The sequence below is a fragment of the Rhinopithecus bieti genome, unplaced genomic scaffold (genome assembly GCF_001698545.2).
Source record: "Rhinopithecus bieti isolate Rb0 unplaced genomic scaffold, ASM169854v2 scaffold_40803, whole genome shotgun sequence".
NCBI lineage: Eukaryota > Metazoa > Chordata > Mammalia > Primates > Cercopithecidae > Rhinopithecus > Rhinopithecus bieti.
The window spans coordinates 495409-639219 of record NW_016816762.1 but is presented as its reverse complement, the minus strand read 5'-3'; the positions used below and the strand labels follow the sequence as shown (position 1 = coordinate 639219).

The window sequence follows — 143811 nt, the reverse complement described above, 5'->3', positions numbered from 1 at the left end:
AAGGGGGAGGGTGCTTATCCGGTTGTGTGTGCTAGAGCCTGCCCCAACCTGCGTGTGGTATGTGTGTTTCCGTAGGCTTATCATTCCTTCATTCATTCAGTCAGTCACTTGGACAGTCAGAAAATCAGTGATGGTACAACATTTGTTGACCTCCTGCTGAGCGCCAAGCATTGTGCTAAGGTTACGAGATGAATAGATATTGTTTCTACTCTCAAGGGCCTTATTGTCTAATGCAAGAGAAAGACAAATAAATAATAACAGCATAAAAATGCTGCAACTGAAGTACAAACCATACATTCTAGAAGCAAGAGGAAGAAGCCATGTAGTTGCTGTGTCATTTTGATGTCTTATGTTAATATTTGTATTTAAAAATTATTTTTCCATTAAGTTGTGATTGTAAAAGAAGTGCTAAAAAATGATGTGGAATGTATTGTAGGATTCATGTGTATCCCACATGTGTAAAAGTAAAATGTATGAAAACAATAATACAAAGGGAGGGTGGGGAAATGGAAGAACACAGTTATAGTTGTAAGGTTCTCATACTACATGCGGAAGAGGTGTCCTGTGATTTGGAGGTGGCCTGTGACAAAACTGAAGATGGCCTAGAGCCTGATACTAAAAAGCAACAGAGCAACCACTAAATAACAAAAAAAGTACAACCAACAAGCCCGTTGTGGAGATAAAATGAAATGCTAAAAACCACTCAATTTACATTTTAGGTTATGAATATTTTACCATGATTAAAAAAGATACTGAATATTCAATTGATCAAAATAGGAGAAGAAAAAAGGAAAAAGAAACAGGTAAATTATGGGACAAATGAAGCAAATTACAAGATAGTAGACTTAACCACATCCAAATTATCTCACATATAAACGGGCTAAGCACTGCAATTAAAAGACAAAGATTGTCAAACTGTACAAGAAAGCAGGGCCCAAATTTATGCTGTCTACAAGAAACTGGCTTTAAATCCACATAATGACACAGATAGATTAAAGGTTAAAAAAAATGGGAAAAAATATACCATGCATATACTAGGCATGATATTAGCTGGCGTAGCTATGTTAACATCAGGCAAAGTAGACTTTAGAACAAGGAATATTGCCAGAGATAGAGAGGGACATTTCAGAACGATAAAGGAAGAAATGTATTACGAGGATATAACAATTCTAAATGTGAATGTACCTAATTACAGTAACTTCAAAAACACATAAAGGAAAAGCTGACAAATCTCAAAGAAGAAACAGACAAATCAACAATGAGAGTTAGCAATTCTCAGTAACCGATAGAACAAGTACACAGGAAGTTAGCAAGAATATGTTTCTTACTCAGGAACAAAGTATTAGCCACTACCAACCTGCTTGCCCAATTCACAATTACTGACACTCCACCCAACTACTGACAAATAAATACACAATCTTTCCAAGTACATGTAGCATGCTTACCAAGATAGACCATATCCCAGGCCACTAAACAAATCATAATAAAGGTAAAGTGGTTCAAACTATGTAATATTTGTTTTTTAACCATAAGATAATTAAACTAGGAATCAATAAGAGAAAAATATGTGGAAAATCTTTCAAGCATTTGGAAATTATAACACAAATTTAAATAGCCCATAGGCTAAAGAAGAAATTACAAAGGAAATTAGAAAATATTTTGAATTGAATGAAAATAAAATCACACCATATCAAAATTTGTGAAATGCAGCTAAAGTAGCACTTAAAGGGAAATTGATAGCATTAAGTGTTTATGTAAAAAAAAAAAAAAAAAAAAAGAACAAAGGACTCAAATCAATTATCCACAAGAAGGAAGAGACAAGCAAATTAAACTCAAATTAAGGAAGACAGAAAATGGTAAACCTAAGAGTGGAAACCTAAGAGTGGAAATCAATGAAACAGGAGACAAAAAAGGAATAGAAAAATCAATGAAAATAAAACCAAGTTCTTTGACAAGATCAACACAATTAATACATCTCTAGACAGGAAAACAAAAAAATTTTAAAAAAGAAGAAAAACAGAAGTCACCAATACCAGGAATTATAAAGAGGACATTACTATAAATACTATAAATTTTAAAGAGTGATTAATAAAGGAATATTACGAATAACTTTATGTCAATAAATTTGACAAGTTACTTGAAAACATTTCTTGAAAAACACAAACTACTACAGCTCACTCAAGAAAAAAAATCAATAACCTGAATGTTCCTCTATCTATTAAAGAAATTGAATTTGCAGTTAAAAGCTTTCCTCAAAGAAAACTCTAGCCCCAGATGGCTTCATTGGTGAATTCTACTAAACACTTTAGGAAGAAGTAACATGAATTCTGTAAAACTCTTTAAAAAGCTTAGCATTCTTTTTTTGTAGAAGTTGATAAGCTGATTCAAAAATTTAATATGGAAATGCAGAGGACCTAGAACAGCCAAAAGTTTTTTTGAAAATGAATAAAGTTAGAAGACTTCCACTATATACTTTTAAGGCTTATAAAGCCACAGTGATCAGGACATTGTAGTATGGGTATAAACATAGACATAAAGATTCATGGGACAGGACAGAGAGTGCAGAAGTATACCCTCAATTAATTGTTGACAAAATGCTAAGGTAATCAAATGGGGAAGCGATAGTCTTTCCAACAAATGGTACTGGAACAATAGGGGGTCCATATGAGAACAAGAAAAAGGAACCTCAAACCTTCCCTCAGGACATAGGCATTGAACTGTATACTTACAATGGATGCATTGTTGAATGTGCAAATTACATCTCGATAAAGTTAATTTTTCAAAAAGGGCTGTTTATTTTTAACCAATTCGCTGATTATTCCAGTGTTGTTTGTGAATTTCCTCACAGATGAATGTTTCAAGACTATTATTCTTAGTCTTACTCATCTGTAAGCACATACACAAATGTTCACAGTGGGCAAGTACAGAAATATTGATACACAAGTGTTCACAAGAGCATTTAGATGACAAGAATCGATCTTTTTTTTTTTTTTGAGACGGAGTCTTGCTCTGTCGCTCAGGCAGTAGTGCGATCTCAGCTTACTGCAACCTCTACCTCCCAGGTTCAAGAGATTCTCCTGCCTCAGCCTCCTGAGTAGCTGGGATCAGAGGTGTGTGCCATCATGGCTGGCTAATTTTTGTATTTTTAGTAGAGATGGGGTTTCACCATGTTGTCCAGGCTGGTCTCGAACTCCTGACCTCAGGTGATCCACCTGCCTCAGCCTCCCAAAGTGCTGGGATTACAGGCGTGAGCCCATCTAACTTTTTACTTTACGAAAGAAGATACATGATGTCCAAAAGCGCATGCAAAAATCATCAGCATCAGGAAAATACCCATAAGCCACAAAAAGATCACAACAAAATGGCTAAAATGAGAAAGAAAGGCAACACCAATTGTTGGTAAAGATGTGGTACGACGAGAACTCTCACACGTTGGGAGGCAAAATGGCACAGCCACTTTGGAAAAATGTTGAGCAGGATCTTACAAAACTAAACATGTACCAGCCCCATGAGTTAACCTCCCACTCTTAGATATTTACCCAAGACAAGTCAAAGCAAATCCTGGACTCAACTTGTGTGTCCGTCACCAGGAGAGCGACAATTGACAAGCCACGGTGCATTCATGCCGTGGAGCAATACTCATGCATTGAAGGCTTGGCCTACCATTGCGTGCAACAGTGTGATTCTCAGAACACCATGCCCTGTGAGAGAAATCTTACACAAAAGAGTACAGACTGTGCAACTCCATTTATATGAAGGTCTAGAGCCAGCGAAACTCATCCCCAGGGAAGAAGATTCAGCACTGTGGTTGCCTCAGTGGTTCCATAGTGCCTGGGAAAGGTCAGTATTGTGAGAGAGGTTTGGATGAGACTTAAAAGTTATGCACATTGCTGTTTGTAAATTTTATTTAAAAAAAGAACTATAAACTCATAATGAACTCTAATGAATGATGTGAATGCTGAAGCGTTTGCAAAGTGAAGCGTATTGGCGTCTACAACTTACTTTAAAATGCATCCGAAAAACCAGTGGATTTGTCAACAGGTAGAGGAATTGACAAATCTGTGATAAAGCAATAATAGAAAAATGTTCACTTTAGAATCTAGGAAGAGTTTGGTACACTTTTCTATAAAGGGCCAAATGCATATTGCAGATTTTATGGACCAGACAATCTCAGTCACGATGGCTTGACTCTTCTTCTGTTGTTGCAACAAACCAGCCATAGGCCGGGCGCGGTGGCTCAAGCCTGTAATCCCAGCACTTTGGGAGGCCGAGACGGGTGGATCACGAGGTCAGGAGATCGAGACCATCCTGGCTAACACGGTGAAACCCCGTCTCTACTAAAAAATACAAAAAACTAGCCGGGCGAGGTGGCGGGCGCCTGTAGTCCCAGCTACTCGGGAGGCTGAGGCAGGAGAATGGCGTGAACCCGGGAGGCGGAGCTTGCAGTGAGCTGAGATCTGGCCACTGCACTCCAGCCTGGGCGACAGAGCAAGACTCCGTCTCAACAACAACAACAAAAAATTATACAAGCAACACATCTGTTGCGGATACGGTAGAAAATTGAGATGAAAGGAAAAATTGTANTCTCAAAAAAAAAAAAAAAAAAAAAAAGAAAAAGAAACCAGCCATAGTCACTATGCATATGATGAGTGCGCCTGGGTTCTGTTGTAAAATAAATGCAACTTCATTTATAGATGTTGAAAGTTGAATTTCATGTAATTTCTATGTGTCCCAATATATTTTTTCTTTTGACTTTTTAACCATTTAAGAACAGAATAACCATTGTTATCTTGCAGCCCATACAATAACAGGTAGTGGGTGAACTTTAGACCATGGGCTATAACTTGCTGACCCATGACATAGGAGGAGGGCATGTCGGTGTTTCTTGTACAATTCTTTCAACTTTTCTGTGTATTTAAAACATTTTCATAGTAAAATATTGGGGAAAATACAAAAAGTAATTAAATACATTACAACCATTATTTTCTGTAAAGTGTTCTATTAGCATTGTGGCCCTACATGTATCTCACTGTATCCCCCACGATTTTCACCCTATGCATGTTGAAACACCTTTTTGGTACATAAATATTTGTAGTTGGGACATATCTGTTGTCAACTGCATTCTTTATTATTCTAAAGAGCCCATTCTGGTCTTCCTTGGTACGTTTCTCCCTGAACTCAGCCTTACCTGACTTTAAGGATACAAATCCAGCTTCATTTCTGTTTGGGGCTGTCCATTCCTTCTTCACCCATCCTTTCATTTTACCAGCTTTCTCGGTCACAGAGCTTTAGAACTGTCTCCTGGACCGGCACGGGATTGAGTTTTTGATTCTTCTGTTTATCTCATTTATATTAAATGACATGTTTGATCTTGATTCTCTTATACTTGTACATGGGATGCTTTCTCTTTTTATAATAAAAAGGTACAACATCAACACACAGCTTCCTCTTTGTATGGTTTGCTGGGTAATTCTTCATTCAGCCCCACATCTTCCACTTCTCAGAACCAACACAGGTGCAGGTGCCCCTCTGCCTGCACACGGACCTCATCTCCCTGCTACATACCGGCTTTCGCCTTCGTGATGTGATCCTTCACGGCCTTTTCTGAAATGTGCGGCTGCAAGTTTCTGTCTCCATTTCTTCCTGCACCCTTGCTCTGCCCAGGCTGGAGTGCGGTGGCGTGATCTCAGCTCACTGCAACCTCTGACTCCCGGGTTCAAGAGATTCTCATGCCTCAGTCTCCCAAGTAGCTGGGATTACAGGGGCCTGTCACCACGCCCAGCTAATTTTTGTATATTTAGTAGAGACGGGGTTTTACCATGTTGTGCAGGCTGGTCTTGAACTCCTGACCTCAGGTGATCCACCCACCTCGGTCTCCCAAAGTGCTGGGATTACAGGCGTAAGCCACCGGGCCTGGCCAGCTACTGCTTCTGATATCTCTTCCACCTCTGTGGCTTGAGGTCTCACGTACACCCTGATTTTATTGCAGATAGAGTTCATGTTTCTTACTCCTCTTGTTGTGTGCGGGTCTTCCTAGATGTTAAGGGGGAAATTACGCCTTTAGACGACTGTTTTTGTTTGTTTGTTTTGAGGTGATATCTTGCTCTGTCTCCCAGGCTGGAGCGCAGTGGGCGGGATCTAGTCTCACTGCAACCTCCACCTCCCAGGTTCAAGCGATTCTCCTACCTCAGCCTCCCGAGTAGGTAGGATTACAGGCATGTGCCACCATACCCAGCTAATTTTCGCCATATTGGCCAGGCTGGTCTCGAACTCCTGACCTTAGGGATCTGCCCCTGTCGGCCCCTGTCAGCCTCCCACAGTGCTGGGATTACAGGTGTGAGCTACCACACCTGACCTAGAACACTGTTTTTAAACTGAAAGTCTTGCAGTGTATTTTAAATCAGCTTTAATCATCGTTAATAGTCTTACTGGGTTTTTTTCTATTTAAGAAGAAAAACAGATGTTTTCTGTATTCAAAGAGAATCTAAAGCCATTCTTTTATGTTGCTGCCTGTGTTATTAAAACGAATTAGTCCATAGGTTAATGTAATATGGTTGGTAGGTAAGCCCAATTTCCTATAAAGGCACAAAGCATGAGTAAATATAAGTAAATATAATTTCTCCACACAAGTAAGTAAAACAAACATCATAGTCTCCAGGTTAAAGTTATATAAAATAAACCATCTGAGTTTGAGTAGACTCTCATAGGGAAGTTACTTACAATAAGTGACTCTGTTTCATGATGGCAAGATGCATAACTAGTTTTAAGTACAATTTCCCAGATAACTAAAGGTCTTTTTGTTCTCTGCAACTGATCTGCACGCATTTCAGCACAGTCTGCCTATCTACACGATGTCAGACACGTCCACACTGGGACTCGAACTCTCAGATGCACTCGTCTTGCACCTCCGCACCCAAATGTTCTCACTTGAGTGTCCTTGCAACTTCTGGGCTCTGGTGCCAGCCATAATTTTACCCAACATCGAACCAAGATCTGGGGGTCAGATTAGTCTGTTTCTTTCTCCTTCCTCTAGCCACAGTTGCCTGACTTTGGACAGCTGCCTTTGATGCTATGTGCAGGCTTAGAGGTTGTCAATCAAGCAGCTCCACCTCCTGGCCAAGTGTGGGGTTGGGACACAAACCAGGCCAAGGAGACTCTAGTTTGGAACGCTGATCAGGGTGATGGAGGGATGGGGGTGAAACTGTCAAAAGCAGTTCCTCCCAGGGCAGTGACCTGCAGACTCAACTACCTGGATCCCCAGAGCTGCCTGGAAACTGCTCTTTCTTGGTTGGTTCTTTAGCTGTTCCCCCAGTTCTGAGTTCCCACATACCCTGGCCTCTTGGATTCTCAGCCCGATCCATATTCTGTGGCTTGCAACCAAAGACCTTGAGTAACTCCTCTGATCACTAGCCCCATTCTAAAACCCAGAGGCCCACGCCAGACGCTGGGTCAGGGCTAAGGGTTCTCCCAGGTGGTCTGCAGGTTGGTAGACCAGGCTTTCTAATTAGGTCAAAGATGGCTTGGAAATCCAGGACAGGAAAGTCAGGGGCATGGCCACCATGAGGAGAGCCTGGGGACCAGAGCACAGGGCAGAGAGTCCTGTCAGGCAGGATGCTATCACAGGCAATGGGAGGCGGGCACATGAGATCTCTGTATTATTTTTGATAACTACTATCTTATCTACTCTTTTTTTGTTTGTTTGCTTTTTTGTTTTTTGAGACAGAGTCTCGCTCTGTCACCCAGGCGGCAGTGCAGTGTAGCTTATTTACTCTTCTTACAATTGTCTCAAAATAAAAATATTTTAATGGCAGAAGTCAACAGGCTGGTACCCATTAACTACTCACCACACTCCCCAGGCCATGCACTCTGACCTGGGGCTCAGCTCTGGCTGCACTGAGGACTGGGCACCTGGCACATCCCCCATAACCAACTTCCACTCCACCAGCGGGCCGGACCCTGGACCCCGCACCCCGCACCCCACACTGAGCCTTAACATCTCCATGTCCACTCACGTTCCCTCCTTCACCACTGCCTCTCCATCCGAAGCTGGCAGAGCCCTCTGCTCACAGCGACCCATTCCCCATGTCTCCAGCAGCTGCTCCCCAAGCCCCTCCTCCTCCCCCTCATCCAGGCTGTGTCTTCACCTCCTGCCCTCCAGCCCACAAACCTGCCCATCTTGCACAAGGCGAAAACAAACCCTTCCCTGCAACCAGGCGCCTCCTCAGCAGCTGGCTGCCTCTTACCATTAGCGGCCCAGGTCCCTAAGGAGCAATCTGCTCTTTGCCTCCATTCCTCATGCCTCATCCACCCCTGCGCAGTCATGCAGTCTCACCCTCACTAGCTCCTGCCAAGCCATGTGAGTCTCCCTCTCTCACACACCCCTGCACAGCCCTCTGAGTCTCCTCTCACTCACCCCTGCCCAGCCATAGGAGTCTCCCCCTACTTACCCCTACCCAGCCATGTGAGTCTCCCCCAACTCACCCCTGCACAGCCATGTGAGTCTCCCCTCACTCATCCCTGCCCAGCCATGGGAGTCTCTCTCCACTCACCTCTGCCCAGTCATAGGAGTCACCCCCCACTAACCCCTGCACAGACATGTGAGTCTCCTCCTCACTCACCCCTGCCCAGCCACGTGAGTCTCGCTCTCTCACACATCCCTGCCCAGCCATGTGAGTCACCCCTCACTCACTCCTGCCCAGACATGTGAGTCTCCTCCTCACTTATCCCCGCACAGCCATGCGAGTCTCCCCCCACTCACCCCTGCACAGCCATGCGAGTCTCCCCCACTCACCCCTGCACAGCCACATGAGTCTCTCCCATTCACCCCTGCACAGCCACGTGAGTCTCCCCCAACTCACCCCTGCACAGCCATGGGAGTCTTCCCTAACTCACCCCTGCACAGCCATGCAAGTCTCCCCCCACTCACTGCTGCCCAGCCATGCCAGTCTCCCCCCATTCACCCCTGCACAGTCACAGGAGTCTCCCCCTACTTGCCCCTGAACAGCCATCTGAATCTGCCCCTCACTCACCCTCACTCCACTCTGTCCTGACAAGTCCGCCTGCAGAATCCGTGGCTGTGCTGGTCCTCCACCTCATGGGTGACTCTGTGCCTTCCACCGGGTCCCCCCTCCCCTGCTCCCCTTCTCTGGGCTTCTGGATGCTCCGCTCCCTGCCCCCACTCTGCCACTTCCTCCATCTTCTCCCAGGCGTCTCCTGGACTCCTTGTTTCTTTGTCTAAAAAATAAATTGGGGAAAGGCAGCCTTCCTCCAGACATTGTTGGAGTGAGGATATCGTAACTATTTTGAAAACTCAAACGGGCTGATGAAGGGGATGTGTTTGGCGGTGTTTGTACAAACAGAGAGGCCGGTGGAAGGTGGGTGCTGCGTACGAAGTGTGGCCTGTGTGGCCTCAGGGTGGCATGTGTGCCTGTGTGTGAGGCTTTGTGTGTCTGTATGTGTCTGTGTCTCTGTGTGTGTATATCTTCTGTGTGTGTGATTCTCTGTGCATATGTCTGTATGTGTCTGTGTGTGTATATCTTCTGTGTGTGTGATTCTCTGTGCATATGTCTGTATGTGTCTGTGTGTGCGTCTGTATGTGTTTCTCTGTGTCTGTGTGTCTGTGTGTGTATATCTTCTGTGTGTGTGATTCTCTGTGCATATGTCTGTATGTGTGTGTTTGTGTGCGTCTGTATGTGTTTCTCTGTGTCTGTGTGTCTGTGTGTGTATATCTTCTGTGTGTGTGATTCTCTGTGCATATGTCTGTATGTGTGTGTTTGTGTGCGTCTGTATGTGTTTCTCTGTGTCTGTGTGTCTGTGTGTGTATATCTTCTGTGTGTGTGATTCTCTGTGCATATGTCTGTATGTGTGTGTTTGTGTGCGTCTGTATGTGTTTCTCTGTGTCTGTGTGTCTGTGTGTGTATATCTTCTGTGTGTGTGATTCTCTGTGCATATGTCTGTATGTGTGTGTTTGTGCGTCTGTATGTGTTGCTCTGTGTCTGTGTGTCTGTGTGTGTATATCTTCTGTGTGTGTGATTCTCTGTGCATATGTCTGTATGTGTGTGTTTGTGCGTCTGTATGTGTTGCTCTGTGTCTGTATCTATGTGCATCTCTGTATGTGTCTGTGTGTCAGTGTGTATATGTGTTTGCGTGTATCTCTCTGTGTGTGTCTGTGTGTATTTGTGTGTGTGTGTCTGTGTATATGTTTGGGTTTGTCTCTCTCTGTGTTCCTTTTTTTTTTTTTTTATTTTGTGACGGAGTCTCGCTCTGTTGCTGGGGCTGGAGTGCAGTGGTGTGATCTTGGCTCACTGCAACGTCTCCCTCCCAGGTTCAAGCAATTCTCCTGCCTCAGCGTCCCGAGTAGCTGGGAATACAGGCATGCGCCACCACACTCAGCTAATTTTGTATTTTTAGTAGAGATGGGGTTTCACTATGCTGGGCAGTCTGGTCTCGAACTCCTGACCTCAAGTGATCTGCCCGCCTCGGCCTCCCAAAGTGCTGAGATTACAGGCCTGAGCCACCGTGCCCGGCCTGTGTGTATTTCTCTGTGTGTGTGTGTCTGTGTGTCTGTGTGTTGTGCATGTGTAACACGCTGAGGTCAAATACACACACTTGGTAGCCCTTGCCAGTGGGTCATTGTCACCTGAAGCCCAGGACTGCTGAGCGGAGGTGTCTCAATCATGTTTGCAAACTCATTGACAAATCTGTGATGTTTCCAACTGGGGCTGCCCGAGAACAGTTCTTGCCCCAGCTTACCGTCCACCACCCTAAATTTCTCTGGACTATAAGGAACTGTGGGTCCTCATGCCACAGTGACCTTGTTGTCTCCAAAAAGAGAGCTGAAAAGGGGGTTGGCAGGGGGCAGATGCTGGGCCCAGCTGCTGGAGGCCGAGTAGGAAGGGCCCATCTCTCCTCCCGAGCGACCCGCAGGCCAGTAAAGCTTCCTGGAGAACATCTGGGGGCTAGAGCCACTCAGGCTCCAGGACTCAGAGAGGCGTCCACCATGTCCCCAACACGGGCTGCCCCCGTGGCCTGGCACCAGACATGCACTCAACACCTGTGCTGCCTCAGTACTGCCCCACGGCTCCAGGGAGGGCATTTCCTTCCGAGGTGAAGATGTGGGGAGGGACCTCACGCTGGCTCAGCAGTCCCCCACCCAGCCCCTGCCTGCGGCACCTGCAGAGTGAGCAAGCACGGGGGTTAGCGCCACACTCTGTCCCAGCACATGTCCACTGATTTCACACTCCGGGTAGAAGAAGAGGCAGAGGAGGCGAGGGCCTCCCAGGATGAGGTGCACCACCTGGTGGGAGTGGCAAGGACAAGAGAGGAGCCCCCGCCTCACAGCCACCAGGGCTCCGGATGGAGAGGGAGGGCAGAAGGTGCCACAGGCGCCTGGGCTCTGTGGGAACCACAGCCTCCGTCAGAGGAGCTTGCAGGTGGCACTGAGTGTTTTACGATCATGATATGGAGTATTCTGTGGTGGTTTCAGGTCCTCGATGGAATGGCTGTCCTGGTGCCGACATTCACCAGGCGTGCAGACTTCAGTCTCCCTGCTCGTGTGTCAAATGGGCATAGCCCTGAGAGTGTCCATGTGGACTTGGACACAGGGAAAGGGGCTGCCCCTGCCTGGCTTTGGAGGCCACCAGCCAGCACTGCCATCATCCCAATGACTTCACTTGGCATCTCTGGGACCCTTCAGGTCTCCCCTCCAACCTCCCACCGTCATCCCATGATGAGCTGCACCCACAACGTGAAGCGGAGGAACCCCATGTGGCCCCCAGTGCCCCACCATGACGGAAGCCCACACAGACGGCCTCCATGTCTGGCCAACTGCGCTGGGGCTCCCAGAGGACTGCCTCCCAATTAACTGCCTCACCTGTTTATCCTCTGAGCACCCCTGGCTGCAGGATCGTGGCTCCCAGGGTCCCTGGGGGGAACTCTACTCTGCCTGCTCTGAGTCCTGGGTTCCACACCCCTCGTGCATCTGCAGAAAGAAATGCCTCTGTCAAGAAACTCATCATGGAATTGAAGGACATGATGTCAAGTGAAATAAGCCAGGAGCAGAAAGAAACACTGCATGAACTTTGTCAAGGATGTCAGGTGCCTGCTCTGTTGAAGCCAAAAGGGTCCAAAGGGCCCTCCAGACATAGAAGCTGAGACGTGGCATTCCCCAGTGTTCCCCACCCTTGTGCCCAAGAGTCTTCATGTGCCAGGACCCAGGGCCCCTTCAGAACCATGTATCCATCAGCGCTTTACCTTCCCTTGTCTGTTTCCTTCTGTGTCCGGGAGGAGACCTAACTCTGCATTCAGTCAAGAACAATCCCAGCTCCTTAAGTGAATATTCTGTTTGTTCTATCGAGTGAGTGTTTATTGAGCATCTACTATGTAGGAAATGTGCTAGATTCTGGGGCACAAAAGGAGAGTTGTACGGCCCCACCAAGGAGGCAGCCAGGGGCCAGTCCTAAAGACAGAGAAGCAAGCACAATTCCCGCAGGGTGCAGTGGGGGAAAGCCTGGGACCCCCAGAACACAGAAGGGCACTGACCCAACCCCGGAGCCAGGACAGCCTCCTGAAGAGAACAGCTGAGGAGACCAGTAGGATGGGCCAGGCAAGGGGACAGGGTGGTTGGGGTGGGTCATCCCATGCTGGGCAGAGGGCATCGGTACAGCAGGAGGGCTCTGGAAAGTGTTCGTGGCTCAGAGGACGTGAGCACAGAGTGTGGGGCTGGGAAGGTGAGGCTGGCAGGGTGGGAGTTGGGAGGGAGGTGGTGGTGTGCTGGTAAATGTTTAACAACCAGCTCTCTGCAAAAAAGATATGTGTGTAAACATCTGTACATCCGTCCATTCTAAATTTTATTGATAAAAAGGAAGCACGCAATTTGCAAATAATAAATATACAGGACTTTTTACAATAAATTCCATAGAGCCAATTGGTCCACATGGATGCTTTTGTTGATTTTGGCCAAACTCTCATATTTGTAGCCAACCTATAGCTGCAATTCAACTACGATTTGACAACTTTTTGTAATATTTACAATGTAACAGTTACAAGCATAGCACACTTGTAAATTAATCTGCATTAATTGAATATTTTTATTCTCATTTTCTTAAGTCTAGATAATCAATAAGACAATAAAATCAAGCCCTGATTTGTAGCACATGCTGATTTTTGCAACGTAAATGCTCTTGCGATGGTACGTTCCAAGCAGTGGACACGACGAAGCTCAATGCAGAGACCAGTGTGCCCTAGCAAACCTCCTGTTACCAGGATTTCTGCCATACAGATGCAAGAGAGGTAATGACTGCCACAGCATGATTATCATACAATTACATCGTAATAATACCATAACATGTACAATTAATAAATTGTATTAAAACAAAGGTAACAGATGATCAAAACTCATGTTACTTTTGTTTTAATACAATTTATTAATTGTGCATTTCAGCTATTCCCCACTGGGCTCTCACAAGCTGGTGTGAGCTGACTCCAGCACCTGTCCCTGCCAGCAGGGACAAGACCCCAGCAGGACTGCCAGGCCAAGGCACAGAAAGGCCATAGAGAGCACAGATCTGAATGCATTAACCCGACTGAAGCCCTTTCCGCCTCCTAATCCTGGAACCTGTGACTCGGTTGCCTTACCTGGCAAAGTGAGTTAAGGCATCGGGGGAATGAAAATTGCTAATCTACTGACAGAATAAATCAGGAGTTTATTTTGGATTATCCTGTTGGGCCCAAAGTGATCACCAAGATCCTTAAATGTGAAAGAACAGGTGGAAGAGGAGCTCAGGGGGATGAGATATGAGAAGGCCTCCACGCCAGCGCTGCCTTTGAAGAGGGAGGAGGGGCCGAGGGCCAAGGCCTGAGGGCAGCTCTAGAAGCCGGGAAAGGCAGGAAGTGGATTTTCCCTAAACCGAGCCTCTGGGAGGAACCAGCTCTGCATACCTTGATTTTAGCTCAGGGAGACCTGTGTTGGACTTCAATCTCTAGACCTTTAAGAGAATAAATGTGCATTGTTTTAAATTACCAGTTACGTGGTCCTCTGTGACAGCACACAGAAGCCCCTAGCACAGGAGCCCTCTGCATTTGTATGTCCCCTTCTTTCACCGCTGTGACCCCAGGCTCTGGGAGCTAACAGCTGGGGGGCTCGGGCTGACCGATCCTGGGGCCCTAGGCAGTTCCTCAGCTTCCTGAAGGGGAGCAGTGACAGTGGTATTGACCTTGCCCGATTGCTGTGAGGATTAAATGAGATTATAAATGTGCAGGGCTCAGTACAGGACGGGGCGCTATGAAGCTCTCCGCGGCTGTGAGCTGTGATTATCGTGAGTACAGAAGGGTTGTGTCCTTATTAAACCCGCTTCTCTGGCAAGACTGGGCCCTCTTTTTCCAGAAACAGCAGTGATTGAAAGGCAGCCTGCGTCCTCGGGACAAGGGCCACTGTGCATTGTTTCCCAACAGATGCAGCAGAAGTCCGCTCAGCCCCGCAGGCGTCATGGCCCGGGGCCAGCCAGGCTGATGGTGTTTTCGTGTTTGCCTTTGTCTGTCCATGACTTAGGAGAAAGGCATCTTTGGGTGTTATTCCCTTCAAACAGATCAGCAAAGTGGAAAATGCCCCTTTTCTCGGCCACGGCTGGACTGTGGGGGACTCCCACATCTGGAGTCCCCAGCAGCCTGCATTCTAGGAGGATCTGCAGGTGTCTGCTCCAGCCTGACCTGCATTCTCACCTGGGAGAAGGTTGGGGAGGCAGGGCCGGTGCCCTCAGGACCCAGGGGCAGAGGCGAGCACCTGGAGAGCAGACCTCATCTTCACAAAAGCATCTGCAGAGACAATGAGGGGTAAAGACCCAAAATCCAGTCTTCTGTGTCCAGGGCACCCCACACCCCGCCACGACAGACTCTACCCTTTACCTTCTAGTCTCTGCCAATTTGGCAATCCCAGATCCTTCCAGATCAAAGGTTTGGGCCTCAAAGTCCGAAAAAACCATGGATTGGACTTGCTGCCAGCAGGGTAGACTGAGGGCAGCAGGAGCTGGGGGTCTCAGGTTCCCCTTTTGTTTGTTTGTGTTTTGAGACGGAGTCTTGTTCTGTCCCCTGGCCTGGAGTACAATGGTGAGATCTTGACTCACTGCAACCTCCACCTCCCGGGTTCAAGTGATTCTCCTGCCTCAGCCTCCCAAGTAGCTGGGATTACAGGAGACTGCCACCACACACAGTTAATTTTTGTATTTTTAGTAGAGACGAGTTTTGCCATGCTGGCCTGGCTGGTCTCGAATTCCTGATCTCAAGTGATCCGCCCACCTCGGCGTCCCAAAGTGCTGGGATTACAGGCATGAACCACCGCACCTGGCAGGCTCCCCTTTTAGCCTCTGCCTCCTGGTCCCTCCTTTGCCCACCCTGGTCTTATGTCTCTGATCTGTTCCTCTCTCCAGTCTAATCAGTGTCCAGGCAGATGGGATTTGGGAGGGAGGACAAGCTCCATGACCCTGAGTGTGAGAATCGGGGCCACCTCTCCCTCGCCAGCAGGTCGGGGAATGACCTTTTCCCCAGGAGGAGGCTGGGCCTTAGGAAGAAGGTGAAAGCTTTGCCTGGGGAGGTCATGTAGACGGTTCCTACCTGAAATCAGTCCTGGAGAGCTGCGGCCTGGGTAGTGAGTGCCTGTGTTGCTGGCTTGTCTGAAGTTTTGGGACGAGGTTTGAGTGTGTTCACAGATTCCCACGCACATTGTCCACGACCCAGAATTGCAGGGAGACCCACAGCCTCTCATTTCTGCGGTATTGCAGGGAGTACAGACGTTCACTGCGGACAAGGGAGAAATGCCTCCTTGCTCTGCTGCCCACAAAGAAGGCAGCCACAGTGCACTGCGGGATTCCAGTGACCAGGCAGCCAGGAGAGGAACCCTCCAATTGCCATTTCTCAAAATGCCCCGAGTGCATGCGGGATGTCTCTAGGCGCAAGCAGAGGGACCATTTGCAGGGCTGGGCCAGGCCCCCAGAACAGGCCCCCAGGACAGGCCCAGTCCCTGCTTTTGGGATCAAGTGTGTGATGTGACCCCTGTGGTATCACACATTTTAATTATTCTGACCCCACAGATGGGCAAGCCTGGGCCGGCCACCTGCCCCTGGAGAAAGGGCCGAGTCCAGCACGGCCTGCATGTCCCCACTACAGAACCGGGAAGGGCTTCCTCCAGCCACTGCCTCCAGTCAAGCTGAGCTTCTCGAGGTTAAATTTACGGCCTCATTCTCCGTGATGATGTAAGCATGTCACGTGGACAGTGAAAGGGACACTGGCTCCCTTGGACTGTCACCAGGTTGTCTCCTCTGGGCCTTCCCCAGGCCCAGCCTCTTTCTCAGCCCCCAGCAACCCCCAGGGGTCTATGAAGGTGGTGCCTGAGCTGTGCACCCCTGGGAGCTCCAGCAGGCTGACCCCTCTCAGCTCAGCCCCATGGGCGCAGGCCTCCCAACACCCAGCCTCGTGCCTCTTCCTTCATCCATTCACTGGGACCAGAGAACTTTCTGGACTCCATTTAATGGGAACTGCAAACCCGCAGGAAGGGAACCTCAAGTGCTTGCGGCTTGGCTTGTCTAAGAATTCTAAAATAGCTTCCACAAAACATTTATTCTCTTACTACCAGTCACAACCCCAGCTAAGACCCCGGAGACTATGTGAACATGCACAGACCCCAGCTCACGCATTCCCGCCAGCAGCAGGCCATGCCTGGGGGCCCCTCTGCTGGAAGACTCAGGGTCTCTGGCCACCCACCTGGCAGGAAGTCCCCTTCCCTGTCATCTCTGTGGAAGGCCCTGTCCTGTGGCTTATCTACCCCACTGCTGCTTAACACACCACCCCAGTCATCTGTTACAGGGTAGGGAAGGTTCAAGCCTCAACATCTTTGTCCTAACAGAGGGGGGACTCCCATGCCCTCACACCCCGCTCTTAACTGACACTCTCAAGGCTCTAACCTGGTGGCATCGATCAATTTTCCATAGAAGATTCTGCATGTTAATTTGTTTTCTCACACTGTTAGTTCCTCAGAGTTTTGTTGCTGTTGTTTCTCTCGCTCTTGCTCTCCCAAAATCCACAGAGAGAAGGCTGGCGTGCACCGGTGAACTTTGGAATATGTGAGCTTCTCGGCATCATTGCTCTGCAACGAAAGCCCAGGCAGACCGTGGGTCCAGGCCCGAGGAAGGAAGCCTGGCTGAGCAGTGCCCAGGTCTCCGGCCCTGGGTCCTAGTTGGGTAAAGCCCTTCCCCAGGAATCTAGTCGTGGCCTCAGGAGACCAGCCCGGGCACCAGCAGCTACAGCCCCTGTCACTGTTGAGGCCTCCCAGGTCACAAAACAAGGGCAGACACCTGCAGGGAGCCTGGAATTCCAACCACCAGGGGCTGTGAAGGGTTTCAATCAGGTCTAGTCCACCTTCAATTGAATCCAGCCTTTAGATCCATGCCTGTGCCCCTCTGTGTCTGCCTGAGGTCATTTCTACCCAGTGCTGGAAGGCTGAAGTCACCATGGTTACCGATATGTTTATTTTTGCTGGCTTGATGGCGATTTCTGCTACTCGAAAAAAGAAAAAAATTATAAACACCCTCAGGGATGTGTAAAATACGATGCAGCCAAAAACGAGAGGCGTCTCCTCTCAGCTGTGCACCATCAGCTGCACACACCAGTTGTCCCTCCAGCAGGTGCTCATCGTTTCTGCACAGCTGAAGTCAAGGAGCTCTGAGCTTCAGCTAATGCCCCTCCTTGACCTTTACTCCAGCTGCGCCTGGGTGCCTGGGGTGGGGCAATTTCCCCACCCTGCAAGGAAATCAGAGCCAGACACAGGAGGGGCTGACCCCCAACAGCTGGGACACGCTTTTATGAGATGTCAGTGCTCAGAGGGCGGCTCCATGGACACAGGCATCCTCAGACACTAGTGCCCCTCCCTTCCAGACCACCTGTCCTCTGTGCTGGGAGGGGCTCACTCAGTGGGGCTGGGCATCCAGACCCTGCACATTCCACAGGCCTGGCTCCTGCTGGGCCTGGGGAAGACCTCTAAGTCCTTGGAATATCCTGCCCAACAAGCGTGTCTTTATAGACCTAGGACCTGGGGCCCTGCTGGATGGTTTACCCTAACCAGGGGATTTAGGGTAAAGGTTTGGCTTGGTCTTCCGGGGCCCTGGGCCACACTGTATCAGTTTTGACCTCTTGGGGGCTGGGGGCTGAGAAGCCATGGGCAGTCATGTGGGTGCTCCATGCTTTCATGGCTGACCCCCAATAAAAATGTGGACACCAAGGCTCAGGGCTCCTAGGGTGGTGGCAAGGAACTGTGAGTGTTGTCACACATGGACGCTGAGGGAACGGGTGCTGACTGGTGACCCCACTGGGGGAGGAGCTGAAAGCTTGTGCCCGGTCCCTCCTGGGCCCCACTCTGTGCCTTTCTCATTTGCTGATTTTAATCTGCCTCCTTTTGCTAGAAGTTACTGTGACTTCTGTGGTGAGTCTTCCCATAGAAGCACCAAGCCTAAGCATGGTCCTGGGGGGCCCCAGCACATCCTTCTTCCCCCATAAACTGCCCTTGACTAGAGCCTCTGTTGGAACAGGATGGAGATGATCCTGCCCCCTTATGAGAAGGATTTGCTGAGATTTGACACATTGTATCACAACAAGCGTTGGGAGGAGGTAGCTATGGGGTGATGAGTAAAAGGGCACACTGGTCCCCAGTCCCCATGACCTCCTTCCCCTGCCACTGAGACCTGAGAGAGGGCCATGCACACTCGGCCCAGCTCGGGTCCCAGGGCTCAGGCTATAGAGAATCAGGGTGTTAGCTCTCCTGTCCCGTATTCCAGGGCTCAGTCTCACACAGCCTGGTGCTGCTCCTGCCAGTGGGCCGGGGCTCCCCAGCCCGGCTTCTGAAGCACAGAACCTTGGTGACCTGCCCAGGTGTGTTGTGCTAGATCAGGCCTGACACTGCTCACGGACGACCTTGGTCAAGCTCCCTTCTCTCTGCATTCAGTTTCTCTGTCTGAAGAATAAGGAAAACACTTCCTGCTGCCAAGAGCACACTCAAGGGCATCATCTCTGTGAAGTGCATCACCGCCCAGCACATAATAAATGTTCAACAAACATTGGCATTGGAAACCTTGCCTCTGCCCAAGCCAGGGAATAGAGTCTCACCCCTGCGTCCCAATCAGCCAGCCTGGCAGTGGACAGCACTGCCCCTGGACAGGTGTCCCCAGCTGCCTGCCTGCCCGGAAAGCTGTGCTGCTGCCCCGATCCAGATGCAGCCTGGGTGCTGAGTGTTGGACACGTTCCTTCCTTGCAGTGCCACCCTACGCCCTCTGACTTGGTGTGGCTTTCTGTACAGTGGCCACTCTGCTAAGGACCGAGTCCTGCCTGCAGCTGGGGCCACCCCCAGGATTTGTCCTGATATAGCTCACCCACCCTGCCTCCTCCAGATGCAGTTAAGCAGGGCACCTATAACTGTGTCCAAAGCCACTGCAGCCGGCGATGCCTGGGCTGACGTCAGGGGAAAGGCAGCGCTGCAGACGCTAAGCTCAAGCTCTGGGGTCAGGGTGCCTGGGCTGGAATCTCAGCCTCACCGAGTTGCTCATCCTCTGTGAGCTCCTGAGTGCCCACCTGTGAGACGGGGGTGGTAGCAGTTCCCAACCCGTGGTATTCTTGGGAGGTGTCATTAGATCATGTGTGTAAACTTCTTAGCACAGCATCTAGCCCTAAGAACGTAACCAATCAGTATCTGCTCTTGCTATTGAGGTTCTAAGGGCACTGGTTATGCAGCTTCATGAGGCCCCTTAACATGCCTTGGCATCAATTCCTCACCTATGAACCTGGGAGGATATCCCCCAACTGCACAGCCTTTGTGAGGATCGATGATCAAACGTGCATGAAGGTCTCTAAAGCCCACAGTCCTATACAGTCAACCAATTGTACTACACTCTCTAAGCGCATGTGGACAGACTGGGTGGTAGGGTTTAGTTCTGAATAGGCCAAACGCTCCTTCCAGGAGCACAGGTAGGGCCAGGGCCACAGTGGAGGAGCTGGAGCCAGATGCTAAATCAGAAGCAGATCAAGGGGCAGCCCAGAGCACCAGGCAGCTTCACAGCACAGGAACCACCTAGCTGGGCAGAGCACAAAAGACATGGAGACTCGGCCTGTGAGAGTCGTACCCCTGCAGTTCAGAAGAGCTTGAAAATAACTTGAAGGAGAAGTAGAGAAGTTGAATCTAATCAGTTGTACTCCTCCAGTTCAGAAGAGCTTGAAAATAACTTGAGAATAAGCAGAAATGTTGAATCTAGTCAGTGGTGAAGTCACCAGGTGATGGGCACAGACTAATCTGATGGAAGGATCAGGGAATGATTTATCTGAACCAGGGCACACCTGGGAGACTGGCCCTTCAGGAGGATGTGGAGGTCTGTGTCAGGGCAGCTTCCAAAGTTCTCATCAGTGGCATCACAGAATTATCTGGAAGGCCTGTGATCCCAGGTCTCAAGTCCAGACTGAAATCACGCACACTTTGAGAAAGTAATCCCATTCTTGCTACAGGAAATTGCTTCCATAGTGAAGAAAGCTCTTCAACCCCAGAAAGGTTTACCATCGTTTGCAGATGATGAAGCAAATCAAGCCTATCATATTAATACTTTCCTGCTGTGTTCTAAAACAGTCCATGTATGTGTTTGAAAGTGTTTACAGTGTGTAAGAGAATGAGGCATACTAGAGGCTCCCACAGCACACACTTTCCAGTTTATTCCCCAGAATAGCTGATTCTAGTTTAAAATGTGCGATTCTCTACAGACTAGTGATTCTAAGTTGAAAGGTGTGAGCAAAACAAACTAGATATATCAGTAGAATTGGAATGTTTCCTGGAGTCTAGGAGCCGCCTGTTTACAAAGGTGTCAGTGGTTTTCTCAGAGTCCTCTGAAGTACTTGGGTCAGGCAGCTGAAGTGTCTTAAAAAGAAAATCAAACAAATGTATAAGTTCTGTGTAAATGTCTGAGGGAATTTAATTAACGGAATTGACTGTTTATGAGGTTTTTTCAACTGAGTTGGTCAAACATTAATCAAAAGTCCCTCTGAAAGAGATTGCCAAAAGCTCCCAGATGAATATAAAACAAATAAGATTCATGAATTGAGTTTACTTAAGGAAAACTAATTGTTTTTTTAAAAATTAACCTCAATAAATTATATATTAAATGTTCAAACAGCCATGAAGATGTTTTCTGTGTACAACAGCCTCCTGGAACAACCAAGCCCTTGGCGGCCCTGGGCTGCCCCAGGCAGGAGACCGGAGCCCTGAAGACACAGAACTGAGGGCCGAGGAGAAGCCCAGGAGCCAGTGCAGGGCAGCGGGGAGGCTGGGATGGCGACGGGGATCCCGGTGCCACCTCCTCCCCTAGCAGATCTCTCCTGCCCGACTGCAGAGGGGCAGGTACGGGAGGCGCCCGGCAGAGGGACCCAGCGAGCTTGGAGGGTGTAGCTGTCACTTTCATGCCCCATGGACAGCCCAGCGCCTGCCTCTCCCCAGCAAGGAGGGGAGGACAATGAGGGACCTGTGGCTGGGAAGCCGAGGCATCTGGGTCGTGGGGCTGCCCAGAGGGGGAACCAGAGGAATCCCTGCAGATGAACAGGCTGCTGAGGAGGGCTCGCCTGGGTATGTGGGGTCCTGTCTGCCTGCATGGGGATGCAGCCAGCCCTTGTGAAACCTCAGAGTTTAATGTACCTTCCAGGAAGGAAGAGGATTGCCCAGGAGGGGCTTGACGGGTCACATAGACTCAGTCCTAGGAAATGCTGTGCGTGGTCAATAGGAGGAAGTCAGATCATTGTGACTCCGATAAAGTAGGGCTGCCACTGGGGAAGAGCGGACCTGCTCCGAATGAGACCAGTGCCTGCGTGGGCGTGGGGGAGCTGCAGGAGCCACAACCTTCCCAAGGCAGCTCCATGGGACAGTGGAGGCCAGAAGCCACCCCAGCCACCTGGTGATGCTGGCTTCCTGGAGGGTTGAACAGAGAGCGCCTGCTCCATCCTCAGCCAGAGCTCCAGCGCTGGCTTCCCCCTAGGTCGCCAGCCTCCCTGAGCAGGGCTCCCGCTGTGGCCGGGAACTGGTGGTCCTGGGAAGGGAAAGTCCCACCAAGGACAGCCCCTGGAACTGTTGCCAGGCTCTGTCCCTCTGCCCATCCCCTGGCTGATCATGGCTGTTGCCAGGAAGGCTCCATTCCTCTGCCCCAGCCCCTGGCAGATCATGCCAGGTAGTGATCCCCTCCCCACCTGTCCTGGCTCTACCCTGGGGAGGAGGGTCCTGGAGCCAGGGCAGGCATGGAGCCAACCTGTACCAAGCCCACTGGGGCCCCACATCGTGCACGCCTGTGTTACATCTTTAATATTCTCAGTCACTGCCCCAAGCACTCAAAACATCTCTTTACAGAAACTAAGAGTGAAGGTGGAGGTGCAGCATAGCCAGGTGGGAGGGAGGCCCTGGCCTACCATGTGGTACAGGGGCAGAAAATCCGTCATCAAAACCAGTGTGGTCTTGTTTAGCCCAGACTCCCACTCAATGATGCCCATGGGAAATGGTGCCTAGGACATGACCATGGGCAGCCTGGGCTCTGGTCTGGCCTCAGCTGTGTGATCTGAGGCAGGTTGCTAATGTCTCAGGGCCTCTTTGTCCTACCATGTGGGGGTGCCAGCACTTGTCCCCCAAGATGGCCTCATGGAGAAACGCACATGTGTGCGGCTCAGCAGCTCCGGGCCCTGGGGAGTGTGGCGTAAGCATCACTGACCGCTTTGAGGATGAGCAAGGGTGCTTGACGCCGAGGGGAAGGGACTTCCTTGGCATCGCTCTGCTGCCAAACGCAGGGTTCAAAGGGGACTCAAGTAGATGATCCCAGGTGCCCCCAGACCCTGGACATACCCCCCTCTGCCACCATCAGGGGCTCTCACCTTCAGGGCTTCTGAGTCGAAATCAGAACGCTTCTCACAGGAACAACCCAGTAAGAAGGCACTGCTTGCCCCCCGAGAGCATTATCAAAGAACTACGTGACCAGGCTCTGCTATCCTGTCTTCCCTAGCTCCCAGAAAATGTCCTGGGAGATGAAGCCTTAGGAACCTGGAGCTGAGCCAGAGCTGGAGCAAGGTCAGAGAAGCAAATATCAATGCTGACACGTTCAAAAGACACTCAAGTCCCCTTCTCCATGTTTGGGTGCAGGCTTGGGTGCTGTGAACCCAAAACACAGAAGCTGGTCTCTTTCCCTGGCGTGTCACCTTCCTGTGGCTTCTCACTAATGAACCAACAGCATGAGGCCTTTTGCCTTGATATTGCAAACGGCCCAGGCCTCAGCCCATCAGCAGCACCCAACATCCTCCTGGCCAGAGCGATAGGCCTGGAGTTGGGGACATCACATAGGACATTTCAATCAAGACATAACCCCAGCATTTTTTTTTTTTTTTTGAGACTGAGTCTCATCTCACTCTGTTGCCCAGGCTGGAGTGCAATGGCACGATCTCAGCTCACTGCAATTGCCGCCTCCCGGGTTCAGGTGATTCTCCTGCATCAGCCTCCAGAGTAGCTGCGATTATAGGTGCGTGCCACCACACCCAGCTAATTTTTGTATTATTAGTAGAGACGGGGTTTCACCAATTGGCCAGGCTGGTCTGGAACTCCTGACCTCGTGATCTGACCGCCTCAGCCTCCCAAAGTGCTGGGATTACAGGAATGAGCCACCGCACCTGGCCTAACCCAGCCTTTTAATCAGCAATTGGGGGAAGACCTGTTTTGTCTTCAGCTGGACACATACAAATGAGCAATTGGTCCTGATTACTGCTTGAAGCTATTTGGGAGCTAAGAGGGAGCTTTGGGTTAAACTAACACCATGGAACATAGAGCAAAAGGCAGACAAAATCTGAGCCATAGAGAGCTGCAGGAGCAAGCCACACCTGAGGTCCACCCTGGCCTGGACTTCTCACTTGCAAGGGGTCATAAATTGGCTTTATCCTTAGAGCCTGTTGGAGTTGACATTTCCATTACTTCTTGCCCAAAGTTCCCTAACCAATGCTAGCAACACCTTCACTTCACAGGTGGGGTAAATGTGAGGAAACAGGGACTCAGAGAGATTGGGTAACATGCCCCACATAGAAGGGCTGAGATTCAACCTCCAAACTCTCACAACCGTAAAGCCCATGCCCTTAGCCTCCTACAATCTCACACTAGCTTGTGGGATGCAAACTCTAGCTATTCCCTGGGTTAGGAACCTCCAGGTCATCTGTCACTTTCTTTCCATCAGAACTGAGGCAGGAGAATAGGGATTAGGGTGACCAAGGGTTAAGGCAGAAGCAAAAGAACAGCAGGTGCAGCCAGTTCCAGGCAAGATTAGGCAGCACACAGGCCACATCCTCACTCCTGTGATAACAAGACAGAAGTTTCCACTTCAGCTTCTGATTGGTCACAGGCCAATCCTTCATAGGGTCTGACTAATTGGAGGCTTCCAAAGGGCACCTAGGGGTGTTACCAGAGTCTTTGAGCTTTATAAAAACCTTAAAGAACATTGTAATGGGGGCTCCTGAGCCACCTGCTCCAGCCTGCTCCCACTCTGTGGAGCGTACTTTAGCTTCAATGTACCTGCACTTTCGTTACTGTTCTTTTGTTGCTTTGTCTTTCATTGCTTCCTTCTTTTTTGCTTTGTGTGTTTTGTTCAATTTTTTGTTCAGCACAAAGAGCCTGGATGACACACAGTCAAGACCTTTTGTCCGGTAACAGAACCACTTTGGTGTTCTGGGTGTCGCAAGTGAGGATCTACAGTCCTCCTTCCCAGGAGTGACAGAGACGGGGCATGGGGGGTGAACAGCAGATATTTAACACTCCCTCTCCGGGACAAAGCAGGTGCTCAAACTAAAGAGGGTTGCTAACCACCCCGTCACAGCTGAGGACAGGCTTGGGGAGCCCCTGTCCAGCCCCTCTTATCTGATGGCTTATGGCATGCATGGCTGTTCTGGATACTCACTTCTGGTTTAGGTGCACATGTGGCTAACTTAGTGGATTCTGTCACCCTCCACAATAGACAGAGGTGTCACTGGGCATTGCAGGCATCCCTTCCACATGCACAGGTCCTCTCCCGAGCCATAGGTATCTCACCTGGGCCTCCCCAGCACCAGCTCCTGCGGCTGCTGGCTCTCTGCCACCAGTCTTAGTCACCTATCTGTCTGCCCCTTTCCTCCCAGAAACGGAAAGGGAGGGAAAAGACGTCTCCCATTCTTGGGAAATCCAGATGCGAGACTCGACATCCGTGCTGTGGCCCCCACATAGCCTCATTTGTCCTGCACTTGGCCATCACTCAGTGCTCTGAAGAAGACTAGCCTCACTTTCTGAGCTATTTACAGAGCCTCCAGGGCACCACCTTTGCACACATGTGTCGGGCCCGGACCCTGCAGGTCTGCAGAACAATTTCAGACACGCAAGAGGCTCAAATCCAGTGAAAGAGAACAAACAAGAGAACCCAGGACTGTGGTTGCAGCGGAAACCAGGGACCCTCGGTTTCCAGTGTGGACTATGGCTAATGTCGCCATCTAGTGGCCAGCATGGAGAGACGCAACCTGGGCCAGAGGGCCCATGGAAAGCCCTAGTCATTCTCTACCTCCATCAGACCCTCCTCCGACATCAGACCCTCCTCCATCAGAGCCTTCACCTCCATCAGCCTCTCCTCCATCAGATTCTCTCCCATCAGACCCTGCACTTCCATCATATCTTCCACTTTCCAGTGATTCACAGCTTGGGATCCTGGGCCAGGAAGATTGAGGTCCCAATAGTGTCTGAACATGAGAACCTCCAGGGACCCAAACCCCAGGAACCAAAAGCCCACTGGCCTTGGGGAACCCCTAAGCCCTCTTTCCACAACTCAGAGGTACTCTGAGTTCTAAAATCTGCAAAGGCCCTCCTTCCCATCCCCCACAGAAAGCAGAGGGTGGCATGGTTTAAATTGCACCCAATGGGCTTGGTTTACATTGCAGCTCCTTCACTGGCCAGCTGTTTGGCTTCAGAAAAGTTGCAAACTGTCTTCATTTCCTCAACTGTGAAGTGAGAACAATCATTTGTGGAGGGCTTATAATGAAGCTTGTATAGAATATGTCTATGTCAGTCTCCCCACTTCCACAGACAGGAGGACTTGAGTTGCCCACTCAGTCTGTTAGGAGATCTTCTGGGGAGTCTCCAAAGCCCTGAAGTCTGGCCTCACAGGTTGTGCACTGCACAACCCTGGGGTGACATCTGCCCTGGAGAGCAGTGAACAACTTCTACAGACATCTAAGGGCCACCCTGGGGCTCTCCCTTCCTCCTTCTGTTTCCATACACTTTAGATTTAATCCCTTAAGCCATGCCAGTGGGAACAGCCTGGGATTGGAGGGTTTAAACTACAAGCAATATGCATGCTGAGAATATTCTCAAATAGCAGTCCTGACATGGCAGCACCCCAGAGCCCTTCCAATGAAGTAATGGGAACAGGTGCACAAGTCCATATGCATTGACTTGCATTTTTCCGTTTCTCTCTCTTCCTTCCTCCAGAGGCCTCCCTGGATTTACTGCATGTATTATAGTATCCACAGGGGTTTTTCCTCATATGGATTGTGAATACTTGAGGGCAAAAACTCTTGCCTCATTCTTCTTGTCTTCCTCTTGTCAGTATATAAACTGGGACTCAATACACATTCCTTGTTTGGATGGATGGATGGATGGATGGATGGATGGATGGATGGATGGTTGAGTGGATGGTCGGTCAGATGGTTGGGTGGATGGATGAGTGGGTGGGTGGATGGAGGTGGATGGATGGAGAGGTGAATGAGTGGGTGGATGCATGGGTGAGTGGTTGGATGAATGGATCAATGAATGGTTGAATGGATGGATGGTTGAATAGATGAATGGATGGTTGAATAGATGAATGGATGGTTGGATGGATGAACAGTTGGATGGATGGGTGAATGGGTGGATGGATGGGTGGATGGATGGATGGATGGACAGACGAGCAGATGTGTGGAGAGGTGGACAGATGGGTAGATGGGTGGGTGAATGGATGGGCAGATGGTCAGATGGCTAGCTGGGTGGATGAAGGGACCAGGTGAGAGGCTTCTCACAGCACACATGCAGTCATCACTTTCAGTACTTACCATGTCTCTCATCATCTGATTTCAGCGTCTCCCTCCCCAACAAGGCGTTGTGCTCTGTGAGGGCAGGGCTTGGTCTGCCTCTCTCACCACTTTGCCCAGAGCACTAAGCTCAGGGCCTGGAGCACTGTGAGTGCTCAGAAAGTGTTTGTCAAAGAATAGACTTGGATGGGGGAAGGAGGATGAGAGTAAACCAAGTTTTCATTATTTCAGAAAACACAAATGAACAGACATGGCCTATGTATTAAGATTACATGAGGCCAGGCACAGCGGCTCATGGCTGTAACCCCAGCACTTTGGGAGGCTGAGGCGGGAGAATCACCTGAGGTCAGGAGTTCGAGACCAGCTTGACCAACATGGTGAAACCCAGTCTCTACTAAAAATACAAAAATTAGCCGGGCGTGGTGGCAGAAGCCTGTAATCCCAACTACTCGGGAGGCTGAGGCAGGAGAAGCGCTTGAACCTGGCAGGCAGAGGTTGTAGTGAGCCAAGATCATGCCATTGCACTCCAGCCTTGGCAACAAGAGCAAGACTTTGTCTCAAAAAAAAAAAAAAAAAAAAAAAATTACATGAAAACTGTAGATGAAGTTTGAAAGACAGGGTTTTTAAATATATGTCAACGACTTTATCTGAAATCCAAAGAGCCACACAGTCATGGGGCTCAGCAGCTGGTTTTACTGAGTATGTCATGCTCTTCCAAGAAAGGCAAGTGAAAGCTCCTCAGCTGACTTCAGAATAGCTTATAACAGGTTATATGAAAAACCCAGGAGGATGGGTAGTGGAGGAACCACCAACCCGAGGACGTGGTGTCTATGTTTACTGGAGAGGGACAGATCAAGCCCCACAAGAAAAGGCAGCCACTCCCAGAGTGCCCAGTGGAACGGTGGCCGTGGGGCTGTGCCTACTCTCGGGCAAGCGACACTCCCACCACGCCGACTGGTGGATATGACTTGGGAAGAACCAGAGATGCGTTCCTGGCCTCCCCAGAGTGCCCAGCATAGCACTGGTCCTCGGTGGATGCTCAGTGAGCCTGTGATGGACCATCCCAAATGGAGCATCCAGCACAAGCAGCCACATTTCAGTGTCTTGTGTGATTGATTCTACTTGATCGGAATCTGTGATCCACACGTATTACCCACTGTCATTCGTTACTGACTCTGAGAATATCCAGTAAATCAAAATACTCCTTTCCCCAAATGTTCTGTATGAATGACAATTATATTCAACAAAATTAGTCTTGTCGATTGGAAGCTAAGGCCATGTTATAATTCTAAGTTCATGGAGGAAAAACACTCTACTTTCAGGCGTGAGCTATCTAATACAACTCCAATTTATTTCAAATATAGTACAGAGCATTATCTCTTAGGATGATATAATGGAGAAAAGCCTAGACTAAAATACTGAGATTTTTAGAACCATTTTCTTGCTAATTCATTCTGTGACCTCAATTAAGTAACTCATCAGCTCCTCTGGTTTCTCATTGTGTAACGGGTAAATCACACCTCCCACTGGGGTTGGATTATATGAAAAAACGGCTGTGAAAATGCTTAGAAAAATGTGAAGAGTGATGTGTGCATATGTTATTTCTACTTATTAAAAAGGTTGTCACATTAATAGAGTGCCTTTTGAGCCACTGTTGTGTAAATAAAAGCAATACCTTGGTACACAGGAGAAAAGTCAAAGAGCCTAAACATCCACTAAAAATAACATTGGCAGTATATTTCTAAGACTGACCTATTTTTAAAGGAGCGTCAGGAGCACTGTCGGGTCTCTCTGAGAATGTGAAATATTCTATATTTGCCAAAGGGGTGATGGACGCCAAGCAAGAGCAAGCCTGGGAGGGTTCGGTGGACTGGTGTGGAGGGTCGCAGGTCTGGGGGTCCGGGCTATGGGGGTTGCATGGGTGGTGGTGGAGCCAGAGCACCCCCAGCACTGCCCCCGTCTCCCATAGCCCCTTCATCTGCCTGTGGGCTGTGGCTCCTCTAGGACCTACAGGATGGCCTGCCTCTTGTGGGCAGGTGGTGGCTGCTATCATCCCCTCTGGGTTCACCCAGGCGCTGGCAGAGCACATCCATCAGAGCAGACCCCTGTTAAGGCTTGAAGAGTTAAGAACCGAGGGATGGGTGGAGGTGCAGAGAGACACTGGGGATCCCAGGGGAGCCCGCCAGGGAAGCTCCGAGGTTCTGGAGGCAGGTTGACTCACCGCAACCTGTGTGGAGAAAGAGGTCCCCTGGGTCAGCTTGCATGCAGGAAAGGTAAAGTTAATACAGAAAACCCCAGGAGGATGGGTAGTGGAGGAACCACCAACCCGAGGACATGGCATCTATGTTTACTGGAGAGGGACAGATCAAGCCCCACATGAAAAGGCAGCCACTCCCAGAGTGCCCAGTGGAACGGTGGCCGTGGGGCTGTGCCTGCTCTCGGGTGAGTGATGTTCCCACCACGCGGACTGGTGGGGGTGGCTGGTGCAGATACCTGAACCAGACGAGCACACCTGGGGCCCCTGCACCTTTGCACCATCCATGGAGAACCCACTAGGACACTGGGAACATCTCTGAGTGGGGCTGCCTAAGGGTCAACCTGGTGGGGGTGGGCAGGTTGGCTGATGGTTTTCAAAGAGCAGATGTCTGCAGGAACTTTAGAACTAGTGAGACAGTTCTCACTTCAAGAGACAGGAGCTCCAGGAAAACAAAGGAAGACGAGAGGCCAATTTTCCCTTGGATATTTTAATTTCGAGGAGGGGAACATTCAGCATGACCTTGGCACCAACCCACCAGATTTCCTTAGAAAGCTAGCAGGACAAGTGTTGGCCTCGTCGTCGGGATTCACATCTTAAATATTAAGTAAAAGGCACTGACATTTCCTCGTAACTCTATCTAGGGAGGTGACTAGCCTCTAGCACTGGCCTCATCTATGCTGTAAGGGTTCTGAGACTCCAGAATAATGCGCACGTTAGTTACCGGGAGTCCTGGCAGGAGAGAGGAGTAAGATAAAGCTAACACAAGCATCCCCCTTGCATGGGCAGAATCACATCCACAAGCGGGTGGTGTTTTCTCTGAGGAAGTTGCCCAGCAAACGCAGCATGGAGGTTGCCTTTTGGAAATGTGTGCTGTAGTCTGGGCTTTGCTGTGTGATCTGGGAGGATTTGCTTGAGTTCTCTGGGCCCTATTTCCTCATTTTAAGATTGGAGCCAGTGTCTACTACACTTTGCTGAGTTGTTTCAAAAATCTGTTATCTCAAGAAAATAAGGACCTGAGCACAGGGAAGATGGGCTTGCCTGGGGAAACTGTCAGCCTGACAAAAAGGGAGCAGGCTGGTACTGACAGTGTCCCCTGCCCAGGATGGGAGGCAATGGGCTTGGTGAGGAGGGGGTCTTCATGGCCCAAATCCCATGGACCCCAAACCAAAGGCCAAAAGCTACCATGCTGAGGAAGCTTTACTGATTTTTCACTATTAGAGTGTAAAGTTTAAATGAAACTTCACTGCTGTTCCCTGCCCCTCTGGGATCCTCAGAGGTGGCTGACGACCCAGACCACAGCTGAGCAGCAGCGCCTGGCTCCCTGGAAGTTTCCTTCCCTGTAACCACAACAGTTTCTGCCTCTAACTGGGACACCTGGTGCCTCTACTGCAAGAATTAAGAATTATGGATTCCCTTGCACAGCTGCTAAAATACAAATTCTCCAGGTCACTGATAAAGCGGAAAGGCAAGGGGCATTGTTCTAAGGGTCCATCAGTCATATGAACACTAGCCTAAGAGAGGCTCTAAGCTTGGCAGCTAAGAGAGCTGACCCTGGTGCCAAACGGAAATCCCATGCAGCCCAGCTCCACCACCTCCCAGCCACACGACCTGGGACATCTATCCCTTCCTGCCCTGGATTTCTAACTATAACACAGGATGCTAATAACAGCACAACCTCACAGGGATGTTGGGAGACAACAGACATTGTCAGTACCACACTGCACCTTCTTCGTTGGGCAGGCAGCTTCTCCAGCCAAGCCCGTCTTCCTGTGCTCAGGCCCTTATTTTCTTTCTTTTTTTTTTCTTGAGACAGAGTCTCGCTGTGTCACCCAGGCTGAAGTGCAGTGGCACAATCTCGGCTCACTGCAAGCTCCACCTCCTGGGTTCACGTCATTCTCCTGCCTCAGCCTTCCGAGTGGCTGGGACTACAGGCACCTGCCACCATGCCTGGCTAATTTTTTGTATTTTTAGTAGAGAACGGGGTTTCACCGTGTTAGCCAGGATGGTCTTAATCTCCTGACCTCGTGATCCACCCGCCTCAGCCTCCCAAAGTGCTGGGATTACAGGCGTGAGCCACCGTACCCAGCCCCTTAAACAGATTTTGGAAACAACACAGCAAAGTGTAGTAGACACTGGCTCCAATCTTAAAATGAGGAAATGGGGCCCAGAGAACTCAAGCAAATCCTCCCAGGTCACACAGCAAAGCCCAGACTACAGCACACATTTCCAAAAGGCAACCTCCATGCTGCATTTGCTGGGCAACTTCCTCAGAGAAAACACCACCCGCTTGTGGATGTGATTCTGCCCATGCGAGGGGGATGCTTGTGTTAGCTTTATCTTACTCCTCTCTCCTGCCAGGACTCCCGGTAACTAACGTGCGCATTATTCTGGAGTCTCAGAACCCTTACAGCATAGATGAGGCCAGTGCTAGAGGCTAGTCACCTCCCTAGATAGAGTTACGAGGAAATGTCAGTGCCTTTTACTTAATATTTAAGATGTGAATCCCGGCGACGAGGCCAACACTTGTCCTGCTAGCTTTCTAAGGAAATCTGGTGGGTTGGTGCCAAGGACATGCTGAATGTCCCCCTCCTGGAAATTAAAACATTCAAGGGAAAATTGACCTCTCGTCTTTCCTTGTTCTCCTGTTGGCTTAGATGGCAGGCAGTTGATATGGTGTGGATCTGTGTCCCCACCCAAATTTCATGTTGAATGTGATCCCCCTGTTGAAGGTGGGGCCTGATAGGAGGTGGTTGGATCATGGGATGGATCCTTCAAAAATGGTTTAGCACCATCCCCTTGGTGCTGTCTCATGATAGAGTTCGCATAAGATCTGGTTGATTAAACATCTGTAGCACCTGCCCTGACCCCTTCCTCCTGCTCCAGCCATGGGAGAGGTGCCTGCTTCCCCCTGGCCTTCCGCCATGATTGTAAGTTTCCTGAGGCCTCCCAGGAAGCCGATGCCGCCATGCTTGCTGTACAGCATTTGTAGTCAGCAGTCTCACACGCTGCCAGATAAGCCTCGTGAGTGCTTCTCTTCTTCTTTTATTATTATTTATTTATTTTTGAGGCAGGGTCTCCCTCTGGAGTGCAGTGGGGCAGTCTCAGCTCACTGTAACCTCCACCTCTTGAGCTCTAGCGATCCTCCTAGCTCAGCCTCTGAGCAGCTGGGACCTCAGGCATGTGCCACCACACCCAGCTTATTTCTGCATTTTTTTTGTAGAGGTGGAGTCTTTCTGTCTTACCAAGGCTGGTCTCAAACTCCTAGGCTTAAGCGATCCTCCTGCCTTGGCCTCCCAAAGTGCTAGGATTACAGCCATGTTCTTTTTTTAGAAAAATCTCAAAATTTGGCCTGGTACGGTGGCTCATGCCTGTAATCCCAGCACTTTGGGAGGCCGAGGCAGGTGGATAGCCTGAGGTCAGGAGTTCAAGACCAGCCTGACCAACATGGAGAAACCTTGTCTCTACTAAAAATACACAATTAGCTGGGCGTGGTGGCGCATGCCTATAATTCCAGCTACTCGGGAGGCTGAGGCAGCAGAATCGCTTTAACCCGGGAGGCGGAGGTTGCGGTGAGCTGAGATCACACCACTGCACTCCAGCCTGGGCAACAAGAGCAAAACTCCATCTCAAAAAATAAAAAAATCTGAAAATCTTTACAGAAGTCATAGTCTTGGCATTTCCCACTGAAGGTTTATACCAATGATACTGCCCTCCATAAGGCTTGTCATTCATTTGTGGTGAACTATGTGCAAGCCCAGGAGAAACAAAAGTCCACAGGAGCAGATCAGAGAAGCATCTTTAGCCTCCAAAGGACATATACAAGTTGGGGCTGTGGGCCTGAGTAGCAAGGTGTGGGGGATCCACTGCGGCATCCACACCACACGTGACAATCCCTGCGAGTGCCAGGTTTCAGGGACACTCGGCTGAGGACGATCATTAGGATCCATCAGTGATCGAGGGCGTCGGACCCCATAGCGGGGTCTCTTGGGCATCTTCCCATTTGAATGTCACACCCTCTACACGGCCAGGACTGTTACCATGATTTCTTTTACAAATGATGAAACCGAGGCACCGAGAGGCTCAGGACCTTGCTTAGGCGGCCCAGAGAGTGGGTGGCAGAGACGGGATTTGTGGTAGGCCCCCGGGTCCTGCAGTCACCCACATAGCACTGCCACTGGTATCACGGAGCCAGTCCAGTGGGTGTGTGAAGTGACTGAACCTTCTCCAGTCTGCCTGTAGTTTCCCCTGTGTGCCTGCTTGTGGTTGCTTTCTCAGAAGGGAGGCTGGCTCCAGTCTGCCTGTAGTTTCCCCTCTGTGCCTGCTTGTGGCTGCTTTCTCAGAAGGGAGGCTGCACGCCCCGTAAAGGGCCACAAAACACAGACACATACACAAATTTACCCTTGGCCGAATCCTGCTCTGCCGTCCCCATCACCGTGGGTGGCCGAGGCAGGACACGCATATCAGACGCCCCCACTCTGCACCCACCTTCCTGTCAGCCTGCGCCTCCTATTCGTAGAACCCCTGGTAGCTGAAGTTGTTGGACTGGATTTTAAAGTTGTATCTCCCATTCATTCTCCGGTAGTGCACGATCAGAAGGGTGGCTGCCCCCGCTACCAGCGCAAAGATGGCCACCACAGCGAGGACCACATAACCCGCGTCCAGGCCTGCTTCTGCACGTGGAGGCTCACCTGGGGGAGGAGGCAGGCACAGGTGAGAGATCTGCCCAAACAGGAGGAAGGCGATGGAGCAAGCCCCCTACCCGGATCTGGGGCTGATGGATCTGAAGCACGGGGAGTGCAAGGCCCATGTGTGCACCCGTGTGCCTGTGGGTTACCAAAGGCGAGGCAGGTGTCCAAGCCCAGGACAGCATTGCAGTAAGGACAGTGCAGCCTGGTGAGGCCTGGGCCACAAGGGTGGGACTGCGCAGGACCAGCAGGTCCTCCTGGTGGGAAGGGGCGAGCCCAGTCAGATTCCCTGCATGGAGACATAGGCTGGGCCTACACAGGCTCCACAGCACAGAGGAGTGAGCCGTCCCCAGACCCAGGGGAACAATTAAAAGATAGAGAGTGTTTTCTGGGCGTGGTGGCTGACGCCTGTAATCTCAGCACTTTGAGAGGCCCAGGTGAGCAGATCACAAAGTCAAGAGATTGAGACCATCCTGGCCAACATGGTGAAACCCGTCTCTACTAAAAATACAAAAATTAGCTGGGCGTGGTGGCGCAAGCCTGTAATCCCAGCTACTTGGGAGGCTGAGGCTGAAGAATAGCTTGAACCCGGGAGGCGGAGGTTATAGTGAGCTGAGATCATGCCACTTCAGTCCAGCCTGGCAACAGAGTGAAACTCCGTCTAAAACAAAAAGAAAGAAAAGAAGAAAGAAAAGAAAAGAAAAGAAAAGAAAGAGAGAGAGAGAGAGAGAAAGAAAGAAAGAAAGAAAGAAAGAAAGAAAGAAAGAAAGAAAGAAAGAAAGAAAAGAAAAGAAAAGAAAGAAAGAAAGAAAGAGAGAGAGAATGTGGACCCTAAAAGACATGAAAACAGGGATTCAAACAGCTACTTGCACACCCATGTTCACAGTACCAGCCCAAGGGTGGCAACAACCCAAGTGTCCGCCAGCTGGTGAATGAATCAACACACTGTGGCCCCACCGTGCAATGGAACGTGACCCAGCCGTGAAAGGAATAAAGCGCTGACCCGCGGCAACATAAATGAACCTTGAAGACGTCACGCTGAGTGAAAGAAGTCAGGCCCCAGAGGTACCTATAACATGACCCTGTTCATAGGAACTACCCAGAACCAGAGAGAAAGCAAATGAGTGACTTTCGGGGACGGGCAGAAGGCGGATGGGGAGGGACTCGTGAGTATGAAGTTGTGTTTAGGGTGAGGAAAATGTTTAGAAACAACAGGGAGTTGATGGCTATACAACCCTGTCAATGCACTAAACATCACTGAGTGGTTTACTTTAACACAGTTAGCTTGAGGTTATGTGAATGTCATCTCAGTTTAATTTTTTAAAAACTGTGCTGCCTGAGAACGATGCCAGCTGCCTGCTGGCTCTCTGGCCGGCCCCCATCAGCCCAGGGGCAGACGTGACCCTCCGCCCACCGTGTGTGGGTGTAACTTGTTGTCAAGGGCATCTATAGCCAGGTCACAGCTACATCCTGCACCACGCAGTCCCCTCCGTCTCGGGGTGTTCATCCCCACGTATCAGGAAGGTCTGCTTTGGAAAGAGCCTTTCAATGCAATCAGGAGCATTTGAGATCCCGTTTTCATTCCCTGTACTGATTTCCGGAGAGTCTGCCCAGAGTGGACGCTGCTGTGGGTCCCCCAGGGAACTGCATGGGGGTGTCACCATCAGCAAAGCTGTCCAACAATGGCACTGGGGGATCCCTGGGGTGCTGAACATAAGCCAGCTAGAACCACACCCCTCCTCTTCCAGAGAGAGGGACAGGGAACACCTCCCCCGCTCCAGCTGAAGTGACTCCAACCTCCCCAAGCAACTGAGGCCCCCAGATCCTGGCCCGCCACTTCTCCAGACAACTCCTAAATCACAATGGCCACTAAATCCAGCCCCCAGGGGCTCTATAGTGGACCTTCCTCCTGTGCCTCCAGAGACGGGCCACCTTGCCAGTACAAGGAGTGGGGGTGCCGCCCTGAGGATGCTGTAGAGAAAGACCAAGGAGACCCGCTTCTCCTGGCCACTTGCAGCCTGGAATGGCCCCAGACTCTCAGCCCCAGGAAAGACCCATCCCTGTTCATTCTCCGCCTCTCCAGCTAGGTTTCTGTGACCTGCAGCTGCATGCTTCGAACTGAACCACTAGCTAAGGGCTGGCCACAGGAGGTCCGCAGGCCAGTGCTGCCCACTGACTGACACCAAAGTCCAGGAATGGTTACTCCCCATGGCCAGATTAGCTAGAAGTGGAAAGCAAGCCCTGGGAACTGTGGATGGTAATTTCCCACAGTCACTGGCAAGGCATCTGGCCAAACAGGGCATCTCGCTGTTCAGGGAGGCTCTAGGCATGTGGCGTGAGTTGCATATGTGTCATAACCGCTGGACCACACGCCAGTCTATGATGCAGGGAGATGTGAATGATGGCGGAGACTCAGCAATGGCTGCTTTTGTAAAGGGGGATATAGCCCAGTGAGGGAAAGGGAAGATGGCATGTGGGGCTTAAAACCTAGATGATGGTTTGATGGGTGCAGCAAACCACCGTGGCACATGTATACCTATGTAACAACCTGCACGTTCTGCACATGTACCCCAGAACTTAAAAAATAAAAAATTGCCGGGCACGGTGGCTCATGCCTATAATCCCAGAACTTTGGGAGGCCGAGGCGGGCAGATCACAAAGTCAGGAGATTGAGACTATCCTGGCCAACATGGTAAAACCCCCATCTCTACTAAAAAAATACAAACAAACAAAAAAATCAGTCAGATGTGGTGGCGCATGCCTGTAGTCCCAGCTACTCAGGAGGCTGAGGCAGGAGAATTGCTTGAACCCGGGAGGCAGAGGCTGCAGTGAGCCGAGATCGCGCCATTGCACTCCAGCCTGGGCAACAGAGCAAGACTCTGTCTCAAAAATAAATAATTAATTTTAAAAATTAAAAAAGAACCTGGGTGCAGAGGAAACAGGGTCCTTCCAGGGGTTTGAGTCCCAGCTCAGCCACCGCCTGGGGTCCTCAATCTCCTCACTACTGAGTGGCCTCAGTAATTGCCCCAGGCCCTTCCTGCTGGGACACTGAGTACTCCCTGGACACTATCCTCGAGCTTTCTTGGCCTTTTAGCACAGGGACACGCTCATGAATATGAAATAACTAGGCCAGCTAGGAAAGGCCATGGAAGGTTTCCAAACACTGAATATGCAAAAATTATGATGCTGATATACTATTTGTTGGTAGTAAACATTCAGGGAAGATGCCCAAAGGGATTCTTTCTTAAATTGTCAATACACAGGGTTGTCTGTGTGTTGAATTGTGAACCCCTCACCCCCTGCAAAAACAGATATGTTGACATTTTGGGAGGCCGAGGCAGGTGGATCATGAGGTCAAGAGATTGAGACCATCCTGGCCAACATGGTGAAACCCCATCTCTACTGAAAATACAAAAATTAGCTTGGCGTGGTGGCCCACACCTGTAGCCCCAGCTAGTCTGGAGGCTGAGGCAGGAGAATCGCTTAAACCCGGGAGGCAGAGGTTGCAGTGAGCCAAGATCACGCCACTGCACTCCAGCCTGATGACAGAGCGAGACTCTGTCTCAAAGAAAAAAAAAAGACAAAACAAAAAACATATATGTTGAAATCCTAACCCCAGTACTGTGGGCCATGGCCTTATTTGGAAATGGAATTGTTGCAGATTCAAGTAGTTAAGATAAAGCCACACTGAGGTAGAAAGGCCCCTAATCCAACATGACTGGCGTCTTTACAAAAAGAAGGCCATGTGCAGACGGAGGCAGAGACTGGAGGGAGGCAGCTGCAAGCCAAGGTCCACCAAAGATTGGGCACATCCAGCAGAAATGAGGTAGGGGCAAGGGAGGACTCGGCCTTACAATGTTCTGAGGGACTGGGGCTTTGCCAGCACCTTGATTTTGGACGTCTGGCCTCCAGAACTAGGAGAGAACAGATTTCTGTTGTTTAAGCCACCCAGGTTGCGGGACTTTGTTACGGTGGTGCCAGGACATTGTGAGAGTGATGTGAGGGCTGGGGTGGAGGGAAATCTCAAAATGAAGCCAGCCCAGTCCCCAGGGGACAGAGAGAGGATAGCAGGTTATGAATAGCCTGGGTCTACACTCGCAGGCCCAGCTCATGCGGGCACCAACTGTGGGAGCTTAGGCACATTCCCTAAAACCTCTGAGTTCTTCTCATTTCTTCCCTGAAGTGGAGGTGATGGTGATGGCAGGGACAGAGCATGGGAGCTCAGAGGCCGTAGATAGTGGTGAGGTCCTGAGGAACCTGTCTGCCAGCCTCCTCTCACCTCTGCAGTCTCCAACAGTGTTTCTGTTAATATACACTATTAAAATGTAGCGAAGTCCCCACCAACTGGGAGATTCCATGTGTCTAAATGATTCTGCTGTATATTTGTATGATAATCATAGATCAAGCAAAAGCTACTAACACAATGAGAAAGAATGTTGAACAACATGAATATCTACAGTCCTTGTTCTTGAACCTGAGCAATTACACCCCTATTACATTCGGTACTTCCTGCCTTGGTTATGCCAGTGTAGTGCTCTACTGGTTACAAGTGAAAAGTAGCACTTAATCAATAACTTCTATGGGCCAGGCTCTTTATGAAGTAGGAATTATTATTATTCCCTTTTCACAGATGAGGAAAATAAGGCACAATTCACATGCAGCATGCACAAAGCCACAAAATTGTTAAGTGTCAGAGCCAAGTTGTGAATCCAGGGAGTCTAGTTTCTGAATCCAGGGAGTCTAGTTTCAACCTCACAAATCTTAGCCTCACAAAGGATTCTTAGTTACTGTTAGACACTCACAACAACCTTATGAGGTAGGCAGGGCATGTTGCAAAGAAAAATCAGAGTGTCTGAAACATAGTAGATGAATGAATTCATGAATAAGTAGATGGATGGATGAGTGAGTGGATGGATTAATAGACAGATGGATGGATGATGGACAATGGATGGATAAATGGATGGATGGATGAATGAAGGGATGATAGAAGGGTAGATGATAGATGGATGAATGGATAATGATAGATAGATGGACAACAGATGGATAGATGGATGATAGTTGAATGAACGGATGGATGGATGATAGATGGGTGGATTAATGAATAAGTGGATGGATGGATGGTCAATGGATAGATCGATTGATGGATGGATGATAGATGAATGAATGGGTGGATGGATGGATGACTAATGGATCGATGGATGGATGGATGATAGATGAATGGATGGATGAATGGATGGATGGATGGATGGATGATAGATGAATGCATGATAGATGAATGGACGGTAGATGGATAGATGAATGAATGGGTACATGCATGGATGGATGGATGGATGGATGGATGGATGGATGGATGGATAGATGGATAAATAATAAATGGAAAGATGAGCAGATAGATGTATGGGTGGATGATGGATGAACCACATAGCTCATAAGTGTCAGAGCCTATAATCAAACTCAGGTGTCCCAACTCCAAGTGTAGTGCTTTTCTTCCCTAGTTACGACATTCCCTACAATATCAATGAATGAAGGAGGAAGTTTAATTTCTATTCATGAAATAATACATTATCTATTAATGAGAATGCATTTCACACATATGCTATTTCTTATAGGGTTAAAGAAATAGGTTGACCCGTTCTTCCCAGCAATTTAAGAAAATGAAGAGTGTGGAAAAGCAGGTTGTCTTAGCACCTTGACCAACAGTCACCTGACGACCAGCTCAGGGGCCTGGGACACAACTCTAGAGATTCTGAGAGTGTAGGCCTGGGGTGTGGCCTGGGACCTGTGTCTACTTTTTCAGTTTCCCAAATGCTTTGAATGAGAACCAGCAGTTGAGTCACTGGCCAAGACTTCCCTCCTCCTGTTCCCCAGCTTCATGGCCAAGACCTGAGCAGCATTCAGATTCCAGTTCACACCCTGCATCCAAACCTCAGAAGTTCTCATACAGGGAGAGAAGGGAGAAGGTCATCAAGATTAGGGAAAAAAACAACAAAAAAGGAAAACCAACTAGGATTAGGCTAAGCAGCAAGAAAGAGAAAAAATCAAAATAGCAGTGGCTTAAAGCACGTGGAAGTTTCTTTCTTTCTGTAATAAAAATGGGGGCCAGGCCAGGCACAGTGACTCACACCTGTAATCCCAGCACTTTGGGAGGCTGAGGCGGGCAGATCACAAGGTCAGGAGATCGAGACCATCCTGGCTAACACGGTGAAACCCCGTCTCTACTAAAGATACAAAAAATTAGCCGGGTGTGGTGGCGGGTGCCCGTAGTCCCTGCTACTTGAGAGTCTGAGGCAGGAGAATGGCGTGAACCCAGGAGGCAGAGCTTGCAGTGAGCTGAGATTGTGCCACTGCACTCCAGCTTGGGTGACAAAGCGAAACTCTGTCTCAGAAAAAAAAAAATGGGGGGTCAGAACCCAGGCCTGCCTTGGCCACTTGCCCACAGTGTCCTGGGGAAGCTGGATTCCTCCAAGGACTGGGCCCCATGGCCCTAAAGAAGAAAGAGGCAGAGGATAGGCACAGACGTCTTTTAAGGAGGGTGCACCGGTAAAAGTTGTCACATGAGTTTCCCACTTAGATCTCATTGGCCAGAACTTACTCACATGGCCGCACTTAGCTGCCAGGAGGTCGGAATTACAGTTTTTATTCCTGGCAGCCATGTACCAGCAAAAGCTGGGGTTGCTATTCCTATGAAAGGGGAGGAGAACAGATACTATGGGACAACTAGTGGTTTCTCTCTTAATACCCAAAGCACACAATTTCCCCCAAACCAATGTGTTTTTTTCAAAATAAGATGATGGACCATACAGAAAATAAAATGTTTTTCTGGAAAATTGATGTGGAGTTTTGAAAATACATGCAATGTAATTGGCTGATGGAGGTTTTAAACTGAGGAGGAACAGACATGCCATTTTTTGCATCTTTTGAATAAAATAGCTTTTTGTTGTGCACGCATTTGTGCACACGCGCACACACACACACGTTGACATGGTCTGATTATAGCTTGCGTTCTTATCTCTTAACAACTGGGTATCATTTACCCAGTGTCAGAAAACTTCACTAGCTTGATATTATGCAGCTCAAAACATTTCATTATGTAACTTTGTGCCTGGCCTCTTGAAGTCTCAGTCTTTCCATCTGTAGCATGGGTACAGTAATAGCTTGTGCTCCTAGGGTTGCTGAGAGGATCATATTACATTCTGCATGTGAGGAACTTAGCACCAGGCTGACACATAGCAGTTCTCAGTGAATAGTAACTATTAGTATTTCTATTATTATAAGCCTCCTTAGAAGTCTCTCAAGAGTTCTGCATTTCAAAACAGTTGCTTTTTTGTTCACATGCTGGTGAAAAGGAATTGGTTGCGTCTTTTCTTTTGTTGTCTAGACCAAGTCATCAACTCACCTTCAGACCTGACGAGGGGTCCCCAGGACATCTGGTGTGTGGCAGAGGTTTCACTATTTTGCAGCAACCGAAAGTTATTGCAATTCTGGTTTTTTCCAGGGAGAGAAACATCAAATTAATTGAATAACACTTATGAGAAAGGAGCTACTATCAAGGATGCTAACGTGATACATGCGATTTTATCCTGCTAGAAGTTGCAAGGCAAGGGGGCTAAGTTTAGACAGAGGAGTGGGAGACCCGGTGAGACCAGGGTGGTGGGTCCTGGTGCAACAAGAGGCAGGCCCAGGTGTCAGCGGGGAAGGAGGTGAGGTCTGCAAGAGCAGCAGGCTGGAGGAGACCCCTTGAGCTGCTTTTGGTTCCTAGAGCTACTTCCTTGGGTCCCTTGAGGACTGTGTCTTGGTCACAGCCCTAGGAGTCCCTCTGTGTTCTCCAAAGGCTGCTGCAGCCATTTGCTCCCCTCTACACCTTTGCCTTACAAAAAAGACTGCCTGGCTCAGTGACATGGTAGGATCTGCTCACTAGATGCCTGAGATGGGCTGCAACATGTCCTCCAAAAAGGTATGGAAGTCCTAAATCCCAAAACATGTGCATGTGACCTTATTTGGAAACAGATAATCAAGCTGAGGTCATCAGGGTGGGCCCTAATCCACTATGGCTCGTGTCCCTATGTAAAGGGGAAATTTGGACACAGACATAGATGTGTACTGAGGGAAGGTGATGCAAAGAGACAGGGCAAATGCCATCTACCAGCTAAGGAATGCCTGAGGCCACCAGAAGCTGGGAGAGAAGCCTGGGACAGATCCTTTCTTTAGAACTCTCAGAGGGAACCAGCCAGCTGACACCTCCATCTTGGACATCCTGCTTCCAGAAACAAGACAACATGTTTCCACTGTTTAAACCACTCAGTTTGTGGTACGTTCCTATAGCAACCTGGAAAGCTCATACCCTATCCATCCTAAAGGAGCTTGAAAAAACAGTGTGCCACTCCTCTTGTAAGGAATCCTCTTGTAAAGAACTTGAGAGCCAGCTGCTCCCTGCAGAGACCAAGCCTGGCAGTGGCCGTCCGTGCACCAGTCATCTCTGAGGCTCCGATGGAACCAGGGACAGGCTCCTCGTGTGTGGCCCTCAGCCTGCTGTCATTAGGACCTGAGGTTCCTTCTGTCCCATTGCTCAGGAAGATCTACCGTCTGAGCAAAACGGACATGAACAGAATCAGCTTTCCTTGTGTTACTTCTCTATCCACGTCCCACAGAGGCTCAGAGCTTGGTCACCCAGGAAAACAGCCGCGTTCTGCGACACGTACTCAGATGAGCGCAGGAACAAGCACTCCCTCCGAGGAGAGAGAAGCATTCGGTCACTGAGCAAAAAGCAGTGTGCACCCTAAGCCGTCCACTGCCTCGGACGACAGGTGATCAACACGTGGGAACCACATGTACTTGTCTGTGATATAAAGCACAGCTTTCAGACCTCAGGATTACAAAGCCTACTTCAAATTCGAAAGTCTAAGGAAACGGGAATGTAAAATTAGCCCTGCCTGAATGTTGAAGAAAGGAAAGGGGAAAAAAACTTCATTAAATAACAGAGTGGCTGATATTTAGTATGTTCCATCAATGTGGTTAAAAATAATATTTAAAAAACATTTTTACACCTAAAAATCACCTTAGAAGCACTAGGTATCATGGCAAGGCAGTGCCAATGTGACAGCCGGTGGAACATTATGGCCTCAAGGAGGAACTTAGCTCAGCCACTGAGAAATGGGAAATGCCCACCAGTTCACATGAGTCCGCCGTGCAAAGGCTGCCTGCTGTGGAAATACCATTTCAGACTCCGAGTCTGCAGGACAGGCACAGCGACTCTTCCCAGAGGTCGGCCCTGAGCCACTCGAGCCCCAGGCTTCTATTAACAGAGCCTTGCATTGAAACAATAAGCAATGTGAATCCAACCAAACGTTTAGAAAACCAAAAACACACTTACGATTTTGCACGTGGCCCCGGGGGATTCCATGCAGATGCGGAGTTTGCAGTGCAGGTAGACAATGGAGTTGTTGATAAAGGAAAAGATCCTCAGCTTGAACTGAGCCTTGCTGGAGTTGCCATTCTCAATCACGTTGGTGTATGTGTTGGGCAACGGGCAGCTGAGAGGAGAGGAAAAGGGACTCCTTGCTTGTCAGCGAGCCCCGCTGTCCTTGTTCTCAGGTAAGGTTACTCACAACTACATCTGACAACACTCACAGACCCCACAGGCTCCATGGGAGTCTAGGACTGGCCACCTCATTTATTCCCCAAAACCTAGGTCCATGACAGCACTTGCCTGAAAATCCTGCAGAGTCCAGAGCCGGCCACACAGCCAGGCCAGGCAACGGCAGTGCCTGCTTGAGCCTACGTGTTCTTAATGAAGCCCCGGGTATTGCTGGATGGGGGTGCCTGCACTCCTGAGCCCTACCTGTTGTTAATGAAGCTGAAGGTGACCGGGTCCCGGGCGTTGCTGGACGGGGTTGCCCAGCACTCCGTCAGGACCACCTTGAGGTTGCTTTTCTGCCTGTAGAGCCCCACTTCGATCTTGACGTCGTCACTGGCAGACACGCTATAATTCTGAGGTATGGGAGAGTCCCCAATGAACAACTGCATTTCAGTAACAAAATTTCCAGCGCCGTGGAGGTCCTCAGTGATGGTGTAAACCCTGCAAGAGGAAGCAGCTTGCAGGAGGTGGGTTTCAGGAGGTGCATTATCGTGGCCCCTCTCGTTCCCACTTCTCCCCCAAAACACAGCTCCAGAGGAGAGTGCAAATGAACGAGAAGACCCCCCACCGCCAATGAGAGCACACGGAGGCCATTTGTTCAGGACTGGCTGGTCCAGGGGTTGTCTCCCTCACTTGTGTTGGTGGAGACTCAGTGGCAGGTGCAGGGGCCACCTAGCATAGGAATAGTGGTGTCTGGTGGAGGCTGTGGGTGGGGGCCTGCCGGTGGCTCACTGGAAGTGGGGCCATCCCATGGGGTTGGCCAGGGGACGTATTTGGCCTCGTCTGGCTGGCCCTGAGTGGGAAGTGGGAACAAAGGTTGGGGAGCAGCCCAGCCACACCCATTTGTATATTCCATCTCAAGGAAGGGTCCTTAAGTGGTTGCAACCCTAAAGAACCCTGAAAGCGCAGGTGCTCTAGAGGCACGGGGCTGTGGGGCAGCGGGGGCATTTCTCCCTCACCCCCACTCCGGGGTGAAGCCGGAGGACGTCAGCAGATCATTCTGGAAGGCACAGTAGATGGGGCTCAGGATCTTCAGGTGGTGGATGATGCCCTCCGGGGACAGGTCGCTCCTCAGCGTGGTCCTCACCACGGTGTTCGTCACGTTCTGAGCATAAGGTGGGGTGTGAGGAGCTCCCAGGCCCCAGCCGGCCCCCCATGCCCTGCTGTCAGCCACGGCTCTAGGTGCTGGGGGGACTGGGGATGGGGATTCTTCTCTAGAGCTTCTCCCCAGGAGCATCGAGACTCTGGCGATTCTGCCAACCATAAATCACCCAAGAGAGCCTAAGGGCTCGGCCTCTGCCCATTCCCTGTGGACCAGAGGAGGCAGAACCTGAACCTGTGTGGATTCCATGGCCGTTGCACAAATAAGACTTTCTGGGAAACTTAGTTTTGACAAGTGTCAAAACCGTCAAGAGTTCCTGTGGATTCCAGGGCCTGGGTGACTCATCAGAGACAAATTTCCCTTTTCTTTCAACATGCCCCAAACCCTGCTGCATTAATAATCAAGCCAAGCATTAGTCTAGCTCAGAAAAACACAGAGGGAGCTGCCGACTGCAGGCTCCGCCCGGGGCCCCAGCCCTGGGAGGCGCTGCCTCCCCACTAGAGCTGCTGGTGTGTGGGTGGTGCTCTGAGCACCACGCAGGGTGTCCTGCACCCTCAGCCTTTCCACTTGGCCCCACAGCCCTGCAAGAGCCCCGCATAGGCTCGAGGATGCCACAGTGGCCCGCTCATGTGCACCTCTCACCCCAGACCTCCCTCACCACGGAAGCTGCCAGAAGCCACAGGAACCACTGATCACTGCCCATCCCCCTTGCAGACATCCCCCCTGCTGCCATCGCCTGGCCTCCAGGTGGCTGTCTAAGAATCTCTGAGGGAGTAAACTAATTCTGGGCAGTTCTCCTTAAGTCGTGCAGTTTGAGGGGTTGAGGGATGAGGAAGGTTTTGTAGCTGTTGAAACAGTGCAGGTCACTCCTTCAGCCCAGGGAGGGTCCGAAGAGCTCCCGAGGGAGCGGAGTGAGCTCAGCAGAGTGAGCTGTGCCTCTCAGGCAAGCTTGTGCTCTGTAATGTCCTCGTACACGTCCACATGAATCCCTCAGCTTCCTGGCCACCCTCAATCCCTGCTCCAGGCTCCAAGCAGGCTCCACACCATGGAAACACCTTATGTCCCCACCTCCCCACCTCATCCCTCAGCCTCTGGGGCTTTCTGGCCTCTGCTCCCCAGGGCTAGCTCCTTACTCAGCCCCGAGGTCCACGTCCCAGCCTCCCGCTCAGGATGTTCACCTGGTTCCCACCTTGTTGACTCCCAGAGATTGACACCCCATGCCAGGACTCTGGGTTTCATCTGCCAGCTTTACCCCACCCAGGGCCAGAGGCCACCGTGTCCCCACTAGGGAGTGTGTCCAGAGCCCCAACCAGAAGCAGCATCCCCTCAAGGTTTCTCAAGAGGCAGAGCCACAGGGATGGGGCTGCTTCTCAGTGCAGGGCGACTTTGACCCTGAACTCCCATGGACCCTGCTGAGCACCCAGGGCTCAGCCACAGATTGTGGATGATGATGCCTGACCCAGGGGTTCGCTAAGGGACTAAATGTCGTCATGCACGTAGAACTCCCAGTCAAGCAGGTCCACGGCAGTTTCAGGGCACCACACCTCCCAATCCCTTTTTTTTTTCAGAATGCAATGCCTTGGACTGTTCAAAGGCCCTGAGGGACAGAAGCCCAGGGCCCAGAGTTCCTGCCAACGACCAGGGACCACCATTCCTGCCTAGCTCTCAATGAGGACAATGTCTCCGTTAGGAGAGCCTTCTGGCCCTAGCTCCTGGGCCAGCCAGACACTGCTCCCTGCTCAGCCCCATCCACAGCCTCACCTTTCACACTAGGCCTCATACCCCACCCTGCCCACGAGTCCACCCTTCCATCCCTGCCCACCTGGCCAGAACCACTCGGGCAGACTCTTAACTCTGCCATGGTTTCCAGCCTCCCTCATCTGGCTATCCTGGCATGGCCCTTGGATACACTCATGGCTCTCTCACCCATGGCCCTTGAATACGCTCACGGCTCTCTCACTCACCCTTGGAACGACTCTGGCCTTCTTTCTAGGTCGAGCCCCTTCCCAGAAGGCCACTTCCCCAACCCAGAGCCGGCACGGGCTCCCTCTGAAGCCGCCGGCCCTTCCATGCAGCTTCCCTGATCAACCCTGCACGCCCAGGCCCATGCAGCCCAGGCCCCTGTGCCCAGTACTGGGCTGAGCTGATGGAAGGTGCTGGCTCTCCCCTCCTTTTGTCCCCCCAGCAGGGCCCTGAATATGAAGCCTTTGTGTTCCGTGTGGCCAAGTGGGGTTGGGGATGAACGAGGGCACGCGTGGGAGCATTCGCCGTGACACAGAGGCACCCTGGGAAGAAGCGGGACCTGAAGCCAGGTCGGCCGCCTCGTGGGTGCCACACACTAGAGGCTCAGAGTAGACCCAGGACCCACTGGCCCAGAGTCACCTGCAAGGGGAGATGCCAGAGCTCATCTATGCACATGGAGGTGCGAAGGTCTCAGGCCAAGAAAACCTGCTTTCCCTACCTGGGCTCCCTCTGTCCTGGGAGCCCTGCAGCCCGTCCAGGACCCTGAAATAGAGAGTGTTTGCTAGGAACACAGTCCCTCCAACAGGGGAGTTCTGACTAATGCCACCCAATGCCCCCCAAACACACACCCATACATACACACTCACACACATGGACAAACACATCCACACATGCTCAACTCATGCACACATGCACATACACACATTCTCACATTCACACACTCACACATTCATACATGCATGCACAGCCACATGCACATAAGCATGCGATACACATGCGCGCACACACGCACGTACATTTACAAGCACAGCCATGCATACATACACATTTGCACACAGAGATTCACACATGTACACACATTCACATACATGCACACCCCCACATACACAGACATATTCAGACACATGCAGACATGCACAGATGTATACTCGCACACACACACTTTCACACACACAGTCTCATATCCACACACAACTCCTTGACTTTCCTGCCTCTTCCTATCCCACTGCCTCTCCATCCTGTCTGTGCAGGGAGGAGTTTTAAGCCCCGACTCTGGAGCCTGCCCCAGCACTTGGCACCAGAGTCCCTCCTGGGTGGACTCACAGCTCCCTTCCGATTCTGGGGTGCAGGCTGGTCCCTGGTTGAGAACTCAACCCTGTCCTGATCCCCCTTGCTGGGTTCCCCTAGGGGTGTAGAGTCTTGCCTGGCCCTCCCCTATAGAGGCCCATGTGACCTAAAGCCCCCTGCACCCTGGCGTGCATCCTGAGCCTGGCTCTCCTGGCCTTACGCTCTGCATGACGGTCCCGCACTCGCTCCAGCCGGCCTCCAGGAGCACGTGTGTGCCATTGCTGTGGCTCACGTTGCAGGAGGGGTGGCTCAGGTACAGCGAGGACTCGGGGATGGATTCCTGCTGCAGGAAGCGCTTCTGGATGGCGACAACCACCTTCTCAATCTCACAGAGCACCCTGACTGCTCCAGTCAGGTTCAGCCGCCAGGGCAGGCCTTGTGGGGTGGGGCTGGTGTCTTGAACAAAGGCAGCCTTGGTCCCTGCTGTGGTGAGAGGCCTCTCTGGGCTGGTGGCCCAGGTTTCGTTGCCATGAGAGTCACCTGCAAGGCACAAGGAGGAAAAGGCAAAGAGTGGCTCTGTGTTTGGGGTTGGCATGGAGGGGCAGCGGTAAGGAGCAGACTGGAGCTGCCCTGCACTCTGCAGCAGCCACACCTGGGAACCGCATGTTCCAGCCACAACTACACGTGTGCGCACACACACACGCACACACGCACATGCACACACATGCACACACACGCACGCAATTCACACACATGCACACACATGCTCACGCATGCACACACATGCATGTACACACATATGTGCACACATGCACAGACACACACACACATGCACACACATGCACGTGTTGCATATCTCCATCAGCTCAGGGAGCCAGGCTCACCATGGGCCCCCGAGGGCCAAGGACCGAGGGACCTGATGCCGGGGATGTGCCAAGCCAGTGGACACAGGGTGAGTCATCTACTCTCAGAGCCCTGAGTCTATTCTCTAAGATGGGGTAATGATGCCTCCTCTTGAGGCCCTTGTGCCCAAATTTCCCACTCCAGCTCCCTTCTTGCCCCCAGAGCAGGTTCAGTTTCAATGCCTAGGAGAACAAGGGGGCCCAGAAAGGTTTCCGATCCACCCACCCGTTCTCGGGGTGCTCCCTTCCTGGTCTATATGAAAGCAGACCCCAGACACAGCTCCGCACGTGCCCTGCACCCTCCTTCAGCAGTGGCTCTATCATCTGTGGGCCTGGTTTGTGCCTTCTTTTATCTCAGAGTGGGGCTCGCCCAGCCCCAGCACCCTGCAGCTCTACCCAGCTCACTCCTGTCTCCAGGCTGTAGTCCAAACCATTGCTGAGGCCTTCAGTTGGCTGCTGCCTCACCCGCCTCCCTGGGCAGCCTGCTTCCTGCTCTCTGCCACCCATCTCCTGCAGGTACCTGCTTGTGAGATTATGCCCGTCAGCAGCTCTGTTCTCATCATAGCACCCACCCACCATGCCCTGCCCTCCCTGCTGGGTGCCGTCTTAGCTATCCGTTAAGACCAGCTTCAAGACACCACTTCCAGGAAGTCCTCCCCGGCCACACTCACTGGACTGAAGCAACTTAGCCTCCTCTGTGCTTCCTGATTCTACCTCAAGCAGGACACGTTCTACAGCCCCCCGGATACTGCCCTCACTAGTATAAACGTCCACCTCCCTTTACTTGACGCAGATTCCTGGATAACAGTGGTCATCTTGGGGTCAGTGCTAAATCCACTAAGACCCTGTTTTACAGGAAAAGAGCTGGATAGAAAGAGTGGCCGAGAGGAAACCTTCCCCTTGTGTCATATGTCCCACGGCTGCGTGTTTCACAAGACGGTCGCTCAGCATCTGCATGTTCACACCTCGTGTGTGTGTATTTTCTCTTCATGGATATCAGAGCTAGCTCTCGGACAGATAAGGCACTGCCCAGAAGCCTGGACACGTATGAAAGAATGGGAAGGAACATGCACACGCATGTACACACACATACACATACATCACACACACACACGTGCACCCACATCACACACAGGAAACCTCCCCAGGACACAGAAATATGACCTCATAGGGACAAGAAGCCCTTTGCACGTGAATGTCCTTTAAAAAAACTGATTATGAGCTAGTATTCCAGAAAAAGAAACTCTGATATCATTACCTTCGCAGGGTCTCCCAGAATATTCCACAGGGAAATCGGGGGCTCCTCTCTCACAGCTACAAGTGAAAGACCCGAGCGTGTTTCGACAGGATGTCCCAGGCACACAGTCGTCCTCCTTCCTTTCACACTCGTCGTAATCTGCCAATATTTAGAAGACAAAACAGAAGAACATCCCTGGGGGCTTGCGGGCTCACAGAAGCCTCAGGGGAGGGGGCATCTCACAGACAAGGCTGGAAACTCCAGCCAGAGCAGACTGCGGTGAAGCTGGCCAGTTCTGGAGAGTACGGGAGGCTTCCTGCCGGTGGTGCTGGGAATGGCTAGGGAGGTCTGCAGGGGCTGTTCTGGAAAGAGGAGTCTGGCCCAGAGCTGGGATGGAGATCTGGGCAGAGGAGGGCCAACCCTTCAGTTCCCAGGAGTGACCAGGAGATGCACAGGCCCTCAGACCCACCTCGGTCCAGCCCAAGGGACCCAGGCCACAAGCCCAACCCTGGGCAGAAGGCCCTCAGGCCATTTGCCTTTCACCATGACACTCGGTTGATTATTGACAGCAAAACAGGTTTACTGCAGAACATGGACAAGTACCAGAAAAGCATGACCAGGGGCATGTTGGCATGTGGACATATTTCCTTCCGGCCTTTTAAAATGCAGGCATGCTCTGAGAGCATAGCTTGCTGCTGCCACCACCTAGCTCCATGCAAATACACAAACCTCGATTCTCATCATTGCACAACAGCCCAGGGCAGGGACACCTGGTAACTTAGCACCTTCTCTGTAACTGGATGATTGGGACTTCCAACTCTTTTGCTTTTAAAGTAACACTGAAGATGAACATCTTTGTATGTAAACTATGGTCCAAAGTGAGATCAAATTGGGATATTTTAGAATCTGATATTTCAGAATCAAGGTGGATGGCCACTTTGAAAGCGCTTGATTTATATCACCAAACTGGTTTCCAGGAAGCGTGAGCAAATCCTCCTGCCACCAGCAATCTGTGCAAACACCTGCCTCACTACACTTTCACCCGTATTCATGTCAGCAGGAAAAAGACCATTTTTTGCAATTTGATGCGCAAAAAGTGCAGCGCGTTTTCATGGGGATGTCTTGGGTTACCACACCTTTGTTAATCATTCTTATTTCTTTTTTTATACCTTGCCTGTGTAGATCTCTTGTGCATTTATCCATCAGGTTCTTAATATTTATCATCTATTTGTATGATCTCTCTATATATTTGGGATACTAACGCTTCATCAAATTATTGATTTTTTTTGTTTACTTTGCTTTAAAACGGTGCCTTTATTTTGATTTATCTCTGCATGTAGTCAGTATCTCATCCTTTTCCTCTGAAAATCATATTTTCTTTGAGAAGTCCTTCTTATTCTAAAATTCAAAAAACTAACATTAATCTTCAATTTTTAAAAGGTCTTTGGTTTCTGATACATGTGACTATAAGCCATTCATCATCTATTTTCAAGTGTGATAGGAGAAAAGAATCTAAATTGTCTTTTTCTCCCTGCTTTTCTCGTTAATTATTTTTACTGGGATCTCCTTGGGAACTGTGCTTGGGAGAGGGTCTGGTTGCAGAGAGGGATGTGTCTGCCCTCAGCCCATGGAAACAAGCAGCAGGGAAGCAGTAGACCCCAAAAGAAAGCAGCACCCCTGGGCATCTGCAGGTTTACCTGAAGATGTTTTCAACACTTCAATCTTTACAAAATTATCATCACAATAAGAGGGACAGAGAGGGTCCTGTCTATTTCACATCTTCATCTAATTCCGGGGGAAGGAGGACTACACGGGCACAACACAACATCTTTCAAAAGCGAAAGGTAGTGGCTGCGCTCTGGCTGCCTCTGGTTCCGGAACACGGGAGAAGCTCAGGCCCAGCCTCTCATACCCTGTATGAAGGTGTCGCCTCTGATCACCTCCAGCAGAGGCGTGGTCTGGAAGGCAGTGAGGAATGCAGCTGACACCTCCTGGACATCCACATCTGCGATTATCAGCAAGTGAAACTCCACCACGACACTGCCATTGGTGACGCCGACGACTTCCATCCTGACCCCGCCGGCGTCCACGTGCTGATGCAGGGTGGCTGGCAGGGAGCCCCACACCTGTGAGGAAAGAGGCCATGTGAGGAGGTCCCCATGCTGAGAGGAAACAGACGCCTGTCTCAAGGCGGTTCCTCCTGCCAGTCTGCCCAGCAGCAGGGCTGGCCCATAGCACAGAGGTAAAAGCCACAGGTTGGTTCTGGGCCCCTTTCCTGTCTGCCATGTTTTCAAGCCCAGCACAAATGCCTGGGAGTGTCTGTGATATGAGAACAGCCCTTGTTTCCCCCCAAACCAGCAATCAGCTTCAGAAAGATGCCTGTGGGGTAAGTATGGGACTTGGGGCACAGGCAAAGACCCTACCTCACGGGGCTTAAAATTTGCTGGGGGCTCACAAGGGCTTCTAGAACCTCATACTCCTGGTTTGCAGCCACCGAGGGCAGGAGGCTGAGTGTGGGGTCATGGGGAGGGACACCACTCCCCAATGCCTTCTCTGGAACAGCCATTTTGCTGCTGACACTGCAGAGCATGTCCCCTTTCATTCTCCCTCCCTGCCTGTCCCCAGACTCTTCCTGTGAGCATTTCCAACATCCCCATTAGGACAGGGGGTTCCTGCCCCCAAATGCCCCACTTTCTACTCTGTCTCTTTGGACAGAGTCACACATCACACACTATATGATTCCACACTAACCCATCATGGTCAAAACACCTGAGGCAGGAGAACGGCGTGAACCCGGGAGGCGGAGTTTACAGTGAGCAGAGATCGCTCCACTGCACTCCAGCCTGGGCGACAGAGCGAGACTCCGTCTCAAAACAAAACAAAACAAAAACAAAAAGCACCCAGAAAGGCAAACAATCTTATAATGAGCTTCAGTCATCCTCAATGCAAACCTCTTATGGAAAGGGCACCTCCAGCATTTGTCCTCACAGGTGCGGTGGCTCAGGGCCCGGGTCATGGACTCACTCCCCGGCTTCTGGGCCGCCAAGGTGAACAGATCCATTGTCCCTCTCAGAGTCTGTGGACCCCAGGGAGAACGCAGCTGCCCTGGGTTGGCTCAGTAGATGACTGTTGTCGTGACCATCTTCACAATCAGATATTCCCTCTCTCTTTCTCTCAGAGGAATCTGTCATAGTCTTGGATTAATGTGACCTTTAGCTGCATTTCAAACCAACCTCTAAGCAAAGTTCCAGGCCCCTTGCTAGGAAGTGGTGAAGAGCCAGGGACCGAGGCACGCAGCGGACACCTCCTGGACATCCATGTTTGCGATTATCAGCAAGTGAAACCCCCGAAATTTCTCTTAACATCCTACTTCTGTGATTAAGTTGTGTAATTATTTGCTGTCCTGAAATTCTAGGCAAACAGAAAACAACATCCCCAAAATGGGCAAGGGAAGAAATGGTTCAAAGAGGAAAGATTAATCAAGAAACTTGGGGAGGAAATGGAGCTGCCTCGTTTGACCACTAGAGCCAGGTGGAAGGATTCGGTGTTTGTTGTTTAATATTGTAACTACTATTTAACCTTATCAATGAAATCACATTATTAATCAAACCATATTATTAATCAAACCATCAACAATTCTTGAATGCACAAACCAGGAGCTGGGAACGAGCTAAGCCACTGAGGCCGGTCCTAAAGGCAGCTCTTCTCATCTGTGGGTGAAGCGCTGGGGTTTGCAGTCCTGCTACAATATTAGCACGACAGGCCACTAGGCGGCAATGTCATACCTCTCTGTGCTGAGTCTTAAACTCCCCGATTCAAGAAATCTACAATGTGAGATTCCACGCAAACAAAATCACTAGATTATGACAAGGGCACTCCCTCTACCTCAAAAAGTCCACAAGAAGGCACATCACTAAATGGTAACAGATAGCGTCCCAGAGAATGCTGAGGGGATGGCAGGGAGGAACGCAGGAAAGAGCAGGAAAAGAACTTTCTCTGAGGCAGGGGTATTGTAGCACTATTTATAACAGACAGAAGTGGGAGCCGCCCAGTGCCCTCAGTGAATGAATGGATGAGCCTGCATGGGTTATGTCCCAGCCATAACAAGGAATGCAGAGCTGACACATGCTGCCACGTGGATGAAATCTGAAAACCTCATTTTAACTGAAAGAAGCCAGACACAAAAAGTCACAATTCTATTTCTGTAAAATGTCCACAATGGGCAAATCCATAGAGATAAAAAGCAGATTAGTGATTACCAGGAGCGGGAGGAAGTGGTGAGAGAGAATGACTTCCTTTTTTTTTTTGAGATGGGGTCTTGCTCTGTTGCCTAGGCTGGAGTGCAGTGGCACGATCTCAGCTCACTGCAACCTCTGCCTCCTGGTTTCGAGCAATTCTCCTGCCTCAGCCTCCTGAGTACCTGGGATTACAGGCACCCACCACCACGCCTGGCTAATTTTTGTATTTTTAGTAGAGACGGGGTTTCGCCATGTCGACCAGGCTGGTCTCAAACTCCTGACCTCAGGTGAGCCACCCGCCTCAGCCTCCCAAAGTGCTGGGATTATAGGCGTGAGCCATCGTGCCCAGCTGGGAGTGGCTTCTAATGAAGTTTCTTTTTGGGTGATGAAAGTGTTCTGGAATTAGTGGTGATGGTTGCACAATTTTGCAAAATAGTCTAAACCACTGAATTGTACAGTTTAAAAGTGTAGATTTTATGGTCTATGAAATAAATCTCATTTCTTACAGGTTTAAAAAAAAAACATGGAGGGACTTTCTGCTTCATAGGTTCCACAATTGAGAAACAGATTTCACTGGACAGAAAAGCATGTGAAATAAGGATGCAGCAGAGGAAGAGCTGTGCCTCCTGTCTGCTGACCGTGTCTTTGCCAGGGCAGATCCAGAGACGCTCAGGGAGCCAGGCCAGAGCTTATAGTCCTGGCTTCCTTCAGAAATGAAGAGCTCATAGGACCTACAAGTCAAATTCCTAGTTGGATGAGACTAGAAATTTTTTTTTTTTTTACACAGGGTCTCACTCTGTTGTCCAGACTGGAGTGCAGTGGCATGATCTCAGCTTACTGCAACCTCTGCCTCCTGGGTTCAAGAGACTTTCCTGCCTTAGCCTCCTGAGTAGCTGAGATCACAAACATGAGCCACCGTGACAGACTAATTTTTTGTATTTTTTTGGTGGAGATGAGGTTTTGCCATGTTGCCCAGGCTGGTCTCGAACTCCTGAGCTTGGGCAATCTGCCCGCCTCTGCCTCCCAAAGTGCTAGGATTATAGGTGTGAGCCACCGCACCTAACCTAGAATTCTATCAGCCTTCCACCCTTTCCCTCCTGAAAGGAATTAAGGGCTGATATCACCAACTCACCGTCCTGAAGAACAGTTCTAGGAAATCTCGATACTCCTGGCTGCTTCCGTTGCGAAAGGATTCTGAGTACCTGACATTTGCGATTCTGACCTTTCCAATGAGCTTCCGGGCCGCTGCAGGATGGAGGATAAGCACATTTGGAATGTATTAGATAACAAAGTAACATTTCAATATTAATAAGAGTATTTTCATGTCCGTGGAGAGCATCACACCAAGGCCGCCCTGTGTTCTAGACAGAAGGAATAGTGCCAGGGCTCAGTGACACAGTCCATCAGATGCCAGAGGACACAGGACACAGTGAGAGAACCTTTCAGAGGACGGAGCCAGCTCGGCCCCTGCAACTGTGTCCTCAACACACACACCCTTCCTTCCTTGCTGCCGTTACCCATGCTGGGGCGTTCAATTTACCAGCAAGCTGGCATGACTTGAAGCATGTGGAGGCACCATTAAATAACTTTGCCAGGGCCACAGGTACAAACTGGGCTGTCCCAGGTATACCAGGACTTAGAGCCCTGGCCAGGCCTCTACTCAGAGTCCACAGGGCCACAGGGTGCCCAGGGGTCTTGTTTACAGCCAGCCCTTCTTCCTCCCCCAGCAGCCCCACCTCCCCTTGTCTATGGGCAGTCCCTGTTTTGGCATCATCTGTTCCATCTGAATCTTTTCCCTCCGTGGAGGGCTTCTAGGAGTATGTGGCACACAAATGTGGTCCAGGAAGGTCACCACCTCATCCTGGCCCTGGCATGGCAGCAACCCCAGTGTTCAGTCAGTCCCTCACCAGATATTTGTGAAGCAGCTGCCATGTGCCAGAGGCATTCTAGGCAGTGAAGGAGAAAGATACAGCTCTCCCCTCAGGGGGCTTAGAGTCCATCTCCCCAGAGCTTCTCACTCAGGCTTAAGACAAACCACAGAGCCATTCTGCTATGCATTCCTGGGGGAACCCCAAACTCTCCATCCTTGAGATCATTTTTGTGGCTGCCTCTGAGGGCCTCTGGTTCAGTCTCTATGGTTGGCATGGGCAACCCCGTCTGAAAGCCATCAGTAGCAGAACAGGTGCACAGGTGAGAGCAGGTATAAACCTGCCCACAGGTTCGGGTCCCCCATGTCCCGTCCAGAGCAGCTGAGACCTTCAGTGGCCCAACTCTGGTTCTCAGACCCCAGGGCCACCCTGCCTGACCGTCCAGCCAGCACTGATCTCCCTCTTCTCCAGCTGCTCATGAACTTGCACAGTTCACGTCATGCACTCCCTCTGTTCTCTAATTTCTCAGGCCATGGCTGATTAGTACTTTAAAGCACAGACATAGAAGTTCTCAACTTCTATCACTGCATCCCAATAGGCCATCTTATGCCTCCCTCAAGGGGTGTGCGCCCCACCTTGCAGACCACTGCTATCAATGCTGCCCATGGTGTGAAAACCATCTTACACCTCCCTGAAGGGGTGCGCACCCTACTGTGCAGACCACTGCTACTAACACTTGGGAAACTGCCACGGTGTGAAAACCAGCCTGCAACATCAGACGTGCCCTTGACTATCCATCCAGGTAAGGTTCACATAAGAAAATACCCAGGTGGCGACGCTAACGAAAAGAAAAGAGGAATTTCATCCAAATATACGTAATGTTGTCACCACCCAGCTTGAACGCAGTGGAGTCTATGTTTGATTCATTATTGCTTAATTCTTTAGTTTGTGGCCCCGGGCTCCGGCGGGCTGCTCACAGATCATCCGTGCGACTGCCGATTTTCAGTTGATATCCTTCCTGAAAGCCAAGTCCTCTGAGACTGTTGAGATCAGAGGGAGTGGATGCAGCTCAATAGATGAGTTGCTTCCCCAAGAGGACACAGGGGAGCCACACCCGCCACCTCCCAGGCATAGTCTGCAGCACTCTGCCACTGCCTCAGAGCCTGCGGGTTGCCTAATGCCTTTTCCTGAATAAGCCGCCTCCTGCCTGGCCGTCGTTGCATGCCTGCTGAAGCCAGCCAGATGTCCCTAAGCTGAGAGGAACAATGACACCTAGCAGCCCACAAACTAGTCCAGCTCTCTTAAGCCTTAACCCATGGAAAGTCTTTTTCATACTTTTTATTCCTCTCTTTGAAAACAAATGGGAGGCCGAGGCGGGCAGATCATGAGGTCAGGAGATCGAGACCATCCCAGCTAACACGGTGAAACCCCATCTCTACTAAAAATACAAAAAAAATTAGCCAGGCGTGGTGGCGGGCGCATGTAGTCCCAGCTACTCGGGAGGCTGAGGCAGGAGAATGGTGTGAACCCAGAAGGCAGAGCCTACAGTAAGCTGAGATTGCACCACTGCACTCCAGCCTGGGCAATAGAGCGAGACTCCGTCTCAAAAAAAACCAAAAAACAAAAAACAAAACAACACAAAAAACCAAATGGAAGCCCATTACCTGTCCTCACTTTCAGATGAGCTCTGGCACCTTCTTTCCCACATGCTTTGGCCACAATCTCAACCAGGTGCAAGACCCCAGGCTCCAGCCCCGACAGTGTCACACTCATGTTCCAGGTCTCTAGGACCACGGTGGGGCTCCGTATGGAAGTCAGAGTGAGCTGGAAGGCGGAGTCCAAAGCAAGACCTGCCTCCCATGCCAGGTGGAAGCTTGTGCTGGTCACATTGGAGACCATGATCCTCCCAATGGAGACAGGAACTGGGAAGTGGAATAGAAACACCAAAATTAAAAATCAAGCCATTTCTAGGAGAAAAGAAGCCTCGCCCAATGCCAAAAATCAAATTCATCACCATGGGGACATGAGCGATTTGCAGGTGATGGCCGCCAAGGTGATGGGTGAGTAGGATCCTGTACAAACCTCCCAAGCCCGGGCTTCCTGGGCCTGCATCCTTGCCCCTCCTCAGGATGATAGCAAATGGCTTCTGGTTTGGTTTTGTTTCAGCAAATGGCTCATATACATCCCTGAGGCCCCTGGACTCCCCAAAATGAAGGCCTCTTGAGCAGGTTCTTGGTGGCGCCTCAGATGGACCGTCTACTCTTGACCCCGGGTGGATTTACCCAGGATCCAACTCGGGGTCGATATTGGTGACAATGCTGGCTAGAGAACCATTCTTACAGGAAGACCTCACATCCCTCAGTAATACTGACTTACATGGGCTTAACAGTCTAATCTTAGAGGCTGCTTAGCAGAGGAAACGCACTGAGGAAGATCACATTTAACAGTTCATTAGCATGAAATCCAGAGGCAGACTAGCTCTGCAAGCTCACAGGGCTGTCATGGCCGACACCCAACTCCTGCACAGAGCTGCTGTGACTCTCCTGAGATGTCACCTGGGGGCTTGGTGATGGCTCAATCTTCCACAGGTAACATGGAACTGCTGGGGTTACGGTATGACTAGAGGTGCAGAACAGCTGAGGGGTACAGGAACCCTGGATGTGTAGAGCAGATGGGGGTACAGAACACTTAGGGGATAAAAAAACAACTGGGGGTGTAGAACAGCTGACAGTGCAGAGCATCTGTGGAGGTTCAACATCTGGGGTGAAGAGCAGCTGGGGAAGTACAGAATCATGGGTGTAGAACAGCTGAGGGAGCACAAAGCAGCTGGGAAAGTGCAGCACACCTATGGAGGTGCAAAACAGCTGGGGAGATACAGAAGAGTTGGGGAGATGTAGAATCTCTGGGGCATATAGAACAGCTGGGCAGATACAGAGCAGCTGGGGAGACACAGAATAGCTGGGGAGATGCAGAATCTCTGGGGCATATAGAACAGCTGGGCAGATACAGAACAGCTGGGGAGACAGAACCACTGAGGAAGTGTAGAGCAGCTGGGAGTACAGAAGAGCCAGGGGTGCAGAAAAGCTGGGGTGCAGCACACCTTGGTGTGCAGAGCAGCTGCAGGGCTGCAGAATGCTTGGCAGGATGACGGAACAACGGAGGGGTGCAGAACAGCTATGGGAGGGCAGCATTACTGGGGGGTGTAGAGTTGTTGTGGGGGTGTCATCACACTGATTGGGGCTGGGGCAGGCGGGGGCACAGCTCTGCTAGGAGGCAGGACAGCGGGGGTGGTCAATGCCTCAGGGGATGGCTCCAGTACCTAATGTGACAAGTAAGCCCCAGTGCCTGCTCCTGAAGGCAGACCTCTGCCCCAGCGGCTGCAGACAGGGAGCCCTAAGACGTGAGGAAGAGAGGGCTGGGACAGGCAAGGGGACCAAGCTGTCTTCCTAACTCAACCAGAAACCAGCTGCTGGGCGCCTCCGTTTCCTCACGCACAAGATGAGGATGCTGCCTGAGCATTGCTAGCAGCCTGCGACCACGGCTGCGGGAGCTTTGCCACCAGAGGCTCACACAGGCTATGGGTCCTATTAGTCCCAGTCCCCATGCACCATTCGAGGAACTCACCACAGGCGGGGGTCTTCAGAGGTGTGAAGGTGGGGGTCGATGGCAGGTCTACAGAACCGGAGGGTCCACTGTCCTCATTTTGCAGCCACGTGGGATTCAGAAGTGTTTCCCATGTGGAACCGGTGGCATGCCACATGACGTGGCCGGTGGGGTCCTCAGTGGGGGAAGGCCAGGAGGGTGGCTCCATGGTGGAGTTTCCCAGTAGCTGTCCAGGGAGGGCCAGTGGGCCATCTGTGGCCCCAGGAGGGAAGCTGTGGGTTGACCCAGGAGCCTTCAGGGAGGAGGTGGTGCCTATCACCCCAATAGTGTTCCTATGACCGGGGCTCACCTGGCTGGGGCTCCCCTGGCTGGTGCTCTCCTGGCTGGGGCTCGCCTGTCTGAGGCTCCCCTGGCTGGGGTTCACCTTGCTGGGGTTCCCCTGGTCCATCCCCAGACCCAGGGCAGTGCTGGGCGCCTCCTGCTCCTCGCCTTTTCCTGTGCCGTTCCTGTCATATCCGACCACACTGCTGCCCCCTCTCCTGGACGGGGGTCCTGGGACCCAGTCCTGGCCTGCTGCCGGGGTGCCCTGAGGGTGCCCAGGGCTGGGTGACAAGTTCTCTAGGCCGAGGACTGCTGTTCCCATGCCAAGAGCTGGGGCCGTTACCCCTGTCGCCGCAGATAGCCCATTGTCTGTGGGGCTCACCAGGTCACCTGCCAAGAAACATCCACTGTCAGAGCCTGCTGGATCCCACCCATGACTAAGAGCCCTCCCAGGAGGGCAGCACAGCCGTCCAGCAGGACTGCTCTGCATCCCCACGTGGACCTGGCCAGGGATGCAGGTGGCTTCAGCCAGCATTCGGGAGAGTTTAATGGGCTCATGTTTGCAGGCTCCCCGGGAATCTCCAAAGGCAAGTCACGCCTCTTTACTGGATAAATGAAGAGACTGAAGCTGAGGGTGAGGGATCCACCCGGGGGGGCTACAAAACCCGGACTTGAATGCAGGGCTTGGTTCTCACAGGCCTCGGATTAATCCATCAGGACTCTGGGAAAATGGGACAACTTCCCCCAGATTTGTGCTCAGTGTGGGACTTGGTGCTGGATGCTGTCATCGACTTGCAGGACATTAGGCAAATAAGAAAAACAGGAGAAGACAGGCTGTGGGTGTTAGGAAGCAGAGCAGCACTCGCAGTGTCTGAGGAACATTCTCCCCAGAGAACAGGTGTCGGCTGCTCCTTCCAGCTAGAAAGGCCTCAGTGGGGGCTGGCAAGCCGGTGGCTGGGCACCTCTGCCATGCCTGCATCCAGGCCAACATGGCTCATCAGTCACTGCCTTTTAGGTCCCCACGTGACCTCCTCCTGCTGCTCAGCTCAGCACCCCAGGTATCCCCAACCCTCACATCAGAACTGGCCCACAGTAAAGACTGGGGGCTGATACAGCAGGACTAGAGCTCAGCAGCCCCCATCGAGCCCCTCTCCAGCTTCTCTGGGCTTCCACCCCTTCTTGGACTCCAGGCCACCTAGGGAGGAATCCTTTGCCCCGGGCTGCATCCTGACTTCTGTGGACCCAAGGAACTTGCCCTTCATGGACCCCTGTATCCCTCCACTTAAAAATCTATCAAAACTTACATTTTATAATGACATCTGGATGGCAACGAGTGTAATCCAGGCTAGATTCATTGTTTTATGTATATTTACTATCCTTCTATTAGTTTCTTTCTTGTGATTTTAAAAGAAATTGAAATGAAAACATTTCTGTAGGTCTCTAACACTGCCATAGGTCCTCAGCGCTGTGCCAATGGAGAATTGGACCTTGCCCCACCCCCAGATTCTCGGGCAGGGGGCCTCCCCGGAGTTGGCAGGGGGGTCGACACGTACCCTCACAGGCCCGGCCTGCACGGGAAGGGGTGGCATCCCTGGTGGTGCGGCACTGGCAGGTGTAGGAGCCCTCCAGGTTGATGCACCAGGCAGCCGGCGAGCAATCGTGCTCTGCGCTGTCCACACACTCGTCCCAGTCTGCCAGGGGTAGACACAAGACAAAACCCATGAGAAAATGGCCAGAGGGTGATCAGAAGACAGACCCATGCTGGAAGGAGTCCTTCCTAGCCATCTTTGCAGTGAACGGCCGGGAGCAGGGGCACTTTTGGGGCAGAGGTGGGGCGTTTGTCCAACACTCTCATGACAAGCTTATGGCCTGCCCGTGCCCACCTTCACATCGGTTGGCTTATTTGGGGGCAAAGATTAGGAAATGTTGGTTCCTTTGGATGATATTAGCACCCACAGGTGTGCATCTAACCCTTTCTTCTTTATTCTCTGTTTCCACACCCCAAAAGTTGAAATGCTTTCTCCTCTGTCTTTGATGTGCCAACATTCTCCAATACTTAGTGTCTCAACCAAGACATAGAAAAGTAACTGAGCCGGGGGTGGGGTCCAGCTGAGTATAACATGAGCTTCCCACGCCGGGGGTGGGGTCCAGCTGAGTATAACATGAGCTTTCCATGCCAGGGTTGGGGTCTGCCTGAGTATAACATGAACTTCCCACGCCGGGGGTGGGGTCCAGCTGAGTATAACATGAACTTCCCACGCCATTCTAGAGCACCCAGGTGTCTCTACAGGTGTGCTCCTCCTCCTGTGCCTCAAAGACATGTGACGTGATGTCACTGGGGGGCCCGCCTTGGGGAGAAATGGGGAGGACAAGGACAATGTAGTTCCGGGGGGTGGCTGAGCGCATCAGGGGCCAGACCCCGCTGGGTGGTGACAGTGCCTTCTGTGCTTCTGCAGAGCTGCCGGTGGAGGTACTCAGGAACGAACTCACGCCCAGCATGCCACAGAAGTTCCAATTCAGTTGGAATTTAAGCCACGATGTGGGACCAGTTCAGTTCTGTGCAAAGAAAACCCTGCCGCTGAGTGCTCAGAGTCTCGTTTCGTGGCTTTTTTTCTGTTGTGCTTCCTGTGGTCTCCACAGAAGTGGCTTCCCTGGAGAACAGCAAGCTCATCAGCGGCCACAACAGCTATGCCACCACCCTGGCACGGCCTGGGGGCTGCCTTGCCATCAGAACACTGCTGGTGCTAACCCACACCTCTTCCTGGGGTGCTACTCAACCTCCAGCTTACCAGTAACTCTCCTAGGGGTGCTCCGGGTTGGGTTTGGAGCCTAGGCTGGCTGGGTTGCAGTCCATGGAGGACAGCAGAGGCACCAAGCAAGCCGCTGGCTCAAACCACCAAGCCCCTCGTGTCTATTTTGGTGTGTGGTGATTCACCTAGTCTTCACTCCTCCGTCCCCCCAGACAGCTCCCAAGTAAGCTCAGAGGAAGGTGCTGGCAGCTGTATTTAGTCTTGCATTATGCCTGGAGGCTTGCCGGCCCTCCAGTTCAGAGGAAGAGGCAGGTGTGGGAGCAGAAAGAGCTGCCAGCAAGCCTTTGCACCCTCCCGGGCTGGCCAGGCAAGGGCGCAGAGCAGGCAGGAGCCCAGGGCAGGAGGCCGCACACTGCTCCCATTGGCCCCGCAGCCAGGTATGGTGGCGGGTGCCTGTAATCCCAGCTACTGGAAAGGCTGAGGCAGGAGGATCACTTGAGCCTAGGAGGCAGAAGTTGCAGTGAGCCGGGATCGTGCCGTTGCACTCCAGCCTGGGCAACAAGAGCAAAACTCTGTCCCAACAAAAAAAAAAAAGAACTGTGGGCAGTTGTCCAGTGTCCTGGAAGTGCTGGGGGGTCCTGACCACAGACACAGTGAACTTCTGTCCCTTTCCCCCGAGCGGACCTTCCAGCCCCATTTCACTCAGGGTCCTGGGCTGACTGATGAGACACAGGTGGGCTGGTTGTTGAGGGCTACTGCCCTGGCCCCCGGTTCTGGTGGAGGAAGATAGAATAGGATTTGCATTTCTTTACCCTTTTAAATAAAGGAAAGACTGACTCAAAGTCACCAAGAGGATTTCTGAGCTGGAGGGCACCAGGCAGCAGGGCCGGTGGCTGGGCTATACCTTGCACACGTGTCCCCTGCCGGTCAATCTGGAACACTGTGCTTGCCAACAGGGGCCGGAGCATGGGGGCCAGCGTGGAGACACTCACGGGAACCCCAGAGTCCTGCACGGTGAGCTTGAGCCTCACGACCACGCTTCCCGCCTGGAGAGACACTATCTGCATTCTCAGTCTCCCACTTCGGTACAAGTCAGATACCGCCGGCGGGAAGGAGCTCTCGACCTAGCCAAGAAGAGGCAACAGCTACTCAGACAGCAGACATCCATCAACGTCTTCACGACCGTTAAGCAGGGTTCCAGGTGTGATCAATGGATGGTTCATGGAGCCATTTCTCTCCTCTGTAATCAAGAGGAGGCACCCAGCGACCGACCTCTCAGAGCAAGCAGAGAGGTCCATTCACAGCACCTTAGCTGAGCTTTCCCTGGGACGGCCAGGCCTGGCCTGGTGTGCGCTGGGGACTCACAGTGACCACCGCAATCAAGCTCCCAGTCATGGAGCATCAGATGGACAATCCCCTCTGAGTGTCCTGAAAACTGGTGTGAAGGTCATTTGTGTGAGTGTGTGAGAAAGACTATTGGATTGATTGATAAATGGATTGATAGATGGAGAGGCCCCATCAAGGAACAATGCCTACGGCTCTTTGGAGCTGTTCCCCCACTTACTAGGCTGTATCCCGCAGAAAACATGCACACAGAGCCAGGTGCTTAGGGTCACCCACGCCCAAGCAAGGGAGACACCAGCCTGATTCCCCGCCTTTCTGCCAACCCATACTTGCACACACAAGTGAGTTAACATTAAAAAAGGGAGGGAGTTCTCTGAAAACAATGAAAACTGGATTCCCCCTGCAGGCGAATGTTGGGAAGCAACACTCTGTGGGTCTGGCATTTCTACACATCTTGCAAATAGAAGCACTAACTGCCCTTTTGTTCCAGAATATCTTTCCAAGGATGTTTGCATAGTAAACAGCCTTGGGAGGGAGAGATAATGGCTCCCTCCAAAGCAAAGGGCAGGTTTGTTACTGTCTGATGTAACAGATAATGTCTCCTTCTGGAGCAAGTGCTTGCACCCATTATAAAAGATTCAGGTTCCCTAGGGTTGGGGTTCCTCAGCTCAGGTGCAGACTCACTTTATGTGCTTCGTGCCCCTGAGGCCCTCTGCATCACCTCTGTGGGACTCGGGTGCAGGAAGGGGAACTGGCACAACCGCGCATGTATGCTGCCTGCTGTGCTGTGAGTAATACAGTCTTCTGTCTCTGGCCCAGGAGTCTCGTGTCTTCTGCCAGCATGCATGACACTGTGGTAGACTCACTTGTTAGTTTGCAGGGAGGGTAAAAACTCGGACCTTATGTGATTCTTGGCAGATTAGGAAGTCACTTTTCCCTCCAATGCACCATCTGTGCATAGATGTGCTTCCCACTGGCTTGCTTCTCCCTAGCTGTCTGCTGATGTCCCCCTTTAGTCACAAGGGAGGAATGGATGCTGTGATTGCTGGTAAATGCTTTGCTAATGAAGCTACCCCAGAGCTGGAAGACAGAGCCCTCAGACAGAAGGTTCTACAGAAAATTCAGCAGTAGGATTAAATGGTGTAGACCATTTGAATAAAGGTACATATTTTAAAGATGGATCGGCCCCATATCTGGATTAAGCACCCCATAAAAGCAGGGGGGAAGCTTCTGAGTAATCACTGTGCGATTTGGGTTTGGCCTCCCCTGAAGCTGCAGTAACATGTATTTTTGCCACAATCCCAGAGGAAGAGCTGGGCAGGAATTGGCTTGTGTTTGATGTTCTCACTCAGAACACCCAAGAAAAGATTTCTGTGTCTGCACTGTGGCTTTACCTCGTGAAGCAGTTGTCTAGAAAAGTCCTGGAACTCCATGCTGCTGTGGTTGAGTAACCTCTCTGTCAGGTTGTGGTTTACAATCTTTATTGTGACTTCAAATACCTGGGCATCTGAGACAGACAGTGAAACAACTTAGCCTGTGGTCAAAAGTCACACACTTGTCTGTTAATGTTTTCCATGAAGCCTACTCTTTGGCGGAGAACTTTTTTTAATAGGTTGGGGCATGAATCTTAGATTGAGGCATCCTAATTGGGGGAAATAAATGTAAGAAACAAAAGAATAAACAACCACTTTTATGTCCAGGGCAGAGACATCCCAGGAAGGAGGTGCAAACGTCACACACAGCCCGTACCCACAGGAACTGGGACTCAACCAGTGCATGGAGGGTCCTTTCCCATGGGGTGGCTGCTGCTTTCCTTTGCCCTATTCACAACCACAGGGCCCAGCGGGTACTCACACAGGGCCCTTACTCAGGCCCCCAACCTCAGGGTGACCAAAGGGTTCCAACCTGCCTGGGACGTTCCAGAATTTAGCTCTGAAAGTCTCATCTCTCAAGAACGTACTCTGCCAGTCAAACTGGTAGGGTTGCTCACTTACAAAGGAGGTTGCATTATTTTTGGACATAAGCAAAGATGGAAAAAAGGCTCAAGATGGGACACGGGAATATTCGTCTCTCATTACGAGAAGAAACTCAGCATGCACAACCCAAGCGTCGGCAGGCACAGGAGCAGGTCAGCCACAATTCTGCACCTTTCTCTGGTTATCTAACAGCCACCCGCAGCTGTGCCCCACCCTGGCTCTCTCCCAGCTGGCAAACTATGGGCCATCAGAGAGTGTGTCACCTATGCACGCCACACTTAAGGCTGTAGAAATGCCACCAATGTTGTATATTGTGTATTTCCCAGTTGGGGCTCCTGTGAATCTCCCATCTTAGCAAGAGGGAGGAGCACCCCTTGTGGCCTCCGATTCTCAGGCCCCGACATATCGCAGAGCCTCATGGACCAGCAGCCTCCTCCAGGACCCTGGGAATTGGACTCCCTGGAGGCTCTGGGCATCAGGTGCCACTGTAACACCTGCCCTGCTGCCTCCCGGTGTCACAGGCTCATGACAAGGTGGAATTAGACAAGGCCTTTAAAGGAAATTGGGCTCCTTCAAAAAGGGCTCTACAAAAGAAGGGCATTTTTATAATCTGGAAAAGGAGAGAAAATTAAGGCTGGGAAGTGGAATAGGCTGGTATTTCAGGAGTCTTCTAGACTCTTCCAAATTATCTGGAATGTAGGTATTTTTTCCTGGGGGGTGGTGTGGGGAGGGTGAGGCAGGGGTTGGTGGGTGGGAGGGGAGGCAGGGGTTGGTGGGGAGGTGAGGGCACGGCTTGGTGGGGGTGGGAGGTGAGGGCATGGAGTTGGTGGGAGGGTGAGGCAGGGGGTTGGTGGGTGGGGGGATGGGCACGGGTGGTGGGGAGGGTGAGGCACGGGGGGGGGGGGGTGGTGGGAGGTGAGGGCACGGGCTTTGGTGGGGTGGGAGGGTGAGCGGCATGGAGTTGGTGGGGAGGGTAAGGGCATGGGGTTGGTGGGGTGGGGAGGGAGCTGCAAGTTCCTATTGCGTTTCCCATAGAGATCAATTATGCACCCTGGAGGATGGCGCTGTAATGGAACTGCCTCTCAGACCTCAGTTTCCAAAGAGGGAAAAGAGTCCCTCCTCCCCTTAGCCCGGCGTACTTTGGAAATGAAATGAGAAGATGAGGTGGAGTCAGCTTGGAATGGGAAGCTGCGTGCACAGTGGAAGGCTTGTGTCAAGCGTGGCCGGGGTGCTTCGGGGCTTTCTGGATGCCCATGCTGGCTGCTATGAGGACTTAGCTTGAGGTTCACCCCAAATCAGTTTGAAAAGGATGTAGGGCTGAGCCACATTCCGCCATTCATTCTCCGCCACCACTCACTGTCACTAGCATTAACCTCTGTGAGTGAGAAAGGCCCCAGTATGGTCTGTATGCAGCAATTTCTATGCTCTGCACTCTCTGCTGAGACATGAAGCCCAAAGCCCACAGCCCAGGGCTCTCACCGGCTCTACATCAGGGACACACACGTCAAGAACCCAGGACCAGAATGGAGCCCCAGCAGGCCCACATTCACATCCCACAGCCACGGAGGCCAGCCTTGGGGAGAACTTCCACCAGCCAGGCCTCACCTGACCAAGTCTAGGCACCACTGGGCACCAGGCAAGTGGGGAGCAAGTCACGGGCAGAGCCAAGTGGGCCACATGGGACAGACCCAGATGGGCCACACCAGCTCCTTCCCTACAAAGTGCCGAGTTCATGTGTGCATCGTGTGTTTTGGGGACAAAAGTTTCCTCTTGGGATCACTCGAGCCCAGGAATTTGACACCAGCCTGAGCAACATGGCAAGATTCCATCCTTACAAAAAATAAAAAAATTTAGCCGGGTGTGGTGCTATGTGCCCATGGTCCCAGCTACTAGGGAGGCTGAGGTGGCGGGATCACTTGAGTCCAGGGAGTCAAGACTGCAGCGAGCTGTGATCGCACCACTGCACTCCAGCCTGGGTGACAGAGTGAGTCTGTCTCAAAAAGAAAAAACATTTTGTCCCAGCACAAATGTGGTGGGCACAGCATTCGCTTAACATGCACCACGAGGGAAGCGAGGCATGAAAACGTCAGTGATTCTCCCCTCTCAGAGAGGGAACTTAGACGGCCTCAGTGCGGTGGGGTAAGCAGGCAGGGTCCTGATCTGCCTGCCAGGAGCTGCCGCCTTCTGCTTTATTATTATTTTATTCCTTTGCTTTGCTCTAGCTGATACTTTATTGGTTCTTCTGATTCCACATGTTGTCCCCTCACACGGCAGAGTGAACCCGGAACAGGATGAGATGCAGGGAAGGGAGGGAGCACGTGAAGGTGCCAGCGGGCCGGTGCAATGCCGGGCAGGCAGTGGGATGACTGGGAGGAGAGGTAGGAAGTGTGGGGCGGTCAGTGACTTCTGGTGCCCTGGTTATAGGAAGAACAATGCGACGTGCTAGGGCCATGGAACTGGTATAGAAAGACAAGCGCACAAGCTAACGTGGGTCTCTGACTGGGGGCCTTACCGGTTTTGACAGTCAGTGTGGTGGAGACGTCGGCCCCACACCCCTGGTAGCTGGTCTTCACCCTGTACAGCACTCCAGCCTCCAGCCCAGCCACCGCCAGTGCCTGGCCCTGTGTCCTGGTGCTCCTGAGCAACTCCGTACCCCGGTAAACCCAGACATGGAAAGTGTGGTTCTGCGTAGAATTTAAACGCCAGGATACTTGAAAACTGCTACTGGTGACGTTGAGGACCACGTAGTCACTGAGTGGAGGACAATCTACGAAAGCACAGGAAGAGAAGACGAGCAAAGGGTCAGCAAGGGTGGCTTTATCTTCTGAAGCAGGTAACACAGCCTCATCTCAACTTGGTTCTCACTGATTTATTGATCAAGTTGATCCATGCAGGAGAGCACTCGCTGTTTTCTGTTTTTTGTTTTGAGGCAGAGTCTCACTCTGTCACCCAGGCTGGAGGGCAGTGGTGCGATCTCGGCTCACTGCAACCTCCGCCTCCCCAGTTCAAACAACTCTCTGCCTCAGCCTCCCGAGTAGCTGGGATTACAGGTGCTCGCCCCCATGCCCTACTAATTTTTTTGTATTTTTAGTAGAGACGGGGTTTCACCATGTTAGCCAGGATGATCTTGATCTCCTGACCTCGTGATCCATCTGCCTCGGCCTCCCAACGTGCTGGGATTACAGGTGTGAGCCACCGCGCCCGGCCCACTCGCTGTTCTTTTTGTTTGTTTTTATTTTTTTTTCCAATTATAAATGAAACCCATTCATTCAAAACAGAGTATCAATCTTCTCTCTCTCCAGGCTTCTGAGTAATTTTGGAAGGTAGCTCAGGACTGCATTCAGTGATGGGGATATCTGAGATGAAATGGACAAGCAAGAGGTCTCAAGTTGAAACCTCAGCCTCTCTATCACTGAGCCAAGTTAGAGGGTTGGAGTCATCCAAGTGTGCCTCTGTCTACATAATGAATAGCATTGAGTCGTGGGGCTCCTTGGGATCCAGAATCGGTGGTTACTAGAAAGTCAGAAGACTCTGGGGACCCGTTGGCAGTCGTTGTACAGAAAACATTGGTAGCAATGGCCACGACAGTGTAAGGTTTCTGTGCCATGTCTACAAACGCTGCCTTGCCAGCTTCTCCCAGGGCCCTGGGCTGCTCGATTCATGACAAGCACTTGGTCATTTGCACGAGAACGTCTGCACTGGGCTGACTCATCACGCCGTAAACGATGTCATCACGCCGTAAACGATGGCCTCGTCAGGAAGCAGGACTCAGAAACCAGGCTGAGCTTCCTTTATTGCCTTTTTTATGCTTTCCTATTGAAATCCATGCCTCAGGGAGCAAAGCTCTGATGTACCAACCTATATATATGCCAGTGCTCAAATAGCATTGAAGCTCTTTTCTGGTTAAAAAAAAAAATTCTGGCTGTACAGCAAGTATCTGGGCAGCAAGAATTATATAAAAGTAGATGGCCCCAGTCTAGTCACCAAAATTTTCACATGAGAGTTTAAATTCTATAAAAACAAGCAATGAAGAATTTTAAAAAATATATGTTGCAAAACCACGGTAAAGAAAATAATAATTTTATAATGTGTGGCTTCCCAAAGCCTTTTATGTAAGGATTGGTAGGATATATACTTTCTAGTATCATGAAAAAAATTCTGTTTTTAGACACATGTGCCTGCTTTCTCTCAATAACAAACTGAAAAAAAACCAACACTATCCAACTCATTTCCCTTTTCGCCTTGGCTGCCAAGAGGCTCAGAATCCAATTTAGTGCCCAGTCACCACCACGCGACATAGCCCTCCTGTCTCTTCCCTCCAATCCGAGACTGAGCTGCCTCTTTTGAATCTTGGGCCCTGTGTGGGTGAGCTCCCCAACTGAAAACCCTGCCACTCCGCCTCCCAGTAGATGAGCATCTGTTACGGGAATCTGGACAGGCTTCACTCGGACGGGATCGGTGACATCCACCCAAATTCTGATGTGTCCTAATAACAATTCTAGGATGTGGGGTAGAATGTATTTTTTAAGACACATCTATACTTTTTACAGGATTATCCAGTGATTTTTGGCATATTGATCAGAGACACCGACATGGATTCATTCTTTATGATATTTTCTTTAGTGGCAAGAAAAGCAGAAATGCTTCAACTGAGGGTGGCCCAAAGCTTGGGACCTGAGATTGTGGGTGGCACCCCCCATCTCCAGGGTCACCAGAACCCGGGAATCAAAAAGACCCCCCACTGCCTGGCCTTCTAACAACCACCCAGCTTTTAAAGTCTGTTCCTTGGGAACATATGTCTCACTGAAAAGGAAGGAAGGGCTACAATTTCTTTTCCAAAAAGTCTGCTAAAAGCACTGACTGTTCTATTTTTGTACAGTCAGGACACAGCCCCAAGCATTTTTTTATCCATGTCCGTGGAGGATGGTGTGACAGCAAAATGCCCTGCAAACAGGAAAGTGGGGCGGCCACGAGCAAGCCCAGCGGCTTGAACAGCAGCCCCCAGTCCACACCCAGGGCTCCAACCTTGCCTCCTTGTTGCCATTCAGATATCAAACTTGACGCAGAGTGAGAGAGCACATGGGTGGGACAACAGATGGCCATTTAAAAGCACATTCTATAAGGGGTGCTTCTCAGCAGAGCAGAGTTAAAATTAAAAGGGCACCCGTACTTATTTGAAAAGAATGCAGAGGAATGGTGTTTGGAAAGAAGTCTCAAAGGGTACAGGGCTGACAATGCATGCTTTATCTCTTTTAATAAAAATGTTTACTCTTTAAATTAAGATGCCAGTGGGTTTTGGGATCACTGGATGTGGACCTGCAAATCTGGCATTTCAAATGCTGTGAAAACCCTCGGAGGCATCTGCAGAAGCTGCCATCAGTGATTTCTGCAACTAAGAGAGATTGTGAGCATTCGGGGAAAGAGAATCTCATCTAATCCAAAGAAATGCATTATCCCTGAGGACAACATTCCCATCCAATATCTGTGTGGCCCTTTTCCAGTCTGTTACCTTGAAGCATTTGGAATTGTCCATATTTGACCATGTTTGTCCAACAAGGGCACCAATTTCTTACGGCTCAATTTTTTTTTATTGAGCATCTACTGTGCACCCAGCATCACCATAAACACTGAGGGAACAAGGATGAGTTAATGTCCACAGTGTCCAAGCTGCGCAGTATGCATTATAGCAGCAGTAGGAACTTGCAGGGAGCTATAAATTAACTTCCTGGTCTGAGCCCCCCACAGTACTCCCTCCCACGACATCCATGTCACAAACCAGCCATGCTATCAGTGACACAGTTACAGGTGATGTTTCCTGGGTGCCGTGTGTACCAGGCATGTTATCCTATTTAGTCCTTACAGCAATCCCAAGTAATAGGTTCTTCTAGGATCCCCATTTTACAGAGGACAAAACTGAAGCCTAGAAAGGTCAAGTAGGTAGTATATGGCAAAGCTGAACAATAAGAAATAGCACAGTTCATCTGCCTTACAACTAAGCTTTCCTATCACCAGTCGTAGGCTGAATAACAACCTTCAAAGGTATCAAGTCCTAATCCCTGCAACCTATGACTGTGACCTTATTTGGAAAAGGAATCTTCGCAGATGTGATTCAGTGAAGTATCTTCAGATGGAAAGATAATCCTGGATTTCCCAGGTCCACCCTAAATGCAATCACAAATGTCCTTATAAGAAAGAATCAGGGGAGATTTGCACACAGACACAGACACACATACATGCACACACACACACACACACACACACACAAAGGAGAAGGTGGTATGAAGCTGGAATAGAGAAAGAACAAAGATGTTCACCTTGAAGATGGAGTAGGGCTAGGCGTGGTGGCTCACATCTGTAATCCCAGAACTTTGGGGGACCAAAGTGGGCATATGGCTTGAGCCCAGGAGTTTGAAACCAGCTTGGGCAATATAGCAAGACCCCCATCTTTACAGAAAAACACAAACATTAGCCATATGTGGTGATGTGTGCCTATAGTCCCAGCTACGTGGGGGGCTGAGCTAGGAGGATCAATTGAACCCTGGAGGTGGAGGCTGCAGTGAGCCGAGATTGTGCCACTGCACTTCAGCCTGAGTGACAGAGCAAGACCCTGTCAAAAAAACAAAAGAAAACAAAACAAAAACAGAAGAAGGAGGGATGTAGCCACAAGCCAAGAAATGCCGGCAGCCACCAGAGGGCAGAGAGGCAAGGAATGGATTCTCCCAGAGCCTCTGGAGAGCACAGCCCTGCTGGCATCCTGATTTGGGCCCAGTGGTAACTATTTCAAATTTCTGGTCTTCAGAACTGTGACAGGATACATTTCTCTTGTTTGAAGCCACCCAGTTCATGGGTCTTTGTTAGGGAAACCCAGGAAACTTACATATCTCCCAATCCTTCTTTCACTGCAGCTGTTCCCGTGGCTGGACAGCACAGCTTGGAGAGTTTTCTTTGTGTTGTAAAACCAACCAACCAACTTCTAACATGCTAAGGCCAATCTCTCTTTTGTTGGACAGATCTTGCGGTATTTTAAAACTAGAAATCTTCCTTCTACCCCTGACTCCTCTCTTCCAGGGTAGGCCCCTATAACTTGATTTTTGGTTTTCATTAGCCAGAACACCCTCCTTTGGTCACCCTTAAATGGGGACCCTTTTCAGTGTTCCCCTTAAATGTGGCCTAGAAAATGATTCTCTTGACTCTGTGTTTGCATGACCCAAGGCCACAGCAATGTGGTTAATCTAAACTTCAGGCCCCAGAGCCCCTGCTCCACAGCCCTCCCCATCCACAGCTAGGAACACAAGTTCAGAACTTTGCCTCTAGCTGGGTAAAGCACCCTGGGTTCTCCACGTCTGACAGTCTGGCCCTTGTTTCTTCCGGGCAGCCGTGACTCATCTCTGGTTCAGCAGGGAAGGTGCCAGGGATGCTGTTTCCTTAGCAATGTGCAATTGGAATTCACTCTAAACTGCTGAACTGGAAACACTGGATTAGTGTGTCCTGCCCTATTAGAAGTGAAGCCAGGACCGCGCAGCCTCCCCTGTTTGTGTTTGGCGGTCGCTCGAGCGGCCGTGTATGCTGACGTAGTCTGGCAGCTCACTGCGCCAAGCAACACGGCAGAGTGTGACTGCCAACAGACCTAACCGTAAATAGAATCTAATATTTTTCCAGATGACTGACCAGGGTAAAAATAACTATTCGGAAAATACCTGTTTTCCAACCTTCTGCGCTCACGAAAGGGACAGGATTCTCACCCTGGAAGCCACAGAGCAGGAATCTACAGGCGGTTCTCTGCAGAGCTTAGTGGGGTGCCATGGGGTGTGCATGGGGTGCGAAGTTCTAAGTGGATCTCATGGCCACGTGCTTGGGGTACAGGAGTGTTCTCAGTGTTTTGCTGCCAGAGCTGGGCTGGAAATTTTTAATACCTGGAGACCCTTGGGATGACCACTGTGGAAACTTCTCTTTCCGTGACTGATCCAGGAAACGTTTGTGGAGTGCCTGCTCTTTGCAGGGCACCAGGGTGGAAGGCAAGGCCACTCTCCCCACACAGCCTCATTCTGATAGGAGGAGAACATTCCTGGTGGTAGGGGGAACGTCTGACCCTGGAGCCCACCACATCCACAGCTGGCTCTGGGGACTGGTCCACTCCCTCCACCCCTCGCCCACAGGACAACGAGAAGAGCCAATCAGAACCTTAGGCTGAGCATGGGGGCTCCTGCCTGCAATTCCAGCGCTTTATGAGGCCAAGGAGGGAGGATCTCTTGAGGCTGGGAGCTTGAGACCAGCCTGGGCTTCTCAGTGAGACTTCATCTCTACAAAAAATTTTAAAATGAGCCAGCTGTGGTGGTGCACGTCTGTGGTCCCAGCTACTCCAGAGGCTGAGGTTGGAGCCTGGGAGCTGGAGTCTGCAGTGACCGGTGATCACGCCACTGCACTCCAGCCTGGGCGACAGAGTAAGACCCTGTCTCTACAAAAAATAAAAAATAAAATTAATTAAATAAATAAACCACAACCTTAGACTCCTTTTCCTAGTTCGGCTCTGGAACACCAAAGAAAATAATTCAAGTCTTCTGGACCTCTACCGACTCCTGGTTCTAAGCACTCATGAAGGTGGGAAGGGCATGGTGGTTTCCCTACGTGCACCAGGACAAAGGACAGCCCCCGAGGATGCGGAAGAGGCCATCACACTCTCAGGCAGGTCCCCTCCAGAGGGCTGCTGGGGAAGATGGCCTCGGGATGACGAGGGTGGCAGGGAGTCATGAACAGCTGGTTCATGTGCGTCTGCAGAGAACCAGCCTTGGGGTCTTATGCAAGAACATCACCTTCGTCTCCCTCAATTTTCTCTTCTGAAAAAATGAGCGTAAGAAGAGTAGTTGCCTCTTGAGGTTATTCTAAGACTCTAAACGAAGCAATACCCACAGAGTGCTGAGAGCAGAGCCCAGTGTATGTGAAGTGCCGGCAACTGCCAGCTGTGCTGTTATTGTGAACAAAGGGATGGTCGTCACTGTTGAGTCCTTTTAAGGAAAAAGAACATGCAAATTAAATGATTAACGAATTCAAATTGGGTATAAAGAGATTCTCTGTAACCCTTGTCACAATGTTACAGTTCCAGACTCCTGGAAGCAGAAAAGTGCTCCCGTGAGGGGAAAGAATATTATATGATTGCTTTAGAAAGCTGTTAGTTTTCAACTACCAATAATCATCATGGTGAAAACCAGGCTTCTTCTTGGAAACTTTGTACACACTATAGGAACTGAAGAAAGCAGCTTATAAAATTACACACGTAGCAGGATTTAAATAAGATTAAAAAACAAAAAACAAAAAATACTTGTATTCAATAAAGTCAAAACCTGGAAAGGAACAGGAAATAGAAAGAGATGGGATCAGCGTTGCCTGAGAGACCCCCTGGGAGTCCACAGCCTCCTCCACACCAGACTTTCCTTCCCTTAGCCTCTTCATAGTCAAGCTTCCCTGCAGGATTCTCAGTTGTTTTCTCTTCTTTTTCTCCTCCAGCTGTCTTCCTAACCTGGGCTGCTGGCTGCTTCCCTTCTGCTCTCCTGAAGCCGGCACCAGATCCCTGCAGTTCCCACGGCCGTTTCCTGCCCCGCTGTTACCCACGCGTGCGCCCTCCCTGCTTGCCGTCCAGCTTACCGCTTGCTCGCCTGGGGCTTGCTGAGCCTTCCCTGCTGACCTGACTGCACACGCCCGTCCAGCTGTTTTCCTGCCTTACCCTGTCCTCTGCAGCCTCTCCTCCTGCACTGACCTGGCACTGTTGGGGTTCTCTGGCCGCAGGCCCCAGGCCTCTTCCCTTCTCTCAGCCATGCCATGGTTTAAGTGCCACCTGGAGGCGAGTGACCCTGGACTCACATATGCAGCCCAGCCCCGCCTCTGCGCTCCAGCACCACGTGTCCAACTCAGTCAGCATTCTGGCACCTCCACTCACTCCATCTCAGCTGTAACTATTACTGACAATAATAACAACAGCTCCCATCTTCCCCATCCACTGCAGTGGAAACACCCTCTACTCCATGGTTCAATCAAGATATCTGGATTCCGTCTTCTTTCCTTTATCCTCTTCTTCACTGAATTAATCAGTAAGTTCCAGAGGTTCTACCTCTAAAATGTTGCCTGAATCCCTTTCTCCACCACCTTCTACACCCTAGACTCCTGCATGCAGTGTATCATCTTTATAGCGCCTTCCTACATTTCAGATTACACAGTTACTTCTTATTCCAAGCTGCTTGATGGCAGAGCCAATCCCGTGTGCCAGTCCTGGTTGGTACATCCCTCCCCACTCCCAACAGGGACAGACCTGGGCATGTTTTTCTACGTGCTTCCCCCTACGCCCAGCCCGCTCTTCTGCTCCCCAGGCTGACCCCGCGATGCTAGGGACAGTCCCAGCTTATCTCCGTGGTTCCAATGCAGACATCAGTCATGCCCTTTCATGCGTCAAAATGTCTCCATTTCCACAACTCACTAGACAGACAGAGATTAGGACCTGCTTCTTCATGCTTCCATTACCAGTACCTAGCACAGTGAATAGCACCTAAATCAACATTTCCTAAGCCAAAGAACGGAGGCAAGAGTGGCCCACTAGGAGACCAATGATGGTTGAGAGAACTAAGTGTATTCTGTGCCTGTGAGCCAGCCGTTCCCTCTCAGCAAGAAGAGTCTCTGTGGTCTAAAGACTATCCAGCCTTTGAAAAATGCCTTCACCCTTTTCCCGTTTCGAAGACAAAAAGGGCAGCTCACTGCCAACACTCATTTAATTTTACATAAACACACCCTTTGGGGCTAAAACAAATCTGATTTTCAATATGAAAATAAAATATAAAAACTGTTCTTGGAGTTATTTCTAAACAGAACTAACCTCAGAATTGTCTGAATCATCAGAATCATCTATTTCAGAAAAACAGGTTCAGCAAATGAATCGTCGGCCAACAACTTGTCTGAGAACAATGTTAACAACACACGTAGGAATGCTGTTTTCTAGGATTTGACATTTCCAGCAATCAAGAATCACTATATTTTGTAAACGGAAACACCACTACTAAAAACAGAATGCTATAAGGAGAATTGTGTCTTTTGTTTCCAAAGTCGACATACCAGAGTGATGCGAAAATAATAATAAAAGCAAGATATTTCATGGCAAAGTTATCTCGGGGTAAATGCTGCAGCTGCAAGCACTGCTGGTGAGTATTCCGGGGGCAAACGGGAACTAAGCCATTCCCACACCATTTGAGAGAGCCTGGCCGTTACCTTCCCACTCCAGGTTGAGCTTCCGCGGAGGCGTGGCTGGAGCTCCCTGGTGACAGATGCACTGGTACGAGCCCTCCAGGTTTGCGCACATTTCCCTTCCAGAACAGGCGTTGAGCTCCTCGTAGAAACACTCATTGACATCTACAGGGACGGACAGCAGGACCCACACTCAGCAGTTGCCGCCACCTCGCCGTCCTCATCTACCTGCACACGCACGGCCTCTGTGGACTCGTGCCATGGATTTGTGCCACGTCGGTTGAGGGGTGCCTTGGGCACTGAGCCCAAGAGGGACTATAGAAGCCTCATCTTAGAGGGCCCCGTGCGGCTGCTGGCCATCTTCATCCAAGCAGTGGCCCATGTTCAGTCAGGCAGGGCTCGCGGCTCGCTCACCGGGCAGCCTCACATGAGCAAATCACTCTGGGCTGGACTGAGTCTGGGTGGTCATGAAAAGACGGGGCCAAAACATCCCACCCCAAGGGTAAAGCAAATTGATGGGTGTTTTCTGTGCCAACAAGGAAACCCAGAGCTACCCCTGACATTCTGAGGCTGGCCCAGGCCTCCCAGACAGAACCATCTCACAGCGACCAGCTTCTTCATAATGCTGTCTAAGCACAGACAGTGATAAGCTCATGTGTCATCCACAAAATACTAACGCCCCTCTCTTGGCCCAAATGAGTGATTCTTAGTTCTTCACAAATTATAGCTTATCTTTATGCAATTGTGCCCGTCTCATTTGCTTAGATATACTGAGATTCCCAATCATGGAGTTGCCTCCATTTCCTGACAGCATTCAATTCAGAACAAAATCACACTTCCCTAGACCCTCCCCAAACCACCCGATCACAACCCACATCCTGTAACAGTTTCTTTCTAACAATCTCTTACTGAGAGGCCTCATGGTTTTCCATGGTATGGGTTCTCCCTTGCTGCCTCGAATAATAAACTCAACTGGTCCATCCACAGGTGTGCTCCTGCAACCTCTGGCCGAACGTCATTGACAGAGCAGATGATAGAACGAACACTTTGCTTAATGGCACTAGAGCAATGCAGCTTGGTTTTGAAGAACATGTGTGGATCTGAAGGGAGATCACTGCAATCGCTAGAGCTTTCACATGGCTTTGAGCCCTGGCATTGTCACGTGCCTCCTCAGTGTCATAGAAGAGGCGTCACCAAGGCAGCTACCCTCCCGCAAAGCCGTGGGAGCAGCAGACTAGCCTGGCTGCCTCCTGCTTGGGTACAGGAAGCCGTACAGGAGCCCGGCGGTTTGCTTGCGGACTGTCTGTGGCTGCTACCGCAGCAGGGCTGAGTCACTGAGACAGAGATCACGTGGGCCCACAAAGCCAAAAATATTTACTATCTGGTCCCTTTTAGATAAGGTTTGCCAATTCCTGACATAGGACAACAACAATAAACAACAGGTCATTTCTTCCCGAAACAAGGCCACGTCTATGTGCTTTGCCAGTGTATTTGTCAGTGTATCTGTCAACTTTAGACAAATTCTGCTGAAGGAGCCTTTGGAGTACAAGGATGTCCTTGGCAAGGGTGGGAAAGAGGCAAGAGGGAAATTTAGGAAACCAAAGAACTGAAGAAACAAGTTCTTTGTGTGTGGCTCTGGGATTTGCCCTCCAGTGTCCACTAGGTTGGAAGGAGAAGTCTGCCGAGGGGGAAGGAGTCCAGAGGGATCTGAGGAGAGATGGAGGGAAGGGGAGAGGGGCCATAAATGGGAGGCAAAATAAGTTCTCGAGGTCTGTACTTGGGGACTTGCAGTTTACAGGGTGACCTGAAGGCAGATCCCACACCTGTGGGATGAACACACTTGAACCAGTTATTCTTTCACTCCTGAACTTAAACCTCCTTTAAAAGACAAAGGACTGGTCTGGCTTTAGCGTTCACCTTGCATTTTGGCTGTTCAGGCCCCACCCTGCAGCCTCCCCAGAGGGAGGATCGAGGGAAGCCCAACCTTGCACCTGGACGCTGATCACTTCATAGACACGCTTCGCAATGTCACCCAGCAGGGCAGAGACGTCGGCCACAGGCAGTGGCTGCAGCAGGCCCAGCAGCAGCCATGACACCGTGGTGGAGGCGTCCCCAGGGGCCGAGTGCAGGTGGTGGATGGTGGAGGCCATTGGTTGTAGGGCGCTGGTGACCTGTGAAGCCAGAATCACAGCATGACACAGCAGAAGCACACCCTGTCAGACAGACAAGGAGATTGAGGCCCGCAGAGTTGAAATGAACTGTCCACACACACAAACCATTCTGCTTCTCAGCAAAGAACCTCTACAGTACTTATACATCCGTCACTAGCCTAATAAAAGTCCTACAAACCAGATCAATACCTTTCAGCACCAGTTGTGATGAGCTGAATTCTGTCCCCTAAAATCTATATGTTGAAGTCCTAAGCTCCAGCACCTCAGAATGTGACCTTATTTGGAAATAGGGTCACTGCAGATATAATTAGTGAAGGTGGGTTCCAATCCAATATGGCTGGTGCCCTCATAAAAAGGGGAAATGTGGACACAGAAACAGATATGAATGGGGGAAGACAGTATGAAGAGACGGAGAAGACAGCTGCCTGCAGGCCAGGGAGAGAGGCCTGGAGGCCTCAGGATGAACCAGCCCTGCCGACACCTTGATTTTGGACTCTCCAGTCCCCAGAACTGTGAGAGAGGAAGTTTCTGTTGTTTGAAGCCCCCAGTCTGTGGTCCTTGGTAACAGTGGCCCCAGGACACTAATATAGCAGCCAGCCCCAGGACCCTCGGTCTCCCACCCTTGCCAAGACTGCAGGTCTCTTGCAGCTGACGACAGAGAATTAGAACTAGAATTAGACAATTTGAGATCACAAGCCACAGTCTCCTGTTGTGTACATCCAAACATCCAATTACTTTTTTGAGGTTTAATGATCACTTTCCTCATTTCAATGCATTATTTTTATTTCAGTTTAATATCTTGAATCTCAACCCTCAGGAAGCCAGGCAAACCGGCAGCGGCACAGCCAGACCAGCGGTCACCAAAACAAACTTTGTCAGCAAACCCCCGAGTCTCCCCGGGGAGCACCGAAGGAGGTTTGGGGAGAGCTGGGGTCCTCTGATACACACTTGAAGCCTCTTCCTGGGAGGAGATGCAACTCGTAATTTAGAATACAGAAATGGGAACCAGCCCCATCCTCGTTGGAACCCCTTACAGGCCTCAGAGCCCAGCCCCTGCTGCTATCTGACCCCTGGGCAAGGCAGGCGTTTCTGCAGGGGGTAATGGGCTGGTTGGAGACACGAAACCTGCATACACAAGGAGACAGCAGGTGGCACACAGCAATAGTGAAAACACAACAACCACAACATCTCTGGCCCTACACACATCAGGAAGCTCAGGAACCATCTCGAGCTCTTTACATGTATGATTTAAACTCATAGTCCCTGTCTCAGGCGGGGTTATGATTATTTCTATTTACTTACTTACTTATTTATTTATTTATTTAGAGAGAGAGTCTCGCTTGTAGCCCAGATTGGAATGCACTGGCACGATCTCGGCTCACTGCAACCTCCACCTCCCGGGTTCAAGCAATTCTCCTGCCTCAGCCTCCCCAGTAGCTGGGATTACAGGCATGTGCCACCACACCTGGCTAATTATTGGATTTCTAGTAGAGACGGGGTTTCACCATGTTGGCCAGGCTGGTCTTGAACTCCTGACCTCAAGTGATCCACCCGCCTCGGCCTCCCAAAGTGCCGGGATTACAGGCATGAGCCACCACTCCTGGCCGATTATTTATATTTAATGGAGGAGGTATCTCAGGCACAGAGAGGTTAAGTGACTTGCCCAAGGTCACACAGCTGATAAGTGGCAACACTTGGGCCAGGCAGTGTGGCTTCAGAGCTAGCTTCTAACTGTCCAGTTGGACAGCCCCTCAACAAGCTAAGAGGAGACAGGAATCACTCCTAGCCCAGGCTGTTAAGACCGAGGCTGCAGACTACCTGTCTAGCAGCTCACTGGCCAGCAGCCCAGAACAACGGGAGGTGTGCACCATCTGATCTGGGCTCCCAGCCAGCTTAGTCTAAAGGCCAAAGAGTGCCCCAGCCCTGGGTCTAACACCAAGACACCCAGACACACGTGGGACACACAAAAGATCTGAAGCACAGAAGAGCTACACAGATGCCGAAGGAAAATGCGGGGCCCTTCGTCTGAAAAGTGTTCGGCATTTCCAGAGGCAACGGCAGCACTTTAGACCAAGCTGAACCCTCTGAGCACAGGCCCCTGTCAGCAGCCGGCCCTAAAGTCAGACCATCTCCCACGGAGGGTCGCCTTGGGGGCATGCAGTGCCCTGTCCATCCTGGGATTCCCAAGACTGATGGTGGCCTGAGCTGGAGAAGGCATCCTGGTTGGCACTCACTGCTGATGGGCCAGAAAGTGTGAGCTGTGTCATCAGCAGGGGTCAGCAAGGGTGTTTGTTTTTATCCCGAGGGGACAGTGGGTGACCTCTGGAGACAGTTTTGCATGTCACCCTGGGGTGTGCTTCTGACTTGTGTGGAAAGGCCAGGGGCACTGCTAACCTGGGACCCCAGGGTGCTCTCCAGCCCCAGGCTACAGTTCCCATCTCAGCAATCCCAGGACGGTGCCGGCTTCCATGAAGCAGGAGCCAGAACTTGAGAAAGTTGGGAGTGAGGGTGGTGAGGCAAGAGCTTGGGGCTTAGGCTGTCTTTGCTGGGACTCCAGATGCCTGCAAGCTTAGGGATCTGCGTTCTCCACCACAACAGGTGGGCCTACAAAGGTACACACATCACAACTCAGCCAAATACACGCTTCAGTTGTGTGCATGTTGTTGCATGTAAATCATACCTCTTTGAAGCTGATTTGATTAAGAATTAGAATTTGGTTCACAGTCAGTCATTTGGGGCCACTTGTGGAACGTCACCCTCCCCACCCCCAGGTCCCTTCCACGGCCCCACACCTGGGTCTGCCTGAGCAGCTGCTGAAAGGAGCCTGCAGGGAGCCCCTGTCTTTCTCACCCACCAAGGAATGCAGAAGGCGCATGTGGTTCAGAAGCCTGGGGTCCACTTGCTGGAGTTCCTTGAAGTCCATTTTCACCAGTATGGTGACGTTGTACCAGGAGCCCACGGGGCCCCTCTCTGGAGCTGCACGAGGGCAAACACTGATGATTATGGACCCAGGACAGGTTGAAGTCACAAGAGCTGCTGGGGTGGGAGAGGGAGCAGGAGAGGGAACCAGAGGCCATGAGAGGCCCTGCTCTGCATTTACTTCCCTGCAAAAAGACATCTACCACAGGAGATGGGAGGATGTCCCCGCTGCCTGCCCCTCGCTCCTCTCCATCCTAATGTCCCTGAAGACCACTGATCCCTGCTCAGAGGTGAGCTGGGCCTGGGACCCACAGCAGCGGGCCTTGCCTTGAAGAGATGTGCTTAGGAGGTAAATAGAGCCTATCAGCCTCATTATACTGTCATAGTATGTTGATATAGAAAATTACTTTATACTGTGTCATTATTTTATTGATACTACAAATATTGGATAGTATAATAATATGTAATATGGTATGTACTATAGAATAGCATGTGGTATAATGATATAGTATTATCACATAATATTTGATATTATGTATACTATTGCTTTATTATTGCATACCATACTAATGCTATAATATATTTTAAATATTAAATAATATGTATAAACACATATTAAATAATATGTATAAATATTAAATTATATGTGTGTATGTATATATATATAATGTATGTATATAGACCATCCCATTCTCCTGGATGCAGACCCCAATCGAAAGAGAACTTTCCAGACCGGCAGGCGTGCATTTGAGGCGGCAGGGTCTGCCTACAGCGTTGTAGCGCTCATCAGGCCCCTGTGGCACTGCTGGCACAGCCAGCTCCGCACCTGTGACAAATCTGCCTGGAGCCCCTGGCCTCTCCAGGCAAACTGGGAAATCCGACTCTCTGCTCCACCAAACATGTCTTCCCATTTCAGGGCCCCTGAGAGCGCCGTGAGCTTTTCTCCCCTGAGAGTTCAGGGGCCAGATTTTGACTAAGAAATTATCTAAGAGCAGGCGCTGCCTGTGCACACAGTGGGGGCTCCTGGTGAAATCGGTCGCTGCTCCTAGAAACATACTCCTCCCTGCACCTTCACACAGACCAGCCTCACCGAGACCCTCCTTTGCTGCCTATCTGTGAGCACGGCCTGCAGCAGCCTACCTTGGGGTGCAGGGGCCATGCAGCAGCGCCCCCCTGACCAGGGGCAGCACTTCTGAAGTCCAGGACAGTCGGTGTCCAAGCTGCAGGGGGAGGTGGATGGTTCAGGCCCCTCTGCAGGGCAGACCCCGGGTCTTGATGTGAACTCTCTGGACTGATTCAGAGCTGGGAGAAAATGGTACAGTTAATGATGCTGGCGATAAAAGACGAATGTCATTTGCTTCACAGGGGCCTCATGTCGGTGCTTCCTGGTGCTGAAGTCTGCCTGTGGGTCTGTGGCCTGTTCAGGGCCCATCCCCATGCCTGGGCAGACCCACCCCATTGGCGGGCCGCTGGCTTTGGCTTTCATATCCTCTGCCCATCTGTCCTGCCAGGGCAGCTTCAGTTGAGGTCCTAGGTGTCTCTGTTTCTTCCAGGCCTCAGGAGTCCAGGTCCAAGAGGCTCCACCACCCCTTAGAGGGCCCCTTGCTGCTTCCAGTCCTGATAGCTCATTCATTCATTCATTCATTCATTCAATATTTGTTGAGCACCTACTATGTGCCAGGCACAATCCCGGGTGCCCAGAGCCCAGCCTTCAGGGAACTTATATTCCAGTGGGGGAATAACAGTGCAAGGCGATCTACAGACATTCAGACAGGGTGAGAGCCTCGGGGGATGAAGCAGTGTGGGGGATGGAGGTCTGGGAAGGCCGCTCTAGAGAGGGGCTCATGCCTGGGCTGGGCAGAGGGGAGCTCAGAGCAGCCCTGCAGACATCAGCCCTGGCGCCCACGAGGTGAGATACAGGCCTGGTGTGGGGTGTGGTGGAGGCTGGCCCAGGTGACAGTGCAGACGAGTGGAGCATGGGACCCTGGGGAGATCAGGTGGGGGCGTCCACAGGATGTGCTGACAGACGGGATGGAGTGTAAGAGAAGAATACGCTTCAGGAACGCTCCCAGGTTTCGCGGCTGGCATCCCTGGGGCTCCATTCCTGAGCTGGGGAAAGCTGTGGGAAGAACGGCCTGGGGTAGACCAGGTGTGGCAGTACAAATGTGAAGTTGGACACATTCACTGTTTGCCCACGTGGAGACGCATGGCAGAGTGGCACTGGAGGTGGCCACTGAGGCCAGCCTGCCGGCTGTTGGCTGCCCAGCTCCCCAGCCCCTCGCAGTGTGAGTGCAGCTCAGATGCAGCTCCAGACACAGAAACACGGCGAGCCTCTGCAGGAGGCAAAGACGAGGAGGGCAAGAGGCCAGCCCGGTGGGGTCCCCATGGGAGGTACACTGGTCCTGGGGACCAGACCTCAGTCAGGGCTGCAGAGGGAGGCCATGGTGGGCTTTCCAGAAAAGGGGCTTGTAGAGCTCTCAGAAAGCACTGCAGGAGTCTGCGAATCCACCCAAAGGGAAGCTGTCAGGAGTCCGGGGGCTGACGCTCAGGGCTCTGAGAAGCACAAGAGGAGGGGCAAGGAGAAGAAACAGAACCCCAGGGGACAGGAGACAGCGGAGCCTGTGCCCGATGCCGCAGAGCCTGCAGGGTGCCTTTGCCGAGACAGCAGAGGTGGGCCCAGGGCAGGAGACGACCCCATCTCCCAGGACGGAAGGAAGCTGAGAAGATGGGAGCTCCACGAGGCAGAGGGCAGCCATGAGGAGGACACATAGGGAGGAGGGACCCCCGTTCAGGGCCCCGGAGAAGGCTTGCCCCGCTCTGTGGCCTCCAGAGTCAGCCATCCTGATGGTGAGTGCCGTGCTCCCCCTGGGGCTTTACTCAGAGCTGTCCAGTTCGTGCCCAGATGCCTGGCAAGCTTTGTGTGTCTATGGCCCGGGGATGTTTACAAGCACAGCTCGAGACCTCTCAGAGCCCAGAAGACTAGAGGAGGCCAGCTGGTAACTGTGTCTGAGACTCACCCCCACGAGGGTGGGGAAAACTTGTGGGATTGGCCAAGTGGAAGGGCAGCCTCAACAGGCTGCAACCCCAGGGACCGGCCTCTTGGGTCCCCCAGGGTCTCTGCAGAGCACTCCGCAACCAAGAAAGAAGGTGGCAGCCCTGGTTTCTGTTGGGACCGCATCACCAAGGACACTGCTCAGCTGGCCAGAGCAGGGGGAGCCAGAGTCGCAGAATATGCGGACAGACTGCATCCCCACTCTTCTCACACAGTCCTGTCTGCCTGGCGCCTGGCCTTGCTGTGGGCATTCCTCTCAGCCACACTCTTTCTTGCGTTGTCCCTGACTCAGTCTTCTTCTCCTCATCATGAAGGCAGCTCTACCAATGGCCGTGCATGAAAAATGAACATTGGGTGCAGCTCGAGGAGGGCAATATCAGGAGCCTGGTGGAGGCTTGCTGAGCATCTGAAGGTCTCTGCTTTGTCTCCCAGTGCAAAAAGCAAAGGCCTAAGGGTTAAGCAGATGTGTGGACTAAATGGAAGGTGGGCTCCTGGGACAGAAAAAGACATTCTGGGGAAAGCAGGGAAATCCAAATAAAGTATGGAGTTTCTTGGCAATGCCCAGTGCCGGTTCCTTATGACAAGTTGTCCCGAGAGCTGTAAGATGCTAACGTTAGGGGAAGCTGGGTTGGGGGGTACAAGACCTTTCTGCATTATCTTTGCAGAAAGATAAAGACTTCCCCGCAAATCTAAAACTCTTCTAAACTAAAAGGCTATTTAAATAGAAACAATCCCCCCAAAATTGGCTTCCAAAAATAGTTGCCTAATCACCAGAGGCGTGTTTTTGAGTGAAAGGTTTGCATCTTAACTGGGTACTGCCGGGAAGCCCCTCCATCCCTTGGAGCTGGCCAGCTGACTGAGCGCCCTGGGAAAGCTGAACAAGTCCAACTTGGTAGAAAGTCAAAAATCTCCTTCTTCCCTAACTCAATGCAAACAATAAAAGAACTGCTCAGCTCCTGGCAACACTGTTAGTCATGGTCCAGTGAGGCAACAGGGGAGCTTTCTGTTTGAGCAGTAAAACTCCAGGCTCCAAGGGCTGAGGACTGGATGAGCTGGGGAGGAGTCGCTCCTGTCTCCCTCCTCCTTCCTCAGCGCCTCTTCGCCTGGTCAGGACAAGAGGTTCTCACCAAAGGGCCCCTGGTCATCAGCCTGCGAGGACAAGAAGTTTTGGGGAGTCTCCTGGTCCCGTGGGGTCCTGGATTTGCCTAACAAGGCTGAGTTTGCCAGGAGGTTGATCCTGTGCAGAATTGGGGTGTCACTGTAGTTAGGGAGCACAGCTAAGATGCTGAGTTCCACTTCTCAGAATTCATCCTGAGCACATAATCCAACTTGTGCACAGCCGCGTTTGTACCGTATACTGTTCATCACAGCATTATGTATGCTAATGAGTAATTAGAAACAACTGAATGTTAAGTGGCAAGAACTTGCTCAGTGAATGCTGATGTGCGTATGAGGTAATGCCATGTGGCCGTAAAAGCATGCAGTGGAGTCATGTTTATGGATATGAAAGCTGCTGTGGATACATTGCTGAGTGGTAAAATCATGCTACAAACGTCTTGGACACAGTGGCCATCCTCTTGTGAAATGTCTGCCCCGGATAAAGAACATGTGAAAGGTGGTTATTCGTGAGCAGCAGGCTTGGGATCGTTTCCTCCTCCTGTTTTCTGTGTTTCCAAATTTTCTGCATGGCTCATGTATTCCTTTCTGTAATTATATTTTTAAAAACTTAAAATAATGCACCAGGTGTCATTGCGTTCCAAATGCTGGAATGAAAAAGTTGAAAAAGTCACTGAAAATCATATCACGTGTGTGTGGATGCTTCCCTTCGCTTTTTTGCATAAGTCATGATTGAGTGGGAGGAGAAAGGAGGAAACATGTCTGGCATTTTACCACTGTCTGGGGGATGGGACTCCGAGGCGCAGACCCCCGGGCGGCTGAGGTGTGAGTCACCCACACTCCGGCGACCTGGAGGCCTCGCTGCAGAGGAAGGAGCATCTCCTGCCCTTCACACCTCCCAGTATTTCCAGGTGCCCCCAACATCTGCCAGGTCCAGCTTCAGACCTGCTTCATTCTGTACAAATCAGAGTTGCAGTGCTCAACAGGCCACTTACTGGGACCATCTCACATCCAGCTCCAAGGGGTCAACCTACCGTGCGGCATCCCAGAAAAAGCGGCTTGGATCAAAAGAGCTGTGCAAGCATAGAGAAGGTTGTGCTGCCAAAATCCGGGGTGTAAATCTGCCCACCACAGGCACCTTCACACTACCAGCGTGATGTCTCTGACCTTGGGGCTGGGAAGAGATGGAGGCCCACGGGATACAGGCCCTCCAGCAGCAGGAGCTGCAGAAGCCTCATGGGCTATGCCCTTCACCAGGCCCCGGCACAGGCAGGGACCTTTCTGAGAAAGAACTCCATGTCCTCAGTGCCCTGAAATGTTCCTCCTCCCACAATCGCCACAGCCACAGCATTCAAATGCCACAAACTCCTCTACACCAAAGTGCAGCTTGGTAAACCACCAAAAATCTGCCTGGGGTTCAGAGAGCCCCGGGTCCATGTCCCGAGCCAGGCTTCCCAGAAATGTGCCATGGTGGTGGAGGCACGGGGCTACCCTAGCCTGGATCTCCGCCTGCAGAGCCAGGGATGCCTATTCTTTTGGTGCCTGAGGGATTGGAGGGTTTCCTGCCCTGGCCTCTTAGAAAGAATGCACTCAGGCAACGCCTGTTCCCCTCCCTCTTCTCTTCCTTCCTCCTTCTAGGTCTGCCCCCTCTTCACTGTGCCAGAGTGAGCCTTCTAGAACCTGAGGGGCCATGTACTGAGGGGCTCAGGGCCCGCAGAGTGAGTCCACTTTCCCTCATGCCCCACATCCCTCCCTGTGGCCTCGCCCTCCACTCCCTGCAGCTCCCCATGGCAGCCCACTGTCACCCATGGGACTCCCTGACTGCAAAAGCATCGCCCTGGTGAGCCCCTAATTAAAGGTGCTAACACTCTAACAGTGCGGCTGATTCCCACAAGAGGCAGTTCCTGGAGGCTGTTCTGTGGAGGAGGATGAAGGGCAGGTGGTGGGGAGGGGCCTCCCTGTCTTCTGGGAGGGAATTAACTTGTTTGTTGCAGCAGGCCAGGGTCTCTTACAGAAGGTGATGGTGGGCATGGGTGGGGCTGGTGTGGCCCTGCCAAGCAGGGGGCAGGAAGGGGCTGCTGATCGGCCTCCCCCAGGGCCTCCTCCCCTCACTAGTCCTGACAATGCCAACAGGTAGGAAGAGGTGTGGCCTCCACAGGTAAGACAGGACAGGACAGGACAGGGCATGTCCTGGCTGCAAAGTCCACATGCTCTACACCAAGGTGCCGTGGCATCAGCACCTGTGTCCTAATGGCCCCTGCCATCCACTAGGAGTGGAGGCTGCTTGCAGGGCAGGGACAGCAGCAACTGGGGCTCAGCAGGCCCCTCTGTGTGTGTGGCCCTCAGAGAAAGGGAAGGTGGAAATGGGGCCAGGCATCAGGACAGGAAGGGTCTCCTTAGACCAGCACCTGAGCAGCATGGCCAAGGCATAGTCTTGTCCTGCCGGTGGCCCTCTAGGGAAGCAATGGGAGTACAGAAGGCCATTGCTCTGGGGTCAGCTGGCCCCGCCTGGTTTCTATTGGTGATGGAGGTATTGGTCATGGTGGTATTGTTTTAACACTCCTCAAAGAGGAGTGTGCCTGTTAACAGCACACCCGAAACCATCAGGCCCTCTCTGGGCCTGGGCCTCTGAACAGGGCAGCAGAAAAGCGTCAACTCTCCCTGTCATCTGTGAAATCGCACCAGGGGCCGAGGGAGGGCCCACTCAGGATGGCCCAGCATGCAGGTCTATGCAGACCCCAGACTCTGCAACCTGGGGCCCTTGGTTTCTGGAGGAGGCAGGCACCCTGGTGTGGGGAGTCTGCACTCCATTCTGCTGGTGTCCTGGTCTCAGGCCACAAGGATGGGTCCTGTAGGAGCCCCCTTGGGGCACCCAGGAGCTGGTGGCTTCTGCACTCTGGAGGCCACAGCCCTTGTGTCTCAGTGACCCTGGCCAACACCAAGCTGGAGCCACACACCCCCATGTCCTTCCACAGTGGGGGTGTGAGGCAGGACCTTCTGACTATACAGAAACTCATTGCAGATCTGGTATTGACTCAAAATTAGCAACCACTAAACACACACACACACACACACACCCCTCCCCTGAAAGAGATCACCTGCGTCTCAGTAGGCTGAGCCCTGAGTCCCCGCCCCCTCCCAACGGCTCAGACCCTGGCCTGGCCTAACCACACTGGTCATCCTGGTAACTGACCCCAAGCATCCTACAGGACAGCAGCTTTCAAACTGCACTGAGAAGCGGGAGGACTTGGGGCCCTCTGAGAATAACAGAGGTTCTCAAAGTGGGGTTCCTGGGCCAGCAGCGTCAGTGTCACCCAGGAACTTGTCAGGAGGGTAAATTCTTGTACTTCAGCCCCACCCACGGACTCAGAAACCTGAGAGTGGGGCCAGGGACAAGCCCTGCCGATAACCCTGCTGCCTGGTCAAGGTTGGGAACCACGCTCCTGGAAGATCTAGCAAGTTCCGGGCCGATGGGTGTCAACGGTGACTGTCCCATCAGGAGTCTCGACTGCAAGGGTGGCCCCGCCCCAGCCCGGCAGCCCTGGACTCACGCAAGACACAGTAGAGGCCGAGCTGCTCGTAGCCCTTACAGCAGTCGGTCACATTCCTGGACTCGGGAACCTCCACTACCAGGTACTGGGTCTGGTAAACAGTCTTGGGGCACCGCCTCCAGGGGATCCAGCCACCGCAGGACGCATAGGTCGTGTAGGACGTCTGCACAGCCTCCACCTTCTGCACAGTGTGGGTCACACGGTAGCTGCACAGCTGGTAGCCCAACAGGGAGAGGCCTTTTTCTAAAAGAGGCAAGCAAGGAGGCGACTGAGAACACCAGGATCAGATCCATGCGAGCGGTTATCCGCAAGGCGTCCCTCTGCAACAGCAAGCGAGACCACACCTCCCGCACTCGGGCAGGCCTCTCGGAAGCTGCCCACCAGCCCTCTCCACCGGCCTTTGCCTGCTAGTGCACCAGGAAGGCTGTTGCATGAGTGAGCACAGAAGAATAAAGCATCAACATAGCCTGGCCTGCTAAGAAAGCCGCTGTGACCGAGGAGGAGATGCCACCTGGGCCCCACGCACGCTTCCTGAAGCACAAGGTCTCACAACCAATATACGAAGGAAAGAGCACAGCACTGGAATCAAGGCTTAGAGATCATGTCCCTTTGTTCTGCTCCACGTGGGCTGATTCCACAGGCCGTAGAATCTCGTGCACGTCTATCTCTTCGTCCCCCTGAGCCTCAAGGTTGCCACATGGGAAGTGAACGAGCAGCAGTTCCCGCCACAGTGGAAACTGAAGGATACTGCGGCCAGGACATGACAAAGACGGCTTTCTTTTCAGTGAGGTGGAAGATAAGTAAGCAGGTACTTAAAGCACGTGTGAGAAGTTTGTTGATGATAAAAGACCAGCTCAGGCCGGACATGGTGGCTCACGCCTACAATTCCAGCACTTTGGGAGGCTGAAGTGGGCAGGTCACCTGAGGTCAGGAGATGGAGACCATCCTGACTAACACGGTGAAACCCCATCTCTACTGAAAATACAAAAAATTAGCCAGGCATGGTGGTGGGCAGCTATAGTCCCAGCTTCTCGGGAGATTGAGGCAGGAATATGGCGTGAACCCGGGAGGTTAAGGTTGCAGTGAGCTGAGATTGTGCCACTGCACTCCGCCCTGGGTGACAGAGGGAGACTCCCTCTCAAAAAAAAAAAAAAAAAAAAAAAAAAAAAAAAAAAAAAAAAAAAAAAAACTTAGCCAGGTGTGGTGGGGCGCACCTGTAATCCAAGCTAGTTGGGAGGTTGAGACAGAAGAATTGCTTGAACCCAGGAGGCAGAGGTTGCAGTGAGCCTAGATCACGTCACTTCACTCCAGCCTGGGCGACAGAGCAAGACTGCGTCTCAAAAAAAAAGACCAATTCAACTGTTCAGCTGTTACCATTGTGATCAGGAGGAGGCACAGTCACCCCTGCTGCAGGACAAGCATCAGATTTACCATATCGGGCCCCATGCATCTCTCACCAGAGCCTGGTTCCTGTACACAAGGCCCATCACCCCTCCATCAACGTGATTACTCCGTTCTCGAGACCCCTGGCCCCATGACATTCACCACGAGACTCTTTGTCATGGACATCCCCTGACGTGTGCCTGGGCTTCCCATCTCCCCGGGAGAACCCTATTGCCTAATTTGAATAGATTGTGTTCCTCTAAAAATTCGTATATTAAAGTCCTAAACCCCAGTAACTCAGAATGTGACCTTATCCGTAGTAATGTCTTCTGGAGGTTATCAAGTTAAAGTGGAGACATTAGGCTGGGCACTAATGCAATATGACTGGCCCTTATGCTAAAGGGAAATGTGGAGACAGACAGGCACACAGGGAGAAGAAAGTAGAGACTGGGGTGGTGCTTCTACTGCCAAGGAACACCAAAGATTACCCCAGAAGCTGGAGGCCCAGAGCAGAGACTCCTGCAGCGGCTTGGGAGGAGCCCGCCCTGCCCGCAATTTCAACTTAGACTTCCGGCCTCCAGAACTGTGACTGAATCCATTTCCACTGTTTAAGCCGCACCAGGCTGTTTCTTTGTTCCAGCAGCCCTAACCAGTGAACACAGGGATGGTGAAGAGTCCTCTCCAGCTCCCCTGTGGCACCTGGCAGGGGACTCTGAGTATACGGACTCTCAGTGCCTAATGAACGGAGGATTTGACATACAGTGCTTGCATTTCAGACACTCAACCCCTGAGCTCTAAGCTTTACTAGACTGTACAGCCAAGAGGTGGGCGCTCAGTATTACAGTTTATTTCCCTCAATGAGTAGCTGGATTGATTTCTGGGGAGGAACACAGAGATGGGAGCAGAAAGGATCGCAAAACCAATGCTGTCCTTATTCCCTCCACTGGGGCAGCATCTCTGAAGATTCCCTCCTTGAACCTCACAGCAACCTATAAGTGTGCAGAAAGCGGGACTCCGGGGGCTTGTTACTCACCCCAGGAAGAAACAGGGCAGAGCTGGCCCTCAAACCAGGTGAGGGAAGAGGCTGCAGCTTTGCTCTGGACGGAACACAGGTGCTGGACCACACGCTTGCGCAGAGCGACCCCACTGCACAAGCAACAGGGACTGGAGCTGCAACCTCCTCTGGGGGCTGAACCCCAAATCACCCTGCGGGCTCAGCAGGGCCTCTAGAGATGGGGACCACCTGCTGTTTGCCATCACCAGTGGGGTAGTTACCGTGAGCTCTGCAAAGGAACAGGAGGTCCTTGTCGTACGGGGTGGAACAGGACACATCAGCTTCCCGGGCCAGGACAGCTGGGCTGAGAGCCTAGAGGTGACTTGCATGAGGAACGGTGGAGTATGGCCAGAAGGAACGCACTCACCTACTCAGTGACCACGCTGAGCAAGGCAAAGGCTAAGGACTTCCTGTACCAAGAATTTAGCAGGGTGGATCTAGCTTGTGTTTTTCATCGTAACCTGAGCAGAAATGCCAACCACATTAAGGACACTTGCAGCTCCTGGTCTCTAGAGAGCTGCCAGGGCCCCACCTGATCATTACATGGACTCAGCTGGTCCACAGCAGAGCCCTCCTGCACACACACGCACACCTGCATGTGCACGCGCGCACACACACACACACTCGTCTCCTGTGGAACCCAGGAGTTGTCCTGTTTTGTTTTTCATATTTATCTGAGGCCATGTGCCATCCCAAGCCTGGCTTCTTGGCAGAGCCCAGAGAAGAAAACGTTTAGCAGATTCTGCCATTCTGCAAAGCCCTGCAAGGGCCATCAGAGCAGGAGCGCGGGGTCTTGGATTCCAGTCTCAGACGTGGGAAAGCCTAATGCTCTGGGGCCGACAAGAGTCCTGGGGTCAGATGGACCTGCGCTCACACCCTGCTGTGTGATTGCACCTGTGTCATGCCCCCCCAGTGCCCCCCTCTTGTCATCTGTGAAATAACATCCATGCCCTGAGGCAGCAGAAGGCTGAAGTGGGGCCATGCCCGTGAAGGCAGTGCTGGCACCCAGGGAAGATTCGGGATGGGCACATGTGGGGTTGCTGAGGTTCTGCCCCGTGTCCTCATCTACAATGAGGGGTTCTGGAAACACCTCCTAAGACCTTCTCCAGCTTCCCAGGATTCCGACCCATTATGGATCTGAACTGTGGGGTCTACACATTACCTGTTCCGATGGGAATATCCATTTCACAAATCACAAAGCAAAATCCTGCTTCTGGGTGAAAAGCTTTAAGGTAGTACAAAAACATAGTGGGTCTTAGAAACAGAAGGGATTCCTTTAAATTTGTAACTGAGTAAGACAGATTTTAAGAGGAAAACGGTTTTAAAATTCTGCAGTCCCATTTCCCTGGATTCTGGGGTTTCAGAACCCCCATGTATTTTTTAGCAGCTGCTCTGCTCTCCGCATGCCTGAAGACTCCAGACAGAGCCCTGGTGCAGCCGCTGGCTCCTGCGGTGACTCTGCCCTGTGAGCTGTGTGGCCTGGGCGAGTCCCTGATCCATTCTGGGTCTCCCGTTTTTGTTTTTGTATTGTGGCTTTTCTTTGTTTATCTGGGGGGTTTTGCTCTGCTGCCCAGGCTGGAGTGCAGTGGAGCAGTCTCAGCTTACCGCAGCCTCGACCTCCCAAGCTTAAGCGATCCTCCCATCCCGGCCTCCTGTGCAGCTGGGACCACAAGTGTGCACCACCATGCCTGGCTTTTTTTTTTTTTTTTTTGGTAGAGATGAGGTCTCATGATGTTACCCAGACGGGGTCTTTTTTTTTTTTTTTTTTTTTTTTTTTATCTCTAAGTGAGGACTTGGATGCACCAAGGTTCAGGAGACCTTTCTTCTGCGTTTGTAGGAGCTCACTGTTCTCAGTGGGATCTGAGGACCCACAGCATCTGCATCACCCACAGACATGCAGAGTTCCAGGCCTTGCACCCCAGACCTGCTGGCTAAGAATCTGCATTTTACCCCTACAAACGCCCCGGTGATTCAGCAACAGGTTCCCACTAAGGAGTCCTCTTCCCAAAACCATACCTGGCACTCCTGCCCCACCTCCACAGCTGCTACCATGTGCGCTTACGGAAAAGCTCGTCCACCAAGGAACAGACGTCGCCTCTTCAAGCAGAGGTATCCTTACCCACCTAGGTCTTAGCAGGGGGCTGTCCTCATGAGACCCATGTCAGGGAGCCTCCCTCTTCAAGAACTGCCCATGCCAAGCCCAGACCCCTCACCTGTGAAGCCGCTGGCCTGGCTTGAGCCCACAGCACAGACCAGAGCCAGCAGGGCCAGCCCCGAGGTCCTGAGCATCATCCAGCAGTGGTGGCAGCGCAGGGCTCTGGGCCTCTACCAAGAAGCCTGGGTCTCTCCTACACCAGGGCACATAGGGGCCTGAGCCGCCTGGACCCGGAGAAAGGGCCTTTCTGTCTCCTGTGCTGCTGCAGGTGGCAATGGCTTCAGAGGAAGCACCGCTGGGAGCAGTCCCTTATGCCTGCTCGTTAACACCCACCACTGCTGTCGCCGTTTCCCCGGGGGCTCTTGCGTGTCACAGCCTATTCTGCTCCAAGCAGATGGCATCTTTTAGGAAAAGTGAGTACCCAACAGCCCAGACCGCATCACTGGATCCCATCTCGTTGTTACGCAGAAAACACATTTGAGACCCAAATCTGAGTCTCTCCATCAACACAGAGTATTCTCTTACCCTATCATTCTGAACTGGCAGGAGAAAACAGCGTCAAATCAAAGTGGTACATCACATTGAGGAAAGTGTCCTTCACACGGTTCCACAATGCAGTTCAAAAGTCACAAAAATGTCCAGGTGCTTTGACCCAGTCCTCTCCTCCTGGAGCTTGGGCTAAGAGCACAAAGCTGTGGTCACGGGGATGTGCATTACTTATTATGACTTAAAGTGGAAAATTACGTAATTGAACAGCCACAGGAGAACGGGAGAGTAATTATTACAGAGCATCTGGATGCAGCATTACACGGATGTTGAAATGCTCACCATGAAGTTTTAGTAGCATAAAAAAAAATACTCAACAACGTGAAGCCAAAACAGCAACGCACGCAATTTCATCTCCATGAAAGTGACAACTCTATACAGTTATATAAGCATGGAGAAAACTCCAGAAAGGGCCATGGGACGGGAAGAAAACATTTTGAGGAGTGATAAGAATACGAGCGATTGATGTTTTATTTCAGTAACCATCATGGTATACGTGACATAGATTTCTAAATTTCATGTTAAGTTCTTTCAAGCTCATGATGTTTTCATATCACACTGTTGATTGCCTCTTATTGCTTGGTGTTGACTGCTGAAGCCCAATTTTTTTTTTTTTTTTTTTTTTTGAGATGGAGTCTGGCTCTGTCGCCCAGACTGGAGTGCAGTGGCGCGATCTCCGCTCACTACAAGCTCTGCCGCCTCCTGGGTTAATGCCATTCTCCTGCCTCAGCCGCCCAATTTTTAACACTGGATGAAGAAGATCTTGTGGATTTTACTGAGGACACATTCCGATGAGTTAACAAAGATTCATCCTGGCTGTATGTTTCAGGAGCATAATTCCTTGGTGTTCTAGATACAAAACAATTCCTCCAGAAGGGAACTTCTCGCCTGACTCCCGCACCAACGACGCTACCTGTTTTATTTTCCGTACATTAATCTCTGAGATGATGAACTGCTGCATTTGCTTGGCTAATGACTAAAAGTCAGATGCTATGACAAGAATACAAAAAGCAGTCTGGAAATGATAACACAGCAAGGGACTGCGTACCACAGGTGTCCTTGGAACACAGCAGCTTTTACAGAAAACCAAAAGCTTCACGCAGAATTGGCTCATTACAAAAAGTTTTCGGCCGGATGCAGTGGCTCTCGCCTGTAATCCCAGCACTTTGGGAGGCCGAGGCGGGTAGATCACAAGGTCAGGAGATCAAGACCATCCTGGCTAACAAGGTGAAACTCCGTCTCTACTAAAAATACAAAAAACTAGCCGGGCGAGGTGGCGGCGCCTGTAGTCCTAGCTACTCGGGAGGCTGAGACAGGAGAATGGCGTGAACCCGGGAGGCGGAGCTTGCAGTGAGCCCAGATGGCCCCACTGCACTCCAGCCTGGGTGACAGAGCGAGACTCCGTCTCAAAAAAAAAAAAAAGTTTCATAGGAAAAGAATAAATGTTAAAGCTATTGTACAATACTCAAAACAGTCAAATTTGATTAACACTAAAAGAATAAATTAAAAGTATTACAATTTAAGTAAATCTGAACACTTTAAAATGCAAGACGAATGTGTATTATATTGTATATACCATCTCAATGTTTGCTACTATAATGTATGAATGTTTCTATAAAATACCAAGGTTAATCAGGGATAATGTTACAGGTTAAAACCCAATTTGGTGCACCATTGTCTCTCATCTTCACGATTACTCTATGAAATAGGTCATTTGTCCCTATTAAATAGGTGAGAAAACAGGTTCAGAAAGGCCACACGGTTAGTAAACAAGAGATTAAACCCAGACTTGTCCAAGCCTCAAGCCGCAGTTCTTCACACTCCACTCCACTGCTGGTCTGTCATGATTTAACCACAGACCCCAAGGCAGGGGAAAAAAGTCAAGATGTTTTACCAATTGAGGACTTCATAATAATTTACAATCGTCCATAAAATGTCATTGTAACATGCTGTCTCTTTATGTTAAATGATTAAAGAAAAAAGTCTCAAAATTAACAGTCTGTTTCTAGCTTGGTCTCTCCTTCAACCTCCCTTTCATTGAGGCACAAAGAAAGATACCTCTGCAGTGTGTGTGTGTGTGTGTGTGTGTGTGTGTGTGTGTGTGTGTTTCTGTCTGCGTTTTGTCCACAGAAGGAATTTTTCTCCAGTTATCCTTTATGCATATTTTTCTGCATGATGGCCAGAGGGATTTTCCATGTTTGCACTGTCCATGTAAACACTCTGAGGAGAAAAACAACCCCATACTGTAACCCAACAGGGACAGTATTCTCGAGCACTAGAGGTCTGACACTGCCGGGGTGTGACTTCCACAGTCCATCCAGCAGAGAGCCCCAAATTCGCTCAGGGCCTCTGTGCAGAAAGGCCAGCATCCCCCACACAGCATCCAAGGGCTGGAGAGCCAATGGAGGCCACTGGTGTGCCATGCTGGCTTTCAGGGCACACATGCCAGGCATTCACACCCTCTGACACTCACATACATGCACTCACACTGGGCGTAAACACAGACACATCCACACTCACATGTGCACCGACACATACAGACACACTCACACAAGTCCACACACATACTGACACACATTCACACTTACGCTTACAAACACAAACTCATATGCCACATCACTCACTCACGCATGCTCACTCACACATGCGCACACTCACACATGCGCACACACATGCCCACACTCACACATGCCCACACTCACACATGCCCACACTCACACATGTGCACATATTCACACCCATAAGCATATGGGCATTCACACACACACATTCTCCCCCTCACACTCACGCACACTCACATTCACTCTTGAATCTGCACACCCACACACATGCTCATACAATCACACACATTCACACTCATGTACTTGCACACACACAGCTGTCCACTCTCACATGCACAATGCAGGAACCAAGGAAGTGCTTGCCATCCGGGATGCAGCCTCTCCCTGGGCGTGTGCTACACCTCCTGTCTTGAGTGCAGGCGCCTGGGCCAGCAGCTGCCCTGTTTTCTCCATCTCTAGAAGGAACGATTTGAACTCAATGGCCTCCAGGGGGCCTTTCTCATCTCAGGTCAGACTTCTAGGACCCTACGTGTGCAAGCTCACAGAGGCTCAACAAATCACACTGCAAAATCACACGTCTGTCATTACCCTGCGACCAAAATGTTCACAGCCTCCTCTTCGTATCCCCACGCCAGGCAGCCATGGCAACAGCTGCCAGGCAGGTGCACGGCAGAAAGAGGCAGGGCGGGAGAAGCCCTCGTCTCCAAGGGGTGGCCAGGTGGGTTTATTTTCAGGGAAAGCTGGTTGTGTTGCAGAATGTGAGTAGGAGCTAGGGAGGAGAGTCATGCAATCGAAAAATGTTTTGGACTTGGAGGAGACCTTGAGTCATCCAGCCCAGCATCCAGCCCATCCAGGTGGCTCTCCAACAGTGGCCGTGACATAACACCCTGTTTCTCGGGGTGTGGCTGGAGACCACCTGCATGGGGAGGGGACCTATAGAAAATGCAGGCTCCCAGCCTCGCCCGTCGCTCACTCAGGCACTGGAGCATGGGCCCCTGGCATCCCGGTGACTCGGTGCTCACACGACCTTGAGGACGGGACAACGTCCTCCTGAACACCAGGCCATGAATCCAGTGGGATGGACCCTTCTGTGGACAGATGGCTCTGCCAGAAAATTCCTCCCGATGTGGAATCACGGTTGGCCTTCCCGCCGGAACGACCACACCCGAGGAGCCTGGTCCACCCTCACACTGGACAGTGAGTGCCACTCCTCCATGTGGCAGCCTGCGGACCCTTCTGGAGAGTTCTCCGGGCCACCTCTGTTTTGCTCCCCTCCCCCATCTCTCTCTCCCTCACTCACACAGACATGTGCCCTCGTCTTTGTCTCTGTTCGTTTCTGTTTCCGTTTGCCTTTGCAGAAGCTCAGCTTTCGTATCACAGCCCAAATGACTTTTCCTTTTTCACATTCCACTTCGGAGACTACGGCCCTCCATGGGCAACAGTTGTGGGGTTGGATGGAAAGTGAGGGTGCGGCCTGGGGTCGGGACATTGTCTGCAGGCCCCGAGGAGCAGTGTGGGCATGCCGCTTTCTCCTGGTGAAGCCAGAGCAGAGCGGAAGGTGAAGAGACACAAGAAACTCCCAGAAGAGGTGCCTGGGCCCTCAGAGGTGCTTCTGTAACACAACAAAGGCGTATCTAAGACCGGGGGGCAGTGGACACGCACATGCCACTGTGTTTTCAAACCCCGTGTGCCTCACAGCGGAACCTGGGGAAAGCCCTGGATTAGCAGCCAAATACCCTTGGTCCAGTCCTCATTCTGCCAACAGCTGGACAGGGTCCCCTGGGTGGCATTGATCCTCTCAGCGCCTCGGTTTCCTAAACGGGAAATTACCAAAAGGGAATAGTGATGCCTTCTAATTTAGTGGTGTTTTAATGCCTCCTGATTTTATGAAAACCAAATTAATTAATGTATGGGAATGCCTTCCAGAACTAGAGAGTATTTTAAGTATCCATCATTTATTGTCATTAAATGTAGGTAAGGCCATTACTGGGGAAATAGAATTAAAAATAAAATGTGCTGGCCAGGCACAATGGCTCACGCCTGTAATCCCAGCACTTTGGGAGGCCAAGGCAGGTGGATCACAAGATCAGGGGTTCAAGAGCAGCCTGGCCAAGATGGTGAAACCCCATCTCTATTAAAATACAAAAATTAGCCAGGCATGATGGCACATGCCTGTAATCTCAGCTACTTGGGAGGCTGAGGCAGGGAATTGCTTGAACCCGGGAGGTGGAGGTTGCAGTGAGCCAAGATCGTGCCACTGAACTCCAGCCTGGAGGACAGAGTGAGACTCCATCTAAAAATAGAAAAAAAAAGTGTGCTCCCAATCCAGAAAACCTCTCCACAAGGTGGAAGAGAAAAGTTTCGTTATTGAATAGCCATTAAGCCAGAAGGTGATATGCATCAGAAGCAATGGCTAAGAGATTGCAAAGAAAGGATCTCATCCTTTTAAAGACCCAAACAGAGACAACTCACTGCATGAGTGTTTTCAACATAAACAATAACTAGTCCTTAAGAAAGAGGCCCTGACAGTGCCATTTGTCACACACCATTGACCCCAGAGCCACCTGGTCATTGGGGTTACCATCTGTGTTTGTTAATTGCCTGTATCTAGAAGAAGAATAAACTCCTATCTTCATGACAGGAGGTAGTTTTGCAGCTTGGAGCAAGATGGACTAAGTTAGGCTCTTGGCCTCCCTCGGAAACCAGAGAGGCCAGGAGACAGTTTGGGAGACTGAGCTGGACAGATCACCTGAGGTCAGGAGTTCAAGACCAGCCTAGCCAACATGAAGAAACCCTGCCTCTACTGAAAATACAAAAAAATTAGCCAGGCACAGTAGCATACACCTGTAATCCCAGCTACTCGGGAGACTGAGGCAGGAGAATCGCTTGAATCCAGGAAGTGGAGGTTGTGGTGAACCGAGATTGTGCCACTGCACTCCAGCCTGAGTGACAGAGCGAGACTCCATCTCAAAAAGAAAAAAGAGTCATGCTCAGAGAAAAAGGAGAGAAAATCTCTTCCCTTCTTTTCAATCAGGAGAATTAAGCCTCTATTTTTAATTTGTCTCTGTCCTTGAAGGGCATGAGGTGGTCTCAAGGGCATAGGGCACTTACTAGACAAGGTTGGCCTCGGTACATGCCAGGGCCTCTTCCAACTCTGAGATCATTAGCATCAAGGATAAGCTTTGGAGCTTATTGATAACAGCTTAAGTACCACGATCAGGAACGCTGTCAGTGCTAACAAGTAACATCAGGACAAAGAATTCACATTTCACGTAAAGGAGCGAATGCAAGTCAGAAACAAAAATCCACCCATGTCTTGGTCCTGGGACCTGGCTGCGGAGGGCAGTGTGGTCTGGAGAACAGAGTGCCAGCCAGGCCTGGTGTCCCGAATTCTAGCCAGGACTCTGGCTTGTCTGTAAGGGTTGGTGCAGGCTGAACACAGCGGCTCACGCCTATAATCCCAACACTTTGGGAGGCTGAGGCGGCCAGATCATGAGGTCAGGAGATCGAGGCCCTCCTGGCCAACATGGTGAAACCCCATCTCTACTAAAAATACAAAAATTAGCTGGGCATGGTGGTGCATGCCTGTAATCCCTGCTACTCAGGAGGCTGAGGCAGGAGAATCACTTGAACCAGTGAGTTGGAGGTTGCAGTGAGCTGAGATCACGCCACTATACTCCAGTCAGGGTGATAGAGCAAGACTCAGTCTCAAAAAAAAAAAAAAAAAGAGTTGATGCAGTCCTTGGCCACCTGGATTTCAGGGTCTTGATTCCAGATGGTGAAGATAACTGGCTCGATCCATATCTGCACCAGCATTTCACAACTGGATCATTTCTCAGGATGGGTCAGACCATGGTGCCTCTAGATCCATCAGGGCCACTCTGCACCCAGTAATGGATATCATCATACCGCTTTGAAATAATGAAGCAAGAGCAATAGAATCTGAACTGAAATGCAATAATTACATGAATGAGTTTATAGTGTGACATCTTAGAAAGCTTTCTGCTGGAGGATGCCAAATAAGTGACTCCAGACTCAGAGGGGACCATTCCCCGCCAGTCCTCATCGCAACAGGCAGCTGCTCCAGGAGAGTCACTCCTGGAAAACACCAGTGTCCCAAGGTGCAGAGACTTTCCGCCGGGGCTGAGGTTGGGATAAGAGGACATCACAACAGTGAGTTGCCTCTACCTTGAATCAGCCTTTAATTTTTAAGAGGAAAGGAGAGAAGGTGTACATTCCCCCAGCCCCAAGAATTTTCAAAAGTATAAACAGAATACAATAGATTCAATAGCTCCAATAAATGATTTTTAAATTATCAGATATGCACTCTTTGTCAGGATTCTCCAGAGAAACAGAAAACTGATTTAAAAAAAAAAAGAAAGAAAAGAAAAGAGAAGAAAAGAAAAGAAAGAAATTTGTGGGCTGGGCGTGTTGGCGCACACCTGTAATCCCAGCACTTTGGGAGGCCGAGGCAGGCAGATCACCTGAGGTCAGGAGTTAGAGATCAGTCCAACCAACATGGCAAAAACCCATCTCCACTAAAAATACAAAAATTAACCAGGTGTAGGGTGGCGGGAGCCTGTAGTCCCAGCTACTCAGGAAGTTTAGGCAGGGGAATTGCTTGAACCTGGAGGCAGGGGTTGCAGTGAGCCGAGATCGTGCCTTTGCACTCCAGCCCAGGCAAAAAAGCGAAACTTTGTCTCAAAAGAAAAAAAAAAAACAGAAAAGAAAGAAATTTGTGATTATAAGAAATTGGCTCACACAGGTATGGAGTTGACAAGTCCAACACCACCTGCAGGGTGAGTCAGCAAGCTGGGGCCCAGGAGAGCCCACGTGTAGTTCCTGTGCCCACGTAGGCAGACTCAAGACCCAGGGAGAGGCAACGTTTCAGTTCAAGTCCAAAGGCAGCAAAAAGCTGATGTTCCAGTTCGAAGGCCATCCAGCAGGAGGCGTACTCTCCTCCTCGGGGGCAGGGGCAGTCCTTTTGCTTTTTTCAGACCTTTGGCTGATTGCACGAGGCCCACATTCTGCTTGACTCAGTCTATTGATTCAAATATTAATCCAATCACATCACAGGAGGGACCTGCAGAGGCATGGCCAGCAGAGAAACTGTTGGGCTGGACTGTCAACTGAGAACACCAGGGATCTGATTCACCAGCAGCCTTGGGGACATTCACCTTGGGCTCCACAAACTGCCAGAAACCCCCCAAGTCCAAAGGCATCCATAAAATGGCTAGGTTATTTCAGGTTGACGATGTCCTAATGTACAAGTCAGCCCACACATCCCACGGGCATTGAGCGTCTCTTGTTGTTTACCCCAAATAAACTCTGCTGAAACTGGGGGGCCACAGGGTGTGGAGAAGAGGGAAGAAGGGCAGAGGGCAGAAGTGGGTGGTTTGCTGTGCTCCACCCACGGGAGGCTGGTGCACACGGCTGCTTCCGAAAGGGCTTCCTGCTTTAATTGCAGTGCTGAGACACAGGTGGCTCTCACACCCTCTAATTCAGGCAAAGCCAGCACTAGGGCCAAGGGGAGCTGGGGGACAAGCAAGTGGCCAGTTGGGAGCACTGTTCATGATGGCTCCTAGCATGCACCAGCCCCAGAGACTTAGAGGGAGGGATTCCTCCAGGGGGACGGAGGCCAGAGGTTTCCACTACTCCTGCCCTAACGATCAGGTGAGCAGCCTCCCTGGTTCCTGGGTCTAAGGCATCGCTCAGGAAGAAGGACCTTCACCAGCTTTGCCAGGAAAGTCTTCTGATACCGAGGATGGGCTGCTCACCTCCTGGGAAGCTCTCTAAAAAATCCCAATGCCTGGCCTCCAGCCCCAGGAAAGCAGTTTAGAATCTCTTTGGGGGACACCTGGGGCGACTCCAAGGGGCAGCAAGGTTGACAACCTCAACACAGTCCAAACACAGGGCAGCTTACCAATGAGGAAGTGAAAGCAAAGGGCCCTTGGCCAAGGTCACCCTGTGCAGTGGGCTGAATGGCACAAGGTCACCCTGTGCAGTGGGCTGAATGGCACAAGGTCACCCTGTGCAGTGGGCTGAATGGCAGCCCCCGGCCCCCCCTGCCAAAGATATGTCCAAGTCCTAACCCCAGGTACCTGTGAATGTCAACTTATTTGGAAATAGGGTCTTTTTGCAGATGTAATTTAGATGAGATCATCCTGGATTTAAGGTGAACCTAAATCCAATGACTGGCATCCTTACAAGAGGAAGGAGAGGGAGACTTGAGGTGCATGGAGGGAAGCCCTGAGAAGCCATGGAGATTGGAGTGATCCATCGACAATGAGCCCGGGACGCCAGGAAGAGCTCACCCCAGAGCCTGGGAGAGGCAGGGGATGGTTTCTCCCTCGCAGCCTCCAGAGGAAACCAGCACTGCCAGCCCCTTGATTTTAGACCTGCAGCCTCTGAGCTGCGAGAGTGCAGGTCTGTTGTTCAGCCTCCCAGCCTGTGGTTCTTTTTTGTACAGTACCCCTAGGACGTTGGTTAGGGGTGCAGTCTCGTCGCTGTCGTGGGACCCCTCCGTCGGCTCTTACCACCCACTTTTGCCCTCTACCTATCTCCCCTCTTCTCCACCCCTGCAAGTCCTGCCCCAGTTCCAGCAGAGTTTATTTGGGGTGAACAACAAGAGATGCTCAGTGCACGTGAGGTGTGTGGGCTGACTTTTACATTAGGATGTGTGTCAATCTGAAATAACCTGGCCATTCCCTCAACGCCTCTGGGCTTGGGAGCATTTCTGACAGGTTGTGGAGCCCAAGGTGAATGTCCCAAAGGCTGCTGGTGAACTGACTCAGATCCCTGGTAGTTGCGACTGACAGTTCAGCCCCTCCCTGGTTTCTCCGCCAGCTGAGCCTCCGTAGGCCCCTCCCTTAGATCTAATGCATCTCACTGAGAACCCTCTGCCTCTGGCAGGTTAGTGTAGTGCTCAGGGTTGGATGTATTATCTCACCACATCTGCTTCAGTTTCCCTTGCAGAGATGGCTCGGCATTGGCGCTGGTGCTGGCTGGGCACAGCCCTAACCAGCTTGCTTCTTTGCGATCCTTCCCCCACTTTCATTTGGAAACGTTCTCATATTCTCTGCTTATTGTGACCTCAACAGTGGGTGATGTTGAGAATGTGTCATTTTTGTCCCAAGGACTTTCTCTCTGTTATGATCCCAGGGCTCGGCACAGCGGCCTTAGCAGGGCAGAGACAGAAAAGGCCAGGAGCCCAGCACAGGGTGCAGTCCAGGGTCCCAACCCAGATTCTCTGCCTGCCACGAGTTCATGTGGGGAAGGCCGATTCATCCTGAGGAAACCACAGCTCAAGTGCTCACCATGATACTAATGACAGAGGCCGTCAGTCCCCACTGCCCCGCTGCTGATCTTGCTGATTTTCTGATACAGAGATGACCTCAGAGCCTCTCGGGTGGAGAGGAAAGCTCCCAAGATCAAAGTCAGGGCCGGCCACTGGGTGCCACTATGTAGAATTTTGCCCTGGAGACAAGTGGAGGGAAATGAGGGTGCGAGAAGATGCTGCTTTGCCTGCCACTGAGAGAGCCCAGAGGCCACATCGCCCCCATGGGGCAGTGTTCAAGACCCCGCTTCCTGTAGGGCAGGTGCTGGGGCTTGCTGGGGACATGTGTGGGATCTGAGCACAGGGACAGCCTCCAGCCTACAACCCGTCGCCGCTTCCTCTTTCCAAAAAAAAAAACACCCCTCGCAGAGGCAGGCCGAGGCCTGTGGGGTTTCAACTTCTGAAGCACTTCAGGCGAAAGGCAGAAAACAGGAAGTGAGACTTGGGTGATGGGAGGAAGGTGTGGGCAAGCGGGAGGGATGCTGATACAGAAAATTCACATTTAAGAAGAACCCAACATACAAGAAAGGAGAGGGAAACAGAGAGAGAAGATACCAGCATGAACTCCCCGTGGATATGCTGGGCTTTTCTTCAGCTGCCTGTCTGAGAGCCAGCCTCTGCCCTGTCCCCACTCCATCTACACATATTCACCACCCTGCCTGCTGCAGGCCACCCCAGGGCCTCAGTGGGACCTGCTCATGGCCTCCAAAAGCCTTCAAGTCACTTGTGGGCTAAATTGTGTCCCCCAAAAAGATTTGCTGAAGTCCTAACCCTCCGAACTAGTGAATGTGATTGTATTTGGGAACAGAGTTTTTGCAGGTGTAGTTAAGTTGAGGTCAAACTGGAGTAGGGAGGGCCTAAATCTAATACATTGTTATAAAAAGAGAGACATTTGGATGCAGATGAATGGAGGAGGGAGTACCATGAGACAACAGAGGTGGAGGGGCAGCAAGGCAGCTGCAGCCAGGGCACACCAGGGACCACCCGCCCCTGCCCGCACCAGCACAGGCCAGAAGGGCTCTGCCCAGATACCTGGATCTTGACCTTCCAGCCTCCAGAGCTGTGAGGGAATCAACATTGGTTGTTTAAGCCCCCAGTTGGCACTGCTTTGTTCCTAGCCCAAGCCGACTCACACAGAGTCTAATGGGGAAGAGGTTAAACAGGTTAAACATAATACCCCGCCTCAGTCTCCCAAAGTGCTGGGATTACAGGCATGAGCCACCATGTCCAACCCTCACTCCTTTTTTGCTTGTTTGGTAATTGGCTGGTTTTGTTTGTTTGTTTTTGTTTTTGTTTTGTTATGTTTCGTTTTTTTGAGACAGGGTCTCTCTCTGTCACCAAGGCTGGAGTGCATAACAGTATCTAGACTCACTGCAGCCTCCACCTCCTGGGCACCGATCCTCCCACCTCAGCCTCCTGAGTAGCTGGGACTACAGGTGTGCACCTGTAGGTTAGACACAATCCCATGCCCAATTATGCCCAGACAACAGGGTCCGTGGTACCAACACTGAAGCCTGAAGGGAGAAGGGTCAGTTGGACTCTCCAGAGAGGCTGGGGCGGGGAGCCGGCCTCACCCAGGAACCTATGCAGAGGGCAGGGACCCCAGAGCACAGGACACAAGATGCATTTCTACCACCCCATCACTCCACCCTTCCAGCCACACGCCAGGCCCTGGCCTGCCCGGCACCGAGGACAATGTAGGTGCTGAGAGGTCTGCCTCTCTAGAAGTGGGCATCAAGGCAGGGCATCAGTGAAAGTGGCCCCGGTCACCATCAGTTCCCGTGAGCAGAGTGCGACCCCTCACAGGGGTCTGGTGACCGAGGCCTCCAGGTCACTCGGGGCAGAATCAGAAGAGGCCAATTCAATTTCAGCAGGAATTTAGGTCAGATAATGAGGGCTGTTAAGCCCCAGCCTGTCTTGTCTGAGGCGCTGTGATGAGAAATGCTGGCACTGAGTGAATCTGCCAGGCAGGCAGCCCTCCCCTACCCACTTTGTCTGTCCCCAACGGGGCCTTCCAGCCTCCGTACCTGAGTGAGCAAGAGAGGCTCCTTCCCGAGTGGGCGGCGTCAGTGGAGGGTAGATAAGAATCTCAGTTCTGAGGCACAAGATGCAGCGACTGAGAAACAGAGACATCAGGAGCTGCTGACCGCTGAGGAAGACGAGGAGGAAGAGGGCTGCCGTGGCCTTTGCCTTGCAGAGCCAGGTCTAAACCCAGATCCATTGACGTTTGTTTTCTAGGTGGCCTTTGGAAGACACTTGGCCTGGTATCAAATCGGCAAATGGAAGAATAGCACATGCCTAAAGGTGGCAACTGAGCCAGCTTGCACAGACCCCAGGATGCAATTGGCGCTTCGGAGAGCCTGGCTTCCTTGCTTCCTCCTCAGGAAGAGCAAGTGCAACAGTGACCCTGAAATCAACCTTCCCTGCTAGAAAGGGCTGCGTCATGTCCACCGCAGTCACTGTCCAATCTGCTGTCACTGTTCACGGTCCACTGTCCATGGAACCACTGGCCAGATGGACTCCTTGCCATTGGTGATCTCTACGGACAGGCAGGCAGTGAGGGCCTAGCCTAGAAGTGGCCCCCAATGGACCCCGACGAGAGCCGGCTGGTGCTGCAGGAGGTGTCCCCACAAATGGTCAGGGGAGGGGACACTCAGCCTGGGCCAGGTCAGGGCTTCCAAGGGTGTTCAGCAGTTGCCAGCCAGGGTTGAGGCAAGCAGGTGACAGCGTGGTGGGCAGGACAGTGTGGATCACAAAGACATAAGGCCACAGACAGGGGATCGGGGCTGGGGACTAGGCAGCTGGCCTCGGGAAGGTCTTCCAGGAAGTGGCAGGGCTGACTCCAGACCCAGAAACTCCTGACACTGGGACAAAACATGGCAAGAGCCATCCCCAGAGGGGGTGAGCCACTGAGCAGATGACCAGAACCAGAACGCAACAGAGGCAGAGCCAAGCGGCAGCAACTAAATCCAGGGTCCACGTCAGCCTGGGGTCAGAGGCCACGTTCAGTCTGCACAATCAGGACACTGCCTAGCGGGCCACTAGGGCCACAAATCAGCATCAACCCAAAAGGGGAGAACTGATATTAACCCAGTCAGTGCCAATCCAAATACTCATTCCAATCAGTGCCATTTCAAACACTCATCCCACTCAGCACCAATTCAAATTCTCATTCCTCCCTGCTGCTCTTTGGTTCTCGGCCCACCGCCATCCCACTTCCCGACACCCAAAACAGCACTTCACTGTCACCTCTCTGAGGTCACTGGTCCCTTTATTCTGCGACAATGTGAGTGAAGGTCTCCCCTGTCCTGATAGGTGAGGGCACCACAAAGGGAGGAGTCAGGGCCTGGTGCGGTGACTCACGCCTGTAATCCCAGCACTTTAGAAGGCTGAGGCAGGAGGATCACTTCACACCAAGAAAGCTTGAGATCAGCCTGGACAACATAGTGAGACACCTGTCTCTACAAAACAATACAAAAGAAAAAATTTGCCAGGTGTGGTCGTGTGTGCCTGTAGACCCAGCTATGCGGGAGGCTGAGGCAGGAGGATCGCTAGAGCCCAGGAGGTCTAGGCTACAATAAGCCATGTTCAGGCCACTGCACTCCAGCCTGGGCAGCAGAACAAGGCCCTAACTCGAAAACAAAAGCAAAAGGAGGAATCAGGACCTAAGACTACTTCCTCCTGTGGCCCAGCCCATGTCTGGCATACAGTAGGTACTCAATAAGTACTTGTTGAATGGCCTGGGGTCAGCCCACATACACATTAGGGGAGGACCAGGAAGAAGCAGGCAGAAGAGGGCTCCCCATAGCCACTCGTCGCTCCCACCTCCCGGGCATGCATCTTATTTTAAGGACCTCTTCCATGGTCTCACAGACCGACAGCCGTGATTCTCAGAATAGCCCTGACCAGCAGGAAAACACTTCATTCCGACATTCAAGGCTCAGACGGGTCGCATGTTCTTTCCCGTGGAGATCACAAACCAGGAAACTCACTTTTTCAGCAGCTCTCTTCATCTACCTCCTGCCAAGAGAATCCAGGAGTGAGAGGAAGTCACTCCCAGCTGAGAAACTGATGCCCTTGGTCTTGGTAATATATTTAAATGCCGTGTGATTATATAGTTACAATTCTTAGAAGGGCGGTGGTTCCCTCCAAAGCTGGCCATTTTACAAACCACTGGCCTAGAAAAAGACTCTCAATATTGAGCCGTAAAGATGAGAAGGGACTCAGAAACTGACGGCCCTTCATCCTCCCGGCTGCTCCGCCTTTCCAGGCGTGCAGAATGCTCAGGCGTGGGTCGCGAGAACCACGATGCAGGGCTGGCACGGCGCGGGGGGCTTTTCACGGCAGGTCGGGAGACCCACTGGAAAATCCTGGCCAGGAATTCAAACGCATAACCCAGACATAACATGCGCAGAAACCGCTGCCAGAAACCCAGCCCTGCGGCAAGACAATGCCTTCTTAGCATGCTGGCAGGCGAGGTGACCATTTGGTTACAGGTCCTAGAAACTCGGAGTTTCCTTCCAGATGAGTAACTTCTTTTCCATTTTCCAAAGGTTAAGAGGTTTTTGTTAAGAAATACATTTGAAGTGACGTTAGGAAAAACCTACCCTTTCCGAAAACCCCAAAGAATGTGAAGAAAGTCCGTCTGCATTCAGCACTGGCGTGGCTTTCCCGGGGAAGGGCGGGCGTGGGCCCTCGTGCTAGCATTTGCATAGTAAATGAGGGAATGTTTACCAAGCAGTATTCAGTGGTTCAAGGCTTATATAAATAAAAGATAGACAGATGAGGAAGCCCAAGTGGAAAGACCGGCTTGGAATGTCTCACTGACTGACTGGTGGAGCCATGGGGAGCGTTTTTCCATCCCAGAAGGAAAAAGAGAGCATTTCCAGCGAGACTTCCAGGGAACCTGCAGAACTCGTTAGGGAGGAGTGATCTATGTGGTGTCTGGGGACACCGCCTCATGTAAGGGTCTCCACAGAGTGTTTGAAGGGAAAAAGAATAAGCTGTGAAGGGTGGGACACACCCTGAGAAGGAAGAGGTAACAAAGATATGTTCGAATAATGTCTCCCCAAAATTCATGTCCACCCAGAATCTTAGGATGGGACCTTGTTTGGAAAGGGCCGTTGCAGATGTAAGGACAGAGATGAGATCATCCTGGCCTAGCATTGCCCCGAATCCAGGGAGAGCGTCCTTCTCAGCGACAGAAAAAGACTCCGAGGAGGCAGAGGTTGGAGAGATGTGGCTGTGAGCCAAGGCGCACCACGGTTTGCCGGTAACACGGGCAACTGGAAGATGCAAGGAGGGCGTCTCCCCAAGAGCTTCCAGGGGAGAAGCATTCTAAGAATGAGATCTGTTTGCTCACGAACGCTGATGCCTCTGAGATCTGTTTGCTTATGAACGCTGACGCCTCTGAGATCTGTTTGCTCACGAACGCTGACGCCTCTGAGATCTGTTTGCTCACGAACGCTGACAACTCTGGATGCTAGACTGGGTACAGATATTTAATGGGATTTGCCCTCAAGATCGCCCAAACTATTTTGGGAAAATCAGATGAGGACACTGTCGGGCTAGCTGGTGGTGAGGACAGAGGTTGGAGCTCAGGTGTTCTGAAACCCTGGCTTAACTTGTAAGTTGAAGTAGGTTCTTCTTGTGTGGCCTATCGTTCCCACGATCTGTTATACAAAATGGAGGGACAGCACTTAATCAATCAGTTCCAGGAAAGAGGTAGATGATCCGGGGAGTAGGGGAGGAATAGGACCAGAGGTACCTGGCAAAGTTCTGCTTGGCCATCATAGGTTCACAGGTGTCAACCAGCCATGTGTCCTGCATGACCTCCATGTCTACCTGTCAAGGCTGGGCTACAGGTGCACCCTCCAGGGCCTTCCAGAACCCAAACCCAGTGATGTAAGACGCAAAATAATTTCAAATCTCCTTTCATCTATTTTTATAAAGTAGAAATAAAATGGCCTTTTGGTCATCCAATCCATCCTCTTGGAAATACCCTTTCTTGGAAGAAAGAAACACAGGGAGGGAAATACCGAGAGTGATGGTGTCTCCTGGAGGGTGGGCCGTCTTCCTCCACTTCCATTCTCTTCCTCACATTCGGCACCCCACATCCCCCACCCTTTAATCCTGGTCCAAGTCTGGGTCTTGGCCCTGCAGACGGCTCCCAGCCCCTGCGTCTTGGATTTCCAGCAGAGAATTTCTGTGACTTTGCCCTCCTACTGTATCTCCAGCTATTGCTGAGAACCCTCCAAAATGAGACCTTCTGACCGCCTGCAGCCCAAAACCCCAGTGACTCAGGAGAGGGCAGCAGGAGGCATGCCACCCACTGCCGCATCTGGCCTGCTCAGCCCTGCATTCCTCGTGTATAGAAAGTCCCGGGGATCAAGGCCCTGCTCAACTTCCTGCTCCAGCACATTTAGGGGTTGTGCTTGTGGTATAATGAACACCCTCTGCCCAGAAGCAAACAGGGAGAGACCGCAGATGGGCTGTGAAGTAGGCACTAAGGTTTCACTCCACCGTTTCTTGGAGGGGGTCCTCCTTCCTCCTCCTCCCTGCTATTCCATGGAGTCTGGTTGCCAGGCTCACAATGTCCACCCACTCCACCATTCTTTCCACCCAGGGAGCCAGAACCACCCACGTGTGCATGTGGAGCTGGGTCTGGGGCACAGCAAGGCTTGGTCCGCCATCTGCAGCCTGTCATGCCTCCTGTCCACCCGAAGGCCACTCCTAATCCTCCCTCCACTCTGGCTAACACCAGCTAAAACGCAGGTCCTCCTCCCCCTGGATTCAGCTACACCACTGATTAACATCACACAGGCAGAGGAAAGTGTTTGGAGGTCTGTCATAGGGAAGGAATTTATGTTTATTTGGAAGAGCCAAAAATTAACCAAGGGAGTAAAGAAGTTCCTCCAAGGTGGGTTTTGCTCAGGACAGGAAGAAGTTTCTCATGGCTAGAAGTGAGTGGCAACAGGTCCTCCGGCAGTGATGACCTACCTGGCCTCAGGAGCATTCGAGTAGACCAAAGGCCATGGGAGGTTCCAGGAGCTGGAGCAACAGGCCGGGCTTGGATCATTGTGAAGGCCTTGCTGGGGCAGCAGGGGTATACTCTCCATCCATCTAGAAGACTTTGGGCCAAAGCCATAAAGAATGTGGGAGGGGCCGGGGAGCCAGCCCAGGATGACTAAAAGTGCAGTGAGTTCTCTGTTTGAGCCTCCAAGGGTCTTCTGCCTGGGCGTTCTCTGCACCACAGGCAGGAGTGGCCATCTCTTGGAAGTTTTCTAAGGGCTGAGTGAGAGACAGAGGCAAGGAGTTTCTGTACAAGCCTCCAACAGCTGAGGAAGCTGGAATAACTGCCCGTGGGGCTACAGGGTCCCAGGGGAGAAGCCCAGGATCTGAGTTCAAGGGGACTGAGACCTTTGCTTATCAACTCTGCAACCTCAGGCAATGATGCTAGCTGGGCCTCCATTTATCTGCCTGTGGGGAATTGACACACTAGGTAAAGTGGGGCTGTTAGGAGGCACTGAGCATGTTAGTTCTTGTTCCTACATCCCCAGGGCAAGAATTCCTCCCAAGAGAGGTGATCCAATGACAAACTCATTCGTACCAAGATGTGAACAGCTGACCCCGATCCTTCCCTGAAAATGAGGGAAGACGGTTGGACGCAGTAGCTCACACCTGTAATCCCAGCACTTTGGGTGACCAAGGCAGGTGAATTGCTTGAACTCAGGAGTACGAGACCAGCCTGGGCAACATGACAAAACCTTGTCTGTAGAAAACAAAACAAAACAAAACAAAAAAATTAGCTGAGTGTGGTGGCGTGCACCTGAAGTCCCAGCTACTTGAGAAGCTGAGGTGGGCGGATCACCTGAGCCCAGGAGGTTGAGGCTGCAGTGAGCTATGATGGCACCACGGCACTCCAGCCTGGGTGACGGAGTGAGACCCTATCTCCAACAAAACAAAACAAGGGAAGAGATGAGAAACCAAGTTACCAAATTCCTAGTGCCTGAGAGCACAGAAGTGCCAACAAGGGGCAGCCAGCAGTAGTAAAGATAAATTTTAGATTTTCCACACAGTTTTTGGAGAACTGACTCTGGGTTTACTGATTTGGATTTGGATAAATTTTAACAGGCTTCAGATGGATGGAAACACAGCAGAAAATGATGTTGAATTTTTGGGAAGGTTGTCCATGCTGCGCTCGGGAATGGCTAACATTTTAAAAAGGTTTTAGTAGTGCTGCTGTGGGGCCACTGGAACGCACAAGCATTGCTGGTGGATATAAAGTGGTGCAACCATCTGGAAAAGGGCCTGGAAGTCTCTTATAAAACCAAAAATACACCTACCCCAGACCCAACCATTTCAATCCGATATATTTACTCAAGATAAAGGAAAATTTATGTCCACAAAAATATTTGTTCATACCAGTTTTATGAACAATAGCCAAAACCCAGAAACAGCCCATTAAGAGGAGAATGTAAAACAAATTATGATATCTTTTTAAAATGGAATACTACTCACTAACAAAAAGAAATGAATCCTCAGCACATCACAAATGACATGAATATTGAACAAAACACACTGAATGGAAGGAGCCAGATAGAACTGACTACATACGATATGACTTCATTTCTAGAAAGTTCTAGAACAGGCAAAACAAATCTATGGTGAAGAAAAAATAAGAACAGTGTTTGCTTCTGCAGCGTGAAGGGGGTATTGCTTGGAAAGGGCATTAGAGAAACTTCTAGAGTTCTGGGGATGTTCTAAGCCTTGAAAGAAGCTTATGCACTTGTCAAAACTCAATGAATGTTTACTTAGCATTTGCACATTACACTGTATCTAAATTTTACCTCAAAAAAAGGACTGTAAACAAATACAAAGCTCTAATTAATGATATGCCAGAAGAAATATTTAGGGAAACAAATGGAGGTCTGCAAGTTACTTTGAAATGCATTAAACACAAGATGCCAAGAGTTGATGGATGAGAGATAAATGGGTGGGTAGATGCATGACAAAGTACCGCAAATATTCACTGTAGAACCTAGAGTGTCTACTTTACAATTGTTTTCACTTTTCTGTGTGTTTGAAAATTTTCATAATACAATGTTTCAAATAACATTTTGCTCCTGGGAAGCACCTGTGTTCCCTGGTCAAGGGCAAGGAGCCCTTAGCAGGGAGAGCACTCTACATCTCACAGGGCTTCCTATGTCCTCCCCACATGCTGCTTCATCACTCCCTGGGTACCTTCTAAGACCCAAGCCATGTGCTCGGTGCTTTTATATGCATGGCCTCATGAATCCTTAAAACAGCCCCCTGAATTGAGAGGGCCGGCTGTTAATGCACTCGTTTCCTGGTAGAAAATGAGGCTGTGAACAAAGATCATCGATTCCTGCTCCCCACCCTGCCTCTACAAGGACCTGGGTGCTTTATATAGAACTATGGACACAGGGGGTGCCTGGGAACGGATTCCCCACTCACTGGAGTACTTCAGCACCCCCCCACCCACCTCACCGTCAGCATGGCAACCTCTGAGCTGGTAAACTCTGGGACGTGACCTCTGGGGGCAGCTTCTGGAACAGCCTAGCTCTGCCCTTTACTGGCTGGATCACCTTGAGCAAGCTTCCTACATACGCTGCACCTCATCCTCCTCTCCTGCAAATAAGAACAAGTGTTCTAGAAACGTTTGTTTCTATCATCACCATCCAAGCACATTTAGAAAGGCAAGACCAGTCCAAAGTCCCACGTGGAAAAATCTAGTGTGTGACTTAAGCCAGGTTCAGTTCATTTTTAAGTATCTCCTATTTATCCATAAAGCATTCTGGATATTTTGCTGTTAGGTAAAATGTGTAAAAAACATTTAAAAGTTGGGGTTTTTCAAATACTTACAGCCAACTGATCTTTGACAAAGCAAACAAAAATATAAAGTGGCGAAAGGATACCCTTTTCAACAAATGGTGCTGGGATAATTGACTAGTCACATGTAAGAGAATGAAACTGGATTCTCATCTCTCACCTTACGCAAAAACCAACTCAAGATGGATTAAAGACTTAAACCTAAGACCTGAAACTATGAAAATTCTAGAAGATAACATTGGAAAAACCCTTCTAGACAATGGCTTAGGTGAGAATTTCATGACCAAGAACCCAAAAGCAAACGCAATAGAAAACAAAGATAACCTAGGTGGGACCTAATTAAACTAAAGGGTTTTTGCACAGCAAAAGGAACAGTCAGCAGAGTAAACAGATAACCCACAGAGTGGGAGAAAATCTTCACAATTGATAGATCTGACAAAGGACTAATATCCAGAATCTACAATAAACTTGAACAAATCAGTAAGAAAAAAACAAACAAACCCATCAAAAAGTGGGCTAAGGACATGAATAGACAGTCTCAAAAGAAGACACACAAATGGCCAACAAGCATATGAAAAAGTGCTCAGCATCACTAATGATCAAGGAAATGCAAATCAAAACCACAATGCGATACCACCTCACTCCTGCGAGAATGGCCATAACCAAAAAATCAAAAAACAGTAGATGTTGGCGTGGATGTGGTCATCAAGGAACACTTCTACACTGCTGGTGGGAATGTAAACTGGTACAGCCACCATGGAAAACAGTGTGGAGATCCCTTAAAGAACTAAAAGTAGAACTATCATTTGATCCAGCAATCCCACTACTGAGTATCTACCCAGAGGAAAAGAAGTCATTACACAAAAAAGATACTTGCACACGCATGTTTATAGCAGCACAAGTCACAATTGCAAAATCGTGGAACCAACCCAAATGCCCATCAATCAATGAGTAGATAAAGAAACTGTGAGATAGATAGATATAGATAGATACAGATATAGATATGATTAAATACTACGCGGCCATAAAAAGAAATGAATTAACAGCATTTGCAGTGACCTAGCCTGGATGAGATTGGAGACTATTAATCTATGTAATGTAACTCAGGAATGGAAAACCAAACATCGTACGTTCTCACTGATATGTGGGAGCTAACCTATGAGGATGCAGAGGCATAAGAATGATACAATGGTCTTTGGGGACTTGGGGGGAAGAGTGGGAGGGGGCGAGGGATAAAAGATTACAAATATGGGGCAGCGTATACTGCCGGGTGATGGGTGCACCAAAATCTTACAAAGCACTGCTAATTAACTTACTCGTGTAACCAAATACCACCTGCCCACCAATAACGTATGGAAAAAAATTGTTTTAAGTTGGGGTTTTTAACATAAAAATCAGCCTGGAAATGTATCTTAATTTTGCATGTGTCCTCAGCCTGCTGGAGAAGCTCACCTGCTGGAAGCAGAGCCTGAAAGTCAAGTCAGGATACTACAGTCTAAGTCCCACAGCTGGCTCGGGATCTAAGACTAGGGCCAAGAGCAATCACATCATTGCCTCTCACTCCCCTTATCTGCATCACACAAGCCGTCAGAGAGATAAAAATGCCCCACAAAAGGGCTTTGAGGTTGAGGGTGACCAACATTGCATCAGGACAAAGAATGATTATTTGGTTATAGAAAAACAGGCTGATCAAGTCAAAATCTAGCAACTTGCAGCTTTCATTTAGCTGGTAAGTTTTCATTCCTTTGGGGTTAGAGCAAATTTTGTAATTAAATTTGTGATCAAACAGCATGGCCAGAATTCTGCTTTTTAACCCAAGAGCAGTATCTGAAACCAGAGTCAAGACTGGAGAACCAGGGGCTGCCTTCTCAGTCATACAGACTCGGAGGAGGCCAGTATCCGGATGGCATCGCCTCATACCCTGCAAACCTGAAAAGAGGCCACTGCACCCACCTGCTCCCCGGAGGTCAGGCACGGGTGGAGATCCACCCAGTGGATAGGTTTTTGGATTTTGCTGATCGATTGGGAAGGATTTGTGGATTCCAAGCCTTTCAATAAGAGCAACTTTGATGTTGTTGGTTCCAGTTTTGCACTTTCTTTACTGAAGAAAATGAAAATAATCCTTCCCTCAGTATCGTCATGATCATGAGGCCAAATGTAGCATAGATTTGAGAAAAGATACAAAACTGGAAAAAAAAGTGGTTGCAAAGGGCATTATATTTGAATAACGATGATGGGTTCATGGGTAGGATATAGCAATGTCAGTGATGTAAGAGAATGAATATCCTTGGCAATACACACCAAAGCACTTGGGGGAAGAAACCTGATGTCCGCAATCTCTTTAAATAGTTCTTGCCCTAAAATCTATGTGTGTGTGTACATATATACAAACACACATATACATACATATATTTACATACACACATATGTATATGCACATATAAACACACATATATACACACATATGTATATGCACATATATACGCACATACATACACACATATATTTACATACACACACATATATACACATACACACATATTTGCATACACACCTATGTATATGCACATATATACACACATATATATGAAAAGATACATACATGGACAGAGATGATACTATATATACGTAAGAAAGGATACAGAGATTATACTAGAGGGAGAGGATGTTAAGCAAATGAGACAAAATGCTCACAATTAATGAATTTATTGAAATGTACAAACATTTCTTTGTACTATTCTTACAACTTTTTTCTAAAGCTAAAATTATATATCACAATGGCTAATGTGTGAATCATTATGGAAACACACTGCCTAATCTCAGTAGAGGTGGCCAGACCAGCAACATCAGTGTCACCTAGGAGCTTGCAAGACTCCTATGCCCTGCCCCAGACTTACTGAATCAGAATCTGCAGCTCTACAAGATCTACAGGTGATTCTTGGGCCTATTTATGTTTGAGGAAAAATTGGTGTTGGATATGCCTTTTATGAGGGAAAAAAAAGAAGCCTTTTTTTGGTTTTTGTTTTTTTGAGACAGAGTCTTGTTCTGTCGCCTAGGCTGGAGTGCAGTTGTGTGATCATAGCTCATTGCAGCCTCAACCTCCTGGTTGGGCTTAAACAGGTGGGAGGATCAAGTGATCTTCCTGTCTCAGGCTCCCAAGGAACTGGGCTACAGACGTAAGCCACCACACCTGGCTAATTTATTTTTATTTTTGTAGAGATAGGGGTTCTGCCTCGTTGCCCAGGCTGGTCTCAAACTCCTGGGCTCCAGCAATCCTCCTGCCTCAGTCTCCCAAAATGCTAGGATTATAGGAAAGAGTTACTGCGCCCAGCCAGGAGACGAACTTTTTAATCAAGGTTGTTAAGCCCAGGAAGCAATAGGGGAAGTTCGGACACAGATTCTCAATACAGATTCCTACTACCGTCCATTCCATCTGTCCCTGACCCATGACAAGCAGCTAATATCCCTGTCGTAGAAGAGGTCGGTTAGATGCCCCCGGCAAGTGGTCAGAGCAACCTGCTCATTGTTACTGGGAAAGAAACTTTCAAATGTTTTCCTGAAGCCTCACAGGAAGCAGACCAGCCCCTATCTACCTGTGCGTTGGCATAGCTCCTGTTCCCCGAACCTCCGCCCCTTAGCAGCCCCCAGCCCCTATCTAGCTGTGCGTTGGCATAGCTCCTGTTCCCCGAACCTCCGCCCCTTAACAGCTCCCCAGCCCCTGTCTACCTGTGCATTGGCATAGCTCCTGTTCCCCAAACCTCCACCCCTTAACAGCCCAGCACCTTGGAGGCTAAAAAGCATTGTGCGGGAGCTGGGCACGTGCATCAGCCAGCCTGGTGGCGGGGCTGCCGGGAAGGCATCCACTACATGGTCATAAACCTGCCCTTGGCAGCAGCTAGCCAGTGACCTCACACGTGGTCTCTACTTTGGCCTTGTGGTAATGACCTAAATAAAGCTGGAGTGAAGCATTTCCTCCCGAGAGTCTACAAGACAGGCACATTACTCAGAAAATAAAGTGCAGTGGTAATGACTTCAAAATCTTAAAATAAATCCCATTCAGCCAAAATAAATTTCCCCAAGGCCTAATATTCTAGCTTGGTGTTGGGCACTACTTACCCTCTAAATTCTCAGATGCGCAATGGGTATCTTTCCTATAGGTAAGAAATGGTGAGACTGAGACTCTCTCCCTCAAAGCAGAAAGCCCCCTGCCGCACAGTGCCCCCGGATTCGGCCCAATGATGTCATTCAATTACCCGACAGACATGGAAACCAATGGCTCCCCAACTGTTTGGACTAGAGATGCTTAAGCCCAATTGTGGCTTCCCGGAATCCTTCCTCCCCCAGCGCAGTCTCTGGGAAACCAAATATTTTTTTCTCACTGAGACAGGTTTTGAATAAATACTGCCACTAAAGATTCCATGGTACTTCAAATAAACATGGGATAGTCAGTTACCAATGTCTAAATCCTGCCTTATTGTTTTAAAACTTTTTTTTTTTTTTTTTTGAGACAGTCTTACTCTGTGCAATGGTGCCGTCTCGGCTCACTACAACCTCTGCCTCCCGGGTTCAAGTGATTCTCCTGCCTCAGCCTCCTGAGTAGCTGGGACTACAGGTGTGCGCCACCACACCCAGCTAATTTTTGTATTTTTAGTACAGACAGCGTTTCATTATGTTGGCCAGGCTGGTCTCGAACTCCTGACCTCGTGACCCGCCCTCCTCGGCCTCCCAAAGTGCTGGGATTACAGGCCTGAGCCACTGCACCTGGCCAAAACAAATTTTAAAGACTATGATTCTCCCACCTTCTGCTTGGCTTGAATCTGTTGAAATGTCCCATCTTTTGTCTTTGCATTTAGAGACACAGAGAAAAGACAAGAGTAGTGGATGCTGCTCCTCGCCCTGCAACAATACTGCCGCTGGAGAAGCAGGTGTTTCTTCCTGAGCAAGTCATCTTGGGCGTAGGAAGCCAGGTGGGCACTGAGCAGAGGTTTTGAATAACTACCTTAGATCGCTGTACTTAGCTTTAGGGGAATGATCAGTGAAAAACTCATAAGGTGCTGCTCTCAAACTTGCTGGGCAGCCGGTCTCCATGTGGTTTAAGCAGAGGTGGGCATGGAGATTGCAGTTGTGTAAAAGTAAAAGGATTCCCATAGTGACCTAAAGTCACCTGCCAGGTCACCTGCTAGGTCCAGGTCCTGTAAGAAACAAGGGCTATGGTTTGTATATTTGTCCCCTCCAAACTCATGTTGAAATTTGGTCTCCTAGGCCGGGTGTGGTGGCTCACGCCTATAATCCCAGCACTTTAGGGGGCCAAGGTGAGTGGATTGCTTGAGCCCAGGAGTTCGACTGGGCTACATAGCAAGACCCCCCTCTACAAAAAAATACAGAAATTAGCCAGGCATGATGGAGTACACCTGTAGTTCCACCTGTCAGGGAGGCTGAGGTGGGAGGATCACCTGAGCCTGGGAGGTTGAGGCTGCAGTGAAAAAAGAAATTTGAGGGAAAAAAAATGTGGTCTCAGTGTTGGAGGTGGAGCTTCATGGGAAACGTTTGGATAAGGAGGGGAGATTCCTCGTAAATGGACTAATGCCACTCCCTGAGGGTGAGTGGTTCTCACTCTATTAGTTCCCAAGAAAGCGAGTTGCTGAAAAGGACCTGGCACTTCCCTTTCTTCCTGCTGGGTCCCTCTTGCCCTGGGTCTCTGCACACCCACCTCCCCTTTGCCCTCCCCCATAAAGTGGAAGCAGCCTGAGGCCCTTCCCAGATGCAGACAGATGCCCAACCATCTACTTTTCCAGCCATCTGGAATCATGAGCCAAACAAACTATACATATATATAGATGTGTGTATATATATATGTGTGTATATATATGTATAGTTTATTTGAGGTGCTGAGGCTGGGTAATTTTTATATATATAATATAATATTATATATATTATATATAATATATAATATTTAATATATAATATATTATATATATTATAATATAATATATTATTATTATTAATTTGTGTGTGTGGATATATAAATAAATATATATATATATAAATAAATTACCCAGCCTCAGCACCTCAGCACTCCTTTATAGCGGCACAATTAACAAACTAAGCCAGGCAGGGATGGGAAATAATAACTAACTATGATTAAGTTCAACATGGAAAGCAAGTGCGCCTCTAATCCTACTTGATACTGTGTAGCTAGCTCACATAGCAGCTTCCCCACTCCCTTGGGGAAAGGGATTTCTGATTGCCAAGGACACCAGTGGTTGTAGTGTCATTCAGTCACGAAGCTGTTAGAGGTAACTGTCCCCATCTCCTTCCAAATGAGCTTGTGCGGCCTTGGTCCTCCATGTTACCCTTGAGCAGCCAGCACCCCCGCCCCAACCTCCCCTCGCCCATGCAAGCCTCCCTCTTGGGGGGCATCTGGGGAGGATAATAGGGGTCATATGAGCTTAAGTCAGATAGAGTTAGACGTGCAGAACCCCTGAGATGGAGTGGAGGGGTGACATTCCAATACACATCGTTATTGTACCTCCAGTATACCCTCTACCACTAATTCCAACACTCAAGAAGAGCTGACTGTATCTGAATTTCATTTTCAACTCAAAACAAAGCCGATTTTGAATTCTCCGTCCTTCCACCTTTTCAGACTCAAGGTGCCTCAGCTGCATTCTGTGCCCTGACAGACACTAGAACACACAGCCAACTACAAGGGACCATTGGAATGTAGCTGTTCTAAGTAGGACAGGAAGGGAAGGGAACTTTCCCAAGATGGGCTTCCAGTGATCTGGGAAGAGAAAGGCAGTAAAAACATGAGTTTCGGAGGGGTGTGGTGGCTCACACCTGTAATCCCAGTACTTTGGGAGGCCAAGGTGGGTGGATCACCTGAGATCAGGAATTCCAGACCAGCCTGGCCAACATAGTGAAACCCCATCTCTACTAAAAAGAAAAAAAGAAAAAAAATTGCACCATGGCACTCCTGCCTGGGTGACAGAGCAAGAATCTGTCTCAAAAAACAAACAAACATGGGACTCATGGCTCTTGAAAGTCTGAAGGTGGGAAAATGTGTACTAATGCCCCATATGCCCCATCCACCTCCACCCACACAGCCCTTAGGAGCCATCTCCCTCAGGAGACAAGAGGCAGGAAGAGCGGAAGGAGCTGGCATGTGTCTGGCCCAGCCGTTCAGGGTCCTGGAGGAGGGCATGGTCAGGACTGAGGGTCTGCTTCTAAAGGGTACATCCTTCACTCCATCCCCAGCCACCTGCCTGGGCTCATCCTAGCCAGCCCCGAGGGAGACTTCCACACTCCTAAACCCTAAAACAGGTCTCACTGAAAGGCTCAGGGACGATGGGGAGGAGGGAGTCTGTGTGACCCAGACTTCACCTCCTCTGGTGGCCACTGGCTGACAGAGGCCCGGACAAGACTAAACAGAACCAGAGGAGCAGGTCGGATGTGGCTGAGGTGCGGGAGATGGCCCATGAAGACAAGTGAAAGCCGGCAACTGGGCCAGAGGAGGGTTGGGCTTAGTGTCCATGTAAAGTCCAGGACGTGGTTCACACCTGTCATCCCAGCACTTTGGGAAGCAAAGGCAGGTGGATCAGTTGAGGTCAGGAATTCGAGACAAGCCTGGCCAACATGGTGAAATGCCATCTCTACCAAAAATACAAAAAATTAGCCGGGCGTGGTGGTGGGCACCTGTAATCCCAGCTACTGAGGAGGCTGAGGCATGAGAATCGCTAGAACTCAGGAGGCTGAGGTTGCAGTGAGCCGAGATCGCACCGCTGTACTCCAGCCTAGGCGACAGAGTGAGACTCTGCCTCAAAAATAAAGTAAAATAAAATAGTCCAGGGTTTGTGACCAAGAAGATCCTCTTAAACTTAGAAAGAGAAAAATAAGAAAATTATACAAATTTAATTATCAACTTTTGAAATCAATTTCTCTCTTCTCCCTTCAACCAAACCCACGCTGAGGCTGCCAGGCTGAAGATAGAAACAGCTACGTGGAATCCATGTGATGATGGAAGTTGGGCGTACAGCTTCCATAGGATTACCTCCAATGCTGGAGACCACCAGCTCCCAAAGAGACACAATCAGGGGCTCAAAGCCACAGCCAACAGGAGGCAGGCATGAGGATGCAGGGAGGTGCCCTGAGGCTGGAATGAAGAGCCCAGAAGACACCAAGCTGGGGGAGGCTGGGTGGTGAGGAGCGTGGAATGGGATACATGAGGTGGGCTGGCAGCCTCAGGCCAAGAAGAGTGAGACACGCAGGCTATCTTCAAGCCTCTAAAGGGACACCAACGAAGGCCCAAGTTTCATGTGGCTCTCGGTCGGTCGTCTGACAAGTGATGCCTTTGGCTCTTGGGGACTGGACCGGAACTCACAGATGGAGCTGCTGCAGCCAGGCGGCCCACGGGGCCACTTTCCTGTGCATCCATAATTGTCCAGAGAAGAGCCATTGTCACCAAACCCAGCTAGAGCCCAGTCATGAGGCTCGGAAGGTCCCATGGACCCCGGCACTATCCTTTACTAGCTGGTGGGTCGTACTTAGCTTCTCTGAGCCCCAGTTTCCTCCTAGGTGAGATGAGGCTAAAGAAAACCTCGCTCACAAGCTATCGTCAGGATCAAACGAGACCATGGATGTGAGACACTTTGTAAAATGGAGCGTGCTTTTAGATGCTGTTGTCACTGTAGTGTCATTGGAAACACTATTCATGGTATTAAAGTAGATCCCGTGCTGACCACCCATTGCTGGGAGGTTAGAATTAATTCCCTGCACCTCGTCCCTCAGTGTTGGTGGGCGCTCTGTGGCTCGCACATTCCCCTCTCCACCCTTCCGGCAGAGACCACTGACCCTTGTGCATCACAATATTCAGCGTGTGATTATCACAGCCCTCCTGTTCTGACTTCTTAAGCCAAGCAAGTTCCAAGCACTGAGGTAAGGGATCTCTGGGAGAATGAGGGGATGGGACAACCGTTCCAGATGCTCCAAAATATGGGCTTCTGCCACATCCTCAGGCAGCACAGATAAGCATCAAGGGGCCAGCAGAGACTGACCTGCCATCCACCAGAGCTGACCCAAAGTATGGACCAGTGAGTAACTGTTACAGGTGAAATACAATGAATTACATCATATTGGACAACTTGGCTTGATTCTGCTTTTGGTGGTAATTACATCGCAGACCTGGAGCCTTAGAAGGAAGGGTGACTGTGAGCAGAACCTCCGCTTGTCCTTGGCTCTGGGTAGGGCCACAGTAAAGCATCTGCCTTCTTGATTCACCCCTGCTATCAATTCAAAAACCTGCAACAACCACAGGCTCAAGAGTACAGGGTGCTTTAGACACCTGCTTTCTGACATCCACAGTATTTCTGTTTATTTCGGATCTCACCCTGCAGGAGAGACGAGCGGGATGGAACGGAGCGAAGAGGTGTGTGTAGGGGGATGGACATGGGGATTGGAACTGACCTCAGATGCAGGCATAGCTGAAGGTGCCTCCACGGTGTAATTTAAAACATGTTAGGAAGGTCACCCCGCCTCCAAATCTGTGCCTGTGGGATTGCTCCCCTCCTCCTCCTCATACCTAACCTGGGTGGGATGGCAGTGTGCAGCCACGTGTTGTTTTTACAGGGCAAATTAATTGAGACACAAGTTTTTAAATGTCAGAAAATCTAGCTCCAAATAAGTAAATTGGAATCTTTATGACTCAATAAGACGTTTCACCGAGCACTATTCCTAAGATATTTTCTCATTTTAAAAAATTATGCAGCCGATGGAGTGGCTCACGCCTGTAATCCCAACACTTTGGGAAGCCAGAGCAGGTGGATCACTTGAGCTAAGGAGTTTGAGACCAGCCTGGGCAACATGGCAAAATCTCGTCTGTACAAAAAAATTAGCCGGGTATGGTGGCATGTGCCTGTAGTCCCAGCTACTCGGGACGCTGAGATGGGAGGATTGCTTGGGCCTGGGAGGTTGAGGTTGCAGTGAGCTGAGACTGCACCACTGCACTCCAGCTTGGGTGACATAGTAAGACCCTGTCTCAAAATAATAATAATAATGACGTACCATTACCAACTTTTCCATTAAACTGACAGAGCTGATCATAGTATATATGAAGAACTTTCATGAGTGTCTTTGCTTCACTTCCCTCCCTTGAAAGCCCTAAGACAAAGATTTGGGGGCAAGCAGTTGATTTTGGGTGTGATCCCAGGAAGCACAGTGAAGGCAGGAGGGCAGGTACCCTAGAGAGAGGGTCCCTGCTGGAGGGAACTTTGGTTCATCCCACTGGGACTGCATTGAGGTCTGAGCAGAACATGCCCCAGAACTGCCCCATGGAGGGAGAAGGGAGCTGGGACATTTATCCACCAACTCTCATCCTCCACAGCTGGGGGTCACTCCTGGGACCTTACCCTCCTGTCCTTTGTCCTTCAGCCTGACCTGTGAACAGGGCCAGAGAGAGAACGCCTTTAGGAAAGACGTCTTTAGGAAAGACGTTCCAGAAGGATGAATGACAGTTGGTTTCATCTCCTGCACATGGCAAAGCTTCCATCTGAGTGTGGCTCTGAAGAATGCCTGTGCCACAGAAGAGTCACATCAGGGCCACAGAAGAGTCACATCAGGGCCACAGAACAGTCGCATCAGGGCCACAGAAGAGTCACATCAGGGCCACAGAGGAGTCTCATCAGAGGAGCAGAACAGTCACATCAGAGTCGCAGAACAGTCACATCAGGGCCACAGAACAGTTGCATGGGGTTCTCTGAGGCGCCCCCTTCTCTCTGCTGCACTCCCTGCTTCCCCACCATCACTCACCCCAGGAGAAGTGGGAATAGGAGCTCACAGCCCCTTGCCCCCACAACTCGCTTCTCTGTGCCTGCCCCTCTCCTTCAAGGGACCCCAAGGTCCCCCAGTTGTTCATGCTGGAGACTAGAGGTCCCTGGGGCCTGCCCTGCGCCTTGTCCTGCACTTTCAATCAGCCTCTGGCCCTGGGGCACCCAGGACCTTCTGACCATTCTCCGTTCTTTCTCCGTGCAGCCTCCCTGCTCTCCTGGCCATCGCTCTTGCCCAAGCTGCTACCTTCCTTCCCTCCAGAGAGAAGGGAGTGACCACTCACTGGTGTCCACTCCCCATTTGAGTCCACACTGCTTCATGCGCCAGCCTGGGGCCTGGCATCGTGGTGCTCCACGAGCAGTTCCCAGACAGATAAGCGAACAAGCAGTCGGACGTCCTTTTGAACGTATCTGGAAAGCCGCGTCCTGCCCTGTGGTAAGCAAATGTACATACACGTCTGCACACACACAGATGCAGTCCTTTCCCTGCTGCTCAAGTGTCCACTCTCAGCCTAAACATCACACTCATGGATGGCCTCACTGGTCCTGAAATCATATGGGCCCCGCCGCACTGCCCTGAACTTTCTCATCACACCCCTCATCACAATGGAATTAGATGTTTATATAGTTCCGTATTTGGTAGTCTCCATGACACTGTAAACTCCTAGAGGGCCTGAATAACCACAGAATCCCTAGCCCCTGCTACCAAGCAAGGACTCAACCATGCATCTAGTGATGACGCGAGAATGAGTCAAAAGGAATTTGAAGAGATGACTGCAGCTGGTCCTCTGAGCATGGAGGGCTCCCTCGGGCATCATTAGGGTCGGGGTTTCAAAGGAGTAGAGAGCTCAAAGCTACCATAAAGTGGAAAATAGGGACTTGGAAGCAAAAGGGACAGAAGCCCACTGGGCTTGGCAGAAGGGGCTCAAGGTCACCAGACACAGGGAGCTTGGCCCCTGCTCTGTCACTCATGACCAAGGAGAGAGTCTTTGTTAAGACATCAGCTCAGAACATAGACGGCAAAGTACGGGAGGCAGAGAGCCTCAGTGAGGAAGCACCGTCTCCTCTTCCAGCTGCTGAACAGACTGCAGGCAAACTGAGCCCCAGGGAGGGAGGAGCCCAGAGCCCCAGGGAACAGTGGGGCAGGCTAAAATCCAGCAACGAAGCCCCAGGGCTGAAGCCCAGCCACGAGGCCCCAGGGCTGCTGGGGAAGTTTCAAGAGCCAGGCCAACCTCCAGGGCCTGGAGTCACAAAGACTCCTGTGAGGCATCCAGAGACAACTTGCAGAGATAAGCAGGGCCACCTAACGGGGAGTGGGGGGCCAAAGCGTTCACCCTCCTCCCCAGCAGACTCTGAAATGGCGGCAAAAAGAAAACGTGGCCATCCAGCATCTCAGGATGGGGAGAGGCAGGCATGCTCATGAATGGTGAGGAGAGAGGCTGGAGCTCCATCAAAGCTAGTGGCCAGGCCACCCCCAGCAGCCGCCCTGCAGCCAGCCCAGGGCACCCGGCCCAAGCTCCAACCTGGTCAGGGTTGGGCAAGATAACCCCCACAACACACAAGAATTGGGAAACTCCCTGGATAAGTTTCAACCAGAGAATCAGAGAAGAACTGTGGAAAACAGACCTGGGCCTGTTGATACTGGGTGAAGGACAGTGTCCTCCAGAACTAGTGACTTTTGGGATCTTACAGCTTCCTTTCTTGTGAAACCTTGCCTGTTTCCCTGCCTTTGCCAAGCGTAAAACCCATGTGTCAGTTTCCCGTCAATGCTGTAACAAAGCACACAAGCTCAAGGGCTTGGAGGACACATGCTTATTACCTGCCACAGACTGACAGTATGTCCCACCCAAATTCACATGTTGAAATCTTAACCACCATGGTGCTGGTATTAGGAGGTAGAGCCTTTGGGAAGTGATTAGTTCACAGGGATGAGGCTCTCGTGAATGGCATTAACGCCCTTATAAAAGGTACCCTAGAAAGACACTTTTCACCCCTTCCACCATGTGGGGACACAGTGAGAAGATGCCAGCTATAAACCGGAAGCGGCCCTCGCCAGACATTAAATCTGCCAGTGCCTTGATCTCGGACTTCCCAGCCTCCGGAACTGTGACAAATAAACATCTGTTGTTTATAAACCACCCAGTCTATGGTGTTTTGTTACAGCAGCCCAGGCAGAATAACACGTCACCCTGCAGGTCCCAATGTCAGAAGTCTAAAATCAAGGTGTCAGCAGCTCCGTGTTCCTTTTGGAGTTTCAGGGGAGAATCTATTTCCTGCCTTTTCAGCTCCTAGATGCTGCCTGCATCCCCTGGCTTGTGGCCCCTCCTCCATCTTCAAGGCCAGAGGGCAGTACTGTGCAAGGCCCCCACTGCTCTCGCCTCCACCTTCACAGTGAGCCTGCAAGGGGCTGCTTTCATCCCTGGGTACACAGGAGGGCCCTACAGCTCAGGGCAAGGATGTGCCGAAGTCCGCTAATCAGTGAAGACCCGTCCTTGCCTAGGTCTCTAACTGTAGCCCAGGCCACAGCAACCTGAGTTTCGGAGGTTGAAGCTCACTTGCCATTGGCAAGGCTGGGCCCCTCGAAAGGTCAGGCTTCCTGAGCTGACAGCAGGGCCTTGCTCCAGCACCCACCGGCCCCTGGCTGGGCCCTGTGTCCACATCTGGCAATAACCCTCAGCCCCGGCACATGCTGGGATGGCAGGGAGCACCCACACCCTCCCCAGGAGACCGCACCCGAGTGGCCTGGGGTGCAGCCTGGCACCGGACTTTTGGAAAGCTCCCAGGGGAAGCCTGATCAAAAGCCAAGATGAGACAGAACTTGGGCCAGAGGGGGCCTTCTGCAGGGCAGAGGGGCTTCTGAGCTTCATTCTTGTTCAAGAGAATGCCCAGTGGACCAATAATAACCTGGGCATATAATTTTTAAAAATTTTAAAACTCTGCAACCTGGTCAGGCACGGTGGCTCACACCTGTAATCCCAGCACTTTGGGAGGCCAAGATGGGCAGATCACCTGAAGTTAGGAGTTCAAGACTAGCCTGGCCAACATGGTGAAACCCCGTCTCTACTAAAAATACAAAAATTAGCCAGGCGTGGTGGCACATGGCTGTAATCCCAGCTAGTCGGGAGGCTGAGGCACGAGAATCACTTGAACCTGGGAGGTGGAGGTTGCAGTGAGCCAAGATTGCACCACTGCATTCTAGCCTGGGCAACAAGAGGGAAACTCCATCTCAAAAAAAAAAAAAAAAAAGAAAGAAAACCCAAAAAAACCTCTGCAACCAGTGACATCTCGTGATTCATGGAACTCTATCTTTCAACATGAGCTTTCAAAGGCCAAGTCTTGAGCAATATAGGTAAAAACACAGGAGCAGAGAAGAGGCTGCGATGAGGTGGACTTGCACCTGCTTCCCTCAAAGGTAGGTTCCTCTGTCTGAGCCCCTCTGAGGACGGCGCGGCACCTCCCACGTGGGTCAGCACTCGAGAGAGTTGTGGGGTCCAGCTTGCTATTGGCTGCCTATGAAGGGAAATTCCGGGATGGCTGGAGATGGAGTCAGCCTTCCCCTGCAGTGTTGAGCCTCAGCCAGTGCAGGGACCCCCACAGGCAAGACTGAGACCAAGGACTGCCTCATGGGACCACCTCTTAAACTCCTGCCCTTGGGGCATGGACCAGAGCAGCCTCTGGAAGTGACTGGATTGGCCCAGCCTCTAGGTCCCCACAACATCTGTAAGAAGAGAAGGAGAGCCCAGTTGAGCCTGGTCAGGTTGCTATTTTGAAATAGGCCACCTGGTTCAACCACAAACACCTTCAATCAGCCAACAACACTATTTCCAGAGTGCTCGCTGGCTCCTCGCTGGGCTCTGCCCTTGTTTGTGCCCACGGATCCCATTTGTAACTGGGCCAGGTGCCCCATCGTTTCCTACAGTGAGTCTCTGCACTGTGGCTGCCAGGAACCACACGGCTGCCTCTCCAGGGTGTCTTTGGGGTCTCTTCCACGAACCCGGTCCCCAACCCCGGGCTTGTACCTGCCTGGGGGAAGGGCAGTCCATGCTGAGGGCCTGGATCCTGGACCACCGGGTCTGGGCTCACCCAGGTCTCACCCTCCCTTCACCCCACTTATTTTTCCAATCTGCAAAGTTCCAAAGTCACTCCTTTTACTGAGAAAACACATGGAAATGCTAACATGGATTAAGATCAAGCTAAAGCCAAGAAAAGAAAACACAAGTGAAAAGAAAGGAAAAAGCTACGCGTCGCCTTTGCCAGCTGCAGCCCTCTTAGCTGTTTCTAATGGTATGCAGCTGTCCGGGTTTTCAAAGCACTTTCTTCAGGTGGCAAGTGTGGGGCTGCAGCATTGCTGATAGAGGCATGCGTTCAGGCTTCCTCCTCCATCATGGACCAAGAGAAAGCAGAGTCGTCAATCTGGGAACAAGAAGGACACCCCACGTATCTGAGTGCACCAGATTCATGTAACCCAGAGGTTCTCACACCCCTTCAGGCCAGAAAAGAGGGAGGTGCTTCTAGTCACCAAATGTACACTCAGGTACTTTTTAAAAACTCTTTGGACTAAGATGCCTTCATTCACCTTGAAACACGGACAATGTGAGGATTATGCTCAGCTGGATGTAGCAAAGCTTACTGTGGTGGCTTAAACACAGAAAGTTTTCATTGTCATACATAAAACAAGTGTGAAAGCAGGTGTTCCGGGGAAAATATGGAAGCCACCAGACTCCCAGGCTGCTTCTGGTTTTGTGTTCTACCACATATGGCTTCTCTTCTCAGAGGCAACTCATGGAACAATATGGCTGCTAGAGCACCAGCTATGGCATACATATTCCAGGCAACAGAAAGAAAGAAGCAGAGGGATCCAAGAGAAGTGTCCCCTCCCCTTGACAAAGACTTCCCAGAATCCCCACAGCACGTTTCCATGGACATCTTTTTGGCAGAACATCTTATGAGGGCCAAAAGGAACAAGAGGCTGGGAAAGGTGGTCTTTTAGCTGGGCACGTTAAACACTCCAAATAAAACGGAGTTCTGTTGCTAAGAAGGAAGGGGAGGTGGAGGGTGGATGTGGGGGTGGGAATCAGCGATCTCTGCCACAGAGATTTATCCTGTTCAAAAGAAAGTCCTTATAGGCAATCATTATCAAAGTTATCTTCCTTTATTAACAAAGTTAACATGTGAAGAGAGGCAGAGTTGTAGTTGGTGATGATGGCATTGTTTCCTAGGTCTATGAGGGTGTTGCTAAAAACAACAGCAGTTTCTGCACCCATGGCCCCATGTGTGGACCAATCAGTAGTGACCAGCCATTTGTTTATCACTTCCCGAGTGCATGCAGCCTCCCACCTTGACCCTGGGCTTGGAGCCTACAGCATTTGTAAGACTTCTAATTGGAAGTCAAATGCCACTTCTGACTGCCTTGTCCCTTGTATCAATTTACAAGGGCTTCCATAACAAGATACCACAGACTGAGTGGCTCAAAATGACAGACATTAATGTTCTAGCAGTTCTGGGGGCTGGAAGCCCGAGACCAAGGCACCGGCAGGGCTGGTTCCCGGGAGGCCTCTCTCCTTGGCTTGCAGATGGTGTCTTCTCCGTGTCCTTACGTGGCCGTCCCTCTGTGAGTATCTGTGTCCTCATCTCCTCTTTCGATAAGGACACAGTCAGAATGAGTTAGTGCCCACACTAGTGACTGATTTATTCACTTATTTAAAGATTCTACCTCCAAATAGAGTTACATTAGGAGGTATTGGGGGTTAGGGCTTTAACATACGAGTTTGGGGTGGATGCAATTCAGCCCTTAACGCCCCTCAAGGCCTGACTGCTGCCACAAGCTCTATTTAAGACAAGAGCTGAATAGAGCTATGCTTCAATATTTCTGCAAACTGTTTCTTCAACTAGTCTTCATTTCGCCAGAGCAGGAAACATTACCTTCTGCTTCCAATGACTGGTTCCCAGAAGTTGTAATAACCTGAGCTTCTATTAATCTTAGGACTACCTGTCTGGGATCAAAGGGTCTGAGTTCTGATCCTGATGCGGCCCCAGCCTTGGTGAGCTGAGCTCTGCATCTGAAAAGTGAGCAAATGGAACTAGAAGACCTCCTGGTTCCTTTCCACCTCCAAAGTCCTCTGACTTTTTTGGAGCCACAAGGAGAGTTTGCCTTAGAGGAACTGACTTGCTCATCAGCCTTGTGAGCCATCGTGGTGTCCTTCTTATTCAAAAGTCCCTCACTCACTGGGCTCGATCAAAGGCCACAGTCACAGTCAAGCTGTGCCTCAAAGGTGACTGCGTTCCACTCCCAGTTTTTTGGTGATTTTGGAAAAACAAATGGACTTATTTTAGGGACTGTCATTTTCTGAGATCCATGCAAGATTCCCATTTAGGACCACCTGTCTGGAAATAAGTTCACGCAGCACCTTGAATTCCAGCTTCTTCTCAAGGCAAGGAAAGCTGTTTCCACGACAGTTTGGACAGCTCTTGTTTGTTCTCGTTACGCAAAGCCAGCCCAGATGAGGCCCCTCCAAACCTACAGAAACAGGCGCGCAGCTGACCCAGGCAGCCTGGATGGGAAGGGCGGCAACACGGAATCAGGCAATCTCTGTCTGCATTGTAAATACTGAGGAGGAAACAGATGGAAGTCATATTCGAGGGCAGAGGAGAACACGGTACCAGCTCCCAACCTCTGGGACAGGTGGCACCAGGAACAGCATAGTGAAGAGCTCCTGAGCTGAAGAAGGGCCACAGAGGAAAAACCGAGAGCACGGCGGGGTCCCGCTAACTCCCGGAAACTTGCAACCCAGGCTCCTTACCCCAGCTCACCTTCCCAGAGACGCCCCGCCTTCACCTCTCTTTGAGTGTTTCAACGCCGCACAGAGGAGGACTTTCCCAAGACTGGGGACAGGCAGAGGGCTCTCTCCAGCCTCCCTATGCTGGGGGCAAAGGGCCCTGGGGTCAAAGGATCTGAGTTCTGATCCTGATGCTGCCCTGGCCTCGGTGAACTGAACTCTGCATCTGAAAAGTGAGCAAGTTGGACTACAAGACCTCCTGGTTCCTTTCCATCTCCCAAGTCCTCTAACTTTTCTGGGGAGCCACAAGAAACACAGAGTTTGTGTTAGAAGAACTGACTTGCTCATCAGCCTCATAGGGCGTGGCAGTGCCCTTCTTATTCAGAAGGCCCTCACCCACTGTGCTCGATCCAAGGCCACAGTCACAGCCAAGATGCAAGGGCTCTAGGCCCCCTGTCACCCAGAGGCAACCCAACGCTTCTGCATGCCCCAGCCACCTGCAGGGTGTATGGGCTGTAATGGGGCACTGGTGGAGTCAGCCTTTCCTTCCCTTTTCATAAAGCGAATACGAATTTATACGTACTTAAAAAAATCCTCCTTTCTCTATCTCAGTTTGGAAGAAACTAAGAAATATGTGTGTCCTATGCTTTCTGGTTGATTAAAGAACAGCTTGACCTGGAAAATGGAAATTTTAAGCTGCTTACAGGGCCTGGAAAGAAACGAGGAAGCCAATTTGAGCACAGAATAAAAATACCATCTGGACTTTGGTGACAGTGAGTAACACTGCTGGCTTTTCTGAGCTCAGACAATTATTATATGAAAAAAGAGTTTCTAAATGCCTGCATGTTAAAATGGTAAAAGATGTTTAATGGGGAATAGAGACGAAAGTGACCCCAGCACCCCTGCGTGATACACACTTGGGTACAGCGCGCCCACCGTGTCTGAAAGCATGTGGAGGAACAGACAGTGTCATCAAGGGCATCTCTAGTCTGTGTAGGCGCAGAGCAAAACCAGCCATCATGTGCCAGGTCTGGGGTCTCCCCACACGGCCAGCTCACCAAGGAGGTGGAGGACAGGATGAGCGGGGGGAGGAAGTCCCATGTCTCATACACTTTGTCTTGGACTTTGTGAACTCTTAGCTCAAGACTCTGCAGCACTGGGAAGGGCCCCTTCGTCCATGTGGGCTGCTTCAGTGAAGTACCAGAGGCCGGGTGATTACAAACAGCACCTGGTTCAGATTCCAATATATGTGTGACACACCCCACACACACCACACACAACACACAACACACGCAACACCACACCACACACACACGTACACAACACACATCACACACACAAAACCACACACAAGCCACACATGCACACACCCCACACAACACACCCCACACAACACACACACCCTACATACACCACACACACACAAAACCACGCACATGCCACACACACACCCCACACAACACACACACCCTACACACACACCACACACACACCCCACACCGCACACACACACCACACCACACACACATGCACCACACATACACATGAACGTACTACACACCACATACACCGCCCCACATACCACATACACCCCCACACACCCCCCCACACATACACACACATATACCCCCTACACACCCCACATCACACATACACACCCTACACACCCATCGTACAACACACACACACCCTGCACACACACCACACATGCACCACACCACACATACACATGCACACACACCACACACACACCCTACACACACACCACACACACACCCCACACCACACACCCACCATACACACACCACATACACACACCACACATACATACCTATACACACATACACACCACCCCACACACACCATACACACACACCCCACACACACACCCTACACCACCCACACTCACATCCCACACAAACACATAGATACACACACACAACACACATACACACACCCCACACACCCTACACTACTCACACCCTACACCCCACACACATACACATGTATACACATACACACCACACAGCCCTCCACACAGCCCTCCATACACACCCACACCCACACATACACACACACTGTTTTGTAAATATTAATTTTTTTCTAATTTGGCCTGAGGTCTCTCTTGAGAGTGGCTGTAAATTCTAGCCCTGACCAGGAGCGAGTTGGACTGAGACACATGAGGCGGTGCTGCAGAGTTCATGAGCTCAGAAGCAGCTGGTCTCCCAGGGCCACAAGAGGAGAGGGCAGCCCACCTCGCAGGACTGACAGGAGTGGGGAGCCGTTGGGGACATGCACACTCAACCACCGGGCAGGGGGAAAGACAGAGAGACCAGGGGCCAACGCCTTTATGGGGACCAAGGAGTTAGTCAGGAAGGTTTCCCACGGGAGCTCTAATCCGTGGGTCTGGAGCAAGCAGGCCAGAGCTCTGTGGGGTCCCACTGTGACCGAAGGATCACTGGGGCATAGGTCTCAGAGTCCACGTGAAGTGTGGGGTCTGAAGGCGAGGTGGGCAGGCTGTGTCCAACTGTACCATGGGGAGGGGTCACCAGGAGGCAGTGGTGCAAGGCAGATGTCTGGACCGGCCACCTTGAGAACCTGGGAGGAAGAAGACTGGAAACTCTGTTGGGGTGAAAGTCCAGCTTACATTCAAAATGGATCTGGCACAACATAAAATTATTCACTACACACCCACATACACACACAGAGAAAGACACACACATTCCTGATGTCCTAACTGCTTCCTCAAATTCTTGAAACAACCCTCATCAGGCTGTCACCTCCACCACTCCACCAAAACAAATCTCAAAGTCACCCAGGACAGCCTGTGATAAGTGCAGCACTCACTTCTCAGTCTGCCTCTTTCTGAACTCTGCCGCATTGAACACCATGATCGCTCCCACCTCCTAAGACACCTTTGTTTACCGGCCACGCCAGGCTTCCAGGATGTCTTTGTAGGGATTAGGAAAAGCCTCTGCTCTGGGCAAATGCAGCTCTGTGAGACCTAACCCATGGGGAGAGCAAGAGCGGCCCCTTCACCTGGAGCCTTTATGCAGTGCACAGACTGCTCAACAGTACAGGGCAGTTCTGCAGGGTTACAGGTCAAGGAGGGTCATCCAATGATGAGAGGCTAGAGACACAGAACAAGGAACCAGAGTCGACCTCAGAAGAGGCAGGCAGCAACACGACATGGCTCATGGAGGAAATAATTGGAAGGAGAAGGAGAGGAGCACCTCTTCTAACAAGTGAGCTTTCTACCAGTGTCTCATTGCCAAGAATCGGCCCCAGTGCTTATGTGAGAGCATATTCTGATGCTGAAGACATACACACCGAAGTAGGCAGGGGTCAGGGTCTTGATGTACGCAACTGGCTCTGAAATTATCCTGCTCTGTGTATATGGGGTGCCGAGAGAGACAGGGATAGCAAGGGCTAAGGCAGCGGGCACAGTCGGACGGCAGGTGGGCTGGGGTGAAGAGGGTGGGTTCTCTGTACTCGTCCTGTGCTTGCAACTTTTGCTGGCAGTTTGAGATAATTTCCACCTAAGATGCTCTCTCTAAAAACAAAAAAGCTCAGCCTGGATGGCACCAGGGTAACACCCTGCAGAGCCACCCTCATGGACCTCCAGAGGGACAGTGGCCCGGGCACCCTCCAGAGGGCAGTGGCCCGGGCACCCTCCAGAGGGACAGTGGCCCGGGCACCCTCCAGAGGGCAGTGGCCCAGCCATCCTGTTCTCCCAATGCCCAGGGCTTTTCCTGCTGCAACAGTAGAACAGTTTCGCTGGAGGCTCAGGCACTCTCTGAGGAGCTCCCATCTCAGACTTCACCACAGCCTGTGCCCCATGGGGTGGGACACATGGAGGGGGGTGCTATGAGAGACAGGACCCAGAATGCCCCCTCAGGAGGAAGCCATGTGCAAGCAACAAGACGCAAATTGGAGAGGGGCAGCCAGTGTGCTGCAGTATTCACGCCTGGGAAAGGGGCTCTCGGCGTCTGTCCCCAACACAGGATACTCTGGCAAAAGCTGGTTTGGAGGCCATGATTGAGGCCTGGCAGCTGACCTGAGCCCCCCACTTCCTACCAGACCCCAACTCAGCTTGTTCAAGAGCATCTGTAGGGAAGGGGAGATGGGTAAGGCCCAGTACAGCATCTTCTGACCTGACTAAGGTCATAGCCTGGCTCTGCCTCCCAAGGAAATATCTAGAAGGTAGCAGGAGATGGTTCTGGGCCCAGGCAATGTGAGTTCCCTGCCAGAATCAGGCTCAAGGCTCCTGTGCTGACCATCAGGGCCAGGTAGCCTGCCCTCTGGCAAACTATGCCTGGGACCCACCAAAGTGACCATTCTTCCCATGGTGGCCAGGCCTGGGGCAGAAACAGGGAGACCTTGGCACAAGACAAAGACCAAGGGGAAGACTCAGGAGGCCGAGGGCCTGCCGCCCGCCCAGCCCTGCCCAACCACAATCACCTTGCCTTTTCCCTGTTCTGAGATCTCCGTGTTCAACATGAGTTCTCTAATGGATATAGTGTTCAAACCAACATTTTACTGCAGGGCGTATAAATATCACGATCAAAGTTTCAACTTTTCACTTCAAAAATACCAAACTAGGGACTGATTTCACATGTCTGCTTGTAGAAATATTCCAAAGAAAAGTCCCTGAAAGCAATGCTTGCCAAAAATATTGTTTCTTAATACCCTTGTTTATAGAAACATGAAGCATCTGGACCAAAGGCTCAGCAAAGAGCAGAGGGTTGATGCCTGCATGAAGGAAGCTGCCACAGTCATGGCAAGTTTTATTCCTTCTTATTTCTAAAGAGATGTGGTGGGTTATGCCCAAAACTGAAAACCCAGAAACAAAGATTCGGGGGGGATGGCTCTGAGCTTGTTATTTCTGAACTTCTCTGGGGAGCATGGTAAGATTGCAGAGGGCTGCAGGGCCATGTGAGTTGAGCTTTCAAACTTTTTGGAGGTTTTGCATTCTATTTTTGTCTCTAAGACAGATTTATTGAGGTACATTATGCATGTACGGTTTAATTCATCCTTTTCAGGTGTACACGCCATAGGTGTCGACAAATGCAGCCAGTCATGTGACCACCACCACAATCAAGATATAAATCATTCCCATCACCCCCTAAGCTCCCCTTCCCCTGGCCATCAATCACCTCCCCCCATCCTCAGCAACCTTGATTTATGTCCCTATAGTTTTGCCTTTTCCAGAAAGGTGTACAAATACAGTTGTACCAAATGTAGATTTCAGCATCTGGCTTCTTGCACTTCACATAATGCGTTTGAGATCATCCCTGTTCTTGTATCAGCAATTGTTTATGGCTGAGCAGTACTCAGTTGTTTATGGCTGAGTAGCATTCTATTGGCTGGATATCACACTGTTATCCAAGCACCAGCGGAGGGCCCTTTGGGTTGCTTCCAATGTGGGTGATGAAGCTGCTGTTTTCTTTTGTCTTGGGTAATTACCTGGGAGTGAAAGTGTTGGGTCATGGCAGCTTCCTGTGCAGTAGGTTTAACTCTGGTCCAAAGTGGCTGTATCATTTCACATTCTCACCAACAATGTATGTGAGTTCCAGTTGCTCTCCATTTTTGCTGACATTTGATCTTGTATTTTTAATGTAGCCATTCTAATCGTGGTATCTCATTATCATTTGAATTTGTGTTTCCCTAATGACCAGCGGTGCTGAGTGCCTTTTCATGTTCTTCTGTGCTGTTTGATCTCTTCTTTGGTGACGTATCTGTCGAGCCCAACCCTTAAACGCATTCTCATACCCAGTGCTGATGAGTGGTGGGGGCAGGGCCTATGTGGGAGGCATCCCAACGTGTCTGTTACTGTGGCTTTCCTTCCTGTGCCCTCTAATGATGCCCTGGAGGACACCGTTTGACCACAGCCATCCTACAAAGGCCTCTCGGGGTGAAAGCTCCTAGCACTCTGTGCTGATCAGCTGTGAGGTTCATAAATGCCCTTCTCATTGAGGTTATGGGGAGGACGTAGTCCAGTGACTCTCATGATGTATCCATGCATGCTTTTCTGAGCAGGAGAGACAGCGTGGTGACCGCACAGCCGGCACATTTAGAATCATGCAGAACCTATGGCCTACCTGATGCTGGGCCCAGAGAGGTGACCAGATTTGACGGGTCTTAACACAGTTCTTCTGGCTGTGAAGGCAACAGGGACCTTTTCAGCAAGTCCACTCATGGGCAGTGGATGGGAAGAGCAGGGCTGGACCCCACGTGGACTGTAGCAGCCTTGGAGCCTCCCACCAAGGCCCTTCCATGACAGCTGCATGTGGTACCGCTCCGGGGCTCCTGTCCACAGGCGCCCTATGCTGCCCTCTGCCAGGTTCTTGGTCTTTTCCTGCACAGTTTGTGCAGCCTCCTAACATGAGCTCAGCATGACCCCAGCTCCTCCCCACCTCCTTGCACCCTGGCTGCTGCTGCCCACAGTCAGATGGGCCAGGCCAGTGCTTCCCAGCTGGGACCGGCTTCCCCTCCTCCCCGATGCCTGGAGATATCTCGGGTTGTTGTGACTAGAAGCAGATGATACTAGCTAGCATCTTGTAGGTCAAGGCCAAGGATGCTGCTTAACACCCTATAGTGCACGGGACTGCCCTCCCCCCGCCAACCAGGGCATATCTATCCCTGGTGTTGATAGGGTGTGAAGAGTGCTGAGGTTGGAACCCCTGCTCTAGGCACTTCCTGACTGACGTCCTCCATGGTGGCGCCCAGCTTTCCTCAGGGCACACATGGCACTAAGCCTGTGGGGGTGGGGGTGGACAGGGAGCCACAGAACCAAGTGTCACCCACAGCAGGGACTTAGGGGCAAGGAGGAGGACCGGGGACATTGGCTGTGTGACGAACATATCCAGGGCACCAATTTGTCATTAATCCTTGTGGCACTTCAGGTTATGAACTGTGGTTTTATCATTACTTCCATTGTATTTTTATCTTCAGCAAGGAAAAAAATAATAAGGAAAAAGGCAAAGATCAAAGAAGAAGGCATGAGTAATAGCTACACCCCACAGTGATCTGGACGTCGGCAGGGCTGAGGACATGAGACTGTCTGCTGCTGGTGCCACCCTTCTGCAGCTGCCATGTCATAGCAGGCCAGCCCTGTGTGGTCCCCACCTCCTGAAAAACTCCATCTGCTATTTTTTCAACAGGAAAGTTTATGGAGTCTCTTTCTCACGTCATTAATCTTAACTTAGAGGCTTACAAAACTTAACTTGTTTAAAAGTAAAAGCAAATTAAAAAGTAGATTAAGCATAAGGTAATGGTTAATTTTATGTATCAACCCGGCTAAGCCACAGTACCCAGATATTTGGTCAAACATTGTTCTAGATGTTTTTGTGAAGGTACTTTTTGTAGATGAGATTAACGTTTAAATCAGTAGACTTTGAGTAAAGCTGATTTGCATCCATAGTGTGGGTGAGCCTCATCCAGTCAGCCAAAGGTCTTCAAGAGAAAGACTGAGGTCCCCTGAACAGGAAGGAACTTTCCCGCCCACAGCCTTCCTACTCAAACTGCAGCTCTTTCCTGGGTCTCCAGCATGCCGGCCCATCCTACAGACTGTGGACATGCCAGGCTGCACAATTGCATGAGCTGATTCCTTAGAATAAGTCTTCCTCCCTCCTTCTTTCTCTGTGCACACACACACACACGCACACACACACACACACACACGCACACACACACACACACGCACACACACACACGCGCGCGCACACACACACACACGCACACGCACACACGCACACACACACACGCGCGCACACACACACACGTTGCTTCTGTTTCTCTAGAGAACCCCGACAAACATGCCATGTTTATTATTTTTAGATTTTTCAGTGGCTGACACTTCATTATCCACATGACATTGGCTCTTTTTCCTTTCACAGTATGTTTTAATTTCACGGAGATCTGGGTCAGCCTGTGGGCGTGGGTAGCTTGTGAACCACCATCAGTGGGTATGTTCCAAAGAGACTCAGTGTTGAGAATGGCTGTCCTGTCCACCCAGAGTGCCATCTAAGGCCATGGAGAGAGGGTCGGTCAGGCCCAGTCACAAACAAAACACCCATAAGATCTCAAGTCACTATCACCTCCCTCCTGGGAAGAATGCTCCGCACAGGCAGGACCCAGGGAGGAGGGCTGGGGAAGCCACCCTGGCCTGGAGAGGAGAATGGGAGACTGAGGAAAAGGGAGCTCAGTGAGGCTTCGCGTCACAGCCACAACCCGACAAAGTGAGGCGCAAAGTCGTTTGGGACACAGAGGAGAGCAGCACTCACAGCATGGTGCCACCTAGGGAGTCCAGGAAGACGATGGTGGCATTGGGCCATGTCCTCACACTACATTTTATCTTTCAGTGATCAAGGGAGACAAAAGAAGGCAATACGTGTTTACTAAATGAACAAATGAATGGAAGAAGCCCATACAGTCAAAACAGAAGTTTTTGCGCATACATGTTCAGCCCTAACTCCTTCACTCTTCCAGCCATTAAGGAAACATCACCCAGCAGTGGCCGACACTTAGCACCCGTTCCAACACATTCTTCAGAGGCTGCCCAAGGTTTACAGTGAAATCCATTCTCTAAAATGTGGTAGTGAAAGTTCTTGAAAATGCCTCCCCAACCATTTTAGCTATTTTGTGAGAGGTAGTATTGTGGGTTGAATTGCATTCCGCAAAAGATATGATACTCACCCCCAGTGCCTAAGAATGTCACCATTTTTGGAAATAGAGATCCTGCAGATGTAATTAGGTGACGATGAGGTCATGCTGGAGTAAGGTGGGTCCTGAATCCAATGACTGAGGACCTTATACGAGGAGAGATACAGAGAAACACAAGAAGAAGACCACGCAAAGACAGGCAGTGACTGGAGCACGGCTGGTGCCAGCCAACGAGCGCTGAGCCTTGCCAGCATGCCAGCAAACTGGGAGAGGTGAGGAGGGACCCGACCCTGGTGCCTTCAGAGACAGTGTGGGCCTGTAAAATTCTGCACCTGGATTTCTGGTCTCCAGATTGTGAAAGAATGCATTCTGATGTGTAAGCTTGTGGTAATTAATTACATCGCAGTAATTAATTACATCGGCCACAGGAAACTAACAGAGACCCCAAAGAAAAGGAACGGAACAAGGGGTTGAATCATCACTCCAGTTGAGAATTGAGATTTTCTCAGGCCTTCCTTCAAAAAGATTTAAGTCTGGTTGAAATGGACACAGGTAAAATGGCACAGAACAAGTCTGCGCCTTAAAGAACAGGTACTAATACTGAACCCATTGGGAAACTCCAATGCTTAAACACGCACCTTTCACAACACCCAGTGCTCTCGTGGTGCTTACATCATGCTGGGCAGCCGGCTCTTGTCTGCTTTACACTCTTGTCTTGTACTTACACTCATTAACTCAACTCTTCCACAAACCATGGGGAGACCGAGGCACAGAGAGTTTAAGTAACTCACTCAAGGTCACACAGCTGATCGCTGGCAGGGTCAGGATGTGAGATCTGGGTCCACAAGCTTTTTTTTTTTTTTGCTTTTTTTTTTTCAGGGTCTCGCTCACCCGGCTGGAGTGCAGTGGTGCCAACATGGCTCATTGCACCCTTGACTTCCTGGGCTCAAGCGATCCTCCTGCCTCCATCTCTCGTCTAGCTGGAAACACAGGTGTGCTAATGTTTTTATTTTTTGTAGAGACAGGAACTTACTTTGTTGCCCAGGCTGGTCTCAAATTCCCGGGCTCAAGCGATCCTCCTGTCTCGGTCTCCCAAAGTGCTGGATTCTAGGCGTGAGCATCAGCACCCAGGCACAAGCTTTTTCTTAAGCACTAAGCGATGCTGCCTGTATTCATTTTCTGGGGCTGCCACAACAAATGCCCACAAACCAGGTGGCTGAAACCACAGAAATGTGGTCTTTCAAAGTTCCGGAGAGTAGAAGTCCAAAAGTGAGGTGTGGGCAGGACCACCCTCCTCTGAAGCCCCCAGGAAGGCGCCTTGCCCAGCACCTCGCGGGCGACTTCAGTCCTTGGTGCTCCTTGGCTTGGAGCAGCATCGCCCTAGTCTTGGTCTCCATCTTCACGCGGCCTTTCCCTGTGCATCCCCGACTTATAAGGTCACAGCCATTGGATTTAGGACCCACCCTAATCTAAGATGACCGCATCTGAACCTGAATACATCTGCAAAGACTATTTTTCCAAATAGGGTAACGTTCACACATACAGAGAGTTCGGGCTTCGATCTACCTTTCTGGGGACTCAACTCAGCCCACTACAGGGCTCAGGCCTGCCCCAGGAATGATGTGCCCTTGGGCTGCTCCAGGCTGGAAGGGTGCAGGAAGCAGAGCCGGCCTCCAGGGCTCCACCAGCGACCACACTCCAGCCCATGCACTGGGGACCCAAGACAGCCCAGCGGGAGGACAGCTGGAACAGAGACTCTGATGATCATGGGAACAGCTTGCACACCTCTGTGCCGCTCTGAGTGTGACCTGCTCCATCCCTTCACTTGATTTGTCCTCTGTATCTGGAAGCGTCCTCTCCACAGTGCAGTGGTTTCCCTGCGAGGCTCCTGGGTTATTCCCGATCATTTGCTTTGCTGCCCAGCACAAAGGCTAGCATTTATAGTCACTCTCCAGAGAGACCCCTAAGACCCAACTAAAGCAGAATCACAACAGAAGCCTAGAGAGGTTGCCTGGCAACGACTCCCTATTGTGCCTATTGTGACCTTGTCTTCCCCGGTCTCCTGCAGTGCCCCTGCACTGCCACTGTCATCAGCCTGAGGTGCATGCCAGTGTGGGCCTTCCCACAGTTCTGTGCCCTGTCCCCTTCCTCCCAGGGACTAAAGACCCTGGAGAAGCTTGGAATGTCAGGCTTCCAGAGCCTGACTCCTGCCCGTTAGGCACTGTACCGCAAAGTCCGGGTTCTACGTTCCATTGCCGCCTGGTCACCCGGTCCCTGCCCTGTGGTTCCTCTTTTGCAGGACTTGGCTTGGCGCTCTCGTCCTCAGTCTACGTCTTGTCTCAAACAAAGGCCCTCCCCAGACACAGTGCCCTCCCCAGTAGTGACATGGGAACAACTACACATCCCTGATTTCCAGGAACACTTGTGAATTCATGTATTCACCCTCCATTTTAAAAAGTCACATTTCCCATGCAGTGCTGGGTACAGCATTTAAAGCATATCTCCCGGACTGCTATGTGCTCTGGGCAGCTGCTGGAGACCATGGCAGGATGTGTGCCACTGTCACCAGACGAA

The 143811-nt window shown here is 50.7% G+C and overlaps 1 protein-coding gene across 4 annotated transcripts; it reads right to left on the bottom strand.

The window, feature by feature from the left end:
• Positions 1 to 28441: 28441 nt before the first annotated feature.
• Positions 28442 to 94816, bottom strand: UMODL1 (uromodulin like 1). Of its 4 annotated transcripts, XM_017855213.1 has the most exons (23): positions 94741 to 94816; positions 90091 to 90333; positions 83512 to 83673; positions 82307 to 82428; positions 79266 to 79452; positions 77306 to 77446; positions 68571 to 68825; positions 65477 to 65589; positions 63643 to 63862; positions 61542 to 61679; positions 60017 to 60378; positions 59689 to 59959; positions 57729 to 57986; positions 55329 to 55441; positions 51871 to 52084; positions 49980 to 50117; positions 48040 to 48359; positions 44647 to 44792; positions 43892 to 44128; positions 43424 to 43583; positions 41450 to 41534; positions 33854 to 34056; positions 28442 to 29338 (listed from the first exon to the last, which is right to left on the bottom strand). In XM_017855213.1, exons 1-22 carry the CDS (start codon positions 94814 to 94816, stop codon positions 33875 to 33877), a joined length of 4143 nt encoding a protein of 1380 aa, XP_017710702.1. In that variant the 3' UTR covers positions 28442 to 29338; positions 33854 to 33874. The 4 variants fall into 4 exon arrangements, with proteins under 4 accessions (XP_017710702.1, XP_017710703.1, XP_017710704.1 ...); XM_017855214.1 differs by lacking the exons at positions 83512 to 83673; positions 90091 to 90333; positions 94741 to 94816 and having other exon boundaries at positions 59689 to 60378; positions 82245 to 82325; XM_017855215.1 differs by lacking the exons at positions 79266 to 79452; positions 82307 to 82428; positions 83512 to 83673; positions 90091 to 90333; positions 94741 to 94816 and adding an exon at positions 78255 to 78381 and having other exon boundaries at positions 59689 to 60378.
• Positions 94817 to 143811: the final 48995 nt, after the last annotated feature.

Coding starts and splice junctions, on each gene's coding strand:
- UMODL1 (XM_017855213.1), bottom strand. CDS start 94,816: ATGCTCAGGACCTCGGGGCTGGCCCTGCTGGCTCTGGTCTGTGCTGTG. Junction 55,442..57,728: donor TCATCTGAAAGTGAGGACAG/GTAATGGGCTTC, acceptor TCCATCCTGCAG/CGGCCCGGAAGCTCATTGGA. Junction 52,085..55,328: donor TAGAACTGTTCTTCAGGACG/GTGAGTTGGTGA, acceptor CTTTCCTCACAG/GTGTGGGGCTCCCTGCCAGC.